This window comes from Osmerus eperlanus, chromosome 19 (assembly GCF_963692335.1).
Source record: "Osmerus eperlanus chromosome 19, fOsmEpe2.1, whole genome shotgun sequence".
NCBI lineage: Eukaryota > Metazoa > Chordata > Actinopteri > Osmeriformes > Osmeridae > Osmerus > Osmerus eperlanus.
In genome coordinates this window covers 50,041-194,219 of record NC_085036.1, presented here as the reverse complement: position 1 = coordinate 194,219, position 144,179 = coordinate 50,041, and the positions used below count along the sequence as shown (strand labels likewise).

The following is a 144,179-nucleotide window of genomic DNA, read 5'->3' as shown; positions in this document are numbered from 1 at the left end:
GAAATGTGAAGGTGCACCTTTGTCCCAGCCAAACAGCACAATATATCCTTTTACATTGCGTAAATCATCAGCATATTAAATGTGAAACGTTGTTTTTGAATAGGTAACTAAGGTTAGGTCATTGTGTGAGTGTGATATTTGTGATGTGTGGTTTTAGGAATAACTCAATGAAAACAAAAAATGTACTTTTTTGTTTTCATTTCAAACAAAGACAGGGAGTCTACCTGCGGGAGTCCACCGAGGATGGCCGACGAGGCCGGATCACCTCTTCTGATAAGTATCACCCTATTTGTATTCTATTCTACCTAGAACATATTCATAGCTAGCATGTGTTTCTTCAGCATTCCCGCTCATTACAACACTCGCAGATGTAGACGTAGATATGTCACAAAGTATATACGGTCCACTTCTAATCTTAACTACCTATCCATATCTTCTCCACCTGCCCTCTCTCTTTCTATAGGGCTCTGGAACTGCCAGTCTGCTGTGAAAAAGGCAGAGTTCATCCCGGCGTTTGCATCCCATGCTTCTCTTCACGCCCTTGTGCTGACAGAGACATGGATCCGCCCAGAGAACACTGCAACTCCAGCTGCTCTCTCCGTCAACCACTCGTTCTCTCACTCACCCCGCTCAATCGGGCGAGGTGGTGGGACAGGTTTGCTTCTTTCCCCACATATTAAATACGCATCCACCCCACTCTCTATTACTGCCAAATCATTTGAACACCATTATGTGATGCTAACTGATCCTATCAAAGCATTTTTTGTTTTCCTCTACCGCCCACCTGGGCCGCTAGCCGACTTTGTGGAGGAGCTGGACATGCTTCTCAGCGTCCTCCCGGATGATGGAACCCCGCTGATAATCCTTGGGGACTTCAACATCCACCTCCAAGGAACGCAGGCCGTCGACTTCTTGTCTCTCCTGACCTCCTTCGACCTGATGCTGCTGAGCACACCGGCGACCCACAAGGCAGGCAAACAGCTAGACCTCATCCTGACACGTAACTGTATCACTGACTTAACCTCTGTAACCCCACTGCACATTTCTGATCGCTACTTTATCCAAGTCTCTGTCTCTCTCCCTCCAACTTCTCCTACCTCCACTCCCCTCATAACTTTCCGGCGCAACCTCCGCTCCCTATCCCCCTCCCATTTCTCGTCTATTGTAACAGCCTCCCTCCCATTGACAAGTTCTCGTCCCACCCCACTAACACTGCCACCAACACCCTGTTAACCACTTTAACTGCATCACTTGACTCTCTGTCCCCTGTCAACCAGGCCTGCACGATCTTCTCCCTCCTGCCCGTGGCTTACGGATGTTATCCGTGAAGAACAGTCCACCCTTCAGGCAGCTGAGAGGAGATGGCGCAAGTCCAAAGACGGTCTGGACCTTGATAAGTATCACTCCCTCCTTAAATCCTTCTCTTCTCACTTAACTGGTGCTAAAACCCACTACTTTCTGAACAAAATTAACTCTGCTTCAAACCCCCACAAACTTTTCTCTACCTTCTCCACCCTTCTTAACCCACCTCCCCCACCCCCCCCCCCCCTCCACCCTGACAGCAGACGACTTCTCCTCCTTCTTTGAGAAAAAAGTCGCCTTCATTAGCAGTCGGTTCCCTAAACCCACCTTTCCTACCCTCTCACCCTCCATAACTGACCCAACTAAATGTCTTAACTCTTTCTCTCCCCTGACCGAGGCAGAGATCTCTGACCTCATTCTCTCTCATCGCCCCACCTCCTGTCCCCTTGATCCTGTCCCCTCCCCTCTCTTTCAAACCATCTCCCCCTCCATCATAACTTTTCTTCTCCATGTCCTAAACTCCTCTCTTACCTCCGGCACCTTCCCCTCTGCCTTCAAACAGGCCAGAGTTACCCCTCTACTCAAAAAACCCTCCCTTAACCTTGCCGTCCTCCAGAACTACAGACCAGTATCACTGTTACCCTTCTTTTCAAAAACAATTGAACGTGCTGTATCTAACCAACTGTCAAACTTTCTCTCTCAGTACAACCTGCTTGACCCCAACCAATCGGGCTTCAAGACTGGCCACTCCACAGAAACTGCCCTCCTGTCAGTCACCACTGCCCTCCAGTCTGCCAGAGCGGCTTCCAGGTCATCCGTCATCATTCTGCTGGACCTTTCTGCAGCGTTTGATACAGTTAACCACCAGATCCTGCTCTCCAGACTTTCTGAGACGGGCATCACTGGCACTGCACTCCAGTGGATCTCATCCTACCTGTCGGGAAGATCCTACCAGGTCTCCTGGGGAGGCAAACTATCAGGCCCTCGCCAGCTCTCCACTGGTGTCCCACAGGGCTCCGTCCTTGGACTCCTCCTCTTCTCACTGTACACCACCTCACTTGGACCAATCATCACCTCCCATGGCTTCTCCTACCACTTCTCTGCTGACGACACGCAGCTGTACCTGTCGTTCCCCCCGACCGATCCGGGGATCTCAGCTAGGATTGAGGCCTGCCTCACAGACATCTCTGCCTGGATGACCGAGCACCACCTCCAGCTGAACCTCGCCAAAACAGAGCTTCTCATCATCCCGGCCAAACCCTCCATCTCCCACGATCTCTCAATCACCCTGGGATCGGCGACGGTGACCCCTTCATCCTCTGCCAGGAACCTTGGGGTTACCATGGATGACGAGCTCTCCCTCAAAGCCCACATTGCTGCAGTCTCCCGGTCGTTTAGAGATACCGGGTGTCTGAGCACTCCACCCAGCTGCTAGTCCAAGCACTTGTCCTCTCCAAGTTGGACTACTGCAACTCGCTGCTCGCCGGTCTCCCAGCATGCGCAACCCGCCCTCTCCAGAGGATTCAGAAAGCAGCGGCCCGTCTGGTCTACAATCTACCCAGACGCTCCCATGTTACCCCGCTCCTCATCTCCCTCCACTGGCTACCCATCACGGCCCGCATCAGATTCAAGACCCTGGTACTGACCTTCCGAGCAGTGAACGGGACTGCACCCAACTACATCAAGTCTCTCCTGCAGCCTTACACCCCCACCCGCCACCTACGGTCTTCTTCAGACAACGGCCTGGTGGTCCCACCGCTCAAGAGCGCCCGGTCCCAACACAAGCTCTTCTCCTGTCTGGCCCCCCAGTGGTGGAACCAACTCCCCACCTCCATCAGAGACACTGACTGTCTCCCCACCTTCAAGAAAAGGCTCAAGACGCACTTGTTCCGGGAGTACAACGGTACTTAGGAATGGTTTGCTGGACCCCATGTTAGTTTCCTCAAGGATCACAATGACTCTTGCTTAGAGTCTTGCTGCTCTTGTTGGTTAGTGGTAACTGATTTAAATTGTTGTACTCGCTGTGAAATATTTTTTACTGTTGCTTGCTTTTCTAAATTTGCACTTATTCATGTTGTTTAATTGTAACTTGTTTAACTACATGCTCTTGTGGTTCTTCCCTTTGGCACTTATTTTGGTTGTTCACAATATGTGCTTCATGTTTTTGCTACCCGCAATGTTTTTGGGGTATTTTGTTGTTATTATCAGTGACCTATGCACTTTGTAAAGCTCTCTCTTGGAAGTCGCTTTGGATAAAAGCGTCTGCTAAATGAATAAATGAATAAATGTAATGTAAATGTACTTTTCATTTTATTTCCAATGTTTTACAAGAATGTTAGAATAATTCCTCAAGAAATGCACAGAGTCGCTGGAGTCAAAGTAGATCAACAGTTTATTCTTGCAGCAAGGAGACAAGTCTATGGCGGTACAGAGTTGTATAAAATCTAGTCTTCGTGCATGATAATTTATACAACATTTGTGAGAATTCTTCTCCCCTGCAGAGCAGCTGTCTAGCTGATGATAGTATTCTTCCTACAGGGTGATATTTAGTTCAATGAACTAACATTGTTTATCACAGGTTGTGGATGAAACTAAGAGAAAGGCCTTGAGTGTTCCATATTTATTTTGCACGCCAGAGCAGTTTTCATACCACATTATTAGGTAGGAAATATTTCCACACAGTGTTATTTTCATGCAGTATAAAGGTTACATCCTTAATTTCTCTAACAAAGAATAAAGTCAAAAAATTCATAATATCCAGTAAAAGTCAAAAATATAAGAAATTCATGGTCTCAATGCAAAGAACAAACTGAACAATATCAAACCAATTGTATTATCTAATTGTTTTCTTGTGACAATGTGACATGTGACAATGATAAATTTGTATAGGACCAAAGTCACATCAGTTGAGAGGACTTTTGAGGAAATGTTTGCATAATCTTGGTCTTTCATTTCATAGGGAGTTGGAGCATTGCCAGTTTGCAAATCTTGATTTTGTGCATTCCGGTTGTTCTGTGGGAATATGTAAGTGTGTAGATCAATGACATTGAAGTTTATATCATATGTTCTCAGTAAAGCCTTGTAACCTGGTTGACCTTACACTCTAATGAATTCCAGTTCCTCACTAGATTGCACTTCTGGTACAGAAAATTAATCTTCTGGCCTTAATGTATAACTTTCTGGATCATCAGACTCTTGAGTTTGCAGTTGACAAATGTAATTTTTTGCTGTCTGTGGTCTCGATTTGTGTAAGGCCTGAATATTTGACGTGCCCACCAGTGTTTGTTTCATTCAGACCACCTCTATTTGGTACAGGTAGGTCAGAATTAATCTCTGTTATTGCTGTATCTATAACATAAAAATGCATACATTTATTAAGCATAGTCCACCTTTCTGAAATTGAACTAATTTTCTCATTGTCAGTTAACTCAACAATACCTGTAGGAGAAGATTCCTTCACTGGCAACGATCGTCCATCTCTACATTTATTAAGGTTGAGCTCATTTTAGGGAAAGATGTACAGGTACAGTTAATATTTGGAATTACTTTTGTTCTAGTGATATAAGGGTTAATAAAAATACTTTATATCTGCTTTATAGTTCTGACCTTGATGTCTGATACATTGGTGAACAATGTAACAAACGGTGAAGGCAAAGAAGGCTACAGACACTGCTGTGCCCCACCAGGACCTCTCTACTCGAAGCACATCCTCATCTGCAAAATGTACCTGTTCAATAATCTTAAACTTTTGGGGGGGGTTATAGTATAGAGAACGTAACCATACATATAACATAAAAGACAGGGAATACATTATTCTTTTTAACCATTCAATGTACTGTGTTCTTACCTGGTGGACTGTCTACAATGTTGACCAGGGTCTGGACCATGTGTCTGCTCTGGAGACCAGAGAATGTACACATGTAGATTCCGGTATGTTCAAGACTCTCTGGGTCTTGAAGGAGGAGGGATCCATTTCCTTTCAATATATTGTCCTTTTCCAGTCCAGCCCAGCCCTTCCAGGGGTTTAAGGTTTGATTGGTTCTGCTGTCATAGTGTAAGATAACTATAGTTGGCTTGTTGGCTCTGGTGAAGGTCCAGGTGAGGGAAAAGTTTTGGAAGTTCTGAGGAGCCATACAAGGGATGTAAAGGTCTTTCCCCTCCACTCCAGACAATCCATCTGAAATATATTTTTTATATTTTTTCTTGTTAGACTCAATGCATCATATATAAACACAATATTGTAGCTCAACAAGCATAGGCCTACAAATCTTGTTGTTCCGAGGTTTTTCATGAAACCAAATGTTTAATTGTTTTTTATTTTATTATAGTTGATCAAATACAATATTTTTTAACAAAGATATAAATGGAACATGTAATATCAAACAGTGTACTGAGTTAAAAGGTTAATATAAGGAAATAAGTCCATTAAAATAAATGTATTATGTTCTAATTTATGGATTCACATGAAAAACATTCCATCACTCTTATTACACTCTACCCATTATTCCAACTAATCATTTAAACAGATCATACCCTACCTTGGCTCCTTAAAGAAACTCTCCACACCTGGGCCTGGTCAGCTGAGATGATGGAGCACAAGTATGTATGATCAGAAAGATTACCCACAATTTTTACTGTACTCTCCACTGTATAAAGACCTCTTGAGTCAGGTTTCTTGACAGTAGAGTTATAGAGCATTTCAGGTGAGGAAGGAGGGTCTGTAGACCACCCCACCTGTGGGGCAGGGTAGATGTTCTTAGATGAGCAGAAGACAGTCCTGTTGGTTATTTCTATTTTCACTGAATGGATAGGAGCTGCAAGACATTAGAGAGCTTGGGTTACAGACATACACCATTACCTAACTATACTTGCTACTGTTTCACTAGTTTTTAACACATTTCCATGGTTTATATTATATGCTCAGTGTATTTCAGTAAAGGTGACAAATAAATGAAGAACTCTTGGAAATAATACAGCATTAAACGCAAGGAAAGTGGTTGTCACAAGCAAGAAAATGTACACAAAGCTGCAGATATGTCACTCTTACCAAAATTGTCTTCCATTAATTCAGACTTTCTCTGAGAAAAGAACGCTTTTAGTTTTAGCAAATAGATGTCTATACCTAAACCATACATGGTGTGTGTAAAGAACATGACTGGACCCAATGGATAAAGGGGGGAGAAGTTGAGTAAAATCAAGGACTTTTATTCATTGTATGTATTTGTATAATTTGAAATAAAAGCAGATGTTTGTGGTTGATTTGTATTGTTTAATTTGAGAATATAGTAGAATAATTTATAGGTGCCTTTATCCAAAGCAACAAACAGGGGATGTTAGAACCTGGGACATTTTATTCCGCAGTCAAATACTATTGATCTGTACTCATCCCTTATAACACTTGATGCAAAGGTTAAAGATGCTGTACATTTGAGTTTCTGACCTTTCACTTCCAAGTTTACAAAGGTCTCCTGGTTGCCCTTCCTGGTACTGGTATAGCACTTGTACTTTCCCTTGTCCTGAATTTTGACCCTCCTTAAGAGCAGTGAGGCATTGCCATGAGTGATCTGAGCATTAAACAAGCCAGTCCTTCCATTGAAGTTTTTGTTCTGCAGTCCAAACTGATCCTTGTGGTAGTAGTAGCTGTGAACGGGAATCTGTTGCTTGTACCAGTGGATGACCACTGCACCAATGGGTCTAAAATTACATGGTAGCATGCAGTCTTCTTGGAAGAGACAGGTAACAAAGGTTTCTGGGGGAAATGGCTATGAGGTTAACACCAACACAAAACAGAAATATCAATATAGCTAAGAGACATCACTTTTAGTGTTAGCTCAGGATCACATACCATTGTTAAATTGAATGTGTCCCATTCATTGCTTTTATATTCCACTGTTCTTATGCAATTTATTTGTTTGTACACTTTTAGTTTTTGTTCTATTTTTAAGCCTCCCAAAGATATATTTTCTGTTATTCTAATAACAACATATTGAAATATATCAATGTGCTCATATTGACATCCTGATTGAGTGTCCAGTATTCTATATAGTATAATTACAGTAATCACACAATGCATTTATAAAACAGATAGTTCTGCTCAATAAAGGTTACCTTTTGGGTTGGCTAGAGACAAAATCCATTGAAGGATCAGGAGCACTGTGGCAGGTCCCATTGCAAATGGTCTGTTGAGGCACACGTATCTGTGTGCATGACTGTTTGTCAATATGTGATTGTAGTGTGTTTATGTGTGTGTGTTCATGTCTTAGAGTGTGCAAGCCCATGTCAAAACCCTGTTTAAACTAACGAAACACTGATTCATTAACTAAACAGGTAAATCTTTAACCAGGATATTCATGAGTGGACATACAGTATGGTTTATGCCATGGTTGTCTACATGATGCAGCCTTCATTGAACATTAATCCATTAGGCTTGGAGTTATTGAGCAAGCATACAAGATAAAAAGAATACCTTTATCGATGAATTTATGTTAAGTTTAACTTCAACAGTAATTATGTAGTACAGTTCCAGTGTACTACTGGAAATCTTTACCGGTAGGAGAAAGTATAATTGATATTAGAGTATAACCTCTTGAAACATGATGTTCAGTCGATTAATACTTTATTAATTAAGTATTAATTAATAACACATCCATATGAAAACCAAATTTACAGGCTAATTTACATTGCAGAAAAGAAGCAGAAAGCAGAATAACCACATGGCACTCAACATTCTTTTACCTGAAAAAACCCCCCATGACTTCTCAATTTGACTTTACTACTTGTTTTCTTACAATTTGATAAATAAAGTACAAATTGCTTTCTCATAATATGTGTTCATACTTTATAGAAGCCAGTTCTAGTATTCTGACACAGCACATTCAGTTTAGACTAAAAAACTAAAACTAAAAAACTAAAATTTGAGAATATAGCTGCAAGCAGCAATGAGGTGGCCAAACCGGTAAAGCTGGTAAAATGAACAAAAAACATCCTCAGCATTTACAAACATCCTCAGCATTTACTCAGAACAGGGTTCTGAGTAAATGCAGCTTTTAATCCATCAAAGATTTGCTGAGATACGACCCAACTTCCTGTTTGCCGGCTTTGCCGCAGATTTTGATTGTATCAAACCGTTTCGAAAATCAAAAATAATTTTAATAGTTTGTGTGAGGATTGCCATGACTATATACAGCTAGACTACAGGTAGCTAGCGACTGCGTTGTACCTAGGAATGAGTATTGATAAGATTTTAACAATTCTGATTCCTTATCGATTCGATTCCTTATCGATTCTCTTATCGATTCTTATTGGGCAAGGGGGGGAAAAGAGAGCACAAACGGGTTTATTTACATACATTTTCTTTTATATAATTTTCTATAATGCTACACACCATATACAATATGTATACATACACATTTACATTTTGTCGTTGCTCTTCTTCTACACTTCTATTTGACCTTGGCTGAAAATGGAAGATTCTATAGCTAAGCTATGTCAGTTATAGCTACGCTAGCTTAGCTATAGAATCTTCAATTTTCAGCCAAGTTCAAATCATATAATATGACAGTGTCGCTCAGTTTAATATTGGGTTAACACGACAATGCGAACGTTTGCTGATAACACACTCCCTCCGATAATTAACGTGAAGTGATCAATAATGGGAGATGAATGTCAGAGCAAAAATGTATGCTTCAAACGACGGGACAGAAGATAACTTGATCGACTACACACAATAAAGGCATATTGCTTCTCACAGTGACAAGTGGTTGTGATCACTTTTGAGGAGTTTAGCTCACCTTGGATAGTTAGAGATGAAGCGCGAACGTTAGCTGCGCTGCTGCGTGCATCGAACACATGACATTCCAGTAACTTCATTCCATGCTGTGTGTTCAAATGCTTCTTCGTATTTGTGGCATTTCCTCCGTTCGACGAAATACTTTTTACACGCGTTACAAGTGGCGTTGTTGTCATTTTGTTGTGTGAAATACAATCAAACTTTAGAATTCTTCTGCCTAGTTACCATGTTTGCTGCAGTCTGAATAAACTATAAAAGTTTGCGCATGCGCAACGGCACAGAGAACCGTTAGCAGAATCGTTAAAGAATTTGGCTGATGATTCCAAGGAATCGGTTCACTTGGAACGTTCTCGATACCCATCCCTAGTTGTACCTGGCTTCCTTTGCAGTGGCTTACAGTCTCGCTAAACAGAAAACCAGTGACATGGCAGGCTCGTTGGCTTTGGCTGGATTTGAACTTCTTACGTTGCCCTTGCCAGGACACCAATTTATCCCATTGAGCTATTCTCAGTGCTGGAAATTACTGTGTTCAGTAAAAATACAAGCAGTTTTTCAACTGGCAAGCGGTTGTCAGATTTGGCCCAAGTTTAAACAGCTGTAATTCAGTCCTATTTTGACATGTCAATGTGATTGTGGTCTGAAAATAATCTGTGCCAAATTTGGTGAATATTGGAACATTTTGTTGGAGGAATAGGGAAAAAACTTTTTATAAAACGTAAAATGGCGGCCGCATCAATTCATCTGGTATAACAAGTTAACATGTGTCAGACAAGGGATCGCCCCCTAGCGGTTAGATGACACAACCTTTTGTGGACCTCTTTGGAACAGGGTCCCGAGCACCTGTACCAAGATTGATGTAAATTCAGCAAATATTTCCTGAGATATGATCTCTGACTTTGATCAGCTTTACCGGAAAAAAAGTTTTAAACATCAAAAACCATGTGAAAACGTTTGTGAGGCTTGATCTGAAGATAATTGGTGCCAGATTTTTGCTTATTGCAGCGCCACCTAGAGGTGAAATGGCATGACCTATTGGACCTCTTTAGAAGAGGGTCCCTAGTCCTTATACCAAATTTGGTGTCAATGCAGTAAAGACAGGCCCGTAAGGCACCGCGGGGGGGGCCTTGCTGGGATGGGGGGCCTCGCGTGGCAGGCCCCCCGTTTTTTTTAATTTTTTATCCAATTTGAATTACATGGGATGTCTTATTTACATTACATTTACATTTAGCAGACGCTCTTATCCAGAGTGACTTACAGTAAGTACAGGGACATTCCCCCGAGGCAAGTAGAGTGAAGTGCCTTGCCCAAGGACACATGTCATTTGGCACGGACGGGAATCGAACCAACAACCTTCTGATTAATAGCCCGACTCCCTAACCGCTCAGCCATCTGACACCTCGTTATTGTCTTGTCTGTGTTTCCAGAGTTGATATAAAAATAAAGGAAAGTATATTTAATTGTGCTTTCTTTGTTAGCTAGGTAAGTGACATGACGAAGTAGGTCAGATGGTCACACAGACCGGCGAGCCCGCTGCAAATAGGTAGCTAACTGTAGCGTAGCGTAGGAAAAATGAAACGCACATTTAAAAGCGGTGCCCAAAAGCGGCATTCAAAACACAAAATTTCTGAATTAAATGCCAAACTTCCCAAAATTACAAATTTCTTTTTCGACCAGCCGGTGAAGGATGCACTCATCTGCCAGAAGAGACAGGTATTGTACTGTTTGCTATAGCTAACATTACTGTACCACGTAGCTAACGTTAGCCTATACTTTGACAGCTGTACTGCTCTGTCTGTGTTGTGCTTCCTAGCGTTAACAGAGCCTCCTTTCCAAGAGCCAGGAAAATTAGCCTTGCTCCTTTATTGACTTCCTATCAAGCTGACAACATTGAAATGGAGTGAAACTACAAAAAAAAGAGAAAGTAGAAAAAGTTCTTAATTATAAAATATATTACATAACTGACATTATTAGCAAACATGATAACGTAAGGCTATGCGACAGTAGTATCGTGCAGTTGCAGCGATTGCGTTTGACTATTTAAACATACAAAAAACATAATCAAAGTTACAATAAGTCATTGTATTTCAGTTATATACATATTTATGATCGTGTAAAACGTACAGTCATTGCTTTCTACAAGATTCACACGACAAAAATGGCTCCATTTATGATTTAGCGAACACGCTAATAATAAAAGACAACTCCATACTATCAAGTGTGCCTGATGTAGCCACGGCCATCAAATTATTTCTGACAATACCCGTGACTGTCGCAAGCGCTGAAAGGTCATTTTCCAAGCTGAAACTGATCAAAACATATCTCAGAAGCTCCATGTCACAAGAGAGGCTGTCAGGTCTGGCCATCCTTAGCATAGAAAATGAATGTGTGCGCAGTTTAGATGTAAAGAGTGTGGTAAAAGACTTTGCACACAGATTTGCTAAAAGACGCGCACATGTGTATAAAAAAACGGTTTGCAGGTGAATTCACCTGCAAACCTTTTGAGCGTTTTTTTCTTATTGAATACATTTCCCTCACAAGACAAGCTTGAGTTTTGATATCTTGCATTTATTACACGGCTCTTCAGAATGTTCCAAAAAGTTCAGTTGATCGCGTCGGGGTCCTGTTCGTCCCGTCGGTATTTGTATTACATTATCCGTTACATATGTGGTGGGAGGGGGGGGGCCTCTCAGGCTTATTCTGCGGGGGGGGGGCTCATGTGTTTCCGTTACGGGCCTGAGTAAAGAGGTGCTGAGATATGACCTCACTTCTTTTATGGTGGCTTGGTTGACGACTTTGATTGGCTGTTCCAGTCAAAAGGTTTAGAAAATCAAAAAAAACATGATGTCTCTTGTGAGGCTTGGTCTGAAGATGATCTGTGCCAAATTTGGTGAAGATTGGACAAACTTTATAGGAGGGGTAGCGAAAAAACGTTATATTCATTCAATCAAAATGGCGGCCACATCAATTCGGCCACATCAATTTGATTGGCTGTAACTAACAATTTCCAAAATCAAAAATCCATATGATAACTTTTGTGAGGCTTGGTCTGAAGATCATCTGTGGCAATTTTGAAGAAGATTTGACAAAAATTGTAGGAGGAGTTACGAAAAAACGTTTTTCCTTAACATTCAAAATGGCGGAGAATCTATATAACTGGGTATGACATCATGCGTTGGACTCGTCTTGATCCAGGGAATACAATGGTACCTAATTCTGGAAAATCAGTCATACGGTTCAAAAGTTGCGAGTGTAAACACAAGTCAAACTTTGACCCATTGATGGCGCTAGAGTGGTCTAATGGGATACATGAAACTTGGTGTAGGTATAGAAGGAACTGTCCTTAATGAGTGTGCCAAATTTATCGAAGGGTTCTAGGGGCTGCCATTGACTCCCATGGAACTAGAACAGCGAATAGTGTCTTAGTAAGTAGCTAGCTAGAGATCGAGTTTCAGGGTACTTGCCGCTGAGTGAGACCCTGGCTTTGTGTACATAATTAGGGCCATTGTAGAATTTGGTTAAATCAGCCCTGACTTCTGCAATCAGATTCAGAGCGAATAGTGTCTTACTGAGTGTACTTTGTGACTGCCATCTGACTGTAAGTAACCAGAGTTTGTTTCATTCATTTGTGTTTAGCTAAAACTTTGTCTCAAGGACAGAGGGTAAGGGTATAGCAGCTAAATTGGTCAATAGGTAGCTAGCTAGAGATCGAGTTTCAGGGTACTTGCCGCCGAGTGAGACCCTGGCTTTGTGTACATAATTAGGGCCATTGTAGAATTTGGTTAAATCAGCCCTGACTTCTGTAATCAGATTCAGAGCGAATAGTGTCTTACTGAGTGTACTTCGTGACTGCCATCTGACTGTAAGTAACCAGAGTTTGTTTCATTCATTTGTGTTTAGCTAAAACTTTGCCTCAAGGACAGAGGGTAAGGGTATAGCAGCTAAATTGGTCAATAGGTAGCTAGCTAGAGATCGAGTTTCAGGGTTCTTGCCGCCGAGTGAGACCCTGGCTTTGTTTACATAATTAGAGCCATTGTCAGCTGCGCCTTTAGCATATTTAGGCGATTATCACTGCAGAGGCAGCCTCGGTGCACGAAGACTTGGTCGAACAAAGACAGGGAGTCTACCTGCGGGAATCCGCCGAGGATGGCCGACGAGGTGGATCACCTCTTCTGATAAGTATCACCCTATTTGTATTCTAATCCACCTAGAACATATTCATAGCTAGCATGTGTTTCTTCAGCATTCCCGTTCATTACACTACTCGTAGACGTAGATATATCACAAAGTATATACGGTCAACTTCTAACCTTCACTACCTATCCAGATCTTCTCCACCTGCCCTCTCTCTTTCTATAGGGCTCTGGAACTGCCAGTCTGCTGTGAACAAGGCAGACTTCATCCCAGCGTTTGCATCTCATGCTTCTCTTCATGCCCTTAAGCTGACAGAGACATGGATCCGCCCTGAGAACACTGCAACTCCAGCTGCTCTCTCCGTCAACCACTCCTTCACTCACTCACCCCGCTCAACCGGGCGGGGTGGTGGGACAGGGTTGCTTCTTTCCCCACATATTAAATACACATCCACACCACTCCCTGTTACTGCCAAATCATTTGAACACCATTATGTGATGCTAACTGATCCTATCAAAGCATGCTTAATTGTTCTTTATCGCCCACCAGGCCCGCTAGCCGACTTTGTGGAGGAGCTGGACATGCTCCTCAGCGTCCTCCCGGATGATGGAACCCCCCTGATAATCCTTGGGGACTTCAACATCCACCTCCAAGGAACGCAGGCCGTCGACTTCTTGTCTCTCCTGACCTCCTTCGACCTGACGCTGCTGAGCACACCGGCGACCCACAAGGCAGGCAAAGAGCTAGACCTCATCCTGACACGTAACTGTATCACTGACTTAACCTCTGTAACCCCACTGCATATTTCTGATCACTACTTTATCCAATTCTCTGTCTCTCTCCCTCCAACTCCCCCTACCTCCCCTCCCCTTGTAACTTTACGGCGCAACCTAAGCACCTCCTGCCCGTGGCTTATGGATGTTATTCGTGAAGAACGGTCCACCCTTCGGGCAGCTGAGAGGAGATTGCGCAAGTCCAAAGGCGGTCTGGACCTTGATAAGTATCACTCCCTCCTCAAATCCTTCTCTTCTCACATAACTGGTGCTAAAACCCTCTACTTTCTGAACAAAATTAACTCCGCTTCAAACCCCCACAAACCTTTTTCTACCTTCTCCACCCTTCTTAACCCACCTCCCCCACCCCCTCCCTCCACCCTGACAGCAGACGACTTCTCCTCCTTCTTTGAGAAAAAAGTCGCCGACATTAGCAGTCGGTTCCCTAAACCCACCTTTCCTACCCTCTCACCCTCCATGACTGACCCAACTAAATGTCTAAACTCTTTTTCTCCCCTGTCTGAGGCAGAGATCTCTGACCTCATTCTCTCTCATCGCCCCACCTCCTGTCCCCTTGATCCTATCCCCTCCCCTCTCTTTCAAACCATCTCCCCCTCCATCATAACTTTTCTTCTCCATGCCCTAAACTCCTCTCTTACCTCTGGCACCTTCCCCTCTGCCTTCAAACAGGCTAGAGTTACCCCTCTACTCAAAAAACCCTCCCTTAACCCTGCCGTCCTCCAGAACTACAGACCGGTATCACTGTTACCCTTCTTTTCAAAAACAATTGAACGTGCTGTATCTAACCAACTGTCAAACTTTCTCTCTCAGAACAACCTGCTTGACCCCAACCAACCAAGACTGGCCACTCCACAGAGACTTCCCTCCTTTCAGTCACCACTGCCCTCCAGTCTGCCAGAGCGGCTTCCAGGTCATCCGTCTGCTGGACCTTTCTGCAGCGTTTGATACGGTTAACCACCAGATCCTGCTCTCCAGACTTTCTGAGATGGGCATCACTGGCACTGCACTCCAGTGGATCTCATCCTACCTGTCGGGAAGATCCTACCAGGTCTCCTGGGGAGGCAAACTGTCAGGCCCTCGCCAGCTCTCCACTGGTGTCCCACAGGGCTCCGTCCTTGGACCCCTCCTCTTCTCTCTGTACACCACCTCACTTGGACCAATCATCACCTCCCATGGCTTCTCCTACCACTGCTACGCTGACGACACGCAGCTGTACCTGTCGTTCCCCCCGACCGATCCGGGGATCTCAGCTAGGATTGAGGCCTGCCTCACAGACATCGCCGCCTGGATGACCGAGCACCACCTCCAGCTGAACCTCGCCAAAACAGAACTTCTCATCATCCCGGCTAAACCCTCCATCTCCCACGATCTCTCAATCACCCTGGGATCTGCGACGGTGACCCCTTCATCCTCTGCCAGGAACCTTGGGGTTACCATGGACGACGAGCTCTCCCTCACGGCCCACATTGCTGCGGTCTCCCGGTCGTGTAGATTCACCCTCTACAACATCCAGAAGATCAGGAGATACCTGTCTGAGCACTCCACCCAGCTGCTAGTCCAAGCACTTGTCCTCTCCAAGTTGGATTATTGCAACTCGCTGCTCGCTGGTCTCCCAGCATGTGCAACCCGCCCTCTTCAGAGGATTCAGAACGCAGCGGCCCGCCTGGTCTACAATCTACCCAGACGCTCCCATGTTACCCCGCTCCTCATCTCTCTCCACTGGCTACCTATCATGGCCCGTATCAGATTCAAGACCCTGGTACTGACCTTCCGAGCAGTGAACGGGACTGCACCCGTCTACATCAAGTCTCTCCTGCAGCCTTACACCCCCACCCGTCACCTACGGTCTTCTTCAGACAACCGCCTGGTGGTCCCACCGCTCAAGACCGCCCGGTCCCAACACAAGCTCTTCTCCTGTCTGGCCCCCCAGTGGTGGAATCAACTCCCCACCTCCATCAGAGACACTGACTGTCTCTCCACCTTCAAGAAAAGGCTCAAGACGCACTTGTTCCGGGAGTACAACGGTACTTAGGAATGGTTCGCTTGACCCGATGTTAGTTTCCTCAAGGATCACAATGACTCTTGCTTAGAGATTTGTTGCTCTTGTGGTTAGTGGTAACTGATTTAAAAATGTTGTACTCGCTGTGACATTGTTTTTATTATTGTTGCTTGTTTGTTTTTTCCACAGGTACACTTGCACTTATAGCGGTTCATGTTGTTTAATTGTAACTTGTTTAACTACATGCTCTTATGGTTCTTCCCTTTGGCACTTACTTTGGTTGTTCACAATGTGTGCTTCATGTTTTGGCTACTCGCAATGTTTTTGTGGCTATCTTGTTGTTATGATCAGTGACCTATGCACTTTGTAAAGCTCTCTCTTGGAAATCGCTTTGGATAAAAGCATCTGCTAAATGAATAAATGTAAATGTAAATAAAAGCGTCTGCTAAATGAATAAATGTAAATGTAAACTAGAACAGGGGCGATTCTAGCATCAGACCTTTAGGGGTGCTCAGCCCCCAATGACAATGTGACATGAATACAGTGCTTTGCAAAAGTGCTAAACCCCCTTGCTAATAACAAGCAAGCAAACAGGTCAGGGGTAAAAAAGGTGAGAAGGATACGGCGAACCCCCGACCCTCTAGGGGGGTCCAGAGGCATTCTCCCCCGGAAGAAAATGTATTACGTTTTAAAGTTAAACGCATGAATCTGGTGCACTTTGAGAGCAAAATTAAGAGGCTAGATCTATGTAGAATATGTGCTCTTGTAAACAATGTCATGTTCTTTTAACCATGAAGACATTTTTTGTATAGCATACATCATAAAAAACAATTAAACAAATGGGATTACCTGTATTGAACTACTTTAAAAAGCAAAAGTCAAAAGCATCACTTACTGTAAAGCTAACACACATACAGTAGACATAATTTTTTATATTGTATTAAAATTGTTTCTACTAGATGATGTAAGATGGGTCTGTAAACCTCTCCCCACTCTCCCTCTGATTGGCTGTGAGGTTTAGGCATTAGGAGTGACGATTGGTTCCAGAGCCAGTTGTAAAGTGGCTAGAATTTTCGATCGGTGTAAACCAAGCCCTGGGTGTTCTTCTCCGCCTTTCAGAAAATGGAAGCTCTATTGCTCTGTTTGAAAATCTCCTCTTTGTTACGTCACAAGGAGGAAGGTTACCTCCCCTCTCTCTGCTTTGCCCGCCCAGAGAATCTGGCCCGCCCATAAGAAACTGAGTTACGACCGTGCAAGTGTTTTTATCCTCAAGAGACATCATGGCTTTCAAACGAACGAAGCATTACATTTGCTCAGTTTGGATGTACAAAGGAAAACAAAAATCTTTTTACAGTTCCTTCATCCGAGCCTCTGAACACCCAGTATCTTAATTTCATTTTCTCTGGAAATGCGCCTACACAACTTCTGTCGTAGGCGCATTTGTTTTGTTTGTCTGCGCCAAACACTTCAGCCACGACTGTTTCCTCAACTTGAGCTAATACAAAACTGGCCTTGCTGAAATTAAATTCTGGATCAGTACTAACTCTCCTTCGTCCAGCTACTAATCTCGGACAAGTAAGTTAACTAACACTATATCATTTTGTAGCTTTACTGTATATGGTTACCTAGCTTGCTACCCTTAGAATGTGGCTGTAACATTAGCTCTGCAGCTAACAGCTGAGTTACTGTCGCTAATGGAAAGGTAGATAGCATGAAGTATGTGTGTGAATACACATGCTCTAACGTGAGTGTTGTACACTTCTTTGTTATTTGGATAACCGTTCTGCTGTTGGTGTTATGGCGCGCGCGATATCCGCCTTTTCCCTCATTGAAATGACTGAGTGTGTACCTCTGCAAACCAGGGTTATCAGATGAGAATGGGCAAATTCGAGGCATCTTACAGCAACGGGGCTACAGCCATTGCGATACATCCATTGTAAACATTAGCGCATGGTGCAGCCCCTCCGCTCCTCATTAGCATTTAAAGCTACAGACACCAAAACAGCGCGTTCTGAGGAAAGCTCCTTGTGGGACTGCTAGTAGTGGCTGTAATTCTGCACCAAGGCTGAATTTCGGGAAAGAGACTTCTGATACAGTATTAGGGGACCACTAAGGCCTATATAAAAGCATCCAAAAACAGCATGTCATGTCTCCTTTAACTTGAGCCTAAACCATGCTACGGAACGTAAATAAAAATACAAGCAACTCAAATCGCTACCAAGACGAAACTTTTGACACCTAGGCTGTGTATGTAGGCCAAATATTGACTGAGATTTAGGGGGGGCAAAAAGAAGAAAAATAATAATATATATATACTGACCTTCCGAGCAGTGAACGGGACTGCACCCGTCTACATCAAGTCTCTCCTGCAGCCTTACACCCACACCCGTCACCTACGGTCTTCTTCAGACAACCGCCTGGTGGTCCCACCGCTCAAGACCGCCCGGTCCCAACACAAGCTCTTCTCCTGTCTGGCCCCCCAGTGGTGGAATCAACTCCCCACCTCGATCAGAGACACTGACTGTCTCTCCACCTTCAAGAAAAGGCTCAAGACATTTACATTTAGTCATTTAGCAGACACTCTTATCCAGAGCGACTTACAGTAAGTACAGGGACATTCCCCCGAGGCAAGTAGGGTGAAGTGCCTTGCCCAAGGACACAACGTCATTTGGCATGACCGGGAATCGAACTGGCAACCTTCGGATTACTATCCCGAGTCCCTCACCGCTCAGCCACCTGACTCCCTTGACAAGACACACTTGTTCCGGGAGTACAACGGTACTTAGGAATGGTTCGCTTAACCCGATGTTAGTTTCCTCAAGGATCACAATGACTCTTGCTTACAGACTTGTTGCTCTTGTGGTTAGTGGTAACTGATTTAAATTTTTGTACTCGCTGTGATATATTGTTTTTATTATTGTTGCTTGTTTTTTCTACAGGTACACTTGCACTTATAGCGGTTCATGTTGTTTAATTGTAACTTGTTTAACTACATGCTCTTATGGTTCTTCCCTTTGACACTTACTTTGGTTGTTCACAATGTGTGCTTCATGTTTTGGCTACTCGCAATGTTTTTGTGGCTATCTTGTTGTTATTATTTACTTTGTAAAGCTCTCTCTTGGAAGTCGCTTTGGATAAAAGCGTCTGCTAAATGAATAAATGTAAATGTATATGTGAGAGAACAAAGGTTGTGCCCTTGCCGAAGGCAAAGCACACCCAACTAGAGAGGGTACAATTTCTGGGGAAATTGTAGGTTGTGCTTGCTTGCGTCGGTTGCAGGTGGGTCCGTCCTCTAAGTTTTTCCCTTCTAGTGATATTTTCAAGCATTTAGCCTACTCATATTGCATATTTCATTAAGAACACCCTTTGAAACAGCTGTGAACCCCCTTTGAAACAAGCTACTGTAACAACGTTGTCACTGGCAGTAGCCTATATTTCAGATGGAATCGCGATTCAAACAGTACCGTCTGTTAACTGAAAATATGCCCCCCAAAACGTAAAGATGTTTGACATTAATGTAGGGGGAAATGGCTAATTCAAAATAAGTTTGCTAGAGGCAAGCTAGCTGCTGTTGCTCCACATTTCACTGATTGTTTGAAAGCGCCGGAAATGAGAAAGTTTATTTTGACATAAAGCTTGGCTGTGGCATTGAAGACAGTACTACACTGCCAGTGGGCGAGCCGAGTCTGACTGAGGCTAACGTCAAAAGCCGCGGTGTCACTCAAATTCCAAGTTTTACACAAATCACAAAAATATGCTGACCCACTGGCTGTCTTCACAATCGCCATATCTTTAAAACTCTGCCCTCCTTCTGATTTTTGATGTAGTATTGACCCTGGTATGAAATTAAGAAAATACTCATCAGAGATCGACAACAGCTGACGCAATCGTCAACGGAGGCTGACGGGGCTCTCACGTAGCAAACCAAAGTTTTTACAGCAACCTACATTAAAATCTCACCATCTGGCTGTCTTCACAATAGTCATATTGTCATTTCATTGCCGTCCTTCTGTTTTTTGGTGTAGAATTGACCGAACTATAAAATTACGAAAATACTAGACTACTATGACGCTTGCATGGCTGCCGCCTAGGTAGTCTCACGGGCGACCCGCACTCGCTCAAATTACAAAGACTTTCACGACCTAAATCAAAAATCCGAGATGGCAGTTCCACTCGAAATTGCTTTCTCAACAAAGCCCAATGGCTGGTAATTTTGGGAGTTGGCATTTTCCACTCATAATCCAAGCTCCAACTTGCGTGCTAGAACGTCTCTATCACGTTGTAACCATGCGTCGTTGCTAACGTGTGCTGACGTAGTGACGTAGGCTAGCAGTGAGTACCCTTCGTTGACAGAAGGCACTTTTTGGCACAAAAACCCAATTTCTACTTAAACCACGCAACGGAACGTAAATAAAAATACAAGCAACTCAATCGCTACCAAGACGAAACTTTTGACACCTAGGTTGTCTATGTAGTCCAAATATTGACTGAGGCTTAGGGGGGCAAAAAAAAATAATACAACTAGAAAAGGCTGTTCCTGCGAAACAGCAGTGAGAATTCTGAAAACCTGAATGAGGATAGCTGACCATGCTAAAAAAGCTGAAAATAGTGAAAATATAGTAGAAAGTTATAAGCTGAAGCTTCAAAGCAACCGAAAGGTATTTTTGAAAGGGGCTGGAGCAGAATTCCAACAATGATTTGAAAGTATTTACCATTACTTTTAAAGGGATAATAATTTGCACAAAAACCTTAATATTTTAAAAAGTATAAAAGTGAGAAATTAGAAAATACCCGCAAGCTGAAAGCTGAAAAGAATTTCAAAAATGTGTGAGTCACACAAAAGAGGCAGTGTGGAAGCTGAACTGCATCATCTAACAAAGCTAAGAGCTAAAATAGACTACAATGCGGGAGAAGCTGAAAGCTGAACTGTTAAACAGAAGAAGTAGGCTAGCTAGTCGTAACAAGAATATTATCGTTTTAACAGCTGAAATTATAGTTGGGATAGTAATAGCAGTAGCAGACGTAGCCTACCATTGAGTGTGTTTACTCGGCTTTCTTAGTAGGATTCAATTTGTTGATGGAATGAAACATACAGCAGTAGGGCCGATACAGGAAGACACGGCGACACTTTGTTGCAGAAGGATGATGGTGCAAGTTTTGTCCGTGGAGCATACAACGATTAACAAAAAAGAATCATGTAGACGCGTTTATTGAGTAATCGCATAACTAATTACACATGTAAACGGAGTAATCGTATTATTGGCATAAACCGACAATTGCTAGTAATCAGGTTTCTCATGGTCAAGTAAACGCACCAATCACCTATTTGAGAGACTGAGTGGTGCGTGTCTGTCGTTACGGTGATGGTGCAGCTATGATTGCTAACGCGCTGAGGGCAGAGAATAAGAGAAATGTAGCTAGAATCCACACCTCAAACATGATAACCTAGACGCAAAACTGTACGTCCAATCCAAAAAATAAGGATATTTTCCGAGACCCAAGACTCTGCCTAAACCAGAGATATTCTTTATATGTCTGTGCAGTCAGAAATACGACTCTACCTGCAGTTTCGAAAACGTGTCCCTTTTGCTTTCCTGGTGCGTGTTTGTTTGGTTGTCACGGTGATGGCGCAGCTGTGATGGCTAACGAGCTAGGCAGAGAGAAAAATGAACATTTACCTAGCATCCACACCTCAAACAAGTTAACCTAGACGCAAAACTATACGTCCAATCCAGAAAATAAGGATATTTTCCGAGACCCAAGACTCTGCCGAAACCAGAGATGTCCTTTATATGTCTGTGCGGTCAGAAATACGACTCTACCGGCAGTTTCAAAATCTTGTTCCTTTTGCTTTCTCTGACGATTTTGTCACCAGATTTGCATTGGTCTGTATGGGGCGAGAGTTGGACTTTGTCTCGCTTTCGTGGGGCTCTGAACAAATGTGTATGTCTGTTGGATTCAACAGACAACTGTCTACGACCAGCACAAAATTAGCTATCTATTGATCCAAAAACGAAGCATGAAGAGCGAAAATTGTGGCAATGCTGGCAAACTAGAAATATTTTTTCAACGACATCCGAAGCTGCCCTGCACTCTAAGCGTTTCAGTCTGCACTCTAGGGTTTCACGTAAACACCAATGTAAATCTCAGAAACGGCTTGAAAAAGTCATGAAACATAATCAGTGATATTGAAAAAAGTTGAATAGATATCAAAAAGCTGAATTATTTAAAAATAGTTTAGGGTTTTGTCAACATTTTAAAGTTTAAATGGTGGCTCTAGCTGAAAGATTGAGGAAGAAGAAGGATTTGGAAGTTGAAGAAGTTTAAAGAAGTTTGAGAGGATTTGAAAGAAAACTCCATTGGAAACCCATGTTAAAAATATTATGAATATTGATTTATATTAATTCAAGCATAAGAGGTACAAAGCTGAAAAGTCATAGCACCCATGGCCTGAAACTGCTGAATTTTTAGATAGATGAACGGTTTTAATAGCTGAAGATTTGAAGGCGCTGAAAGGTGCCACGGAAGAAATAGAAGATAAATAATAATAAGTTGAATAAAGATTCAAAGAACAAGCATTCCAACAATAACTAGAAAAGGCATTTCCTGCTGAAAATGCGTTGGAATGCTGAAATCTGAAATTATTTTTTTTAAATGGCTGAAAATACAGAAATGAGAAAATACCCGCAAGCTGAAATGAATGTCAAGAAATGTGTGAGTCACACAAAAGAGGCAGTGTGGAAACTGAACTGCATCATCTAACAACGCTAAGAGCTGAAATACAATGCGGGAGAAGCTGAAAGCTGAACTGTTAAACAGAAGAAGAAGTAGGCCTAGGCTAGTTAGTCATAAAAAGAATATTATTGTCTTATCAGCTGAAATTATAGTTGGGATAGTAATAGCAGTAGCAGATGTGTGCATTGAGTGCGTTTACTCGGCTTTCTTAGTAGGATTCAATGTGTTGATGGAATGAAACATACAGCAGTAGGGCCGATACAGGAAGACACGGCGACACTTTGTTACAGAAGGATGATGGTGCAAGTTTTGTCCGTGGAGCATACAACGATTAATAAAAAAGAATCATGTAGACGCGTTTATTGAGTAATCGCATAACTAATTACACATGTAAACGGAGTAATCGTATTATTGGCATAAACCGACAATTGCTAGTAATCGGGTTTCTCATGGTCAAGTAAACGTACCAATCACCTATTTGAGAGACTGAGTGGTGCGTGTCTGTCGTTACGGTGATGGTGCAGCTATGATTGTTAACGCGCTGAGGGCAGAGAATAAGAGAAATGTAGCTAGAATCCACACCTCAAACATGATAACCTAGACGCAAAACTGTACGTCCAATCCAAAATCTAAGGATATTTTCCGAGACCCAAGACTCTGCCGAAACCAGAGATATTCTTTATATGTCTGTGCAGTCAGAAATACGACTCTACCTGCAGTTTCGAAAACGTGTTCCTTTTGCTTTCCTGGTGCTTGTTTGTTTGGGTGCCACGGTGATGGCGCAGCTGTGATGGCTAACGAGCTGGGCAGAGAGAATAACTAATGTAGCTAGAATCCACACCTCAAACAAGTTAACCTAGACGCAAAACTATACGTCCAATCCAAAAAATAAGGATATTTTCCGAGACCCAAGACTCTGCCTAAACCAGAGATATTCTTTATATGTCTGTGCAGTCAGAAATACGACTCTACCCGCAGTTTCGAAAACGTGTCCCTTTTGCTTTCCTGGTGCGTGTTTGTTTGGTTGTCACGGTGATGGCGCAGCTGTGATGGCTAACGAGCTAGGCAGAGAGAAAAACGAACATTTACCTAGCCTCCACACCTCAAACAAGTTGACCTAGACGCAAAACTATACGTCCAATCCAAAAAATAAGGATATTTTCCGAGACCCAAGACTCTGCCGAAACCAGAGATGTCCTTTATATTTCTGTGCGGTCAGAAATACGACTCTACCATCAGTTTCAAAATCTTGTTCTTTTTGCTTTCTCTGACGATTTTGTCACCAGATTTGCATTGGTCTCTATGGGGCGAGAGTTGGACTTTGTCTCGCTTTCGTGGGGCTCTGAACAAATGTGTACGTCTGTTGGATTCAACAGACAACTGTCTACGACCAGCACAAAATTAGCTATCTATTGTTCCAAAAACGAAGCATGAAGAGCGAAAATTGTGGCAATGCTGGCAAACTAGAAATATTTTTTCAACGACATCCGAAGCTGCCCTGCACTCTAAGCGTTTCAGTCTGCACTCTAGGGTTTCACGTAAACACCCATGTAAATCTCAGAAACGGCTTGAAAAAGTCATGAAACATAATCAGTGATATTGAAAAAAGTTGAATAGATATCAAAAAGCTGAATTATTTTAAAATAGTTTAGGGTTTTGTCAACATTTTAAAGTTTAAATGGTGGCTCTAGCTGAAAGATTGAGGAAGAAGAAGGATTTGGAAGTTGAAGAAGTTTAAAGAAGTTTGAGAGGATTTGAAAGAAAACTCCATTGGAAACCCATGTTAAAAATATTATGAATATTGATTTATATTAATTCAAGCATAAGAGGTACAAAGCTGAAAAGTCATAGCACCCATGGCCTGAAACTGCTGAATTTTTTGATAGCTGAACGGTTTTAATAGCTGAAGATTTGAAGGCGCTGAAAGGTGCCACGGAAGAAATAGAAGATAAATAATAATAAGTTATTATTATTAATGCTGAAGCAGCATTCCAACAATAAAGATTCAAAGAATAATACTTGGAATGCTGAAGCAGCATTCCAACAATAATGGGTTGAATTTACGTAGTTTTTATTTTTCTTTATTTGTTTTCCCATTTCCCACGGTGCCATCAATTCTGTTTGGCGCATGCGCAGTGGATAATCTCCAATGCGTGGAACAGGTAACAAGCCTACAAAGCAGTGTCCCTCAGTGGTGCTACATTATGGATCCATCGTTTGTGCTTTTCAGCGCCGCCAAAAGAGTGACGCTGAGAGAGGAGGACATGACAGTGGAAAAGATTTCTAAAATATTTCAGGTATGGCCATCGAACGTTGCTTATTGTTCTCACACAGTATCTCCCAAAGATACGTAACATTAGCTAGCTAACTAAAGTTAATGAATGCTAGTTTGCTAGCATTATGTTTTGAATGTGTGACATTGGGTGAACTGTAACTGTAAGTAACTGTGACAGCTAACTTAGTTGGCAGCCGCATAGGTGTTAGTTAGTGGTGATGTTGAAGTATTGTGTTGTACAGAGAGGCGTTTCTGTTATTTTTCCAACCCGCAATCGTGTCAATTAGGATAGGCTCAATGACATATAAATTAAGTTTGGTGTTTCTGTATCACCTGTAACTTTCTGTATTCTGTAACTTAAGGCAATACAGTTCAATAGCACCACAAACTCCATCCTCTAAAATGATCATACAGTTGATGGAATGCCTCTCTAAAACAGTTTCAACAAAAATGTATAACTTTATGACATTATAACTTTTGCATTATAATAACTGTACATGCTTTTTTGCAGGACTGTTGTATTGGATTACATTCATTTTATCTTACGTTAGGTGAACTTAATAACCTAGCAACCGATAGTAGTGCTGGATTTATGCACCTAACTATAGTGGATACGGTTATTGAATTCCATTACCAGGATTTTGCCTAAATCTTACTTCTTTTTAGGTAACCAGACAGAGCCTGTACCTCACTGACGATACCAATGTGGCAGTTTTCCCTGGAGCAGAGGGCCACTTCGGTTCATTCGACCTCAGGGACAAGGCCCGTTACGAAGTACACGGGTCGGGGCTGTGCTGGATGCAGGTGTTAACGTTGCTGCGGGGCCACTACCTACTCCTTCCCAGAGCGACCAGTTTCGCTTCTCCAAGTCGGCTAGCTTGGCAAGCCCCTCAGTGCCACTCAGGGCTCAATCCCTGAAATACTTTACAAGGTAGGGCACATTTATTTTCAATTTCCATGCCCTTGTCAATAGAATATAAATATAAATGTTCTCTTGTATGTTCAAAATTTTGAATGAACCTAAATTTAGTTCTGAATTCCAGGACTGTCAGTCTCTGGGAGAGGTACAGAGTGGAAAGCTTGTGAACAGCAGAATGGTGGTTGAAAGATTTACTGAGCAGGAGGCCAGTGTCCCATCCATGATTGCCAAAGTAAAAGATGCCTTAGGAAGCAATGAACAACTCATCCTGACAGACCACAATGGAGTGGAAATATTGGACTCAGAAGGAACAAGAGGTGCTTCATTTGAACAATTTTATTTACCATCTCCAATTATAGTGCAGGTAACCCTGTGTCTTGAAAATGTACTGTGACAATAGCATGAACTTGAAGTTGCTTCACAGCTAAGTGGCAAATATATTTGGCTATTAATTGTCACGTCAACATTTATAAAGTCTCACATTTTAAACTGGAGCCATAAACAATGTCAAACCTTTGCCATTTCAGATAAAAACTAAATGAAAATGCATTCACATGTCCGTCTTCAAGAGTGAGCTCTTATTGAGACATACTGTATATTTTGTACTCAATTAGGCACCTTTTATTGGAAGCAGAACTCGCAAAAAATCATGGCTGTACCAGAGGTTGATTTCCAAGCACTGTAAAAGGCTAAGCATGGCCTGAATTAAAGAGCAGAGCTGGTCTGATACAACATATTCAAAGAGACTACATGAAAGCACCTAAAATAATGGCACATTTCTCCGTCACTCTGTCCAGAAACACTGCCATGTTTATCTGAGTATTTTCTTTGATACAACTATATCTCCTACAATCGGACATCTTCAGTCAATGGACACTTTATGCAATATTTGATTGGCACAAAAGCAATCGTTTCTGTGTCAAGACAAAAAAATAATGTATTCACCCTGACAAACATATTGTTGTTGTTTGGTGGAATTTATGATGTAGTGGTCATTTAAAAGCTTAAGTGTCCTGCTCCTGGTGTTCTTTGTATAGCCAATTGAGATTAAGAAAACCAATCCGTAAAAACAGAGCCATTCCTTAAGCATACTTCAGGAATTTACATCTGTGATGTTAAGTGGTACGGGGTGTGCTTGGAGCATCTGTAGACAGAGAAAGGAATTTGTTAATTCTCACTGAACTTATGCCATACATAGACTCAGTTACATAAAGGATGCTTTTTGAAACGCTGTCTGACATTCAATTGGAAAACATTTTTCATTCTTCATCTAGTATATCTTGTATTGTGTTTTCAGACCTCTAATATTTATTTATTACACTGGCAGGAATCATGGAAGATCCAGTATTTGCAGCATGCTGTGGAAGTTTGGTCGTATGCAGATCCTGCACTACTGTGTGGCTTCAGAATTCCTCAATGTGTTTGAAGTGCAGAACAGATGATTTTTATATACAAAATTCACAGTCACTGGCCTTTCTGGTGTAGTAAATGTCATGAGAGAGCTGGCACGCGAAGATTAAATGCTGCTTTTCTGCTTGCCATCAATCCTTACTTTTCAGTGTTATATCATGTTATAAATACTTTTGATATTGAGGATTGATGTTTTTATGTTACATCGATTTTCTTAGCTATGGAGTTTTAAGAGCTAGAAAATGTAACAATGTTTGATGTTACATCATTGTTCCCACCTCCACAGTGATTTTATAAGAGCTAGTAGGCCTAAATGTGGCAAGATGTTTTTATGCTACATTATTGTTCTCAGCCCACAGTGATTTTATAAGAGTTAGTAGGCCTAAATGTGGCAAGATGTTGTGACAGGCTCTTCTGTGGAGATTTGCAAAGCTGGATTTACTTTGTTTACACAATTTATGTGTCTCTGATTATTCTTTCTGTACAAAATAAATATATTTTTCTCCATAAAACGACCCTGTGAATAATGTCTAATATGGATACAATGACAGTAAAATTATTTATTAATGGTAAAAAAATAGGCAGTTGACATTTTTATAGTGACACTTATATACACATATAAAGTAAAACTAGTAGTAACTTCATAATGGTGTCCACAGACACAGATGTCCAGCAATCCGTTACAAGGCTCCTCACAATCCAGTGCACATGAAATTAGGAACAAGTCTTTGTTACATCAATGAGGTAGATCAAGGCCTCTTTGAAGGGAGCATAGTTGTAATTGACAGCACTGTCAAAAACAACTGAAAGGTCGGGGTAATAATGTGCGAAGTGCTGCTCTGCTCTCACTTTGTCTGCCTCAGACAGAAAGGGGTCACTTCCGAATGAAGATACTCTGGTGAGGGAGGATCCCATGTCCCTGTCATACATGTCAGCTGCAACTGTGGCATCTGGTAGGAGATCGGTTGTGATTTTTCTTGGTGTTCCAGTCCCTGCTAGGCGATTTGGTATCCCTCTCTCTTTAACAACACAAGAAATGTTTATTGTGATGTTCAATGACAAAACACTTAAACTGAGTAACTTGTAAGCGAAATGTGACATACCTGGAATCCTGTGAGCATTCCATGATTGCACAAATCTGTTTATGCCAATCTGGCACATCTGGCAGGTCAGATTAGATGTGCAGAACCTTGTCAGACTGTCCTCCATATCTATTGCTTCCTGATCTTGTAGCTGGATGAGGGCCTCCTTTCGTGGATAATTCACTCTGTTGTTAATTTCTGGCCACATCCTTTCCACTGTGTGATTCTGTGTTATTTTTTTATAAAGGAGATGATAGAGGTCTGTTAATGTGTTTCTATGTTATTAACAGTTGGGAACTAGTGAATAGACTAAGAATAACCTTGTTGTGTAAAATCCCCAAGACCACACAATGTTGAAAACGTCATAAGAAAAAGTTCTGTATTCAAAATCCTAGAATAAGTATTATCTGAAGTATTGATTGTAACCACTCTTGACAATTGGCCCAGGATATATTTGAAATGATTAGATTACTCATTATGTAGTGGAGTATAAAGTAGCAGGACATGGATATGCTCAAGTAAAGTACAAGTTCCTCAGACTTGTACTTAAGTGCATTACATGGCTTAATATACTTAGTTACTTTTCACCAATGGTGTAATGTTATAGCAGTTCATGTTGTTTAATTGTAACTTGTTTAACTACATGCTCTTATGGTTCTTCCCTTTGGCACTTACTTTGGTTGTTCACAATGTGTGCTTCATGTTTTGGCTACTCGCAATGTTTTGTGGCTATCTCGTTGTTATGATCAGTGACCTATGCACTTTGTAAAGCTCTCTCTTGGAAGTCGCTTTGGATAAAAGCGTCTGCTAAATGAATAAATGTAATGTAAATGTAATGTAGATGCAGATGGTTGTCATTACCCTTGTTGACTGTGTTTGGAGGTATGGCTGTCTTTGCTGGTTGTGTCTATATTCTGACAGCCTCTCTTGCATGTAGAGGCACAGGTAAAACTCTTTGCCATGATCCACACGAAGTTGATCCCACATTCCATAATGTGTTACTGCAGGTCTACATAAACACATATGAAACGCTCAATTATTAATATGATTACAATTGATAAAATATGTTCGATCAAACATAACATACAACACTGACCTGTACACCTCTTCATAGATGGCAAGATTGTTTTTAGCAGGCATAGTTGCATTTGCAACAATTTTCTTTCTGTATCCATCTACAGCAATCAGTGAGTCACTCCAAACATGACCAAAAGTTAAAGTTACGGGAACCCTATGCAAGCAAGAAATATAAATATATTAGTCAGCATTAGATATAGGCTAGGTATTATTAGGTATACATGTGCATGGTATAGGCTACATGGCCAGAAGGGTCTGCCAGCAGACCTCTGTGGGACTCATCCCATCTGTCAGGATGGAAATTACATCAGAATCACCCACAACTCTTTAAACTAAAGGTAACCACCGTAATACATAAACAGTTCATGTCAAATATTTAAGTTGAAACAATAATGCACAGAATTAATTGAAATATATTATCTGGATGTGCACGGTTAAAAGGCCACAAAACACAGACTAATTCCATAGATTTCACGACTGGTTGACTGTGATTCAGAATATGTTGATATAGGATATGATTTAAAATACTATGTTGTGCAAGGTATTTTAACTGCCGAACTTTAATGTTAACTTAGGCTATATGACGGTTTAATGATATGACTTTGCGTTGGCTAATGAAATGCACAGGAGGTGTATCATCCCAATCTGTTATCTTAATCCTTGATAGAAATCAATTTACACATTTATTCCTTAAAACGTACTAGTCGCTATTTAAAAACTACTAGTACTTATTTATAGCTACGAGTAACTATCCCCGTTTTACTAGTAACAATTGATTACATACTAGTACTTAATTTTTGGTTACTAGTGACTATTCCATTAGTTACTAGTAATTATTTTTAGTTACTAGTCACTAATTGAATTTTTTTTCTATTCTATTCTATAACTATTCGAATAGTTACTAGTAACTAATGAAAAGGTGATCTCTACAGAGCCCCATAGATTGCAATGTCAAAATGTGCAATTAGTTACTAGTAACTAATGGAATAGTTAGCCTACTAGTAACTAAAACATGCTAGTATCTAATCAATTGTTACAATAGGGAGTCAGATGGCTGAGCGGTGAGGGAGTCGGGCTAGTAATCTGAAGGTTGCCAGTTCGATTCCCAGCCGTGCCAATTGACGTTGTATCCTTGGGCAAGTCACTTCACCCTACTTGCCTCGGGGGAATGTCCCTGTACTTAAGGCTTATATATGCTTCTGCGTTTTTCGAAAAACGGACACATGGGAACGCCCTCTTCTCCGAGGAACGCCCTCTACGAGCTCTCCGTCAGCCCTCGGAGAGCCCCAGAGAGCTTGACGTGCACCTCCTGAATTTTCTAACTATCCGTCGTGAGCGACGGAGAGCTACGGAGACCCCCTTGGCTGTGATTGGTCAGTATTAAGAATCGCTTGCGTCAGGGGCGGGGGCGGGGTTGCCGGGATAAACAGGACGAACAGAATCCTTTGACCGCCATTGCTGTAAGTTTTCACAATTCATATTTCAGCTAAACAGTACATGTAAATCAGCATCTGAATTAAAATGTGACGAGAAATGGGCAGTGTAGTTGCTGAAAATGTGCGTATTTTATTGATGAAACGGCTAATTTGTAAATTTGCTCCGACTTCTCGATAACCTCGGTAAATAAACACTCCACTCCAAAAACGTTGCGCCACCTACTCTTTTGGCGGTGAATTGTTTTCAGCACCCACAGCCTACGGAGAACCATAAACGCAGTCTATCCGTCCGTATCTGTGCGTATCTGTGCGCCCGCCCATCCGTAAACAGAGACGCAGAAGCATATTGCGGCCTTTACTGTAAGTCGCTCTGGATAAGAGCGTCTGCTAAATGACTAAATGTACTAGTAAAACGGGAATACGTATTAGTAGTTAATGGAATAGTTAATAGCAACTAATAAGTAAGTACTAGTAGTATTTAAATAGCAACTGGTACGTTTTAAAGAATAAATGGTAGAAGGGCTTGCCATAAAACCTCGACATTTACATCCTGACAGATAAGATGACACCCAGATTGCCTGAGCTCAACATAGGAGGTCTGCAGTCAGACCCTATTGGGCAAAACCCTGTCTATTATAAAAATATTAAATTCAGGACTAGCTTATTTAAGACATACTTGACGCCGTTCTTCATGGTAAGGGGTATGGGCTGCTCTCAGAACGCTTCCAATGCGGCATTCCCCTGCACGTACCCCAACTGAGGACAGGTAGCCTGTCATTTTTACGACCATATGTTGATCCAGTCTGTTAAAACACACACATACACAGGCACACAATTGTTTGTCTACCATCAAATACCCTAGGTCTAGTACAGCAATGTAGTCTAGTTTTTTGTAGTGAGTATACTGTGATTTTTCCCTCCCAACTTCATACACCCTGTCCCAGAGCGACGTCCCATAAGCACCACTACAGTCACTAATACATACAGTATGCATGTACATGTAATATAGAGCATTCTGAAGGACTGCTTAGGCTGTGTGTTATCAACACTGCAAAGACTTTAACAGCCAATGACAGTTACAGGTGGGCAAGGGCTTTGTGTTGAACAGTGGTGGGGACATTTAACGGCTCAGATTAGAGTTGTGACAAAACACAGAATATGATAGGCTACGTTACAATCCTGAATATTGGGGTCACAAGAACAAGACCAGAATATTTTGAGCATTAAACACTTAATTTCCTGCATTCTGGAGACATTTTCTGCACCAATTTATGGTGGAAATGTCTTTATTTATATAAAGGGAAACACAAAATTCAGGTGGCAGGTGACAATTCAGAATATAAAAATATAATTGAATATAATGCAGTAATCAGTAAATAGTTTTCTTTTAGCTTAAGTAATTTGGACAATGCAGATGTGTTTTCTCTATATATTTACATTGTGTTGCATGTTTTCTTATTGCGCCAAAAAAAAACTCTCATAGCACTTACATTTGTTATTTAACATTTCTTGTTGTTTTCAGAACATTTGGGAGAAAAAACAGAAAAAGTGGTGGGGACATGCCTATGCAGGTGGGGCAAATAGACTTTTGATTTTCCTTGATTTTCTAAAGTTTAGTGTTAATCACCATTTAACTCAGCCAGTTAGGAGCTACATGAAGCCTTAGATGTCATATGAATCTGGTCCCTGGAGCACAGGTTTTATTAGCTGGCAATTTTCAATGCACATTTAGTATGTAGTATATGTATAAGTTGCAACTTATATATATATACACATACATATTAGCCTATTAACAATAATTGAAAGCAGAGGCTTATCAGTAGCAGTAATAACAATGAACATAGGCCTATGTGCAGTTCTATCACCAACACTCATTCATTACAGAATATTATTAACAGTGAGGACACAAAAAGTGTCCACATCATCTCAAGCACACTTATCGTCCAAAACCATTGTCAAACTGAGGGTATGTAGCTACTGTATCAGCTGAAATGCATGAGCAAGCATCCAGGAACTGTTATTTCTACAACTGCACACACACACACACACACAAACTCACAGGCCATAGAAGCCGAAAACGTCAGTTCAGTGCTTCGCAACACAGACGGGGTGAATTTATGAATGAACGTGTGAAAGTTCTGTCACAAAACTATGTTGTTACGTATCTCGCTGTTTTAAGTGGGTATACAGAAATCTTTGACCATTCCTAGTGGGTATACAGCATATAGGCTACCGGCGTATCACGTAGACTCAGTACCGGTCTTAGCACATCTGGTGCCCTAGGTGAAATGTATCAACAGAACCCCCCCCGGAGCGCAAATCATAGTGCCACCCCCCCCCCCCCCCCCCCGGGCCGTCACCCCAAACGCAACACGGAGATATGACATGGTGCGGTTGGCGCCCTCAGCTGGTTGTGCAGAAGGGTTAATTAATGGATGCACATGCACTTGGGAAAATGCCGCCCCCCTCTTCATGCCGCCCTAGGCGGCTGCCTATGTCGCCTGTAGGAAGGACCGGCCCTGCGTAGACTACACCACTGGTCTAGTATGCTACATGTTTTACTTTTTTATATCACGTAACGTTACCTCATTTATTGCTCGAGAGACAGCAATGTCAAGGAATAAATCAGAAGTGTGTCCTTTTCTCCGCATATTATGCTTGGCAAGTAGTCTCCGAATGCTGATCTCAGAGCTTCCACGCTGGACACCCATTTCTCGCATCTTTACTGAGATCTCATGATATGGCATTCCATTCATAAACATGTCCTCAATAAAAGACATGTATGGTTCGAGTGCCATTTGAACTGGAAAGTTTGACCAACTGGGACCGGACCCTTCGCTTTTGGCGCTCAGCGACCTACTCCTTTGAAACTATCCACTGCGCATGCGCAAAGCAAGCGGAACGGCACCGTGGGAAATGGTTAGACCTACTTACAACAAATAAAGAAAAAAAAACAGAAAACTTAATTTGATCCATTATTTCGTTTAGGTTTCCTTGTTTATTATATTTCCCGTTTCGAGCTGAAAGCAATGAAACAAACGTCAGTTTTCAATTTTTTGTACATACAGAAAAACAAAATATTGATTCGTTATTTCGTTTTTGGTTTGCCAGATTAAATGTATGGAACGCCGAGTTAGTCAAAATTAAATAAATAAATAGGTAAATAAATAGCTATACATACATAAATAAATATGGCTATGAAAAAAATTCTGAAATTAAAAAAAGATTGGCAATAAATATATAAATATAGCATTATATAATTATATAGCTGAATCCATTTACCGACATCAATAAATAAATACATTTATTTATTTCAAAATGACGTTTTTGTAAAGACAACATTTATTTATTTCATGGGACTTTTATTTCCTAATGCCACATTTATTTATTTTTTGAGACTTTTCCACACCACATTTATTTCCACATATATTTCCACAGCACATTTATTTCCACACCACATTTATTTCTGTGCTGTATTTATTTCCGATCTCACATGCAAACGAGAGGGGCGTGATTATCTTCGGACCAACGCAGCTCCACACAAGATCGAAGGCAGTTAGGGACACCTAGATTCGGTAGATGATGGAAGACATTAGTCGTGTAAGAGATTGCATGCTGGCCTTATAGATCAAATTGATCAGCATGGCTTGTCAGGATGTATTATTTTGGCACACATTGTAGATTTTGTAGAGGTACTTGGGCGGATAAGTGCTAAGTCTTAAATGGTTTGAGACTTATCAAACACCGTGTTTGTGTGCAAGATGGCAAGTGTAGAAAGCCACAACAAGAATCTTCCTTTAGGGTTTAGCGTATTTTGATCGTAACCTATTGTCTGGCTTCACAGTGACGATTTAAGTAGGCTAATTTGTAAGATGTAGTTTCATAAGGGGCTGTGGTATCGTGGGAAATTTGGTTATTTCCTCAAGACAACCCCAAATAGGCCTACGCGATTAGCCTACACATTCGGGTATTTTCTGGTGTGCCCACGATAACCTGCTGTTTTCGATGAACCCAGGCCATACAAAATGTTGCTTAAATGCCAATAAATTTGTGACTACAAGCTCCATTCATCCATGAGCCTGAATAGCTTCAACGGACCAACAATCATGTATTTTTGCTCTTGTGCGATCGAATCCCACTTCATGCCAGCTTGCAACTGTTTTATTTTCTTAGCCTACAGCAGCGTATTGAGATGCGATATGAGATCTCATCCCATCCCATCATCTTCCGCTTATCCGGGGGTCGGGTCGCGGGGGCAGCAACCTAAGCAGGGAGGCCCAGACTTCCCTCTCCCCGGCCACTTCCACCAGCTCTTCCTGGGGGACCCCGAGGCGTTCCCAGGCCAGCCGAGAGACATAGTCTCAGTTTCTGATTCTGATTCTAGTCCCTCCAGCATGTCCTGGGTCTTCCCCGGGGCCTCTTCCCAGTGGGACGTGCCCAGAACACCTCACCAGGGAGGCGTCCAGGAGGCATCCTTATCAGATGCCCGAGCCACCTCAACTGGCCCCTCTCGACGCGGAGGAGCAGCGGTTCTACTCTGAGCCCCTCCCGGATGACCGAGCTTCTCACCCTATCTCTAAGAGAGAGCCCGGACACCCTGCGGAGAAAACTCATTTCGGCCGCTTGTATTTGCGATCTCGTTCTTTCGGTCACTACCCGCAGTTCGTGACCATAGGTGAGCGTAGGAACGTAGATCGACTGGAAAATAGAGAGCTTCGCCTTTAGACTCAGCTCCTTCTTCACCATGACGGACCGATGCAGAGCCCGCATCACTGCGGACGCCGCACCAATCCGCCTGTCGATCTCACGCTCCATCCTTCCCTCACTCGTGAACAAGACCCCGAGATACTTGAACTCCTCCGCTTGGGACAAGATCTCCTCCCCGACCCGGAGATTGCACTCCACCCTTTTCCGGTCGATAACCAATCCCATCCCAGCCGCTTCGCATTCGGTTGCGAACCGCTGCAGTGAGAGCTGAAGGTCACGGCCCGATGAAGCCAACAGGACCACATCATCTGCAAAAACCAGCGACCCGATCCTGAGGTCACCGAACCGGACCCCCTCAATGCCCTGGCTGCGCCTAGAAATTCTGTCCATATAAGTTATGAACAGAATCGGTGACAAAGGGCAGCCCTGGCGGAGTCCAACCCTGACAGGGAATAAGTTCGACTTACTACCGGCAATGCGGACCAAACTCTGGCACCGGTCGTACAGGGACCGAACAGCCCCGATCAGGGAGTCCGGTACCCCGTACTCCCGGAGCACCCCCCACATGAGCCCCCGAGGGACACGGTCGAACGCCTTTTCCAAATCCACAAAACATGTGTAGACTGATTGGGCGAACTCCCATGCACCCTCCAGAACCCTGCCGAGGGTATAGAGCTGGTCCACAGTTCTACGGCCAGGACGAAAACCACATTGCTCCTCCTGAATCCGAGGTTCGACAATCCGACGGACCCTCCTCTCCAGAACCCCTGAATAGACTTTCCCAGGGAGGCTGAGGAGTGTCATCCCCCTAAAGATCCCCCCTCCGGTCCCCCTTTTTAAAGAGGGGAACCACCACCCCGGTCTGCCAGTCCAGAGGCACTGTCCCCGATGTCCACGCGATGTTGCAGAGCCGTGTCAACCAAGACAGCCCTACAACATCCAGAGCCTTAAGGAACTCCGGGCGGACCTCATCCACCCCAGGGGCCTTGCCACCGCAGAGCTTTTCAACCACCAGACCCTCACATTACGTTTTGGCCTGCCAGGCCTGACCGGCGTCTTCCCCCACCATCGTAGTCAACTCACCACCAGGTGGTGATCAGTTGACAGCTCCGCCCCTCTCCTCACCCGAGTGTCCAAGACATTCGGCCTCAGATCCGACGACACGACTACAAAGTCTATCATCGAACTGAGACCTCGGGTGTCCTGGTGCCAAGTGCACATATGGACACCCTTATGTTTGAACATGACACCGTGTCTAGCACAGAAGTCCAACAACAAAACTCGGGTTCAGATCGGGGGGGCCGTTCATCCTAATCACGCCTCTCCAGGTCTCACTGTCATTGCCCACATGAGCATTGAAGTCCCCCAGGAGGACGAGGGCATCTCCGGGAGGAGCGCTTTCCAGCACCCCTCCCAGAGACTCCAAAAAGGGTGGGTACTCTGCGCTGCCGTTTGGTGCGTAAGCACAAACAACAGTGAGGACCCGTCCCCCCACCCGAAGGCGGAGGGAGGCTACCCTCTCGTCCACCGGGGTGAACCCCAACGTACAGGCGCCGAACTGAGGGGAAACAAGTATTCCCACCCCAGCTCGACGCCTCTCACCGAGGACAACTCCAGAGTGGAAGAGAGTCCAGACCCTTGAGATGCGATATGAGATGCGACTTGAAATTTGCCAATCATGTTGAATATTGTGTGAATTTGTGACGAATCTGGTGATAGAGGCCAACGGCAGCTGCTGCTGTTAGGTGAACGCACAGCTCGCATGCTTACAGAAACCAGGTAGTCTGGAAACCAGGGCGATAACACCGCGGGTGTCCAGCACCTGTGCTAAGGGGATAGCTTTAGAGCTACCTGGGGTGACAGTGGCATCGCACTGCCGAAAAGCATACAATGTAGACAAGCTTTGCCCACAATGTCTGTGTCGTCTCTGCCTTTTTATCATTGTTTCCCAATGGGAGTGATGGCGGTGACCTAGGGACTTGGGCTGTGTCTACTACCGCGCACTTTACTAAGTACACTGCAATACAGTGCACTGCAATACAGTGCACTTACATCTGTAGTGCACTCCGTCGCTGAGTAGTGCTGTCTCAAATGGAACACTTAAGTTAACCACTTGGCGGGAAGTGACGGACGCAAATCTGATTGTGACACCTGCGAATATAAGGCGAATCTGCTCGCGAGTCATTTCGTCCGCCATTATTTTAGAAATTAAATGAAAAGCTGCCGAAAGGGCTCCTCCTCTTCCGCTACGTAGCCAATATGGCGCCCGTTTAGGGCGAGTAGTGTCCATCGTTGTACACTGCATTTTTTTACCGTTTGCAGTGCGTCATCCGGGTACTTTCAGTGCACTGAATTCTGCTGGTTCTGTCAGTGTAAGCGCCCTAAGCACTGAAAGTCAGTGCTCAAAGTGCTCGAAGTGCACAAGTGCGCGGTAGTAGACACAGCCTTGGTCTTTGATAGCTGCGACAGAGCGCTGAAGTTACTTTTGTAAACATTGCTTTAGCTCGTGTGACGTGTAACTCGTCTGCAAAGCTAACAATCACTGCCACCACTACGTCTTCCTAGGTGGTATTTAAGACTTCAATATCTATGTTCTGTAGAGCACTTATCCGCCCAAGTAACCTACCTCTACAAAATCTACAATGTTTGCCAAAATAATACATCCTGACAAGCCTTGCTGATCAATTTGATCTATAAGGTCAGCATGCGATCTCTGACACGACTAATGTCTTCCATCATCTACCGAATCTAGGTGTCCCTATCTGCCTTCGATCTTGTGTGCAGCTGCGTTGGTGTGAAGATAACCACGCCCCTCTCGTTTGCATGTGAGATCGGAAATAAATACAGCACAAAAATAAATGTGGTGTGGAAATAAATGTGGTGTGGAAATATATGTGGAAATAAATGTGGTGTGGAAAAGTCTCAAAAAATAAATAAATGTGGCATTAGGAAATAAATGTCCCATGAAATAAATAAATGTTGTTTTTACAAAAACGTCATTTTGAAATAAATAAATGTATTTATTTATTGATGTCGGTAAATTGATTCAGCTATATAATTAAATAATGCTATATTTATATATGTATTGCCATCTTTTTTTAATTTCAGAATTTATTTCATAGCCATATTTATTTATGTATGTATTTATCTATTTATTTACCTATTTATTTATTTATTTAATTTTGACTAACTCGGCGTTCCATAAAATGTGTGTTTGAGTTACTAAAATGAAAAAACGATATTACGGCCCTATTTTACTTTTGTCAACACGGGTTGCAAAATGGAAAAACCAATGGCCACAAGGTACAGGGAACCACAAGGTACAGTACACGGACCCGCTTGGCGCTATACTGATTATGTATTGGCAATTCGGGTGAACTGACAACTGGAGAAAAAGCTATTGATGTGAAGAGTTTAAATGCTTACATGTTTTAACATTCAGGTTGCTCTATGGCACTAAAATAATGGGAAGCAGTATCAGTAGTTCATTTAAAGTAGAAACTCCAACTGTCCCCGAGCCCCGGCCTTTAACGTACTTTTCCTTACCGGTAGTGCGACTGACTGGTGTGGTGCTTGCTAGCTAGCTAGCTGGCTAACACATTAGAGTAGCCCGTGACAGGATACATCAAAACAACCGGTTTCGTCGACTCGTATGCAGAGAAGATGGTGAGTTTAATTCGCTTCATTTTATGAACGATGACGAATCTCATTTTTATCCTCGCCTCTACCCGGCTGTTAATACCACTGTTATAATCACTAACAAACGACTTTTTCTCCTGTTGTGTTGACGTTGTTAGCTAACCGTGTAGGCTTGTTAGCTAGCGAATTTAGCTAGTCAAGAGACTAGTTATTTAAACTGGTAGTCCAGGTAACTAGCTACTGTAGTTTAGAGCTTGGACGCGTTAGCGTGAAAAGGTAAGAAAGACGAGCTAGAGGTAGAGAATTTAGCAAGAAAGTCAGGGTTCAGTTACTCAGCTAGTGAGAATTAAATTATAGGTGGTGATCTACTTTTACAAAACAATTATGCTGTTTTAGCAAGCTAAGTTATCCAGTCAAACTAGTAGCCTAAGTAGTTTGGATAGCAATTGAGCGTTCGTTCAGTTTGCTACAGGATAGTCAACAGTACTCTACAACCCCTTGTATTTCAAGTATTTAATTTCACAGATGGTGAAGTCACTATGCAGGTCCCATTGCTACAGTGCAAGTACAGTGAGCTTGGAGGCCATAGCTAAAAGCAATTAATTTCCTTGTATGCAAAGAGAAAGGAAAACAAAGAGCTATTTTGTCTGGGAACGTGTATATTCTTTTGGCAGCCGCATTAAAGGCTCAGTGATGTACTCACGCACTACTGCACTATGGAGCTATACGAGATGTGTGTTCATCTCTTTGATGAAAAAGGTAAGCAGAGGCTCCAATTACTTCATGCCTTTACCTTGTGTTACCTTTGGGTCATTGTGATCCTTCACTCATTGTGACCCACCGTCCTGTTGCGACAATTTTACCTAATTCAAAAATAAAGTGAAGCATTTTCTTTTGACCTTCGCGCTGTCTCAGACCCCCCACAGCGCAATGGGTAAAAGAAAATGCTTCACTTTATTTTTGAATTAGGTAAAATTGTCGCAACATGACGGTGGGTCACAATGACCCGAAGGTTCACAATGACCCGAAGGTTCACAATGACCCGAAGGGTTAAACCACTTCCAACTACTAGGCAATTCTCCAGCCATGGTAGTATAAGAGCCTTTTCCGTGTGGTGTACATGCATTCACTGTGTCCCTGTGGAGTCAGTCAACCATGTTGCTTCCTATTAATCTCCTGGCAGTGTCTAGTATGGAGGACCAAAGTTGCCATATTTACAAATGCCATCCATCCATCATCTTCCGCTTGTCCGGGGGTCGGGTCGCGGGGGCAGCAACCTAAGCAGGGAGGCCCAGACTTTCCTCTCCCCGGCCACTTCCACCAGCTCTTCCTGGGGGACCCCGAGGCGTTCCCAGGCCAGCCGAGAGACATAGTCCCTCCAGCGTGTCCTGGGTCTTCCCCGGGGCCTCTTCCCAGTGGGACGTGCCCAGAACACCTCACCAGGGAGGCGTCCAGGAGGCATCCTTATCAGATGCCCGAGCCACCTCAACTGGCCCCTCTCGACGCGGAGGAGCAGCGGTTCTACTCTGAGCCCCTCCCGGATGACCGAGCTTCTCACCCTATCTCTAAGGGAGAACCCGGACACCCTGCGGAGAAAACTCATTTTTCCCGCTTGTATTCGCGATCTCGTTCTTTCAGTCACTACCCACAGTTCGTGACCATAGGTGAGGGTAGGAATGTAGATCGACTGGTAAATAGAGAGCTTCGCCTTTCGACTCAGCTCCTTCTTCACCACAACGGACCGATGCAGAGCCCGCATCACTGCGGACGCCGCACCGATCCGCCTGTCGATCTCGCGCTCCGTCCTTCCCTCACTCGTGAACAAGACCCCGAGATACTTGAACTCCTCCGCTTGGGACAAGATCTCCTCCCCGACCCGGAGATTGCACTCCACCTTTTTCCGGTCGATAACCATGGCCTCAGATTTGGAGGTGCTGATTCCCATCCCAGCCGCTTCGCATTCGGTTGCGAACCGCTCCAGTGAGAGCTGGAGGTCACGGCCCGATGAAGCCAACAGGACCACATCATCCGCAAAAAGCAGCGACCCGATCCTGAGGTCCCCAAACCGGACCCCCTCAACGCCCTGGCTGCGCCTAGAAATTCTGTCCATATAAGTTATGAACAGAATCGGTGACAAAGGGCAGCCCTGGCGGAGTCCAACCCTCACCGGGAACAAGTTCGACTTACTACCGGCAATGCGGACCAAACTCTGGCACCGGTCGTACAGGGACCGAACAGCCCCGATCAGGGAGTCCGGTACCCCGTACTCCCGGAGCACCCCCCACATGAGCCCCCGAGGGACATGGTCGAACGCCTTTTCCTAATCCACAAAACATGTGTAGACTGGTTGGGCGAACTCCCATGCACCCTCCAGAACCCTGCCGAGGGTATAGAGCTGGTCCACAGTTCCACGGCCAGGACGAAAACCACATTGCTCCTCCTGAATCCAAGGTTCGACAATCCGACGGACCCTCCTCTCCAGCACCCCTGAATAGACTTTCCCAGAGAGGCTGAGGAGTGTGATCCCCCTAAAGTTGGAGCACACCCTCCGGTCCCCCTTTTTACAAATATTTGTAAAAATATGATTAGATATTTACAAATGAATGAATGAATACATTTGTGTATTCATTTATTCATTCATTTATTCATTCATTTATTCATTCATTCATTCATTCATTCAATAATACATTGTTCCCAATATGATAATGAGAGGAGGCCAGTAGGCGTGGAAACTGACGTTCAGACATTACAATCAATCCAGAGCCATAGATTCAATCTAGCTCATGCCTGGGACACACTGGCTGCGAAGCGCCCTGAAGCGCCGCGAAGCACCACAATCGGCTACGAATGGCGCGATGCTGTTCACACTAGACGCGCATTTCTCCACGCTGGTCACCAAGCCTTTCACCTTCTCTGAGCTTTCCTTTTTTACATGTAAAGCTGACATGGTACATAAACATGACATAGGCTATATTTAGGAAATTTGTTGCTCCAACAACCGTTGCAACAGCATCCCATTTCCAACATAATGTGGCAACATTTGGCTTTTTGTTGCCGTAGTCTTTGTAAAATACGTGCTGTGGGGCATACAACTCCATGTAGGACTAAGCTACTTCTCATCTTCGATGATTAACTTTGTGTCGTCAATCTTCCGAAATTTCTCTTCTGCTTGATTGGGGGCTATGACAGATCGTCTATCTCGCTCTTAAACACACTGTTTAGAAACAACGGACCAATATGTTAGCTTGACAATCAACGCAATCAACAATCAGAATTTTTTATTTTAAAATGTTTACATTTTGAGAATTGATCGAATATCATTTTTAGCGGGGTAAACACATGGTTGGCCGGTCAGCGTAGTGAAGTTGGGTGTTAAGCAGTAATGTAACGCATTACTGTTGATAACTTCAGTAATTGCATTACAGTTACTAATACAAAAATGTCTTGTGTTACTTGCATTACTGCGATCTGCATATCGGGAGGAGAAAAAAACAACAAATCAAACTTCCCTTTACAGTAGGCTACGTGTGTTTGCTTAACACTCGTCAGTTGACTTGGCCCCAGAGTTCAGGAGGCGAAACAAGAATGCAGGGCTCAACATTAACATTTTTTGGCACTGGCCCCACCGGGTCAGTGGGTTTGAAACTTACTGGCCCCAAGACAGTTTTTACTGGCCCCCCCTCCAAAAGTTGTAATTTATCATTTTTACAACAAAACCAAAGACTTATAAGTTGTGTTATTCTGTTAACATGTTTAACCATTTATTAAACACATCCTGGATATAAAAAGAACAAAAATGAAATCACATTTTCGAAAATTGTCGGTGCCTCTGTAAAAATATCCACTTTTGTCTGCTTTAGACGGCAGGGCTCCAGACTAACTTTTTCCCTTGGTTGCACTGGTGCGCCTAACTTTTTTATTTAGGTGCACCAGCACAAAATTTAGGTGCACACAAATTTTTCCTTGCGTCGCCACAATTTCAAGGTCACCTTTTTATCACGCTCCATATACATTCATATATATTATGTAAATGACCTTAAACAAGAATAAGGTGTAGGCAAATATTGGTTTTATTTGATGCACAATTAAACTGTATATAAAAATATTTTAAGTGCTTCACTGAGCTTCCAAACTAAAACATTGCAAGCAAAATAAAACATTTTAAAATAGAAAGTGCTACTGTTTAAAAGTGCTTCCCTGAACTGAGACCTAACATTTCATGGCTCAAAGTCTTATAGCGGGTCCCCCCTTGCTGTCGCATGCCCTTCAGATGGCCAACACCTGTAATTTGGCTTTCTTGCCCTTTGGCCTTGGCTAAACCAGCTTGCCACACTCTCCCTAGCATCAACATCCTAGCTCCATGGGTTAGCACCATGGCCCAGCTCCGTAACTCAGGGGTGGGCAATTAATTTTGACAAGGTGCCACATGAGAAACCTGAAATGTGTTGGAGGCTTGAACAAGTGCATCGAAATCTGGCTGAATGTCTGAGGTGGATATGCGAAGGACAGCTGACAGGTGATGATCCGAGTGTGCAAACCATCAGCCCGCGCCGACTGAATCAGTCAAGTTCTTATTATGTCCGCGTTAGTTTTTTTCTTGAGTCCCTTAGTGCCGATTCAAATTGTAATCCTTCAACACAGCGACCTGTTCTCCAAAACTAAGAACACAGCTTTGACTTTGACCTCAGTAAACAGATACTTAGAAGTCCATGTCTTGTTAAAAGCTCTACATTCTGTATCAACCTTTCATTTTTCATTTTCGAGGGCTAACCACCTAACTCTCCTGTCGGTGAGGTTGCGCAAGCGCACATATGTAAATTGCCTGATCACTAGTGTTTCAGGACTACATATTTACAACCGCTCAACACATTTATTTATTTTTAATTTTAGATTTCCCTCACGCGGGCCGGATTGGAACAGCCTGTGGGCCGGTTGTGGCCCTGCGGGCCGTACAATGCCCAGGTCTGCCATAACTGATTCTCTGGTGCTCAGGTCGGAGAAGAAACAAACGCTTCGTTCCTGGAGAGGCAGCGGATGCGAGGAGGTTGGGTGCACCGGTGCGACCTAGTAAAAATTTTAGTCGCACCCGTACAAATTTTGGTCACATATGCGACCAAATTTGTCGCACTCTAGAGCCCTGGACGGTAACATACGATAGACGACACAGTGCATCTTCGTTCCATAAAAAAAGTTGCTTCCGTTTGAGCTCGTAGCTCTACTTTGCTGCCATCTTCACTTTATTGTCTCGCGCCAGTCTCGCGCCAGTTGTTAAAAAATGTATCGAGATGAGAGAATTACAATTTGACAACCAGTTGTCACTCACTACTCAACTCTTGATTTGCCAACTGTGCGCCCCACGATCTGCAAAGTTATTTATGCATTTAGCAGATAGCAAAACATATGAAGGATGTTAACTTTTACAATGCAATTTTTTTTTTCAATCAATAATTTGCAGTGGCCCGATCGGGCCAATGAGTTGCTAGTTTAACTATCCCGACGTTGGCCATCGGGCCATCGTTATTGTCGAGCCCTGCACCTTCTGTTTGGAAAACCTTCTCCAGAGCTGCATTTTTACGCCTCTTACGTGCTTTAGCTATATTTGTTGTGTTGGTGAAGTTACTGTAACACCCTTGTGAAATCCAGAATTACCTAGCATAAGGTTCTTAGGTGCTGAATATAAGTTGAATCTTTCCACTGCTTTTTCTCCAAGAATGCTTTTCTTGCTGTCAAAATGTTCCAATTGCATTGAACTCTGAACAAACTTGGACCAACTAGCTTCAGTAAATGGGTAGATTAAATATTTTTGTTTGCTATGCATACAGCATGATTGCAACTACATGTGGCCTTGAATACACTGCTAGCAATACAATTATTGTGCACATGCGTGTATTATGCTAATGAGGTTCGTTTTCCAACTTGCCAAGTGTACAGAGATGTCAATATGTATTGATAAGTGTTACTGATGTGGTATACCTACTCTTGGCTCATTATAATTACGTATGTCATTGATTCATGTCATTATTATATGTTTAGGAGACACACACTTAAAACAATACTGTACATTTATTTACATTTAGTCATTTAGCAGACGCTCTTATCCAGAGCGACTTACAGTAAGTACAGGGACATTTCCCCCGAGGCAAGTAGGGTGAAGTGCCTTGCCCAAGGACACAACGTCGTTTGGCACAGCCGGGATTCGAACCAACAACTTTCTGATTAATAGCCTGACTCCCTAACCGCTCAGCCATCTGACCCCCTATTTGAACAATGTTCTGCACATTTCATTATCACTTAACTGTTACTTTCTCTGATGACTAATAGCAGCGCAATTATATAACAAATATGCTAGTTGAAGTGGAATGTTGCAATGTTTCTTTAGAGAATACCTTAAGTAGGTATTTGTTTTACTTTTTTCAATACATTTGAAGCCCATTCACCCACTGACAATATACCGGCTCACCAAAATGCAGATGTGAATGTTTACTTCCTACTTTACTCTCCTTGAATATCGGGGTATACGATTGGTGGATTTTATGAAGGTGTCATGTATATGAGCTCTTATTGGATGCGGACCATAGTTAAAACACGTGTCAATAAAGAACTGGACATACCAACACATTTTTTAAGGGTTGTAGAAAAGTTTTAAAGCGATACAGAAAAATCCAGCGCCTCCATTGCCAGGGATTGTTCAAATGCACGATTTTGAGCTTCAGCCCATCACCTACTAGTGCACACGCAAACACAAAAACAGTTTTCAGAAATCTCCACTCTGGCCGGAGTTTTTAGAAATGATCGTTTTCCATGATAAAACCTCTGTTTTCGTGTAAATGAAAGGCCAAATCGCATTAAAATATGTGTTTTTCTTTGGTGTAAACGGGTCTCAGTCATGCCTGCAATATGTCGTTAATTGCAGCCAAAAGAGGAACCCCGGACTGGTATTTCATTCTATACCAAGGCTAATTAGCCTTTAGTCTTTTGGTATAGATTCTCCTACTATTGTTATAATGGATGATTGCTTGAAAAGCATCTAACCCTCCAGGGGCCCGTTCTCCGTCCGTCGCTAACTCAGTTAGCTGGATTTGTTTGTTGACGATTTGTCATTATCTTGGATTGTTCGGTTCTTCGAAGCTCATCCTGGACATGCTGTCATAGCAACATGTCCGTAAGCTTAAACCTGCTCGGGAGCAGGTTTATTTTATGTAAACACGATTAGATTGAGGCTTTACAAGCAGAGGTGATACAGGAAGTCTGTCACAAACATGTCTTGTCCGTTTTTACTACAGGAACCTGTTGCAGAAGGTGCAAGAATAATTAGCAGAATTTAACATGAAACCGAATTAATTGCTCATTGCGTGATAGATAGGCTCCTTAAGCACAGCGCTATATGCTAGCCTATACTTTTTCAGAGGATAGCCTATCGTTTTTTTGTGAGGGTGTCATTTACATAATAAATTTGTTGAAACCACATAATATGACATTAAAGATGGTAAATGAAAATATGAAAGTATGAAAATAAAAAAAACATAGGCCTAGCTTACTGTAATAAGCGATAAAACATGTGGTCACTCCTCTACATTTAATTTGGTCTGCTACTTTTTGCCAGCCCTCTTTCTTGGATTTTCAGACTTTGAGGTGTTCCCTGGCGTTCTGATAAAATGTTCAAATTCGGAGTAACCTTCGAGCAAGCTGTTGCTCTGTTGGCTCTGTTGCGGAAAAAACTGGGCGCTCATTTTGGCCACGGTGAGCAGCCATAGACTTATGTGAGCAGCCAATAGCAGCGTTGCTGATCAAGGTTTCTACTATCGATACATACCCCCATTTAGACCAACGTATAACTCAATCCAGCTATACTAATCATAAACAACAAGTGTGTTCGAAGAACCGAATTAGCCAGATCATGATAAACAAGATGATGTCATCTTGGATGTGTCATTTGATCTCGGATGTAATAAGCGACGTACGGAGAATGGGCCCCAGGAGTCTCTATTTTTGTTGCTGTTGTCATTGTTCTGTGAGAATCCTTTAAAAACGAAAACTAGTCAGTCATTGTTGAGTTGTCGTTCTTCGAGGCAAACCGATCAACTACATCCTCATACATCTGAACAAAATTTGTTGACTCAGTACTGCTCTTCTGCAAACCATGAAACTGTCCCCTGTCTTCTTGTTGTTTCTATGGGCCAGACGACAAGGATGGTCACAGAACTTGACTTATTTTATTGAGCCATCTTATTATGTACCACATACATACTTTATTGTATCCACATACTAATTACATCAGTATGTACTATACATGTTATAGCACAATACATTACACCCTGTGTTCATGCAAGGCTCGACAATAACGATGGCCCGATCGCCTGGGGCCAGTAAAAAGTAACGTTGGGACAGTTAAACTAGCAACTCACTGGCCCGATCGGGCCACTGCAAATTATTGATTGAAAAAAAATTTGCATTAGAAAAGTTAACATCCTTCATATGTTTATCTGCTAAATGCATAAATAACTTTGCAGCTCGTGGGGCGCACAGTTGGCAAATCAAGAGTTGAGTAGTGAGTGACGAGTGGTTGTCAAATTGTAATTCTCTAATCTCTATACATTTTTTACAACTGGCGCGAGACAATAAAGTGAAGATGGCAGCAAAGTAGAGCTACGAGCTCAAACGGAAGCTACTTTTTTTATGGAACTAAGATGCGCTGTGTCGTCTGTCGTATGTTCCCGTGTAAAGCAGACAAAAGTGGATCTTTTTACACAGGCACCGAGAATTTTTGAAAACAATCCCTGACCAGCCATGCTAGCCTGGTTTGCGGGACAGCTAAGCGGATGGTTGACAATCCATCTTCCAGGCCGTTGACCATGCTGGTCAGGAATTTCAATGCAGATGCCCATCGTGTTATTGCACGACTTATAACAACGGCATATCACGTAATTAAGACGGGCCAGCCGTTCGCCTCGTTCCCCCGGGCTATTGAACTGCAGCAGAAGAATGGTGTCGACTTGGGTTCTTAGTATCATACTGATGAAATGCTATGGAAGCTTTTATATATTAGCTTTGAGGGACCAAAGGTTTCAGTTTCAACCAGACAGAATTGTGCATAGATGACTGTCAGCAAGGAAGAGAGCACGTCATGTTTGAGATTAAAAGTCAATTGTTTTGCTGACTATTACCTTTTTATTTTTTATCACTAGAAATGTGATTTTCTTTTTTGTTCTTTTTATATCCAGGATGTGTTTAATAAATGGTTAAACATGTTAACAGAATAACATAACTTATAAGTCTTTGGTTTTGTTGTAACAATGATAAATTACAACTTTTGGAGGGGGGGGCCAGTAAAAATTGTCTTGGGGCCAGTAAGTTTCAAACCTACTGGCCCGGTGGGGCCAGTGGCAATTTTTTAAAATGTTGAGCTATGATGTAAGGCTAACATAATCGAATACAACGCGTTGAAAACGATTAGCCAATGGTGTGTCAAATACCGCCTACCTATTCTTGATTGAAACATCTCATTAACATATTTAGATAAATAAATACAGGAATGAATAAATAAATGAATGAATAAATAAATGAATACACAAATAAATAAATACATGTAAATTATAAGTAACTATTGATTGACGATTGTGCATTAATTAATACATTCATTCATTTATTTCTGTCTAAATGCATGGATGTGGACATTTATTTATTCATTCATTCATTTGTAAATATGGCAGGTTTGGTCCTCCATAGTCTAGAGCTCATTATCTTCTCCAGTTAGCCTTAGCAAAATGCCTCTGAGTAGGGCTGTGCAATTTGACAAAAATCTCATATACTGATACCACAATATGGCATGTTTTCTGTTAATTCAATGAATAGTTTATATAAAATGACCACATGGAAATGCCATTTTCTTATAATTTTTTTAATTATATACTCAACAAATAAAAAGTACTCACTCATATTGGATTTTTTGCTTTTTGAAGGCTAAAAATTGCAACCATTTTGGTTGCATATGCTCCCAAAATGTAATCTGTGCGACCTCAAAATATATTTGGGAGTGTAGCAGACTACTTTTACATAATTCATTGGACAGGTTCAAATGGACACTGCACCTTCTAAGGGCACAGTGAGTTATGTTACGTTGTGGCTAGCTAGCTAGCTACATTTTCTGTTCAAAAAGTATTGTCTTTGTAGGCCTTCTTGCATAAACAACACACAAAGTTGTGTGACCAAAGGGAGATGTTTGCCGACCTGACGTCTTTCCAAGTCCACCGTTCTATCCAATGTTACATACCTAATTATACGTCATCTTTAGATTCTTAACTTTAATGCAGATTTTAGATTAGATGGTTAATATTAGCCGTCAATCACTTCCTTCCACTGCACTTCGTAACGAGTGGGATTTGACTATATAGCCTAAACAATATAGCATAATAGGAAAGTTTTTCTATTGTCAAACAATATCATCATATCGTCCAGCCCTACCTCTGAGTAATTCTAATCATTGTCCCTGTTAATATGTAGGGACAAACGTCTGGTTGAGATTTGTACATGAGATAGAGCAGGTCATGTGAGAGATTCTTACATCAATGGTGTGTGTGTGCGCGCAGGTGTACTTGTTAAATCCCCTGGAGAATCTGAGGAACTACATAAATAACCGCCCACCGCTGGTCATCTTTATGGTCAGTGTGAGTGCTGTGGCCATCGCCTTCCTAACTATCGGCTACTTCTTCAAAATTAAGGAGATCAAATCCCCTGAGATGACTGAGGTAGGGAGAAAGGATGCACTACCGACCTTGCCTCATTGCAAAATAGTAAACTCAGCACAAATATGATAGTTTTTTCACAATGTGATATGTATAACCAGAACTATAGATGGACAGCATCATTGAGTGTGTGTGTCTTCTTGATGTATTTTGATCATTATATCCTGAGATACTTGGCATGACGCACTTTTCCACTTCCAGGACTGGAACACCTTCCTTCTACGCTTCAATGAGCTGGATTTGTGCGTGTCGGAGAACGAGACGCTCAAGCATGGTCTGAATGAGTCCACTACGTCAGAAAGCACAGTGGTGACCAGTGGGCAGGCACGCTCTAGCACTCACGCCCCGCCACTGTTGGACGACTCGGGAACCATCAACATCTCAGTGCCCATTACCCTCACCCTGGACCCTCTGCGGTCCTTTGGGGGCTACTCCCGCAATATCACCCACTTATATGCCACTGTGCTGGGCCAGCAAGTTGGCTTGACAAGTAGGTTTGGTGTTGTGTTTGCCTACTAAATGGGCAAACATAGACTTTGGTTGTATGAGTGGTATACATTTATCAACACCTGCATGAAAGAATATATCCTTATCTATTTAAAATTATCTAAAGTCACTTATTGCTACCTGCTCTGCTAACTCTGAAAAGTAACTGTAAAACCAACTAAATGCAAGGTAACCATTTCTGTGTTCAGGTAAGTCATTTCCTTTTGATGTTGCAATGTTGTTCATGGATCTATTGGTTTTGATTTATCTTCCTTGATTAGTTGTAGCCCAGGGAGCTGACAGTGCTAGTACTGTATAGCCAAGTGACCACTTATACAGGATTTTCTGTGGGATCTATTGTGTGTACTCTGTAGGTTGTAAATTGCAGGATAGAACAAAATGCTGTTGTTCATGGCTTGAGTTTGGGGGTATTGATGTCTGTCTTTTTAGGGGTTCATGCCCTTTTAGGGGCTGAAGCCATTGCTTTTGTGCAGATTTTTTATTAGGGGTTGGGAATCGAACACATAAAAAGACAGACAAACATACCCCCCAACTCGGGCCATGAACTGTACTCCCCTAGCAACTGCATTTTGTTCTATCCTGCATTATTATTGTTAATTAATATTAACAATATATTATATATAATAGAATTAATGATATACTATTATTATTAGGTGTGCTTGCTCTCAGCAAGATCACCTATTGTTATCTCACATATCTAATAATTGGGTGAGAGGCAGTTAGAACCGAAACTGTACAGTACTGTAGCTAGTGGTACATGCCAGTGGAGCGAGTGGTACGTGACAGTGGCTAGTGGTACGTGCCAGTGGAGCGAGTGGTACGTGACAGTAGCTAGTGGTACATGCCAGTGCCTCCACTGGCACGTGACAGTGGCGTGCCAGTGCCTCCACTGGTACGTGACAGTAGCTAGTGGTACATGCCAGTGCCTCTACTGGCACCTAGTGGTACGTGCCAGTGGAGCTACTGGTACGTGACAGTAGCTAGTGGTACATGCCAGTGCCTCCGCTGGTACGTGACAGTAGCTAGTGGTACGTGACAGAGCCTCCACTGGTACATGACAGTTACTGTTCTGTTGATAGTGGTATGCAAGTGTCTCGTGGCAGTTGCATTGGGTGTCTTGCAGCTTTTGTTTACTGTCGTGTAACTGCCCCGCGGCCATTTTAGAATAGAATTGTTTAAATATGTGTGGCGGCCTGCGGAAACCCGTGGATGTCGCGGCCGCTCATTGTTGTCTATAAGCCATAAAAGATCGAAAATCGTTTTCTGTCAATATTGAGATTTTTGATGTTTTGTATCGTTAACACCCTAAACTTACATTTACATTTATTCATTTAGCAGACGCTTTTATCCAAAGCGACTTCCAAGAGAGAGCTTTACAAAGTGCATAGGTCACTGATCATAACAACGAGATAGCCACAAAACATTGCGAGTAGCCAAAACATGAAGCACACATTGTGAACAACCAAAGTAAGTGCCAAAGGGAAGAACCATAAGAGCATGTAGTTAAACAAGTTACAATTAAACAACATGAACTGCTATAAGTGCAAGTGTACCTGTGGAAAAAAAAAGACAAGCAACAATAATAAAAAACTATATCACAGCGAGTACAAACAATTTTACATCAGTTAGCACTAACCACAAGAGCAACAAGTCTCTGAGCAAGAGTCATTGTGATCCTTGAGGAAACTAACATCGGGTCAAGCGAACCATTCCTAAGTACCGTTGTACTCCCGGAACAAGTGCGTCTTGAGCCTTTTCTTGAAGCTGGAGAGACAGTCAGTGTCTCTGATGGAGGTGGGGAGTTGATTCCACCACTGGGGGGCCAGACAGGAGAAGAGCTTGTGTTGGGACCGGGCGGTCTTGAGCGGTGGGACCACCAGGCGGTTGTCTGAAGAAGACCGTAGGTGACGGGTGGGGGTGTAAGGCTGCAGGAGAGACTTGATGTAGACGGGTGCAGTCCCGTTCACTGCTCGGAAGGTCAATACCAGGGTCTTGAATCTGATACGGGCCATTATAGGTAGCCAGTGGAGAGAGATGAGGAGCGGGGTAACATGGGAGCGTCTGGGTAGATTGTAGACCAGGCGGGCCGCTGCGTTCTGAATCCTCTGAAGAGGGCGGGTTGCACATGCTGGGAGACCAGCGAGCAGCGAGTTGCAATAGTCCAACTTGGAGAGGACAAGTGCTTGGACTAGCAGCTGGGTGGAGTGCTCAGACAGGTATCTCCTGATCTTCCGGATATTGTAGAGGGTGAATCTACACGACCGGGAGACCGCAGCAATGTGGGCCGTGAGGGAGAGCTCGTCGTCCATGGTAACCCCAAGGTTCCTGGCAGAGGATGAAGGGGTCACCGTCGCAGATCCCAGGGTGATTGAGAGATCGTGGGAGATGGTACATTACAAACTTCATTGTAATGTACAAAAAGTATATGATTACTTATGAAAAACTGTTTTTGGACATGTCAGCTAGCAAGATTTTCAAGCCATGTCAAATCAAATGCTTAATTTGCCTGCTCTTTTGAGTGCTGCAGCAGCCCATAACAACCGATCAATGAAATAACTTGCTGAGAAGTTATTAATGTAGCCTATACTTAAACTGACATTTACATTCACAACGTCATTACGAACAAAAGGATTTTCTCCCATATCACTTTTTGACACAGGTCGACTTTAAAATTATGTAACTTGTGATAAAGATATCTGAGTGATTTAAACAGATTTGTATCCAGGAGAGTTTGTAGTTTCCAATATGTATAATACCCAGAAAGTACATTTGCAATCATAGGGTGTCATTAATTGACAAGGTTCTTCATATGAAAATAATTAACTATTATTAACAACTATATTTACTCAGAGTATCGAAATGCAAATGTAGGCTACCTATATTGACTTCAGTTATTACAATTAATGATATACGCCACTAGGAGGCGCTGATAACAATGTGCATTAGAGACGAGAGTCTACAGCGGTGGCTCATGTGCACGCTTAAATTCAGTTACTCTGAGTAAAATAATTTGTTACTAATTCATTACGTGTGTACAAGTCTGCTTTACATTACAGTCACACAATTACACTATATGCAATATAATGTTTAAATCGACTACTTTGTATGGTGAGCTTGTAGTGAGACATCAAAAGTATGGTTTGGAGTCTGTTAGCACGAACAGTTTAACTTATTTTTTTTAAATAAAAGTTTATAGCCTGTTCTCCTATTCTAAAATGGCCGCGGCGCAGTTACACGACAGTAAACAAAAGCTGTAAGACACCCAATGCAACTGCCACGACACACTTGCATACCACTATCAACAGAACAGTAACTGTCATGTACCAGTGGAGGCTCTGTCACGTACCACTAGCTACTGTCATGTACCAGCGGAGGCACTGGCATGTACCACTAGCTACTGTCATGTACCAGTGGAGGCACTGGCATGTACCACTAGCTACTGTCACGTACCAGCGGAGGCACTGGCATGTACCACTAGCTACTGTCACGTACCACTAGCTCCACTGGCACGTACCACTAGGTGCCAGTAGAGGCACTGGCATGTACCACTAGCTACTGTCACGTGCCAGTGGAGGCACTGGCACGTACCACTAGCCACTGTCACGTGCCAGTGGAGGCACTGGCATGTACCACTAGCTACTATCACGTACCACTCGCTCCACTGTCACGTACCACTCGCCACAGTACAGTACAGTTTCGGTTCTAACCGCTACTGAATTGGGTGTGCTTTGGCAAGGCACAACCTATATTCTCTCTCATATATACTTTTTTTTTCCTTAAAAATGTGATTTTGTGCACTACATTGACAATGTTCTGCACCTGCATCTGGTCCTGATTGCGTTAGTTGTATCCACGTGAACGTTCCGTTTGATGGATTAGGTATAATAGACCAATTATTTGTTTGTAAACATTCGGAATGCGCGCGCAATGTGGCTGAAGAAAACCGGGAAAGGATAGCCTTTATAATGGCTAGAGAAGTACACAGATTATACAAATAGTTTGATTTAAAAAGACCAAAAAGGTCGATGAGGACAGCCTTTAAGAGAGAAAGCGATTCCCCATTGATCTGTCAGAATTTTGATTTGGGTTATGAAAGTCTTGAAATTTGAGTGAGAATGTCGCCCGGTAGACCACATAGTCTTAGGCGGCAGCCATGTCTTCACGTCATGTCACAAAGTTCATAATTTTACAGTTTTACAGTCAATTCTACACCTAAAAAGTCGAGCAGGGCAGCTTTCAAGAGATATGGGAATTCTGCTTTTAGCCAGCTGGGCCGATTATTTTCGTGATTTGTGTAAAACTGGCAATTTGAGTGAGACTGCGTCCCCGTTACACTGTTTTGACGTCGTTAGCCTCATTCAGACTAGGGTCGCTCACTGGCAGTGTGCACAATGTTGTATTTCACTCCATTCTACACTATAAATGTCAGGGAGGACTGCCTTTTGTAGATACAAGCCTGCTGAAGATGGCCAGCATCTTGGATTTCTTTAACCAAGCCTGTTTCATTCATCATTTGCCTGAGAAAGCGACCTCCGTTAGCCAGGCTAGTTTTGCCCGATCACTTGCAGCTATTTAAAGGTATCGGGGTCAAGTGACTTTTGTGCATGGACAAATGAAACGTAAATGTACTTGTCCAAAGGACATGTGCCTCAAAAAGTTAATGTCAAGCCCTGAAATCCAGTGGCCAGAGGTATATGATGACCTGATCGACACTCCAAGTGTATTATACCCGGGAGAAGTTCGTCTTTTGCATCTTTTTGTTAATGTAAACAGAAACATGTAAACAGAAACATTTTTGAAAACGATCTTGTGTGTACGACTATATTTATGAAAACGGAGGGGCAGAAATATTTGTTTCTGTAAATACCTGGCTATTTGTAAACGTGGCCTTAATCTGCTAGACAAGTGGGTTCCCCTTCGTTCTTTTGGTGAGCAGTCATGAGCCCTACTTACCCGGCGTCATGGAGCCGACCAGCTAAATAGTTATTTAGCACTTCCTAGATTCAGACTTAGCCCTGGTAAATTGTATAGCTAGCTAACTACTACATTTCAGTTGTGTTGGAATCGCAGAAGCTAACCAGTCCCCAGAAATTGTACCCTTTAGTTTAAGTTTTTGTGGCTAAAAGTGAAGCTAACGGTGACTAACTAGCTAGCCACAGTCACAAAAATCACTGATGTCACAACGTCACAAACCAGGGTTTCCCGCAGCACTTTTCAGTTAAGGTGTCCACCTAAGCAACACACGCCTGCCGCCTTAACTACGTCGTAATTCTTTTTTTTGGTAATTTTATAATAGTAATATCCGCCAAGTTACTCGGTCCTGTTTTTTGTCCCTTCCATTCCAAAATGCTAGTCTCCCTTCTCTGCAGAACGTCCCCCCTTCCCACATTAGTCTATCGCACAAACTAGCCCACCCCCCCGGTCTGACGGCAAACCCCACCCTGCCACCTTAACTAACACATTTTCTGCGGGAAACCCTGCAAACCCATGCACTTGTCAACTTCTGGGAGATAGCTAGCTACCTAAAACTGCAAGACAGCTGCAGAAATGCCTCAGAACAAGGCCAGGGTGATAACTATTTGCTCATTTAACGTTGTGATAAGAAACACAATTGTGTAATGTACAATACGATGTACGCTGATATTATTAGGATTCCGTCAGCAGGAAGTCTATTGTTATTGTTAGTATTATTATTAACTATTATTGATGGTATTATGTTTTTCTCTGGGAGTCAATGGCAGTAGCCTGGTCCTAACCAGACTCTCGTACATTTCATTTGTACAGAGTCTAGCCTCGCTCCATTGACAAGCGTTGACTTCCTTGTAGGCGGGTACTCTGTTGAAGTTTAAAACTATTGGATCTGCCCAGAGCCACTCTGATCTGCCATAACCAATCACTAGCGTTCGCCTTAGCCAATTCCTTCACCACTACTGTAACAGAGCTAGCTGCCGTAGCTGGAAAATCAAACTGTTCCCGAACCCCGTGGGGAGGAGGGCCACAACATCATGGCCACCAACAAACTCCGGCTCCGGCTTTAGCTTATGGATATTCGGCAGCGTTGCTACAACAGACCGAAATGGCTTCGCTCGCATCTTTCTCCGCCGCCATTACGGAACTACAACACAAACTAGCGCACAACATCAACGTCATCGTTCTCAGCCACTCCCTCTGTTCGCTGATTGGCCGGTAGAAAATTAACCGGAGACATATGACTTGCGTACCTCATGGCCAGACCTAGTACAGAAGCAAAATCAAAATTGAGCGGAAGTACGTAGGAGGGCAGAGCCAGGCTACAATGGCACCCCATAGACCAGTAAAGTTGTGAAATTTGGCATGTTGAAACTGCAGACCATTAGTAACTACCATACCAAACATGGACCACGTGAGACAATAGGTGGCGCTACAGGCCACGCCCCAATATGTCAATTTTCAAAGTGATGCCATTTGCAGGCCATAAGTCCCAAAATTCAAAAATGTAGTATATATGCTTACAGCTCATGAGGAACAAAAAAGCCTCGAGAACCTATAACGGCCGCCATATTGGATTTTTCTGTACATTAAAGATTTGTCTACAAATGAATCGTAAATCCGATCGACTCGATTCTGAACCCTACGCGTGTAGGATACATGTCTTTCTATAGTTTGGGAAGCAATAAGGAATATATTTCCAAATTACCAAATTATTAAAATTTAGTAAAACTTTACACCTGTTGCACATATTTCATGTGTCCATAAATAAGTGCCATATTGACCTAGGGCCTTGATCCGTTTCACATACGAGGAAGACACTACAACATGTTACCATGTGCAAAGGCAACTTCATATCTCAAAAAAAAAATTATATAAAGCAAATCTTAATTTATCGTTAACGCTAAATTAATGCTTTACACATCCGCCGGTCAAAAAGTGATACTCTGATTCAATCACAAGTTCATATGAAGACTCTTGAGAATGTTTAATACACAAATCTGAGAAAAAGTTGAATGTAAGATGAAAAGTAGATTTATTGTCAATATTTAAAGTATGCATGCTTGGCTAATTGCTAGGGCTTTTCCCCCCAAATCCTCTCTCCCTCTGCTCCTCACCACGCATGCTCCAAATTCTCACACACACAAGGAGCCAGAGCCCTTGACACACTCGCAAGCTTGGGGAGACGCACACACATTTGAGGGTTTTTGTAAAGGGTGGGCTGACCAAGCACCCACCTTCACTCCTTGGCCTAGTAGCCATTCTAGACTGGTAGCCGTTCTGTGGCTAGTTTGGCCACAGCTAATTCTACTGTTAAAGAAACAGAAGGTCTTCTTCTTCAGAACTATAAAGTTGAATCAACCAATCACAGCTTGGTCATCTTATCGTCTTCTTTGGCACAATTAAACTAAGACTTTTAAGAAAGCATGACCAAAGCAATTTGGTGAGGGAGGGTTCCTCCATAGACAGTTGGTGACAGAGAATTTCAGACAATAACATAAACATAGTCTTGCATTAAGAGTATAGTCAAAACATAGAGAGTAAATGTGCTAATGGTTGTTGAAGCACATTGCTCTGCATGTCAGTTTAGGCAGTGGTAGTTGTTGTGCTCGTTCAGTTAAATGTGTGTAATCTTATTGTTTGTTAGTTAAGATTATCCTGTTGGTCACCCTGATTGTGCATGTTGTGTAGATTAATGGGACCAGAGAGTCTGACTGTAAAAATATACTCAGTCTGCTGCACATTCTCAAGTTACACTCGCTAATGGTTGTGCATGAGCTCTGCCCAAGCACAATTGCCCACATGAGTTTTGGCAATTGTGAATTGACTGAGATGCTAGAAAGAGATCAACTCAAGAGGAGTTTCAATATCCGTGGATGTCGAGCATTTTTGGCAACTTTGAAAATAGTGTTGCGGTATAATGTATTGATTGCTGGTGGCATGTTTTTGGGCTACTTCTAAACCTTATGCGGCCGCCACATTTCTGCCTTGGCGTGACCTGTGCTGGGAGAGGAAAACAGCATGGATGGGGAAAGTTTGTGGGCAGAGCAAGCAGTAGTAGTTCATAACCTACACACACTTCCTTTAGTAAAGTGTATCCTCGCATTCATAAAGTTACTCCCTGTCTCTGTTCGGTGGTGATAGGGAACCACATTGTAATGATATAAGATCCCCAAGACACAAGAGGGCGCTGTTATATATAATGTATGTTCACAGACTGGTAGTTTGCTGTACAGCAGGGGTGTCAAACATACGGCCCGCGGGACTACCTAGCTGGACTACCCGCTAGGTAGTCCAACGATACCCGTTGGATGTCTTTGCTAAGTTTGAAAATTACAGAAAGACATTTCTATAAAAGTAACTGCTATTCAGAATCCAAATGTCTATTAAGAATATCCAAGTTTATGAGTAGAAACGTTTAGTAATTTTCAGATCCAGTAATTGCTTCAAAAACAGCGTAAATGCAATGTCTGCTCCGGAGGCAGAAGCGCTTATTGCCACAGGCAGCAGCGCTCGCTGCTTGCTTTGTGACGCGTCACAAAGCAAGAGAATCAGCAGAGGAGAGCCCAGGCAGATAAAAAGTGGGCTGATGTCTGAGTTTTTGGTCTTTATGTTTCTAGTGTATTGTAGAAAGACCTTAAAATAGGGTTTATCATCAAAAACCTTCACCAATGATTTAAACATCACGAAATATTGTCGTTATGTATGCGTTATTATGCTATGATTTTACTGGGGCCTGTTCCATAAAGGCCGCTCAAATAAGTTGGACTTAAAGTCCCAAACCAGACTTGAATTAGCTTAACAAGTCAAGCAGGGCTAAAGCGGTTCCATAAAGGACAATTTCAGCTCACGCAGTCCTACTAATTCAAGTCAGATTTAAGTAGTCAAGCTAATTGCACGTGCACCCTATTCTTAACCAGCCCGAGAGGTAAAACATGGATCATACAATCCACCACGGCAAAAGCAATGCACACGGCCACGTGACTTCTTCCAGAAAGAACGTTCCCTTTAAGCCATGTAGTATGACAGCTCCCTCATCCACCGCTTCATCAAAATGAAACAACACGCCATGATTGACGTGAACGATAGGCTACGTAGGTCGAGGTCCTTTTTTAGACCTTTAGTTACGTCGTTGATTAAGAAACAGACACCCTCTAAACACATGTAAATTTACTTTTTTTTTTTACATTGTTTTAAATAAATAGCCTACTATTAATCAATACATTACCCAGTAGCCTAACTTGTTAACACGGTTGTGTCGGGAAAATAGAGGATATAGATGTAGCCTATGGATTTAGGTTTGTTTTGCAATTGTAGACTGTTAACAACTATATAGCTATGATAATTATACTCGGATAATTTAGATTGAGATAGGCCTATGCCTGATGCCTAAACATTTGAAATCACAAACTACTGTAGGCTAGCCATAGGCTACGTTTAACGTGGTGTGTATCAAATCATTGTTCATCATCGTTTAATGCATTAGGCTAAATGTTGTAGCCTATGTAGGCTATTTAAGTTGATTTTCTATCAATGTTGAACATATTGAACTGATGAGAATAAGAAAATGAGAATATCCGTGGTAAATCATCGTTTTCCCTTTGGGTCAGTGTTACAGAAGGTCTGGTTAAGCACCAAGTCATGCTAAGCCTGACAGTTAGCCTGCCCCGGACCAGACTAGTTTCGAGGCAGGGCCGGATGCAGCCTGCTTTGACTGGGGGGGCAGTGAACATTTCAGGGGGGGCATCATGATTACGGAAGGGGGTCGTATAATTTTTTATATAACCATTATGTTATCATTTTTGAGTCTGCTTAACGATCCGAGTGTTAATCAGGCACGGAGCCAGACGTTATACACATTCGGGGCTTAACCCAAACCCATGACATATCCTGAGTTTGATGCGATGCTGGATAGGATCCTCCACAGGCGCGCGTGAAATTTTTGGGCATTCATTTGAGCGCAAAATAGTTTTTTGAGCTCTATATAAAATAAACCGCCGCCGTTTTCCAATTGGTAAAAACCTTGTCTAGTGAAGGTGATGTCTTTATCATTTCTGGCTCCAAATTGTTGACAGGGGAAGCAGAAACATGCATGTAGCTTGGCTGAGTACTCTAACCAAGTTTGAGAGCGATGCCCTAGGATCTTCGCTGAAAATGCGCATGGGGTATGTTTGCAGAACAGGCTGCATTGGATTGCTGTCATTCAAACCATGCTCGCCTTCACCCACAGGCAGCAGCGGTAATGTTGGTACCGAGAGACAGGGAAGTGCTTCCACTAGGCCCAGCACGCTCTGCCTGCTCTGGAGTATGAGTTTAATATCCCTTGTCGCAGGGGCAGTTGTAGATGGTTTGGGGATCAGAAATCGATGCATGATAAAAGGTTTTTCTTTGTAAGTACAAACACGCACGCAAAGAACAATCGATGGCTAATGAAGCTAAAAGACTACAGTTAACGTCTTTAACCCGTGTATCTTCTATGAAAACAAATAAAGATTACAACTGAAACAGAAGTATGAAATTCCAGGGTCTAACATTAAACACCAATGCAACACTTTACTATTCGTCAAAAGCCCTCCACAAAAGACCGATATACAATAACTTCGAGAACAAGTGAGTGAGTGGCAAGAGATTCGAGGTTGGTTTCACCTTTATCGGTAAACGTGGATGCGGAGCTCTAACCTACGTTGCCCAATATCAAACAGACAATCACTGGGGAATCTTTTTAAAAGATTGGTTGAAAAAAAAGCATATTACTGAAAGCACTAACAGACTTTGTCATAGCTTCAACATGTAACCATTTTGGCTGAAGTCAGAAGGAGCTTGGGGGGGGCGTGGCAGAAATCTGGGGGGGCCCCAGCCCCCCCCTGGATCCGGCCCTGTTTCGCAGCCTAAGTTGCCATAGTAACCGAGTTCGAACTACGTTGAGCTAGCTTTATGGAACCGAATGAACTACAAATGAGTCCGACTAACTGACATAAGTCTGGCTTATTCGGTAAACTCGCTTTATGGAACAGGCCTCTGGTTTGGCCCACTTGAGATCAAAGTGGGCAGTATGTGGCCCCTTACCTAAAATGAGTTTGACACCCCTGCTGTACAGGATATTATTGTTTTCATTAAAGCATTACAATCTTGAACTCAATGGAGTAAGTCACATCTCATTACACGCATGATTAAATAATTTGTTGTAATGAACCAATGAAACGTGAGGATAGCAGAAAACAAGGAAAATATTAATCCACCAGTCATTTTTACATTTTAACTATGGAGGCATCTATTGGATAAATGTGGTAACTCCTCTGTTGTACACCCAACAAATATTGGGCTACTTTTCAGGCATTTTGGGTTGGTGCCATCTCGATTTGATTATATGTGACAAATAAGAAAGACAAATAAGATTAAATATAGCTGCAAGCAGCAGTGAGGTGGCCAAGCAGTCGAATGACCCATAAAACATGTTAGACATCCTCAGAAGAGGGTTACGAGTACACGCAACAAGTTTGGTGTGAATCCATCGAAGATTTGCTGAGATACGACCCAACTTCCTGTTTGCTGGCTTAACGGCACATTTTGATTGGCCGTACCGGGCAAACGGTTTTGAAAATCCAAAAAACATATGATGGCTTTTGTGAGGCTTGGTCTGAAGATGGTCTCTGCCAAATTTAAGATGGTTAAGATTGGAAAACATTTGTAGGAGGAGTAAAGAAAAAAAGTTTTTTCAGTAATTCAAAATGGCGGGCGCATTAATTCGGCTGTTATCGAGAGTTATCATGTGTCACACACGGGATGTCCCAAGATATCATGAGACAAAGGAATCACTTAATAAAGGCAAACGAATCAACAGTTATTGGCCAAAACACATTTTTGCATCCTGCGGCCATGCCCAGTGGTCACATGACACCAAATTGTTTGGACATCCTCAGATGAGGGTTCTGAGTCATCATACCAAGTTTGGTGTTGATTTCTCAAGGATTGGCTGAGATATGACCCAACTTCCTGTTTGGTGTCTTTGCTGCCGATTTTGATTGGCTGTACCGGACAAACGGTTTTGAAAATCAAAAATCCTTTCGAAATTTTTAGTGAGGGTTGCTGTGACGATAATGTGTGCCAATTCTGGGCAAGATTTGACAAAAATTGGAGGAGGAGAAGCGAAAAAACGTTTTCCTAAAAATCGGTCATACGGTTCAAAAGTTACGTGTGTAAAGTCCAACTTTGACCCGTTGGTGGCGCTAGAGTGCTCGAATGGGAGACATGAAACTTGGTGAAAATAAAGAGGGGACTGTCCTCAAAGAGTGTGCCAAATTTCACAACTTTTTACCATACGGTTCTAGGGGCTGCCATAGACTCCAATGGGAGAGGAAGATGATTAATAATAAGAAAAGGTAGAAACACTTAAGTGGCTTCGCCGCTTCGCGGCTTGGCCACCAATAAACTATTACATGAACAAATGCAACGAACCGCAACTAAATCCGTGTTTTTTCGAAAAGTAAATTGCAAAATTTGCAAATGAGCTCGGGCCGTTTTTTTATATTTTTTTTTTTTTTCAAGTTCGTTCTTAGGTCGACATTTCAAAAGAAACTTGTATATAAATCAACATTACACTTGTGTCTTGCCTCCCATGGGCTAAGTTACAGTGGAGATGTTTGGAGACAATTGAAGTAGGCGCAGCGACACAAACAACAATGTAGGAGGAGAGAGATGCACATTTTTGAGTTGGAAATACAATCACTATTTTAAGTATTTTTCAGCTAAAGATGGAAATATCAAGGTTCGTTGTACCATTCATTGTTGTTGTGTACATTACTGCTAAAAATGCACTTCTAATAAAGTGAGTGTTGGCAAAACCGGTTGTCATTTTTATGTTGAGGCGGCGGGGGTGTTGTCGGCAGCTGCTGAAAGTAACTTGTAATCTAATTTAGTTACTTTTAAAATCAAGTAATCTGTAAAGTAACTAAATTACTTTTTAAAGGAGTAATCAGTAATCAGATTACTTTTTCAAATTAACTGTGGCAACACTGCATAGCAATGTTCTATCTATTGTGTTTATTTCACAACACTCCGATCATCTATTTCGCCAGATGGTAAGCCACGAAATGTGATAGAACGGTTCATTGACTAGCTAGCCAAGTACACTTGTGCTAGGCTACTATAGAGTTAGCCTAGCTGTAGTCAAACAAGCAAACAAGCCTAAGCTATATCGGCTTGTCTGTCCAACTGTAAACAGCGTCAACTGGAAAATTGTAAGTAACTTAGAGATTCAGTTGATGTATTTGTCAAAAATAGCAATCTTTTAGCTGTTAAGTTTATTTCACAACACTCCGATCATCAGTTTTGCCAGACTGTAAGCCACTAAAGGAAAGAACAATTAGCTCTAGGCTAGCTAGCCAGGTAGCTACACAGCTAGTCTAGTAGTGCTACCCACTATAGCTGAAGGGCTAGTCATAAATAATATTTTACTCTGAGGCAATCTAAGTACACAAAAGAACCACATATGAAGTGGTTTGTAGGCAAGTTTATGATAATCTAGCCAACGTATCAGATTTATTGCTTCATGTGTAAAGGTTCCGTTTTGTTACTCAGTCACCAGTCAAACAAACAAGTCTTAGCTATATCGGCTTGTCTTTCCAACAGTAACCACCGTCAACTGGACAATTGTAAGTAACTTATTTATTGTCTGTAAGATTCAGTTGACCGTGGTGATGTATTTGTCAAACATAGCAATGTTTTAGCTGTTAGACTGTAAACCATGAATGAAAGAATGCTAGATAGGCTAACAACCCTGTACACAGTAGCTAGTCTAGTGCTAGACTAGTTAGTAGTAGGATGACAAACCCGTTTGAGCGTTTTTCCTGAAATAAGTTTTAATAGTTTGTAAAATATTTCATCTTAAATACAATGGGAACTCATTAACATCTGATCAGGATGCCTCCTGGACGCCTCCCAGCTAACACAGTTAGGTTGCCCTTACGTTGCCACTCGATGACCAAAGATACGTTGCCGCAACGTCTTTGGCGACGTTGCGGGACCGTGCATCTGTGGGACGCCAGAAGGTAACCGCAACGTAATATTGTGACTTGCCAGTCTGTGACCGCGACGTCCTGGCAACGTAATTTTTGTGACGTTGCCAGTCCGTAACTTCGACGTTAATTAAGTAACCTATATTTCTCAATTCTACTGCTTATATTGGGGCGGTTCATATGCAGACCTCATTTGCCCCAAATGCTACTTGTTCTTGTATAATAGGCTACATGGTAGCCAACTTTAGGAGGACTATGTTTGTGTGATGTGTAGCCTATCTCAAGCTAATCATAAACGAGGCAGCATTACCATGTAACAGTCATTTTATTTCAAACAAAGTGCCAAACAGTGAATTAAAATCTTCTGCCAGTCCCCGCTACAGGTCCTGTCTGTTGGCCCTGACAATGAAGCACAAAATAAGTTAGTGTCCTATCAACATAATTGCATGTGTGAAATGGGCTATACAAGTCATAAAAAATCACATCTAAAATAATATACATCATCAAAAAAATATTATAGGATTCTAGTTTAGTCACATAGCCATGTGAAAGGTTGGATATGGAAGCTGCAATCATGATTCATTCACCTTGCTTGTTTTGAATGGGCTGCCGGGGCGTGTTTGAGTGTCTCCGCTATGACGAGCTCCACAGCCTTCTCTCCCAGTACCGTCTTCCACTTCATCACAGCGTCTGCAATTAGAAGTCATGAACTTATTGTCAGCACCAATTTGAACGCTGCGTATAAGCCATAGTTCATGGCATCTCCAAACACCTACCACTCTCTTTCGGAACTCCAGCACCTTAAGGCGCTCCTCAAGGTCTTGGAGTTCAGCCTGTGTTTGGCAGGGTTTCCCACGGGGTCTTAAAAAGTCTAAAATTCAGAACTTTAAATTTAAGGCCTTAAAACGTCTTAAAAACGGCCAGATTTTCATCTGAGGTCTTAAATTTCATTTAGTCAGGTCTAAAAAAAGTTTTCATTTCCAGAACCGCTGGCCGCAGAAAGTTATGACAAAGTAGCAAAAAAGTATTGAGTCGCAGCCTACAAAGCGGAGCTCTACAAATGAAACCAGCAGAACGCTGCCCTCAGAACATTGGTTCGTTGTGTTGTAGTTCTTTCTGGGGGATATTGGTGTTGGTATGTACACAGTGATAAAACTACAAATCCTGTTATAAATGCAATATCTGCCCGCGAAATACGTCTGCGCTTCCTCAGAGTTTGTTACAGTTCGGCTACGTGTGGAAAATGGGAAAGTGTACTTTCAACGAGACATGGCTAGATCATAGCGATTTCCGCTGTTGGTTACAAGCGGTACCCAGCTCCAGGTACAAGGCTCGCTGCAAACTTTGCCCAAAAAATATTCAAAAATTACTAATGTGATTGTTTTATCTGTAAATTAAATTTATGATTTTTCAATGACTGAATTCATTGAAATAAAATGTTTATTTTTTCAGAATTTCTTTGATTTGAATATTTTTTGGGGTAATGCGTTGTGTAGGTCTTAAATTTCAATCTTTATGGTCTTAATATGTCTTAAAAAGGTCTTAAATTTGACTTACTGAAACCTGCAAGAATCCTAGTTTGGGCCACCTGTAGGTCCATCACTGGCACCTCTTCAGTGTGTCTGCCCTGTAGTCGCCTGAATAGGAGAGCCTCTTGCTGGTTCTCCTCCAATTTCTCCATCTTCCGGAGCATAACCTGTAATGTGTCTGTAATTACGGACAAGTAAAACAAGTTTACAAGAGTTTGCATGATTGGCATACACTGTGGTCCTTCTAGATTAGCTGTAACATTGATGTAAATAACAAATGTTACCTTGAATGGTCTTTGCCCAAGATGGTACAGCTGAATGGGGTATACAAAGCATTAGTATGACAACATTTGTTGTTTTGACAAATATGTTTCCCCCACGATCAGAACAACTTAGGTATGCCTTACAATGAGTTGGCAATGGTTTGAGTAGTTTGTATTTGAGTGCCTTATATTTGCACTTGCCTGGCTGCCAGCTGTTTTCCTGGGCCCCCAATGGGTTCTCCTCCACCAGACCAGAGTTGACACCTAGGGGTATGGCATTTGGTGATGCAAAGGTTTTAAGACATGCTTTTGCTTCAAAACATAGCCTTTAGGGTTGCCATGGTTGCTAAGGTGTAATGTATCTCTTGTAAGACACAAGAAAGGGGTTGTCAACATCTACAGCATTGGTAGCAATCTTTTGAGAAATATTTAATAAAGCAAAGACATGATGTGTGAGTATGATACATCAAGGGAGGAGGTTGATTGAGATTTGGGCTCAGAGCCATTATTCTGCTAGACATACAATATTTGATCACTTGGATCAGTGCAGTAAGGCAAATGCAAGCATCTTATTGACAGTGTCCATGCATTAGCCAAGGACAAAACAAGACTACTTTATTGTGTTGATTAGATTAGGTCACAGTCATTGTTGAGTTGTCGTTCTTCGACGCAAACCTATCAACTACATCCTCATACATCTGAACAACATTTGTAGACTCACTACTGCCAGCGTTTTTCCTGCATAGAGAAAATGTAGGCGTGCACCCAAGCTGTTTTCCCGGTGCCTATGACAGATCCCGAGCACCTATGGGAAAAAAAGTCAGCGATAAAAAAAAGAAGCTGTGAAGTAGGGATGGAGATTTGAACAGATTTCACTATTCGAATAGTATCCGAAAATATTTTTGAATATCCGGATAATCTATTTTTATTAATGCGGTTCCGTTATGTAATTAGCCTGACATGACTCAAAGCATACAGTAAACACATGAACCACCACACATTCTGGCAATAATTGGGACTGTTAAGATATTAGATTAAATAAGGGTTGAATAAAGAAAAAAAATGAAAGATCAATTTATCAACATGACGAAAAGATAATGAACTTGAAAAAACGCTGCGTCTTCAGACGTATAGGCTCTTAAATTGCCGGAATAGCGCTGAGCCTATTATTATGTGTAATAAAAAGTTTTAAAAAATACATTGGACGAAATTAAACACACTGGGTAGGCTATCCTCGATAAAAACGAAAGACACACATGGATAAATATTGCATATTAACTTGGATATTAACTTGGAACCGGAATCCTATAGGATACGGTGCTCCACCACACAATGCAAACATAAATAGCCGATTATGCTAGCTCTACATGGCTACTGGTAAAAAAAAAAAAAAGCCACAACTGCATTAGCCATACGCATTTTTATTCAGGAAAATGACCATATAAACATGCTCAGAGGAGAGGCGAGTACGGAGTCGATATACGAGCAGGCCGGCGTAGAAACGACTCTGCAGGAACTCAGGTTGCTGCAAGGTACCTACTGCTTAGCCAGGAAACTCAGCTTCTTGTAGCGCCAAATGAAATGAAAGGAGACTCGCAGCAGAACGCAGGGTCACGTAGCATACCCTTTTTGATGGTTTTCATCACTTCTAACGTCACAACTATTAGAATTCACACCACAACGGTTTTTCATTAAAAAAAACTTTAATTAAACTATGCTCATAAGTATTCGAAAAAAGTATTTGAATACTAACACGCCCATCCCTACTGTGAAGCTGTGTTCATCATGCGTGCAATGCATGTCAGCGAATATGTTCTCAATAGTATGTTTCAAGGAGGTTACAGCCGAACCCTCGTTCTGTTTTGATCAATAGTAATCGAGTTGATAAGCGTGTCTTGTCTGATCAATACGCAACTGTGAGGTGCGCGAATGGACAGAGCGGCCAGTAATCTGTTGTTCCGCTTCGAGGGCCAGCCCGACGTGCACGAATACACCTGTACAAATGAAAATGAAATTTCCACTCAAAATGCTGACAAAAGATTAACGATTTCCAACGCAGCCTCCATTGGTAGGCTATTCTTAACCTGGAATGATAATATATAGTGTAGGCACAAAGAAAATAAAAGGAAATTGCAAAACACCTGGGAATAAATACATTGATTAGAAAATATATATAAGGTTCTATGTGCTCGCTATGACTTCTATTGGAGCCGTCATCGCAATTAATCACTCGTGCAGTGCATGTCCGTGAATATGTTTAGTAGGTACAGCCGAACCCTCGTTCTGTTTTGATCAATAGTAATCGCGTTGATAGAAAGATCGAGTGTGTCTTCTTGTCTGATCAAGACGCAACTGTGATGTGCGCGAACAATAGCTTGCTTCTAAGCAAGCACCCAATTATCAACCGGCGGAATCCTGACTTCATCAGTTGGTGGTTAGATAGTTAAATAAACGGTTAGATAAACTTGAATTTATTATCCTATATCTATTAGCCTATCTATTTTAATCTAAAGTGGAAGCAAAATGATTTCCTCCAGCATAGCCTCCATTATTTATGAAATGGTAAAAAAATACATAGATGTCTGCTAATAAGGTGACACGGTAACACTTTTTTTTTTTTTTTGCACCAAAGACCCATTTGACCCAGGAAAAACCCTGACTTCTCATCTGCAAACCATGAAACTGTCCTCTGTCTTCTTGTTGTTATCATTATGTACTATACATGTTATAGCACAATACATTACACCCTGTGTACATGTAAACTGTACTGTGTAGATTTCCCACACTGTCAATAAGATGCTTACTAATGCACTGATCAAAGTTATTGTAAGACTTGCGTTAGACAAATGTAGGTCTTATTGTCATTGTGGGAAATCACAGTGGTGTTTACATGTACAGATGAGCAGTTATGAGCCCATGGATGCCATTCAGGTGTTTGAGGATGTGGATGATCAGTTTGCCTCAACTTCTAAGGAGAATGTCAACAATGAATTGCTTCTCATAGAACCAAGGTATAAAAACAGCAGACTGGAGTTTGATGCTTTTTAAACAGGACAAGTCTCGGTAACAGCAATTAAAACTAGATACTGATTGGAAAGTAAGCTACTATCCATTGCTAGCTTGTTTGTGCAAGCCTTTTGTCATTGGCTTCTTTATTTACTCAATCCATTTACTCAATCCAATTAATACAACGAGTTAGTCATCAAGTTCTGATGTAGTAAACCATTATCAAAATGATTGCACTACTGCCAGAGCTCTTCAGTAATTTTGGATCTCCATAATGTTTGGTTTTATTTTAAAATGTTCCCATAGAGAGGTGTTTAGTTGCCTTGCACATCAGACAAATGAAATACTCATTCAACTTTGTCAGCTTCTCTTATACTCCCTCTACATCACCCTCTCTCAATCCAAAAGGGCCTACTAGCTTGCATGTTTTTAGATGTTTATCTGCTCTAAATGAATGGATTGTCTAAAAAAAGAGTTGGAAGCAAGATACCACTAATAATCATCGTTAATCATCCTTTACAGAAAATGTCTTATGGCATGGTACAATGCATTTTCTTCATAATAATATAATAAATTTTATTTTCCAAGGCGCCTTTCTCGGCACTCAAGGACACCGTACAGAGTAGGGGTGGGCGATATGGCCAAAATCTTCTATCACGGTATGAGTCATTTTATATCACGGTTACGGTATATATCACGGTATAGTAATTGTTCTGTAAATTCAATTAAGAAATGGTACAAAATAACCATACCATACTTCATCATCACACTCGATTATTTATTACAAACAAAAACAACTGCCTCACATGAGACAACACTTGAGTTAAAAATAAAAGACTCAAAAAAGTTACGAGTACGAGCGTTCCGATTGGCTGATGCGCAGTCATGCCATCCGAGTGGTGACCTACTCACAGCTCAATTCGGATCCGTAATGCCCTCCGACGAAAATTTCAAAATAAGCGAAAGCGATCAGTCTGAGTTTTACTATCCATATCTAACTTCGGTTTTGGCATATCATTACATTACATTTAGCAGACTCTTTTATCCAAAGCGACTTCCAAGAGAGAGCTTTACAAAAGAGCATAGGTCACTGATCATAACAACGAGATAGCCCCAAACATTGCGAGCAGCCAAAACATGAAGCATACATTGTGGAAAACCAAATAAGTGCCAAAGGGAAGAACCATAAGAGCATGCAGTTAAACAAGTTACAATTGAACAACATGAAACTCCCCACAAGAGTGCAAGAGTGTACCTGTAGAAAAAACAATCAACAGTAAAATATTTCACAGCGAGTACAAGAATTTGAAACCGTTACAACTAACCAACAAGAGCAACAAGTCTCTCAATCCGAGTCATTGTGATCCTGGAGGAAACTAACATCAGGTCCAGCCAAGCATTCCTAAGTGCCGTTGTACTCCCGGAACAAGTGCGTCTTGAGCCTTTTCTTGAAGGTGGGGAGACAGTCAGTGTCCCTGATGGAGGTGGGGAGTTGATTCCACCATTGGGGGGCCAGACAGGAGAAGAGCTTGTGTTGGGAACGGGCGCTCTTGAGCGGTGGGACCACCAGACGGTTGTCAGAAGAAGACCGTAGGTGGCGGGGGGGGGCTGTAAGGCTGGAGGAGAGACTTGATGTAGTCGGGTGCAGTCCCGTTCACCGCTCAGAAGGTCAGTACCAGAGTCTTGAATCTGATACGGGCTGTGATGGGAAGCCAGTCGAGGGAGATGAGGAGCGGGGTAACATGAGAGCGTCTGGGTAGATTGAAGACCAGACCGGCCGCCGCGTTCTGAATCCTCTGGAGAGGGCGGGTTGCGCATGCTGGGAGACCGGCGAGCAGCGAGTTGCAGTAGTCCAACTTTGAGAGGACAAGTGCTTGGACTAGCAGCTGGGTGGAATGCTCAGATAGGTATCTCCTGATCTTCCGGATGTTGAATCTACATGACCGGGAGACCGCACCAATGTGGGCTGTGAGGGAGAGCTCAAACATATCAACCTCGTTAAAGCTCGGTCAATATGTTAAAGCCTCAGTTTGATATTTCCCGGCATGACCTCACTCTCAGTTAGTAAGTAGCTTTCACTAGTCATCCTTGATCAAGAATGCTAGCAACGCCACCAGTGTAATTTTTAGTGGTGGGCATAGATAATTTTTTAAAATCTAGATTAATCTCACTGTAATCTTGGCGTTAATCTAGATTAATCTACATTAAAATGGCTCATTTGAATTCCGCCGAAGGCATTCAGAATATGTGTGCTACTCAAATAAGGACTAAAAGTAAGTCTTTGAGAACGGGTTTCTCAAGCCAGGTGGCGCATTACACCAGGAGCTCATCTCCTGTTTCCAAAATGCATCACAAACTGCTTGAGAAAGCTGTTCTACTATGATAATTGGTGATGAAAATAAATTATGTTCAATAAGATTTACTTGTGCTTATTAACTGTTTATTAGATTAGTTAGTTTGGCTGATAGAGCTGTGCTGACGGGCTTGCCTCGGTTGCACTCAAACATCGTAGTTTGACGACGACTCTTCCCCTGTGCTACATCAGTGCTTGGCCCGGCATCTTCCGCATTAGCTAAGGGATGGTTTGCGTTTAGGTGGTATTTGAGACTGGAAGAACTCCTACAGTAAACTAATTCTGCATAGCACAAGGTGCAAACAACCTTAGTCTTGTCGAGGTTTCCATTGGAAAGCTTCTTAAAAATACATTCTCCCTGAAGCAAACCAGGCGGCTTCATAGCTGCATCCATGTTACCGCGTCACGTTTGATGTAATCATTTCATACACAAGGCATACACACAGGTTCGAAGACTCGTTCTCGCCCCCTACAGTGCAATTCAGCTAGGTATACATCCGCGCTAAAATATCAAGGTGAAAATCATCATAGCTTGCGTAGTATAGACCCAGCTCCCAACCCAACTTTGAGAATAGATTAACGGCGATATTTTTTTTATTGCCGATAAGAGTCGCAGCGCGTTAATGCGCGTTAACGGCCCACCACTAGTAATTTTACAACAATAATTTTACAGCAGGAGACATAAAACTTGAACAACAAATCGAATTGGTTACCTGCAGAATGGGTCATCAAATATATAATTAATTAGCATCGGCATGAATGTGGTCCGCTTAGACAAAATACACTCCGTTTGACCTTGTATGTGCACATGTATGTGCTTCAAGGTCAAACGAAAATAGCAAATCAAATAAAAGTTAAACTACAATTCTAAATATCGCAATAATGCGTTTTATATGATGGCTTATATACAATACAACAACCAGACATTTAAATGACACGTGTAATACAAAAATATAGTATAAAAGTTTTTGGAGATGAAAGGTAGATTGGATATAGGACGGAAGTTATTGAAGTTGGAGGGGTCGGCACCAGGTTTTTTTTTCAGAATTGGGGTAATGGCAGCATTTTTGAAGGATTTAGGGACAGTTCCATTGGTGAGAGAGGAGTGGATGATAGCAGAAATGAGGGGGACCAGGGAGCGAAGGCGGGCTTTAACAAATTGTGTGGGGAGGGGGTCAAGTTGGCAAGTGGATGGCTTTGATTTCAGGATGAGTTCAGTGATATCTGAAAGAGCGGGGAGCTGGAAGGAGGAGAATGAGTCTGTAGATGGGTGGTAGTCTGTTGAGAAGCTGAGCTGAGGGATTGATCCAAGGTAGTACTGGTGGATGTTTACATTTACATTTATTCATTTAGCAGACGCTCTTATCCAGAGCGACTTACAGTAAGTACAGGGACATTCCCCAGAGGCAAGTAGGGTGAAGTGCCTTGCCCAAGGACACAACATCATTTTCCACGGCAGGGAATTGAACCGGCAACCTTCTGATTACTAGCCCGATTCCCTAACCGCTCAGCCACCTGACTCCCCATGTTATTGATTTTTTCATTGAAAAAGGACATGATGGAGTTGCAGAAGGAAGTTGTGGCGGGGTTGATATTCTTTATATTCCGAAAGGAAATAATGCATGATATTTTAGTGATGGAGAGTGAGTTTCACTGCAAATGACAGGAGAAAGTGGTCAGTTATGGGGAGTTCGTCAGCTGTAAGATTAGAAGGGGTGACGACAGAGCAGCAGATTAAGTCAAGAATATGTCTTTTGGAGTGTGTGGGGAGAGTGGTATGTTGGCGACATCCAAAACTCTCTAAGCTGGAGGTGAAATCTTTGGTGAGAGGCAGATTGATATTGTCCATGTGGATATTGAAATTACCCACCAGTATTATGTTTGGTGAGAGAGAGGATAAATGGGTAAAAAAAAACAGCAAAGTCATTTAAAAATTCACTATTCGGTTTAGGGGGGCGGTAGACAGGGCTGGACTGGCCATCTGGCATACCGGGCATTGGGGGCCGCCTTAACCCAAAAATGCCAGGGCCGATTTTCGGTCCCAGTCCAGCCCTGGCGGTAGACAGTAACAATGATGGTTGGAGAGGGACCAGACAACTTGCAATAGCAGATTCAAACGAGCTGGAGACAGGCACAGACACCGGTGAGACTTTCCAGTTCTCGCGATAGATCATCGCGAGACCTCCTCCCCGGCCGGAGCCATCAGAATCAGAATGGGATTTATTCGCCATGAAAGTTTGCACAGACAAGGAATTTGCAGGAAGGAAGGTGCAAACATTAAACATAAATGGAATCAAAAATTTAAATATGAGGACTAACTATACTAAGGGTACATAACTAGCAAACTAAGGGTACATATGTAGCAATGGAATTAGATTAAAATAAACTACACAATAAAATATAAAATAAATAAAATATAAGTTTATCCTAGAAGCTATGTTGTCGGGGGCTTTATGCCCCTGGTAGGGTCACCCAAGGCAAACAGGTTCCAGGCAAAGGATCAGACAAAGCGTGGCTCAAAAACTACCATGAAGAAAAATAACAATGGTTCTCAGTTGCCCCTGCCCGGAAGCGGGTCACCAGGGCCCCCCCCTGGAGCCAGGCCCGGGGGTGGGGCTCGATGGCGAGCGCCTGGTGGCCGGGCCTTTTCCCATGGGGCCCGGTCGGGCACAGCCCGAAGAGACAACGTGGGACCCCCTTCCAGTGGGCTCACCATCCGCAGGAGGGGTCATGGGGGTCGGGTGCAGTGCGAGACGGGCGGCGGCCGAAGGCGGGGGCCTTGGCGGTCCGATCCTCGGCTGCAGAAGCTAGCTCTAGGGACGTGGAACGTCACCTCGCTGGCGGGAAAGGAGCCGGAGCTGGTGCGCGAGGTAGAGAAGTTCCGGCTAGATATAGTCGGCCTCGCCTCGACGCACAGCATCGGCTCCGGAACCAGTCTCCTTGAGAGGGGCTGGACTCTCTTCCACTCTGGAGATGCCCTCGGTGAGAGGCGTCGAGCTGGGGTGGGAATACTTGTTTCCCCTCGGTTCGGCGCCTGTACGTTGGGGTTCACCCCGGTGGACAAGAGGGTAGCCTCCCTCCGCCTTCGGGTGGGGGGACGGGTCCTCACTGTTGTTTGTGCTTACGCACCAAACGGCAGCGCAGAGTACCCACCCTTTTTGGAGTCTCTGGGAGGGGTGCTGGAAAGCGCTCCTCCCGGAGATTCCCTCGTACTCCTGGGGGACTTCAATGCTCATGTGGGCAATGACAGTGAGACTGTCAAGTGCGTGATTGGGAGGAACGGCCCCCCCAATCTGAACCCGAGCGGTGTTTTGTTGTTGGACTTCTGTGCTAGACACAGCTTGTCCATAACGAACACCATGTTCAAGCATAAGGGTGTCCATATGTGCACTTGGCACCAGGACACCCGAGGTCTCAGTTCGATGATAGACTTTGTAGTCGTGTCGTCGGATCTGAGGCCGAATGTCTTGGACACTCGGGTGACGAGAGGGGCGGAGCTGTCAACTGATCACCACCTGGTGGTGAGTTGGCTACGATGGTGGGGGAAGATGCCGGTCAGGCCTGGCAGGCCCAAACGTAATGTGAGGGTCTGCTGGGAACGGCTGGCAGAATCCCCTGTCAGAAGGAGCTTCAACTCCCACCTCCGGGAGAGCTTCGACCATGTCTCGGGGGAGGCCGGGGACATTGAGTCCGAATGGGCCATGTTCCGGGCCTCCATTGTTGAGGCGGCTGACCGGAGCTGCGGACGCAAGGCGGTCGGTGCATGTCGCGGCGGTAACCCTCGGACTCGGTGGTGGACGCCGGAGGTGAGGGAAGCCGTCAAGCTGAAGAAGGAGGCCTATCGGACTTTGTTGGCTGGTAGGACTCCAGAGGCAGCTGATGTGTACCGGCAGGCCAAGCGGAATGCGGCTTTGGCGGTCGCGGAGGCAAAAACCCGGGCGTGGGAGGAGTTCGGCGAGGCCATGGAGAATGACTTCCGAACGGCTTCAGAAAGGTTCTGGACCACCATCCGGCGACTCAGGAGGGGGAAGCAGTGCACTGTCAACGCTGTATATGGTGGGGATGGTGCGCTGTTGACCTCGATGGGGGACGTCCTGGATCGGTGGAAGGAATACTTTGAAGACCTCCTTAATCCCACCAACACGCGTTCCGACGTGGAGGCAGAGTCTGGGGACATTGGGGGGGGCCCTTCTATCTCTGGGGCTGAGGTCGCCGAGGTGGTTGAAAAGCTCCGCGGTGGCAAGGCCCCTGGGGTGGATGAGGTCCGCCTGGAGTTCCTTAAGGCTCTGGATGTTGTAGGGCTGTCTTGGTTGGCACGACTCTGCAACATCGCGTGGACATCAGGGACAGTGCCTCTGGACTGGCAGACCGGGGTGGTGGTTCCCCTCTTTAAAAAGGGGGACCGGAGGGTGTGCTCCAACTTTAGGGGGATCACACTCCTCAGCCTCCCTGGGAAAGTCTATTCAGGGGTGCTGGAGAGGAGGGTCCGTCGGATTGTCGAACCTTGGATTCAGGAGGAGCAATGTGGTTTTCGTCCTGGCCGTGGAACTGTGGACCAGCTCTATACCCTCGGCAGGGTTCTGGAGGGTGCATGGGAGTTCGCCCAACCAGTCTACACATGTTTTGTGGATTTGGAAAAGGCGTTCGACCGTGTCCCTCGGGGGCTCATGTGGGGGGTGCTCCGGGAGTACGGGGTACCGGACTCCCTGATCGGGGCTGTTCGGTCCCTGTACGACCGGTGCCAGAGTTTGGTCCGCATTGCCGGTAGTAAGTCGAACTTGTTCCCGGTGAGGGTTGGACTCCGCCAGGGCTGCCCTTTGTCACCGATTCTGTTCATAACTTATATGGACAGAATTTCTAGGCGCAGCCAGGGCGTTGAGGGGGTCCGGTTTGGGGACCTCAGGATCGGGTCGCTGCTTTTTGCGGAGGATGTGGTCCTGTTGGCTTCATCGGGCCGTGACCTCCAGCTCTCACTGGAGCGGTTCGCAACCGAATGCGAAGCGGCTGGGATGGGAATCAGCACCTCCAAATCTGAGGCCATGGTTATCGACCGGAAAAAGGTGGAGTGCAATCTCCGGGTCGGGGAGGAGATCTTGTCCCAAGCGGAGGAGTTCAAGTATCTCGGGGTCTTGTTCACGAGTGAGGGAAGGATGGAGCGCGAGATCGACAGGCGGATCGGTGCGGCGTCCGCAGTGATGCGGGCTCTGCATCGGTCCGTTGTGATGGATGGATGGATGGAAAATATAAGTTGCAGTAATTTACAATATAAAAATACAAATATTACAAAAAATACAAATGGTACAGGATTGTATTGTCCAGTGCAAAAAGCAGTGTTGTTTTAAGGGCATTAAGTAATGAAGTCAGTGTGAACCCTTGGCCTTGTTGAAGAGGCCAACAGCGGAAGGGAAGAAACAGTTTTTGTGGCGTGTGGTATTGGTCCTGATGGATCGCAGCCTTCTGCCGGAGGGGAGTGACTGAAACAGGGAGTGACCAGGGTGGGAGGAGGAGTCGGCCACAATCTTCCTTGCACGCCTCAGGGTCCTCGAGGTGTGCAGGTCCTCGAGGGTAGGCAGATTGCTCTTGTCCTTGGCAGTGGCAGCAGTGTACCAGATGGTGATGGAGGAGATGAGGATGGACTCAATGATGGCTGTGTAGAAGTGCACCATCATTGTCTTTGGCAGGTTGAACTTCTTCAGCTGCCGTAGGAAGTACATCCTCTGTTGTGCTTTCTTGGTGAGGGAGCTGATGTTCAGTTCCCACTTGAGGTCCTGGGAGAGGATAGTGCCCAGGAAGCGGAAGGACTCAACAGTGTTGACTGGGGAGTCACACAGGGTGATGGGGGTGAGTGGGGCTGTATTCTTCCTGAAGTCCACAACCATATCCACTGTCTTAAGAGCATTGAGCTCTAGGTTGTTCTGGCTGCACCAGGTCACCATGTTGGCCGCTTCCCACCTATAATCAGACTCGTCTCCACCAGAGATGAGCCCAATGATGGTGGTGTCGTCCGCAAACTTCAGGAGTTTGACGGACGGATGACTGGAGGTGCAGCTGTTGGTGTACAGGGAGAAGAGCAGAGGAGAAAAGACGCAGCCCTGGGGTGATCCAGTGCTGATGGACCGGGAGTCAGAGACTTGTGTTCCCAGCTTAACGCACTGCTTCCTGTCAGACAGGAAGTCTGTGATCCACCTGCAGGTGGAATCAGGCACGTTCAGCTGGGAGAGCTTGTCCTGAAGCAGGGCGGGGATGATGGTATTGAAGGCAGAGCTGATGTCCACAAACAGGATCCTGGCATAGGATGCTGGGGAGTCCAGGTGCTGTAGGGTGAAGTGGAGGGCCATGTTAACTGCATCGTCCACAGACCTGTTGGCTCTGTAGGCAAACTGCAGGGGGTCCAGCAGAGGGTCTGTGATGGATTTAAGGTGTGCCAGCACCAGGCGCTCGAAAGACTTCATTACCACAGAGGTCAGGGCGACGGGTCTGTAGTCATTGAGTCCTGTTGGCCTTGGCTTTTTGGGCACAGGGATGATGGTGGAGGACTTGAGACAGGCTGGCACATGGCATGTCTCAAGGGAGGTGTTAAAGATGTAGGTAAACACCGGAGACAGCTGGTCAGCGCAGTGCTCGAGGGTGGCTGGAGAGACAGAGTCCGGCCCAGCTGCTTTTCGGGGATTCTGCCTCTTGAAAATTGTTAACTTCACCCTCCTGAATGGAGAGAGTCGTCGCTGTAGAGGGGGGGAGGTGGGAGGCCTCCTGGGTGGGAAGGGGTAGTTCAGGACTGTCCAATTGTCTTTCAAATCTGTAAACCAGGGTTTGTCGTTGTTGTAGCTCACCCTGGTGCGTGTTGGTATACAGCAGTCGTCACAGAAGCTGATGTATGATGTCACAGTCTCTGTGAGCTCATCCTGACTATTGGTAGCAGTCGTGAACATGTCCCAGTCAGTGCAGTCCAAGCACGCCCGCAGATCCTCCATAGCTTCACTGGTTCACTGTTTCGATGTCCTCACAGCAGGCTTACAGCGCTTTAGCTTCTGCCTGTATGCAGGAATCAGGTGGACCATGGCGTGGTCAGAGTGACCCAGTGCTGCTCGGGGGAATGCATGGTATGCTTTACTGATTGTAGAGTAGCAGTGATCCAAGGTGTTTCCTTCTCTTGTAGGGCATTTGATGAATTGTCTGTATTTGGGGAGTTCTTGAGTGAGATTGCCTTTGTTAAAGTCACCTAGCACAATAACCAAGGAATCCGGATTTTCATGCTCCACACTCAGTATCTGGCTGGCAAGCACACGTTGAACCTCGTTGACGCTAGCCTGCGGAGGCATGTAGACGCCAACCAGAATGAATGATGCAAACTCTCGTGGCAAGTAAAAAGATCTGCAGTTAATAAAAAATGATTCCAGATCAGGAGAACAGTCCTGCAGAATCACTGTCACATCTTCACACCAGCCACTGTTAATGTAAAAACAAATGTTACATTTCTGATTTGCACAACAGTCCCACATTTCTCTGATTAGCCTTGAATGGACTCCATGCATGTCTACAGTTTTAACTAAACTCCATTAGCAGCGAATTTCGTTTGATATCAGTGCATAACACTGCTTGCTTTGGAGACATCGATATACGTAACCGTAACCAAGTGGGTAAAATTGGGTGAACCTTTGGGTCATGTGACCCGAAGGCAGCACAAGGGTTAAATAGCTTGCTAGCACAACATGCTAGCGGACAAATTTTGTAGCACAATGGCGTGTGATGTTTTGTCTCCTTGTGGGCCGGCAGCAAGCAATAAAGCTTTCTTAACTGTTCACTGACTGACTGTGCAATGCTTGATAGATTAATATTTCTGACAAGTCGTCATTGATATACAGACAGTTAATTGGACAGCTACTCTCCGGGAAAGGGGAAGGACAAAGGGTGTTAGGTTGTGTTTTCTCGTAGATCTGAAAAACCGCGGTTTACATGTAAAAAACTAACCGTGGTTTGTTTGTTGAACAATTTGAGGTTCGGTTTTGCACCCCTAGTATACAGTCTCACTGTAACGCTGTACACTGGTAAGAAACTTAATTACACCACTGTTTAGGAAGCCAAACGGTGACAGTACATTTTCGGCACTCAAAAGTCTCAGATGAGTTCTTCAACTGGTGAAACTGACTACTAACCTGAACATCAATGCCACAGTCTAAACTGTATGCCAGTCTTTTCACAAATGTCTCTTCTACAATGCTGTGAAAACAGCTAACATTTTCCAGTTAGGACTTAAGTCCCAAATATACATAAAGATTTTTTTTTTTAATCTGGTACATTCAAACAAGCCCCTCAGTGAAGGTTGGCTAGCGAGTGACAGCAGCGCCAGTGACTGACCTTCAGTGACAGGTGTGGGGAGTTGCACAAAGGACACACTTATTAGTGGAATGTTGCTTCCAAACTTGTTTTCACAACCCTGTCATTTGGAGCCGATGAACAACTAAAAACATGCAGGGCTACAATAGGCCCAAGGACCAGGATCAATGACCAGGATTGAGAGAGGCTGATATAGAAGGGAGTATTAGAGAAGCTGACAATGCGAAGTTGAATGCGCTTTTCCCTGCTTACAGTGCGGATATTCACATAAGCCCCCATGAGTCTTCAGGAGCCAAGTGCACCAGCTGGGCATAAAAAAAGTTGGTCTTAACTCTTACGTCGGTCTTAGCTACGTCCGACTTAGTGATTTGAATTTACACCAAGTGCACCAAGCTTGACAGACCACGGTCGTAGCTACGCCTGGTCTTAAGATGCGCGTCCTTGTGAAAATGCGAAAGCGTCGATCGTTGCCAAGCCACACATTTAAGAGCCTATCCAAAGTGCACTCTATAGCAAGCCTATCTCCCTTCAAAACAAGCCATGGATAAAGAAAAGGAAAATAAATTTCACTGATAGAGAAATTAGAAAACTTAGAGTTATATACCGAGAATAGAAGCGTGCTCAAGGGGAAATTTAATAATATCAACACAAACAAACAGAAACAATCAGCTTGGAAATCGATCACCAATAAAATAAAAAGATTTCTTTTTTCGCCTTAATGCCCTTTCCATATGTTGCTTATCAACAAGACGCGCTGCATGTGCGATCAAACTGTACATTATAATTACCATGGATATTAGTCCGATTTTCCAACTTACGCCTGCTCCACACTAAGCGTAAAAGTTACACCCAGGTGCAGCACATAAAGGGCTTACGTCTAACTGGTGCACTAGTCGTAACTTTCACTTCTACGTCGGACGTAGCGTTATGCCCAGGCGTACGCCCAGTTGGTGCACTGGGCTCCAGACAGGGATGTTAGTGTCAAGGATCTTTTCCATAAAACTTCTATGTCAGACAGTTTTCCAAAAATAAATGTCAAGCTATTTACGTTTACTGCCAGTGACAACATTGGTAGAATCGGCTTGTTTCAAAGTGGGTTCTTTATTAATGAATTAATGCAATACATTTACATTGAGTCATTTAGCAGACGCTCTTATCCAGAGCGAGTTACAGTAAGTACATGGACATTTCCCCTGAGGCAAGTAGGGTGAAGTGCCTTGCCCAAGGACACAACATAATTTCGCACAGCCGAGAATCGAACCGGCAACCTTCTGATTACTAGCCCGATTCCCTAACCTCTCAGCCACCTGACTGACTCCCTGCAATATGAGTAAATGCTTAAAATTATCAGAAGAAGGGAAAAACTTAAGGGGAACTTTAAGTCGTATAGGTTAGGACCGTTTTTACACAGGATTGACCAATGTCTTCGTTTTCATGCAACTGTTTCAACTCGGATGGATGATTTAATCATAAGTGGGCTTACAACAAGACATCAAACTTTTGTCGGTGTGGTAGACGGAGATAAAGGAGAGGATGCCAACACGAGCAAACAATACTCGCTGGAAAGAGAGGTTGTCCAGTTTTTTTTAAGCAAAAATATGGAAATACAAACCAACGCGATCTCAACCTGTCATAAACTTCCCACAAAGGACAAGAAAACCAAGCCGGTAATTGTCATACGTTTCGCCAACAGAAAAGCAAAAACAGAATTATTTAGACAAGGAAGGAAGCTGCGTGGGTCAGATGTGTACTTGAACGAACACCTAACGAAAATAAACACCGATATAGCAAGGCAGGGACGGATCCTAAAAAAACAGAACAAAATACAAGCTACCTGGACAAGGAATTGCAAGGTATGGATTAAGTTGAATGGATCACCCGAGGAAGCAAGGAACATTATGGTAAGAGAACTCAGTGAACTGGACAAATATAAATAAACACTGCTGGATGCTGATGAATGGGACATACAGTCGAGGACACGTACACCTGAACTAAATAATGCAAACCTTTGAACTTTCTATGGATCAAGAAAGCCTAGAACTAAGAACTTTTAACTACACTGAGCAGAAAAATTACAAGACATGGAGAACGAAATTGATCCTGAGAATAACTTTTTCCATAATATACAAATAAATTGTGAATACTATACTGATGAACAATTCAATGTTAGGTAAAAATGGATAGAGCAGTATCTATAATACATTTTAACAGTAGAAGTTTAAATTCAAACTTCTCAAAAATCAAACAGTGTTTCCAAAAAATGAACAAAAAATGACAGTTATAGCAATCTCTGAGACTTGGCTCATTGATGCTCAAGCTGTGATGTACCAAATAGAAGGATATGAGATGTTCTTTGTGAACAGAAGGGGAAAAAAGGGAGGTGGAGTTGCTCTGTACATTGACTCTAACTACAGGAGCAGAGTTGTGGAAAAAATGTCGCTTGTTAAAGATAAAGTTATGGAGTGTGCTACTGTAGAAATAGAGATAGAGAGAGCAAAAAATATAATTGTAAGCTGTGTGTATAGAACTCCGGGTTCTTGTATTGAAACGTTTACAGAAGCATTAGTGGGGTTGTATGACAGTATAAACAATAAGAAAATTGCCTTTGTTTGTGGAGATTGTAATATAGATCTATTGAACCCACTCTACCATAATACAATAATTACAAGAATTTATGAATGCAATGTATAGTATGAGCTTATACCCCGCCATCATACGTCCAAGTAGAATCACTACACACAGTGCAACTTTAATAAACAATATATTTACCAATGTTATTGATAATAAAATAACAAGTGGACTTCTAATTAATGATGTAAGTGACCATCTTCCGGTTTTTGCATCCATACCATTCTGTAATTGACCAATAAAGACATATGTCCATATCCATATTAACAACTTTTTATGACAAAAACTGTCCTTTAGTAAAGAAAATGGGGAAACAGAAATTTGCTGAAAAACCTTGGTTAACAAAGGGAATGCAAAAATCATGCAAACAGAAAAACGCATTATATAAGCTCTTTATTAAAAAAAGAACTAAAGTAGCAGAGCAAGCATATAAGTTATATAAAAACAAACTGACTAATATTATTAGAAATAGTAATAGAGTATTATAGTAAAACATTGGATTATAATAGATAACAGTTAGGTCCATAAATATTTGGACATTGACACAATTTTCATCATTTTGGCTCTGTATACCACCACAATGGATTTGAAATGAAACAATCAAGATGTGCTTTAGGTGCAGACTTTCAGCTTTAATTTCAGGGTATTTACATCCAAATCAGGTGAACGGTGTAGGAATTACAACACATTTTATATGTGCCCCCCCCCCCCTTTTTAAGGGACCAAAAATAATTGGACAAACTAACATAATCATAAATCTAATTGTCACTTTTAATACTTGGTTGCAAATCCTTTGCAGTCAATGACAGCCTGAAGTCTGGAACCCATAGACATCACCAGACGCTGGGTTTCGTCCCTGGTGATGCTCTGCCAGGCCTCTACTGCAACTGTCTTCAGTTCCTGCTTGTTCTTGGGGCATTTTCCCTTCAGTTTTGTCTTTAGCAAGTGAAATGCATGCTCAATTGGATTTAGGTCAGGTGATTGACTTGGCCATTGCAGAACATTCCACTTCTTTGCCTTAAAAAACGCTTTGGTTGCTTTCGCAGTATGCTTCGGGTCATTGTCCATCTGCACTGTGAAGCACCGTCCTATGAGTTCTGAAACATTTGGCTGAATCTGAGCAGATAATATTGCCAGAAACACTTCAGAATTCATCCTACTGCTTTTGTCAGCAGTCACATCATCGATAAATACAAGGGAACCAGTTCCATTGGCAGCCATACATGCCCACGCCATAACACTACCTCCACCATGCTTCACTGATGAGGTGGTATGCTTTGGATCATGAGCAGTTCCTTCCCTTCTCCATACTCTTCTCTTCCCATCATTCTGGTACAAGTTGATCTTGGTCTCATCTGTCCATAGGATGTTGTTCCAGAACTGTACAGGCTCTTTTAGATGTTTTTTGGCAAACTCTAATCTGGTCTTCCTGTTTTTGAGACTCACCAATGGTTTACATCTTGTGGTGAACCCTCTGTATTTACTCTGGTGAAATCTTCTCTTAATTTTTTACTTTGACACAGATACGCCTACCTCCTGGAGAGTGTTCTTGATCTGGCCAACTGTTGTGAAGGGGTTTTTCTTCACCAGGGAAAGAATTCTTCTGTCATCCACAGTTGTTTTCCGTGGTCTTCCGGGTCTTTTAGTGTTGCTGAGCTCACCAGTGCGTTCTTTCTTTTTAAGAATGTAGCAAACAGTTGATTGAGCCACACCTAATGTTTTTGCTATCTCTCTGATAGGTTTGTTTTGATTTTTCAGCCTAACGATGGCTTGCTTCACTGATGGTGACAGCTCTTTGGACTTCATATTGAGAGTTGACAGCAACAGATTCCAAACACAAATATCATACTTGAAATGAACTCTAGACCTTTTATCTGCTCCTTGTCAATGAAATAACAAACTCCCATGAGGGAATAACATACACCTGGCCATGGAACAGCTGAGCAGCCAATTGTCCAATTACTTTTGGTCCCTTAAAAAGGGGGGGGCCACATATAAAATGTATTGTAATTCCTACACCGTTCACCTGATTTGGATGTAAATACCCTGAAATTAAAGCTGAAAGTCTGCACTTAAAGCACATCTTGATTGTTTCATTTCAAATCCATTGTGGTGGTATACAGAGCCAAAATGATGAAAATTGTGTCAATGTCCAAATATTTATGGACCTAACTGTATAACATAACAAAAACATGGAAAATATTAAATAAAATAGTAAGAAACAATGTTGGAAGGACAGGATGCCCAACCCATTTTATGACAGAGAATAGTATAATTATAAGGGATAAGGAGCAAATTGCTAATGAATTTAATTATTATTTTGTCAATGTTGGTCCCAGTCTGGCTGGGGAGATTGTAGGAATTGATAGGAAAAGTAGAACGGAAAGGGAAACGGGTAGTGTAAATAAGCAATCGATGTTTATAAGACGAACAGATGGAAAATAAATAATTGATATTGTTAAATCATTTAAAAATAAGAAGTCAACTGACTGAAATTATATAGATATGTCTGTGGTAAAACAAATTATTGAGTGTATTGAGAAACCCCTGGTACACATATGCAACTTGTCTCTTCAAAAAGGTTTATTTCCTAATAAAATTAAAATCGCTAAAGTCATACCCATATATAAAACTGGAGATAGACATACCTTTTCAAATTATAGGCCTGTTTCTTTGCTTTCACAGTTTTCAAAAATATTGGAAAAATTATTTTATACAAGATTAAATGATTTTGTTAAAAAATACAACATATTTAGTGAAAAACAGTATGGGTTCAGAAGTAATAGAACAACCTCACATGCATTAATAGAATTTGTAGAGAAAATATCTAACGCAATAGAAAATAAACAATATACAGTTGGGGTATTTTTAGATCTTAAGCATTTGACACTGTTGACCATGACATCTTACTAGAAAAACTGAAACATTATGGCATAAGAGGGGTAGCTCACTCTTGGATAAGTAATTACTTAGAGAAAAGGCAACAATATGTCCAAATAGATAATTGCAAGTCACAATTGGTGCAGGTAACATGTGGGGTTCCCCAAGGCTCTGTGCTGGGCCCATTGCTTTTTCTGTTGTACATTAATGATATATGTGAGGTTTCCAAAACATTAAATTTAATATTATTTGCAGATGATACAAACTTATTTTGTTCTGGTGAAAATCTGAAACAACTTTTGGATACAATGGAAAAAGAAATGGTAAAACTAAAAAATTAGTTTGATTCGAATAAACTAACATTAAATATAAGTAAAACTAAATTTATTGTATTTGGTAATCGTTCATCGAATACAATAGGTAAATTCATGATTAACGAAGTTGAAGTAGAAAGGGTGTCAGCTATTACGTTTCTTGGAGTAATTATAGATAACTTAAATTGGAATCCCCATATATCTTATACTAAGAACTAGATTTCCAAATCAACTGCAATATTATACAAGGTTAAAGATTTCTTAAATGAAAAGTCATTATACACTCTGTATTGTTCCCTTGTGCTACCATACATTACTTATTGTGTGGAAGTATGGGGAAACACATACACCAATCACATTTTTATGCTTCAAAAGAGAGACATACGAATAGTAAAGAATAACACCTATAGGGAGCCAACAAACTCCCTTTTTATTGAATTAACGGCTTTAAAATTTAAAGAATTAGTAGAACTAAAAACATTACAAATCAAAAAAACAGTTGGCAGAAAGTATCCAAGGGTTGTTCACAGAAAGAGAATGCCAACATGACTTAAGGGGATCTTGTATATTCAAAAAGAACCAAGTGAGGACCAATGCTAAATACCATTGTATTTCTGTTAAAGGTGTAAATTTATGGAACAGCTGTCATGCGGAACAAAAAATGTGTGGGACCTTTAGTAAGTTAAAGAAACTTTAAAAAAAATAATGCAATGAAATTATATGAAACAATTTAAAGAGTGATAGATGAACAAGCTGTTTTTGTTGTATTTGGACTGTGCAACTTTATTGCATAAGAAATATTATTTTTTTGTATTCTGTTCAGATCTGATTTTCAACATAATAATGATGTAAGACAATAATAATTTCTATTTATTTTATTAAGATATGAGATGTATTCATAAAGGGTAGGCATTATAAGCATGAGATTCAGCCTACACCTGTTTCAGACTGCTGTAAATATGCTTTTGTTTGCCAACTCAATTGTGTGAAACCAAGTTGTTTGTCTGAAATAAACCAAACTTTCAAACTATGTGAGGCTGCCACATAACCATTCACCATTCCCTCTTGCAGGGTATAAAGAATGTCAGGGAAATTAGAAGAGAACACTTTCATTCTACACTTCACTCTTATAATTTGTGAGTGTATATGAGCAGCAACAAATGTAAGCTTTTTAATCTATACAATCTTCATAAATAATAAGTATGCATACTTTTTTAATTAAACAGAAATTTTACTTAAAAAACTGACCCATCTGCAATGGAAGCAAGAACAGTATCAAAATGTGGGTCTCAATCCCAAAGGCATTAGTTTAAGAGATAATAATTACGTTTTTGTGGCGAAAAGTGCTGCTAGCAGTAGGTAACTTGCTAACCAGTCACAAATGTCACAATTACGCACACGTTCGTAACAAGGCCTGTACAACCAGTGTTGCCAATTTAGCAACAAATCTGTCGACTTTCTGTTACTATGGCAATCTCCGCTTTCATTGTTGAGCAGCAACAAAATAATTGTAAGTTCATGTCGCAGGAAACAAATCTGGCTACATCCGTGAAGTTGTGCTGTTTTGTTGCACATATTTCTAGTATATAAGTATAGCTAGTTAGCTTCTGGGAGATAGCTGGCTAGCTAGCCAGTTGGCTAGCTAGTTACAGAACTAAAATGGCACAAGCCAGGGTGATTATGTATCATATGTAGCTACTGTAGCTTGATATGCTTTCCTTTGAAATCAGCACCCTGTATTGTCAGTTTGAACAAAAAGTACTGCTAGAGCTAGCATACAGTAGCTCTACAACTGTCAAGTTAAAGGTTGCTAATTCAAGCTAATTTAGTCACTGACTGTGGATTGGCAGCCTAAAAAACAAGGGCAATGTTGCGCAAACTAGTCGCAAAATAATTGAACTTTTGAGGCGAAGAGGAAGACGACAAGCCTGTATGTGTGAAAACAGCTTTATTTTGTCTTTTTTTGAATATAATATAATATTTGAATATAATAATATAGTCTAATTATTTTTATTTTGTCATTGGGGGCGAGAGGTTGTTTTGGGGGCTGCCCCTCTAAAGCATTGGTAGGGAAACGCTGAGCTGAAAAAACATGACAATTTTCAGTGCGTGCTACTAACTTTTTGCTGGTGCAAAATCATTTAGTTGGGAGCACCAGTGCTACTAAATAAAAAAGTTTATTTCAAGTCCTGTTATTTTCTAAAAATGGACACCTCAAAGAGCATTATCCCGCTTATACCATAGTTACAAAAAAAAGGGTACATACATTTATTTATATTTTTATGCGTTTTACAATCATAATATAATAAGGGTGTAACGATACACTCATCTCACGATACAATACGTATCACAATACAATACGTATCACAATATTTTTAACAACATTTTAAACTAGAGGGTACAATTTCTAGGGAAATTGTAGGGTGTGCTTGCTTGCGTTGGTTGCAGAGGGGTCCGTTTTTTAATGACATTTTTACAACTGATATTTCTGTATATTTTATATAAAAATGCATACTTATTATTTATAAAGATTACATAGATTTAAAAGCATAATTTTTGTGCTGCTCATTTACAACTCAAAATACTAAGAGTGAAGTGTAGAATTAAATAGTTGTCTTCTCATTTCCCCTGCAAGAGGGAATGTTTATCGGCTATATAGCAGCCTCATAGTTTCATCAAAACGAATACATTTGGCAGACCGGTGTAAAAATTGGCCTAATCTCTATGACTTAAACGTCCTTTTAAGTTTTTCCCTTCTCGTGATATTTTCAGGCATTTAGCCTACTCATATTGCATTAATTCAATAATAAAGAACCCCCTTCGAAGATTATTCTAACAACGACGTTACCGGCAGTAGCTCAGATGGAATCGCGATTTTAAACAGTACCATCTGCTAACTGAAAATATGCCTCAAAAACGTAAGTAAGCTTGTCTTTTTTTTAGGGGAAAATCGCTCATTCATAAAAAGGGTAGCGATCATTGTCAGTAACAACGCAAAATGCGATATAGCCCTGTGTGGAGAAGTTGCCTCGGTACTAGTACAGTACTAGACTACTGCTGTGTTCGTCTTGGTAGCGATTGCGTTGGTTGAATTAGAACGTTCCGTTGTACGGTTTAGGCTGAAATTAATTATTTTCATGAACAGATTGACAAAGTTAAGGCTGTGGCAATGAAGTTCAGGTTAGTAGTCAGTTTCACCATTGAACGACTTTTGATTTAAGTAAGGGGAGTGCCGAACATATTCTGTCACCGTTTGACTTCCTAAACAGCTGTGGAGATGTTTTTGTTAGTTACTAGTGTGTCTCGCGTAGGTTACAGCGTTGCAGTGAGCTACACTGGTTTGAAACCACAGGTAATGATAATTTCACCAACAAATCGTTTACTTGTAATCTAATGTTATAATAAATACTACAACGAAAATGTATTTGTGAGGAATGTTTATTTTAACGATTGAAAACAGATGCATCATAGACCGCTGTAGTATGTGTTGCCCGGGCAACAGAGGCTAATGTCATGTTGCTAATGCTTCAGTGAAATAGACTAGACTACTGTTTCCATAATGATATCAGCTTATATTGTACATTACACTTCACAATTCTGTTTCATATCACAAAGTAAAATGAGTAAATAGTTATCACCCTGGCGTCTTTGCTTAAATAGTAGTGAAATAGTAGACTACCGTTTCCGAGAGTAGATGTGGGCCTACTTCCTTAATAATATCAGCTAATATTGTACATTACATTTCACAATTGTGTTTCACATCACAAAGTAAAATGAGTAAATAGTTATCACCCTGGCTTCTTTGCTTGTGGCGTTTCTGCAGCTGCCTTGCAGTAAAGCTATAGTTAGCCTAGCTATCCGTCAAGTTAACAGATGCAAAACGAATGTTCTGCTACAGTTAGTCACGCGTGTTTTCGTGACGTAGTGACGTTAGTAACGTCAGTGACTGTGGCTAGCAAATTAGCCACCATTAGCTTCACTTTTCGCCACAAAAACTTAACTTGAGCCTAAACCATGCAACGGAGGGTAAATACAAATACAAGCAACTCAATCGCTACCAAGACGAAACTTTTGACACCTAGGTTGTCTATGTAGTCCAAATATTGACTGAGACTTAGGGGGGCAAAAATAAATAATAAATATATATGTGAGAGAACAAAGGTTGTGCCCTTGCCGAAGGAAAAGCACACCCAATTATTCCCCAAATAACAACAGCCCAACACAAAGTAGAGTCTTTCCTTAATTAGCAACGATACCAGCCTGGCATTTTCCCAAAGAGTCCGGTCCACGGAATGGCACTCAGTCCCGAGCAGCGACGCCGCGCCAAAAGGCGGTGACAGCTTGCAGTCGAGAACATCGGGCGTGTTGTCCGTCTTTCACAGTCTCAGACGTTTTACGGGGAGCGTGGTAGAATGTCCAACTCCATTACATTAAGTACAGGGACATTCCCCCGAGGCAAGTAGGGTGAAGTGCCTTGCCCAAGGACACAACGTCTGTTTGCATGACCGGGAATCGAACTGGCAACCTTTGGATTACTATCCCGCTTCCCTCACCGCTCAGCCACCTGACTCCCGATAGATGTACTAGTAAGACTGTTGCGCACAGTACTGGCAGCATCATACATTTAGGCAATTTAAGACTTGTATGTACAATAAGTAATGTAAGTAAGACAGACTTTATTTATATAGCACACTTCATGCAAGAATTGTAGCTCAAGGTGCTTTACATAAAATCAATAAAAACAATAATACAATAATAAAAATAAAATTGTTTAAATACTTCACGCGACCAGAGTTCTTGTACGCTATCAGAGTTTGCCAACTCTGACCTAGACAAAGTAAAAATAGCAAGTCAAATAATGACCCAAATTTACTAAACCAAGATTCTACAATAATATAACTAATAAAAGTAGTCACAATGTCACATTAAATAATGTATTTAAACTCAAGCTTGTGTGGTGTGTCGCTGTCTTCAATGCCACATCCTAAACTTGATGTCAAAATAAACATTTTTCATTGCTGGCGCATTCAAACAGTCCCCTCAGTGAAGTTTGGCTAGCAACAGCAGCTAGGCTAGCTTGCTGTAGCACAATTTACAGAGGCTCTAGACTGAGATCAAATGGTCGTATTTGGCATTGTTACTGACAATGATCACTTCCAGCAAACTTCTTTTGAATTAGCCATTTCCCCCTAAATAAATGTCAAGCTTTTTAAAGTATTTTTGGGGCATATTTTCAGTTAGCAGATGGTACTGTTTCAATCGCGATTCCATCTAATAATACTGCCGGTGACAACGTTGTTACTTAGAATAACTTGTTTCAAGGGGGTTCAGAATGAATGAATGCAATATGAGTGGGCTAAATGCTTGAAAATATTACTAGGACGAAAAAACTTAAGGTCACGTGTAAGTCATAGAGGTTAAGACCATTTTTACACTGGATAGCCCAATATCTTCATTTGATAGTTTTTTAACTGAGGCTGCTAGTATATAGCTTATCACTCACTATTCCCTCTTGCAGGGGAAATGAGAAGACAACCGTTTTATTCTACAATTCACTTTTTGTATTTTGAATTGTAAATGAGCAGCAACAAATGTATGCTTTTAAATCTATGTAATCTTCATAAATAATAAGTAGACATTTTTATATAAAATACACAGAAAAATCTGTTGTAAAAATTAGTTAATAAACGGACCCATCTGCAACCGACGCAAGCAGGCACACCCTACAATATCGCCAGAAATTGTACCCTCTCTAGTTTTGTATGCTTTTAAATTCATGCAATCTTTATAAATAGTAAGTACAGTATTTCTTTGATTAAACGCCGCAGCGCTTATTGCACAATGATAATTTTTTGGTGCGGCGTTTATTCGAGGGCGGCGTTAAATTAGTAAGAGAGATTTAGTGAATTGTAGCTGCAGTGCGGCCATAGACAAACAAAGAATAGACAAGGTCAAACACAAAGCCTAGTGTAAAATTGAAGTCGTGCATGTGTCTACATTGTATAGACATCTGAAGCAGCATGCCAAAACGTTCTTACACTTAAGCTTTCAAACAGAAAGTTGTGCAGAAAGCACTCACTTGCAGCAACAGATCTGTAGCACGCGAACTTGGGGTTGAATTTGCGAGTGGTGAAGTCAGCTACCTCTCTTTATTGTACGTGTAATTGTCGCAATTACATTATAATGATGTATAATATGTTTTCAACCAATGTCATAATTTAAAATTATATAATTGGATTCAGTATTATTAAGTGACTTGATTTGGTAAGAGTAAAGTGCCTTTATTTTGAAGGCCTTTTGGGACGCTAGTGAGTGAGAGACGACAAGCTAACAGCAAGCGAAGCACGGACAATTTAATGTTGACCCCGCACTGGGTTCGAACTTACCACCCCTGACTTCCCAAGTGCCACCACTACCAACTACGCCATCAAAAAGCTAGCAATTTGTTGACGTGGGTGACCTGTTACATACCTGAGGAGTGAGTTTCACCGATACACACCGGCTACATTCACCCCTCAAATTCACTCGGCAGGTCAGCTGTAGCTGACCTAATGATCCGGGTCACGGCACCAGTGTAACAGACGTGGTCTTGCAAGCTCCGTCAGAGGTATCGGGCAAATGTTCACCCCGCACTGGGTTCGAACTTACCACCCCTGACTTCCCAAGCGCCACAACTACCAACTACGCCAACGAAAAGCTAGCAATTCGTTGACGCGGGTGGCCTGTTACATACCTGAGGAGTGAGTTTAACCGATACACACCGGCTACACTCCGATAAAAGTTTATGGTTGTTATAGCGGATGTTAGCGATCTAAGGAATCCTCTATTCCCTTGTGTGAAGCATGCAGCCAATGAGGTATGTTGTTTTGTGTCTGTATTTAACTTTGGTGAACGTTATTTACATGCTGCACATGTCATTGTATGTTCATATTAAGTTAATGTCTTTATTTTCTCGTTATACTGGGTTTTCACGGTCGATTTGGAGAAGAAGTTTCAAATAAACCTGTTGCAAGAAAGCCACTTGTGTCTGCCAGTGCTTCGAGGGTATTATAGTAAACTTGTGATTTACTTGTGTAATAAATACTGTGTTTTAATTTAGCCAATTAAAAAACTGTTATCGGAGGGCAGAGTTTATTACACAATGTTCATTTTTGGTGTGGCGTTTATTCGAGGGCGGTGTTTATTTGAGGGCGGCGTGTAATTGCAATTTCATGCAATTTCACCTTGAAATGTCAACCGTTTCTTAACCTTTGTCCCAAAGCTGACCAAAGCTAATACTCATATCACGCAGTCGGAGCACAGATAGATAATCAGCGTCAGCACCCTTGTGTACCCAGCATGCAGTGCGGCATGTCAAAAAACGCAAAGACTTGTGGAAAATAGTTTGGTTACAACAGCCGTGCGAGGGATTTCAGTTGTTGTGTTCGTTCAGTTAGATGTTTGTAATGTTATTGTTTGTTAGTTAATATAATCTTGTTGGTCACCCTGATTGTGCATGTTGTGTAGTTTAATGGGACCAGAGAGTCGGCTGCTGTACTATCACAAGCTATTCTCGCAAGCAGCTGAACATGCGCTTTGCGTAGCCCCGTTGCCCACATCACTATTGTTAATTGTGCATTGACTGAGATTCTGGAAAGAGATTAAAGATCCTGTAAAGTAAATTCCATGTTTTGCTTCTAAGTACATTATATACGTGTGAAATGAGTTCCTGAAAGCATGTGCAAAGCGCTAAAACTTTGTCACACTTAAATGTGGAGTTAAACCAAAGAACAGTTACTCTTCCGTTTTCAGATCAGGTTTTAATGGGCGGAGCCAAAAAATGCCCTATCTACGTCATTTCGCCCTATCTACGTCAGATCACTGAATGGCTCCTCCTGCTGTACTGTTATTGTAGCCTACATCAGCTAGCTAGCTAGCTTCAGGATGTCTCCCAACACCCGCAACTGGATATTCCCTGGATGCAAGAACTCCAGCTGCGCTGCAACGCCATTTAAGTTCCCTATTGATAATGAAAGGAAAAATAGGTGGATAGATTTTGTGAAGAGCCACGCTCATGGAAAGCTTCGGATAAACTCCAACAGCCGCCTCTGCACTGACCATTTCACGGCGGACAGTTTTAACATGGACCGGAGACAGACGGGGTTCACCAACACACGGCTTCTCTTGCAGCGCGGAGCCGTACCGAGCATCGCCCCTCCGGTCGTTCATCCTCCAGTCGCACCTCGACCATCCACCGCCGCCAGCAGTTCATCACTCAGTTCTGTGTGCTTGTTATAATTATACTAGATAACTTTTCCAGAGGTATCTCTGCTATGAGTTAGTGCAAACCGCTAAATTGATATTAGGCTACTCGGTGTAGAATGATGGTATTTTGGTGAAATGGTAGCTAATGTGTTAGAAGTAGCCTAGTTGGAGAGCTCACTGTCTGCTGTCTCTGGTGTCCATTTTTACTGTTACAGCTCAGGGGAACATTTCATTTATATGCATCTGTATGTTTCACTCATTGAACAAATAAATTCTAATTCTATACGGTTTTGTTCGGCTTGACATAGCGTCCATTATCTGGGTCGGAGGTAGGCACTAGGCAGCGAGGGGGGGAGCTTCAGCTCCTTCAGGCGACACGTCCCCCCAGTCTCAAGCAGAGAAGACTACTGATTTTTTCACGATTTCAAAGCCTAATTTAACATACTTGTCGGTGTTATTTTTTCATTCGAATTTGGATGGGTAGTTAATAACACATTATTCTGTGGTGTGGCAAACTTAAAACTCGTTTCCAGGTCCACTTTACAGGATCTTTAACTCAAGAAGAGTTTCAATATCCTCTAAAAAGCTAATAATCTACCCTTTCTATTCATAAAATCTCAACAGTTGGTGTGTAGCAAAGAGGGTAGAGAGACTGACTTGTAACCTTATGCTCATGAGTTCAAATCCCCATTCAGCCTATTGTTGTTGGCCAAACATTAAGTCGTTTTGCTCTCATGTTGTCCAAGTCTCGATCTTCTACAGTGTACATGTTTATAATATTTTGCCATTTTGCGGAGGAACCTGCATCGCTGCTTGCAGCTATATTTAGGGTTCCTCCGGAAGGAAGGAACCTATTGTTTTTGTTAGTATTCTTATTATTATTTTATTTTTTTCTTCTCCTTGTGCCCCAATATCTCAAAACGTCCCTGGTCATACATTTTCTAATTTGGCACATTGATACTACATGCAAGTGGGTACCCCCACACCAAATACGGGCCACATCGGGCCATAGGGGGCGCCACAGGCCACGCCCAAAAGTCAAATTTTCAAAGTGATGGCATTTCCACCCCATTGCTCCAATTCTTCTGAAACTGGGTGTGCATGCCTCATTTTTCATGAGGAACAAAAAAGCCTCAAGGACCCATACGGTCCATGATGGATTTTCCTGTACAGTGATAATTTTGGAAAACCTTAAAAATTCCTCTTCTCTTGAACCAAAGCTCTAATTGACTTGAAATGTTGTACAGATATGTATCATTGACGTATTTGAAAACGTTACTTAAGACAATTGAATCAAATACAAAATGGCTGAAAGGGGTGTATTTATGTAAATGTCCACATTGCCTCAATATGTTTGTGTCACTAAATCAAATGTATTTTTGAAGGATGGTTCAAACCTAATAGGCTTTAAGGTGACACGCCCCTGAAGTACCATGCAAAGTTTCACCTTGATATGTCAAATATGACTGAATAACAGCTGTTCAACAACGCTTACCACAGGAGAAACAGCTTACTTTTTTTATACAGTTGCTGAACATGACACTATTCAACACTGAGAATAGCTCAATGGGCTGGGATGGTGACCTGTAAAGTATAAGGTAGTAGGTTGGAATCTACCATTATCTGTTGGCCTGTCATAATTTTGATTATCTGTTTAGTTAAACAGAATGACATCATTCTGAAATACCATGCACAATTTCATGCAATTTCACCTTGAAATGTCAACCGTTTCTTAACCTTTGTCCCAAAGCTGACCAAAGCTAATACTCTGCCCTTTCTATTCATACAGTCTCAACAGTTGGTGTGTAGCAGAGAGGATAGAGAGACTGACTTGTAACCTTATGCTCATGAGTTCAAATCTCCATTCAGCCTATTGTTGGCCAAACATGAAGTAGTTTTGCTCTCTTGTTGTCAAACTCTCGATCTTCTACAGTGTACATGTTTATAATATTTAGCCATTTTGCGGAGGAACCCGCATCGCTGCTTGCAGCTATATTTATTTTTATTATAGGGCCGTAAATGCTGTGGGTTCGGAGAACCGGACCATGGCCAGAAATTAAGAAGAAATGGTCAAATGTAAAACTTGAAATTAAGAAACGAGTGGTGGCGCATCGTAACAGCATGGCAGCTGTAGGGTTAGCGTGACATGCATTTCCTGAGTGATTTTGTTGTACGTTTGACACCCTCAAGTTTAACAGAAGTGGTGGCGGATTAAACAGTATAGCATTTTGGCATTTTGATGTGATCATCCACATTAATGATCAAACTTTTATTTTTATGTTTTTGAATAGTCAACGTCATAGATGTATGACAGTAACTACTTTATTTTGTAATGTTTGGTGAGTTTCTGCACTTTTCAGTTAGAATTCGCCATGTTACAGAGCCAGACAAGACTTTGCGGACGGTCCGCACATTCTCACATCTGCTCAAAAGTTTCCGTGATGGCCCGCACATTGTCACGTAAAGTACATTTTTATACATCACACCGTGTGCATGAAAACCAGCGTACGCAAGCTTTTTGTGCGTACACAACGTTTATACATGAGGCCCCGGGTCAGCAAAATGGTACATTATGCCTGCTAGGTTGTGCTCTTGATGGGAGTCCCCACCTGTGGTTAATTCAGTCGATTGGACATGATTTGGAAAGGCACACACCTGTCTATATTAAGGTCCCACAGTTAACAGTGCATGTCAGAGCACAAACCATGCCATGAACTCCAAGGAATTGTCTGTCGACCTCCAAGACAGGATTGTATCGAGGCACAGATATGGGGAAGGGTACAGAAAAATGTCTGCAGCATTGAAAGTCCCAATGAGCACTGTGGCCTCCATCATCCGTAAACGGAAGAAGTTTGAAACCACCAAGACTCTTCCTAGAGTTGGCCGCCCGGCCAAACTGAGCTATCGGGGGAGAAGGGCCTTAGTCAGGAAGGTGACCAAGAACCCGATTGTCACACTGACACAGCTACAGCGTTGCTCTGTGAAGAGAGTAGAACCTTCCAGATGTACAACCATCTCTGCAGCACTCCAACACCAATCAGGCCTGTATGGTAGAGTGGCCAAACCACTCCTCAGTAACCACTTCTCAGTAAAAAGCACATGACAGCCCGTCTGGAGTTTGCCAAAGGGCACCTGAAGGACTCTCAGACCACAAGAAAAACAATTATCTGGTCTGATGAAACAAAGATTGACTCTTTGGCCTGAATGCCAGGCATCATGTCTGGAGGAAACCAGGCAACGCTCATCACCTGGGCTGCGTTTCCCGATAACGATGGATCTTGGCTGTTACGAGGGTTCTCTACGAGCAAAATAACGAAGTATTGTTATTTCTTACGTGCGTTTCCCGAACATGCTCGTAAGAAGAACCCTCGTACGTGTCTCTTAAGAACTATTTAAGACGGTTCCCGGATGCGGAAATGTGATTGTTCCGTCTCAACTTCAAGACTTGTTCAATAAAGAATTGAGTAATCACGGTACGCAAGAATTGTTATTTACTGTCGTTACAGAAAACGTTGTACATATACTAAATAATTATGATCGTCTTTAATTTATATCGTAGGTGGTTAAAAATAGCTATGATTTGCACATAGCCTAGCAGGTGTCATGAATATACAATCAGCGGGATGCATTTTTTAAATGCTTACGTAATTCGCAAACATTTGATTAAAGGCATGTGTAGTTTAGTTCATTGAAAAATATCCCAGTTTCAGTTTAACTTCTGTAAAAATAATAGAAAATAATATAAATATATATCAGGGCTCAACATTAAACATTTTGGGCACTGGCCCGCCCTCCAAAAGTTGTAATTTATCATTGTTACAACAAAACCAAAGACTTATAAGTTGTGTTATTCTGTTAACATGTTTAACCATTTATTAAACACATCCTGGATATAAAAAGAACAAAAATGAAATCACATTTCTAGTGATAAAAAATAAAAAGGTAATAGTCAGCAAAACAATTGACTTTTAACCTCAAACATGACGTGCTCTCTTCCCTGCTGACAGCCATCTCTGCACAACTCTGTCTGGCTGAAACTGAAACCTCTGGTCCCTCAATGCTAATATATAAAAGCTTCCATAGCATTTCATCAGTATGATACTAAGTACCCAAGTCAACACCATTTTTCTGCTGCAGTTCAATAGCCTGGGGGAACGAGGCGAACGGCCAGCCCGTCTTATTTACGTGATATGCCGTTGTTATAAGTCGTGCAATAACACGATGGGCATCTACATTTAAATTCCTGACCAGCATGGTCAATGGCCTGGAAGATGGATTGTCAACTATCCGTTTAATGCTAGCTGTCACGCAAACCAGGTGCTGTCTGCGAGCATGGCTGGTCAGGGATTGTTTTCGAAAATTGTCGGTGCCTGTGTAAAAAGATCCACTTTTGTCTGCTTTAGACGGGAACATACGACAGTTGTTAAAAAATGTATCGAGATTAGAGAATTACAATTTGACAACCACTCGTCACTCACTACTCAACTCTTGATTTGCCAACTGTGCACCCCACGAGCTGCAAAGTTATTTATGCATTTAGCAGATAGCAAAACATATGAAGGGTGTTAACTTTTACAATGCAAATTCTTTTTTCAATCAATAATTTGCAGTGGCCCGATCGGGCCAGGGAGTTGCTAGTTTAACTGTCCCGACGTTACTTTTTACTGGCCCCGGGCCCATCGGGCCATCGTTATTGTCGAGCCCTGTATATAAAGAGTTATCTTTTTTTAATTTTGCATCCATGTAGCCTTGTTTTTAGGGTCAGCCTACTGGTGTCTCCACTGAGTCTCTTTGCTTAACCCTTGTGTTATCTTCGGGTCATTCTGACCCATCAGTCATTGTGACCCACCGTCGTATTGCGACAAATTTACCTCCTACAAAAACAAAGTGAAGCATTTTCTTTTAACTGTCGGGCTGTCTCAGACCCCCCACATTGCAATGGTTAAAAGAAAATAATTGTTATTTGTTTTTGTATTGGGTAAAATTGGGTAAACACAACGGTGGTTCGTTATGAACCTTTGGGTCATGTGACCCGAAGGCAGCACAAGGGTTAAGATGCACTCAGCGATCTACGACTGATCTGGAGCTCTCGTTAATCTATGAGCATTTTCAAGAGCCCCTTTAGCTACGATGGCTTTGGGAAACGTCCCGTAAAACTAAGATCAATCGTACGATGGATTCTACGATCAATTTAGGCTTACAATACTTTCGGGAAATGCAGCCCTGGCCAATACCATCCCTACAGTGAAGCATTGTGGTGGCAGTATCATGCTGTGGGGATGTTTTTCAGCGGCAGGAACTGGGAGACTAGTCAGGATCGAGGGAAAGATGAATACAGCAATGTACAGAGACATCCTTGATGAAAACCTGGTCCAGAGCTCTCTGGACCTCAGACTTGGGTGAAGGTTCATCTTCCAACAGGACAACGACCCTAAGCACACAGCCAAGATAAAAAAGGAGTGGCTTCGGGACAACTCTGTGAATGTTCTTGAGTAGGCCAGCCAGAGCCCAGACTTTAACATCTCTGGAGAGATCTGTAAATGGCTGTGAACCGACGCTCCCCATTCAACCAGAAGGAGCTTGAGAGGTCCTGCAAAGAAGAATGGGAGAAACTGCCCAAAAATAGGTGTGCCAAGCTTGTAGCATCATACTCAAAAAGTCTTGGCTGTAATATCTGCCAAATGTGCTTCAACAAAGTATTGAGCAAAGGCCTATAATGCTTATGTACAGTTTATATTTTCGTTCTTAATTTTTGCAAATCTATTAAAAATATGAAACAAACTTTTTTCACTTTGTCATAAAGGGGTATTGTGTGTAGAAGTTTTTGGGGAAAAATGAATTGAATACATTTTGGAAAAAGTCTGTAACATAATAAAATGTGGAAAAAGTGAAGCGCTATGAATACTTTCTGGATGCAACGTAATAATAGCCTAATATTTGTATTTATTGTGTGTGTGTGATGGAGGCAGACATGAGGGTAAGCTGATAGAATGTGTTTCAAGGTCATATGTACTTGTGTAAAAGAGAAGCAACCCAACTTTTGGCTGTCCTAAACTTTCTGTTTGAGCGCTGAGGTGTGTGTGTGTCCTAGGTAGGGAGGCCCATGAGGAAATGAACATCACGTTCACCTTGCCAGTGTCGTGGAATTCTGATGACTGTGTGCTGCATGGTCACTGTGAACAGGTGGTGTTCTGCACCTGTATGACTATCACAGCTGCCAGCAATGTCTTTCCCGTCACAGTGTGAGTGGAGAAAATTTAGTTTTATACTTCTGTGCTAGCTCTATGAGTAAAATCAGTACATTTGCAACTACTGACATCTAACAATGACAAGTGTTAATTATAGGCGACCCACATTTATTAACCGTGTACCTCAATGTGTGTTTACCCATGTGTGCAGGCAACCACCACACTGTGTCCCAGAGACTTATACAAATGCCACATCCTGGTACAAGCTCTTCACCACGGCAAGGGACTCCGACACCAGATACAGCCAGGACTACAACCCCTTCTGGTGCTACAAAGGTGCCATAGGGAAGGTGTACCACACCCTCAACCCCAAGCTCACTGTTATTGTCCCCGATGTAAGTTCTCCTTTGTGTGTGTGCATACACTAGCATATTGTCGAAAATGTATTGTCTACATTGTCTTGGTTGTATGTTATGTAATTTTATCTTAACTTTTAGTCATCCCCATCAAGTAAAATTATTATGAAGTATTCCTGCACTTCACAAATTAGTTATTTTATCTTGTATGTAACGGTCAGTGTAGGAGGGTGGATCCAAAAGCATAGGAGACAAAGCAGGATTGTGATAGCAAGGACTTGGCAAAACAAGATCACGGCAGGGGTACTCACAAACATATACATTGCATCTGGAAAGTATTTAGTGTTTCACTTTTTCCACATTTTGTTATGTTACAACCTTATTCCAAAATGTATTCAATATTTTTATTTTTAGCAAAATAAATGATCATACGTACATAAGTATTCACAGCCTTTGCTCAATACTTTGTTGAAGCACCTTTGGCAGCAGTTACAGCCTCAAGTCTTTTTGAGCTTGGCACACCTATTTATGTGCAGTTTCTCCTATTTTCAAGGTTGGATGGGGAGTGTCGGTGCACAGCCATTTTCAGATCTCTCCAGAGATGTTCAGTCAGGTTCAAGTCATGGCTCTGGCTGGGCCACTTAAGGACATTCACAGAGTTGTCCCAAAGCCACTCCTTTGTTATCTTGGCTGTGTGCTTAGGGTCATTGTCCTGTTGGAAGATGAACCTTCGCCCAAACAGTGCCGGTCCTTGCTATAGGCAACATGGTAAACCTTGGCGCCAAATGTGCTAGGACCGCCACTGCCCATCGATCCTGACTATTCTCCCAGTTCCTTCCGCTAAAAAACATCCCCACAGCATAATGCTGCCACCACCATGCTTCACTGTAGGGATGGTATTGGCCAGGTGATGAGCAGTGCCTGGTTTCCTCCAGACATGATGCTTGGCATTCAGGCCAAAGAGTTCAATCTTTGTTTCATCAGACCAGATAAAAGTTTTTCTCATGGTTTGAGAGTCCTTCAGGTGCCTTTGGCAAACTCCAGGCGGGCTGTCATGTGCCTTTTACTGAGGAGTGGTTTCTGTTTGGCCACTCTACCATACAGGCCTGATTGGTGGAGTGCTGCAGAGATGGTTGTCCTTCTGGAAGGTTCTCCTCTCTTCACAGAGCAACGCTGGAGCTGTGTCAGTGTGACCATCAGGTGTTTGATCACCTTCCTGACTAAGGCCCTTCTCCCCCGATAGCTCAGTTTGGCTGGGCGGCCAACTCTAGGAAGAGTTTTGTTGGTTACAAACTTATTCCGTTTAGGGATGATGGAAAGCCACTGTGCTCATTGGGACTTTCAATGCTGCAGACATTTTTCTGTACCCTTCCCCAGATCGATACAATCCTGTCTCGGAGGTCTACAGACAATTCCTTGGACTTCATGGCTTGGTTTGTGCTCTGACATGCTGTTAACTGTGGGACCTTAATATAGACAGGTGTGTGCCTTTCCAAGTCAAATGTATTTGTATAACCCTTTTTACAAGCAATGTCACAGAGGGCTTCACATACACCATAGAACTGCCCCTCAACCAACCTAAACCCTCAAGGAAAAACTCTCCAAAAAACTCATTAGAGAAAAAATTGAAGAAACCTTGAGGAGCAATTCAGTGAGGTATCCTTTCCCCCAGAGACAGTCAAATCATGTCCAAACAATTGAATTTACCACAAATCGACTCTCTCGATCAGGTTGTTGAAACACCTCAAGGATAATCAGTGGAAACAGGATGCATCTGAGCTCAATTTTGAGTGTCATGGCAAATGAAGACTTATGTACATGTGATATTTTTGTTTTTAATAGATTCCCCAAAAAGTAAAAATCTATTTTAGAATACGGCTGTAATATAACAACGTGGAAAAATTGAAGCTCTGTGAATACTTTACAGATGCACTGTATACTGATACAGCAACCAACAAAGACTGGACACAAAACAGACCTTTAATACTAAACCAAACAAGATACAGGTGACAACGGCCAACTAATTACAACAAAGACCAAACTGAAACAATTAACAAGACACAGGAGCACAACAAACATGAGCCTAGTGCTCTGGGGAGGCAGGGTGTTACATTGTAGTTGGTATCTTTCAACATCAATTCTGCTGAACATTTCCAATTAAACTTATTTAATAGTTAGTATTTTCCCCCAATTGTACATCCAAACCAAATGACTCAATGCTTAAAGCTTTATTGCTCTTATTTTAATTAATTGAACATGAATCAGGTTTGTCTCTGCGAGTGATCGGACACATGAGAAAAAGGCTTTTCCCCTAAACCATATTCTGTATCTCAGTAGGTGATGAGAGTATTTCAGCATGGGAAAGGATTGGTTTCATCTTGAAATAGAGTCTAAAATCAAGTCACTGACTTGCTTTCAGGACGACCGCTCTCTTATCAATCTGCATCTGATGCACACAAGCTACTTCCTGTTCGTGATGGTCATCACAATGTTCTGCTATGCAGTCATCAAGGGACGGCCAGGCAAAGTACGACTGAGCAACCCCGACTTCTGCCCTGAAAAGGTACAACATGATGCACAGACACCCAGTGGCCTTTATTGTCATAACAGATAGAAACAATTCCTCAGATAGAAAATATATTCTAGCTGGGTCTCGCAGACTTCATCTAGCCTGTTTTTGTCTTTGTCTTTGTATGAAAACAAGAAAATCCAGGTGTCGAGTGACGGCAGCGCCATGCCGTGCAATTCTGAAATGCCTGAGCTTTATTTAATGCAGTCCCTCCTGTTTTAGAGTTGTCACTATTTTCATTTTTTACCATGAAATCGGATAAGATAAAATAATAAAATCTTAAACTCATGCTTTTTCAGTCATGCTTTCTCAGACAACATATCTGTGACGGACGCTGGTATTTTAGTCCTCATAGTAATTATTTTACAGATCAACTGAAGATTGTAAACTTTCAAATGATGTATCATACATTGAAATTTGAAAATATTTACATTTAGTCATTTTAGCAGGTGCTCTTATCCAGAGCAACTTACAGTAAGTACAGGGACATTCCCCCCGAGGCAAGTAGGGTGAAGTGTCTTGCCCAAGGACACAACGCATTTGACACGGCCGGGAATCGAACCAGCGACCTTCTGATTACCAGCCCAATTCTCTAACCGCTCAGTGAATATTTGTACCTCTTAAATCAGCTTTCGAAGAAAATCTCCTTGAAAGATATATCAAACTTTTTCATACTTTCTACAAGCAGGTAATGGGTGGGAACAATAGCTGGTTAACTCCACCCCCAACCATATGTATGAGTGACTGACACATTGCTTGACATCCATCTGATTAATAAATGTTTTTTAGTAATGGCTAATATTCACGTTCATTTTGGATCATTGTATTCAAATGATCTAAATTCAGTGTTTTGTGTTTATACCAGATTTCTGTTTTAATGTCTAGATCATGCAGTCTGCCCATGTTTTCTGCATTGTAGAAGTCACAGGGCCATGGTATTTGTCTGTTCTCACTGGTAACCAGTGTTGGGGGAAGTTACTCAAAAAAGTAATATATTAGTTATTACTTATTATTTTTCAGTAAGAGTAGTGTGATTAAGTTACATTATTACTTTCTGTACAAAGTAATATTATTCCATATTATATTACTTATACTATTACCTTTAATAGTAGCGAGTTTGACTTTGTAAAAAATTTGCAAGAACATAGGCTACAGATGCTAAATAGTGTTTCTTTAAAGAAGAACGTTTATTTCAAATAATCCTAATCAAAAAGGCTTATAAATTCCAAAATAATAATATATTTGTGTGAATAAATTATCCTGTTAGCAGCCACTTGTGGAACCGTGTCGCCATCTCTCTTAAGGTTTAAAGTGGATTTTTCGCTAGCATCCAGCTTAATTTCTCTGTGGACACTTTCGAGGAGTAGATAGTATTTTGTTGGGGCGCAGTTTGCAGTTCACTTCAATGTTTTTTCCTATATCTTCAATGAAAGCAAAATAGTGTGAATATTTCCACCCGAAAACGTAACACGTTCTGCGGCCATGATTGCTGTTGTGTTTGCCTGCAGCGTGAATCAAAGGCAAACCAGGCTACTGCGCCCAGGAAGTGTCGTTTAAGCAACAATCTGTATTTATAAGGCTATTTTAGTCCTTTGTTGAATTAATGCAGTAACTTGGACAATTAACGCAAGTTACTTAAGTAACTGTAATAATATTACTCAATGTCAAGAAATAACGTGTTATATTACTCACTTAAGTAATAATATTATGTAACGTGTTACCCCCAACACTGCTTGTAACTAATGAAGCATCAGTTTGTTTGCAATGCTGCAGCTGTATATGTTTCTTTTCATTTTTCTTTCCTGTTTCTCTTTTCACCCCAGGTGGCCTTGTCAGAGGCATAAGAAGTACCAAAGGATCCACATCAGTACAGAACTATAGCTGGAAAAGAGAGCAGAAGACGTAAACACTTAACAGTTGCCTACTGAACCATGCAAGAAAATATGAGGTGCAAAACTTCTCTTGCAATGTTGGGTCACTCCAACAAAAGACATAAGTGCCTGTATCTACTGTGTAAATATTTGTAGGAACTGTTGAATTCAGTACATTCAGAAGTTTTGTTTTTGGTTAAGCAATATCAGTTTAGCAAGATTTACCTGACATAAAGGAACTGCCCTTCCTCATAGTCACCTTGATGTCATGGTTTTTAACCCATAATAGACCCTCACGTATGCCATTTGGAGTGTGAAGGGGGAAAATGAGCCTTGGGTTTCCCCTTTGTCGTTACACTGAAAACGAATAAGAATGATTGGCCTTTTTCTTGAGATTCATCTTCTGTGTTCCTAAGTGGTTTAACATGTTTGCTGAAGACCATGAAGCAGGCTTTAGGTCTCTTAGATAAAAATAAGACTCACTGCACCCTAGAGGCCAAAAGTGTCCAAACACAGCTCTTTATTGCACCTGAAGGTTAGATACTGACTTCCGTGTGGTTGCTGGGTAAGGTCATTTAGAATTGGTTGCACCAGAGGGGGGGAAATAATCAGTTACGGTAATTGATATGCTTTTCTCAGCTTGCAACATTATTCTTTTTTCGTCTTTGTAAGGGTTTGTTTTAGGGTTGAATGCTATGAGGTCATGAAGTATGAAGAAATATCCAATTGATAGTTGCGTGTATGCTGTTGATAGGCCTTTGAGGAACTCTACATCTATTTTTGTTGAGCACAATTCCAGTTGTACATTTTCATGTTTTAATGTAATCTCTTCTGATGGATAAGATCCTGTGTCATGTTTTGTTGTGCGGGGGTGTCGGTGGTGCAATTGAGGATAGCCTATTCTGTAATGATTACCTGTGTACAACAAAAAGTGCTCCACAGGTAACAAGTAAGCTGTTGATTTACCTGTTTTATGTTGATTTATTTTGTCAATGTATTGACGAAATACAAATTGACATTTGTTCTGTCAATGATATCCAGACTTCATGTTTCTGGTTGTTAACCCGACGACATTGCTGCGTGGACTGTAGTATAGTATATCATTTTGATTTGCCTTTAAGCACAAAGCACTGACTAATCTATTTCTGATCTTTGTTAGTGTTGGCACCTTTTTCTGTACATCCATATCAAATTTTCCAGTCACTTACTGTAGCTTTTCACAGGACAAGGTAGAATACGAGGTGCATTTTTAAGTTGCACTGTAATACGCCAATTAAGGGAAACTATATAGTCATCAGAGAAATGAACATTACAATGCAGGGTATCATTTCCATTCCACTGTCCTTTGGTGTCACTTGTTTTTGTGTTTAGTTTTTTACACAAATAACTTGTAATTTTTTGCATCTTGCCTTAATACTGTTTTGTCATGTCTTTGTTAAGCTTTTCAGAAACCAGGTAATTCGTCTCATTATTACAGTGTACGTTTCACCCCTTACTGGTCATTTTGGATCACCAACAATATAACTTCTGTATGTGAAGTGTCAATATATAGATTGTAATTTATTTCATGGCCATTTGTTTCAATAGAATACATTTTCGTATTTGTCTACATGACTATTATTAATATTTGCCAGGATGTTTCTACAGCACACATACATATTAAACATAAACAAAGTTTAAACATATTATTCTGACCTTGCTCTTTAAGACCACATAATCAATTGTGGTAATCCCACCTCCAAGTAAATGGGTCTTTAAATACATACATCCTCCCATCCTTGGAGAAGTCACTGATCTGGTAGTAGAGGAAAATATAGACTGGTTGTCACCCCTTTGTTAGGTTATCACCTCAGCAAGGCTGTAAAGTGGAATGGTGCGGAAAGAAAGCATTCAAATAGGACCCTCTCCCTTTTAACTCCATACTGAACAATCTCACACCCAACTACTTGTGTGCCTTTAGCACTAACCAGTGTAACATTACCCTCCCTCTACATTCCGTAGCTGTGCTGTTGAAATGTGCTGATGAGGGTTTCTGCTCCAGTTAATGTCTGTAAATGATAACATTTAAAATACAATGGCCGTATGTTGAAATATACTGTATAAGGTTTCACTATTGCATGCATGTTCCCTTTTTTGTCCCATCAACATTTTCATTCCATACCTTTTCCACACCTCATAACTTGGCATTCAATGTTGAACTGCTGTGATATCACACACAAAATGTTCCATTGAAAATCTATGTAATACATGAAGAGTGTCTCTGATGTTTTGCTGACATGTTGAGCAGGCTGCTAATTAGGCAGTACTTGTGCAGACAAGAACAAGTCATACCCAATGTGAACAATTGAAATAAATAAACAATTTATGGGCAAGGTGACTGAATCTTCATTAGTGTAAGTAACAATTTTTCTTAAAAACAAAAACTAAATTTTTACTACTAGCTAGTATAGTTTAAACTTAGATCAATCTAGTTTTTCCACCTCACTACTTTTCTGTGAGTGGGATTTCATTTGTTTCGAAAGCATAACACAAGCATGGATAGGTCAGATGACATGTCTATCCCATTAAGGGAAAATTGACAGAAAACAGACAGGCCTCGTCTGTTGTTCAGATCATATTGATCTCCCTCTCCTTTGTGGGTCGGTAATTGTAATGGTGGATAGTTCTCTCACTCGAAAAGTCAAGGGTTTAGAAAGAACCCTGGTCCTTGTATGTTGCAGAAGAAGTATGATGCAATTGCAATTCTGTCTTGTTGCATGATTGGAAATGTTAGCCACTTTTGTTTGTATGATGATTGACAATCGCTCTGTTTCTGTGCTGTTGAATCATAGGCAAATGCTTTACTGAATAAAATTGATGATACTGAATATGCTCCATTTGTGTCATGTGAGGGCAGTCTCAAGAAGTATGCTAAATGTGATTTTAATACATTCACATGCAAAATCATATTTAATTTAAAAGAGGTAGCCTATGTTTCACTTTAGTTATCTGGTTACTATTAATATAAGGATTGATATGTCAAAATATATTGTTTGGTCCCCATTGATGGGATGCAGTGGGTCAGGCCACCTTGTTTTCAGCAAAATATATCTTTCTTTGGACTGATGACAAGCACAATGGTATCAATGCAATTGATACATATAATGTAGGCTAAATTTAATAAAATACTACTCAAAGTTGAAGGAATCTAAGTATGGCTAATTAAATTAAAATACAACTTTATTCCAGTTTGTGCTTGTTTGCAGGATCATCTGAAGTCTAACAAGTATCATAAATGGGGTAAGAAATGCATTAATGTTATTGACCAAGTTCTGTTCTGATCACAAGCAAAAGCTGTATAAGTCTATGGACAGAATAGCCGCAGTAAAGATCATCCTCAAGATGAATCAGTCTTTCAGATAGGAAATTGTCAAGCAGATGTATTGGTTTCAACATTGTTGGAAGGTAAGGGTAATGACAAGGGCTGACGGCCTGCCCATTTGTTACTAATGGCAAATTATATTTGCCGTCAATAATAGATTCCCTGGCTTTTTTGGGGGGTATTTCACACTGTTCCTTAAGGTCTCCGAATAGGGTATGTAACATTGGCTGGGCTGAAAATGGCCCGGGTGCAGTTCTATGCCCCCTGATACATCCTCTGAAATTTTCCTGGAAAAAAACGCTAGGTTTTCTCCTTTTATGGTATGCTCATGAATATATAGATAAGCTGCGCGCTGATTGGTTGGTTTACAACGAGTGAAGCTGTGGAGCAAAGACGCAACACGGCCAACACTCACCGAAACAACGAAGGTGGAGACTTGAAATAAAAACGTACAAATAAATCTATTGTGTCTACACAACACAGTTTTCAACAGATTGACGAGATATCATTTGAAATGATTACTTTAGTTGTTTCCACTTCTGTTGTCGAAGCAAACTGGATCGACGTAAGTGGGTAGAACGTTACAGCTTAGCAACCAAACTATATCGTGATGCAACTCAGCTTCAGTTAGCTAGCTCTAGATATCTATCTGAAAAATAACCTGACAAAGATTTGGACAAACATGCATCGTGAATTGTAGATTTACATGTCACACGGGTTATTTATTCGAATGAAACACAGTCAGGAACATGAAATAACGCGTTAGCCCCATTGCCAATAAACTAAATCATCACACATTCTACCTATGCTCTTGCGTTAGCAAGCTAAACTAGTTTACATGCCTACAGTCTAGACCGAGGTGAAGTTAGTTTCATATTCGACATTCGACATTTGTCTCACATTCAGAAGACGCTACTTTGCAGCGTCGAGTTAGGGACCGGGTGAAAATTACCCATACAATTTTGAAAAATGATGACTTTTATAATGATTTTATGACTATAAAACCTCAAACAAACAGCAGAGTAATCCAACAATGTCTGGTATACTTCCACAGCCTTTAATTTTTCAATAATGTTTTTAAAATAATGATAGAAAATCGCTAATCTCTGAAAATAGCATGAAATCTTCACTAATCTCAATATCTTTTTCAAACTTGTGTCTAAAAATCTCAAATACACACCAGATTATTCTAATAATGTCTGGCCTACTTCCACACCCTTTACTTTTCCAATAAAGTTTTGAATACAATTCCAATTAATCGCTAATCTATGAAAATAGCATGAAATCCTCGCTAATCTCAATATCTTTTTCAAATTTGTTTCAAAAAATCTCGAATATACACCAGATTATTCTAATAATGTCAGGCCTACTTCCAAATCCTTTACTTTTTCAATTATGTTTTTAAAAGAATGATAGAAAATCGCTAATCTCTGAAAATAGCATGAAATCTTCACTAATCTCAATAACTTTTCCAGACTTGTGTCTAACAATCTCAAATATACACCAGATTATTCTAATAATGTCTGGCCTACTTCCACACCCTTTACTTTTCCAATAAAGTTTTGAATAAAATTCCAATTAATTGCTAATCTCTGAAAATAGCATGAAATCCTCGCTAATCTCAATATATTTTTCAAACTTGTGTCTAAAAATCTCAAATACACACCATATTATTCTAATAATGTCTGGCCTACTTCCACACCCTTTACTTTTCCAATAAAGTTTTGAATACAATTCCAATTAATCGCTAATCTATGAAAATAGCATGAAATCCTCGCTAATCTCAATATCTTTTTCTAACTTGTTTCAAAAAATCTCAAATACACACCAGATTATTCTAATAATGTCTGGCCTACTTCCACACCCTTTAATTTTTCAATAATGTTTTTAAAAAATTATAGAAAATCGCTAATCTCTGAAAATAGCATGAAATCTTCACTAATCTCAATAATTTTTCCAGACTTGTGTCTAACAATCTCAAATATACAGCAGAATATTCTAATAATGTCTGGCCTACTTCCACACCCTTTACTTTTTCAATTATGTTTTTAAAAGAATTATAGAAAATCGCTAATCTCTGAAAATAGCATGAAATCTTCACTAATCTCAATAACTTTTCCATATTTGTGTCTAAAAATCTCAAATATACACCAGATTATTCTAATAATGTCTGGCCTACTTCCACACCCTTTACTTTTTCAATAATGTTTTTAAAAGAATGATAGAAAATCGCTAATCTCTGAAAATAGCATGAAATCCATGCTAAACATCATAACTCAAGTCTTTATTACTGTGGTATTAGTCATTTATTAAAACAAAGACATTATTTTTAGTACAGGACATTTTCAGACTCTCTGTCTGTTGCAGGCAAGGCATTTCCAGTCAGTTTCTTTTCTTGCGGCGTTGAACTCTCTGTGGGTCATGTCCAAGCACTCTGCATGATACCACCTCATGCATTCAGAGCATGCATTCTATATAATGTCAAGTAGAAGAGTATTAATGAGAGTAGCAATTGTTGTTCATTCAGACGTCAGACGTCAGCATTATTCCAAACACTATTCACTGAATAAAAACTGTGTTTAAGACATAGCAAAACTGTTCATTACTATGGGATTAACATCATCCAATTTCAAAAGACTAATTATACTTTCTCATTACAAGCTATGCAATTGGTAATACTGTAGTCTGACCTTCATGCCAGAGGGAGTTATGTTGCCATTATCACTGTATGTTTAGCCTGGTCTTTATTGTTTTTAAAGTATGTAGAGACTGGTTGCTTTGTAGTTACACATTTCTAGACTAAACTGATAGTCATGCAGTTCCAGTGGAGACATACATTTAGCAGACGCTCTTATCCAGAGCGACTTACAGTGAGTATAGGGACATTCCCCCGAGGCAAGTAGGGTGAAGTGCCTTGCCCAAGGACACAACGTCATTTGGCACAGCCGGGAATCGAACCAGCAACATTCTGATTACTAGCCCGATTCCCTAACCGCTCAGCCACTTGACTCCCTTGACAATTTCTTCCACACTCTTCTTTCATTGGCTCCCTTGCATAGACCTGGCGCGCCCGTGTGTGTTTGCGTCATCAACCCTAGTTGAATCTCTGGTTCAGGTGTCGTAAAAACTCAACCATATAGGTGTCAAGCAAATGGTCACCCCCCCTTAGTCCTCAGCCCCAAGATAAGGGTCTTGTGTGTGTACCCAGAGTTCAGATTTGGGGGTAGGCCTCTCTTTGCACACAAGGAATGCTGAACACAGTATCATTTTATACAGAATAAAAAAGTTACATCTTCAATTTTTCTGACAGGCAGACACTTCATGTGATGGAGTGTGTCGAGGGGTTACATCAGAGTAATCTTACACATACACCTCTCTCTCTCTCTCAGTATTGACTGGATTCAAAATATTCCTTACATATAAAGTGTTTTACCTAAGACTTGACAGCTGAGACTGTCGATGGAACCGTTGTGGTGGATGTGATCCTGTCTTCTTGTATGAAATGATTACTCGTCTTCTATATAATTACATTTATTCATTTACATTTATTCATTTAGCAGAGACTTTTATCCAAAGCGACTTCCAAGAGAGAGCTAATTAGCGAGGATTTCATGCTATTTTCATATATTAGCGATTAATTGGAATTTTATTATTGAAAAAGTAAAGGGTGTGAAAGTAGGCAAGGCATTATTAGAATAATCTGGTGTATATTTGAGATTTTTTGACACAAATTTGAAAAAGAGAGATTAGCAAGGATTTCATACTATTTTCAGAGATTAGCGATTTTCTATCATTTTTTAAATAGTTTTATTGAAAAAGTAAAGGGTGTGGAAGTAGGCCAGACATTATTAAAATAATATGGTGTATATTTGAGATTTTTAGACACAAGTCTGAAAAAGTAATTGACATTAGTGAAGATTTCATGCTATTTTCAGAGATTAGCGATTTTCTATCATTCTTTTAAAAACATAATTGAAAAAGTAAAGGGTGTGGAAGTAGGCCAGACATTATTAGAATAATATGGTGTGTATTTGAGATTTTTTGAAACAAGTTAGAAAAAGATATTGAGATTAGCGAGGATTTCATGCTATTTTCATAGATTAGCGATTAATTGGAATTTTATTCAAAACTTTATTGGAAAAGTAAAGGGTGTGGAAGTAGGACAGACATTATTAGAATAATATGGTGTATATTTGATATTTTTAGACACAAGTCTGGAAAAATTATTGAGATTAGTGAAGATTTCATGCTATTTTCAGAGATTAGCGATTTTCTATCATTCTTTTAAAAACATTATTGAAAAAGTAAAGGGTGTGGAAGTAGGCCAGACATTATTAGAATAATCTGGTGTGTATTTGAGATTTTTTTAAACAAGTTTGAAAAAGATATTGAGATTAGCGAGGATTTCATGCTATTTTCAGAGATTAGCGTTTTTCTATCATTCTTTTAAAAACATAATTTAAAAATTAAAGGGTGTGGAAGTAGGCCAGACATTATTAAAATAATATGGTGTATATTTGAGATTTTTAGACACAAGTCTGGAAAAGTTATTGAGATTAGTGAAGATTTCATGCTATTTTCAGAGATTAGCGATTTTCTATCATTCTTTTAAAAACATAATTGAAAAAGTAAAGGATGTGGAAGTAGGCCAGACATTATTAGAATAATCTGGTGTATATTTGAGATTTTTAGACACAAGTCTGGAAAAGTTATTGAGATTAGTGAAGATTTCATGCTATTTTCAGAGATTAGCGATTTTCTATAATTCTTTCAAAAACATAATTGAAAAATTAAAGGATGTGGAAGTAGGCCAGACATTATTAGAATAATCTGGTGTGTATTTGAGATTTTTTGACACAAATTTGAAAAAGATATTGAGATTAGCAACGATTTCATTCTATTTTCAGAGATTAGCGATTAATTGGAATTTTATTCTAAACATTATTGAAAAAGTAAAGGGTGTGGAAGTAGGCCAGACATTAGAATAATGTGGTGTGTATTTGAGATTTTTTGAAACAAGTTTGAAAAAGATATTGAGATTAGCAAGGATTTCATGCTATTTTCAGAGATTAGCAATTTTCTATCATTTTTTTTAAAGTTTTATTTAAAAAGTTAAGGGTGTGGAAGTAGGCCAGACATTTTTAGAATAATCTGGTGTATATTTGAGATTTTTTTACACAAGTTTGAAAAATATATTGAGATTAGCAAGGATTTCATGCTATTTTCAGAGATTAGCGATTTTCTATCATTTTTTTTAAACATTATTGAAAAATTAAAGGGTCTGAAAGTAGGCCAGACATTATTAGAATAATATGGTGTGTATTTGAGATTTTTTGAAACAAGTTTGAAAAAGATATTGAGATTAGCGAGGATTTCATGCTATTTTCATAGATTAGCGATTAATTGGAATTTTATTCAAAACTTTATTGGAAAAGTAAAGGTTGTGGAAGTAGGCCAGACATTATTAGAATAATCTGGTGTGTATTTGAGATTTTTTGAAACAAGTTTGAAAAAGATATTGAGATTAGCAAGGATTTCATGCTATTTTCAGAGATTAACGATTAATTGGAATTTTATTCAAAACGTTATTGAAAAAATAAAGGGTGTGGAAGTAGGCCAGACATTATTAGAATAATCTGGTGACAGTTTGGTTTAAATATCCATAAAAGTATTATAAAAGTAATCATTTTTCAAAATTGCATGGGTAATTTTCACCAGGTCCCTAACTCGACGCTGCAAAGTACCGTATTCCGAATGTGAGACGAATGTCGAATGTCAAATATGAAACTAACTTCACCTCGCTACAGTACAGGTGTTTTCGCTATCTAGCTGTTCTTGCATTCCTTGCAGGTCCGTGTACCTTGTGGCCATTGGTTTACAAACGCAAAATAGGGCCGTAATATCGTTTTGTCACTTTAGTAAATCGAAAACACATTTAGGTATAACGGCTTGTCTTTGGTTGTTTCGTTTTTTTTGGAATAATGAAATAACCATATAACACAAATGGTATAACGAGCCATTAATCGTTGTTTTGATTATTCCATATCCTTTATGCTGATATCTGCAAAAGATGAGAAATAGGCTCGTAATATCGATTTTTCCATTTCGGAAGTCAGAACCAGATGATGGGGAAATGCGTGGTATCCGTTGTTTTGTTTTATTTTGGAATAACGGAAAAACCATATAACACAAATGGTATTACGAGCCATTTACTCGTTTGTTTGATTATTCCATATCCTTTATGCTGGTATCTGCAAAAAATGAAAAATAGCCTCGTAATATCGTTTGGTCCATTTTGGATGTCAGAACCAGATTATGGGGAAAGGCTTGGTTTCCGTTGTTTTGTTTCATTTTGGAATTACGGAATATCCATATAACACAAACGGTATAACCAGTGGCGGCCGGGACTTTGCAGAGGCCCCCCCGCAAAGTCGGAGCTCGAGGCCCCTCCCCTAAATCCACTCAAAATGTATCTCCATCCTATCTCATACATTGCTGTCTACCTTTAAATATAGCCTCTATATGTGAGAGAGAAATAAAAAAGTTTAAAAATAACAAAAGCACAACAGCAGCCTATTTGTGTGGCGTCCTGCGGAAACCCGTCGGATGTCGCGGAAGCTCATTGTTGGCTATAAGACATAAAAGATCGAAAATCGTTTTCTGTCAAAATTGAGATTTTTGATGTTTTCTATAGTTAACACCCTAAACTTCATTGTAATGTACAAAAAGTATATATTTACTTATTAAAAACAGTTAATTTCAACGGTTTTTGGACATGTCAGCTAGCAAGATTTCCAAGCCATTTCAAATCAAATGCTTAGTTTGCCTGCTCTTTTGAGTGCTGCACCATCTCCAAACAACTAAAAATAACTTGCTAAGAAGTTATTAATGTAGCTTATACTTAAACTGAAATTTACATTCACAACGTGATTACGAACAAAATGATTTTCTTTCCATATTCGCCACAGAATTAGAATGAAACGGAGTGGAATCTTTGAATGCAATTTTCTAGCTTATAACTTTTTGACACAGGTCAACTTTAAAATGATGTAACTTCAGTTGTGATAAAGATATCTGAGTGATATGAACAGATTTGTATTCAGGAGAGTTTGTAGTTTCTAAATATGTATAATACCCAAAAGACCCAAATGTTCACGATGTGAAGGGTTTCTGCAGGCCGCCACACATTTGTCGTTGTTCAAAACCAAAGACAGCGCTTGCCTTCTGATAGTTCAGCACCAAGGATAGCATCGCCAAAATAACACACAATCAACGGAGGAAAGGAAAACATTTATTCTTGCCAATAAGTAGGCTAAGCAAGTATATTTATTGTTGGTTGCTGGTGAAGACGTGCTGCTGCTAGCTACCTGCGGCTGCGGTAGTGTTTCGTCTGTGGAGATGTCTTTAATATTCCTCTCTGGCTGGTCTAAATAAGTGTGTAATCTTCGTTTTGTTCGACCTTGTTCAGACAACAGTTTATTGCTGCGCTTTTGGGCACCGCTTGCATATTTTCTTTTACTCATGTCTTCATGAGTAAAAGACTTTTAAACTAACTTTTAAAAAAAAGTTCTGATCATATTCCAAATTCAACTTCTTCAAAGTCCAAAAACAGCACGGAGCAGCAACGAGAGGGTTCCCAGGAAAATCAGATTTCCCTTTGTCTTTGCTTCACCTTTTATATCCAACAAATTACACCCCTGAACTTTTAAAACAGATCTATTGGCCTACTACAATTGTAAATATCCTATGACTTCTGCTCCAATTGGGCCTTGATGCAATTCCATCGAATAGTTTCTGCTGTTTCTGCCACGTTTTTGGGGACTAACCAGGGACCAAACCAGTAACTTGTGCCCAGTTCCTCTATTCTGCCCTACTACATGTGTTTTCCCACACCAGTTGCAATCAACCCTTGGTTATAGCCCTTCACCATTGCATGGTGCCATTCATTCTTCACAGGTCACACCCATCAAGTCAAAGTGAAAAGTAACTGGTCCAACTCCAACAAGGCCAAAAGTGCCAGACGGTATCAGTTGAAAAAGACAATCACACCCGTGCAAGAAACCCTCCCCAACCCTCCCCAACCCTCCCTCCCCCCACCTAAATTACTGCTTTCAGCTCTGTTGTACGTTTTAATGAAGTGCATTGAGGCAATCATAGTGAGCAAGTTGAGGTCATGTGGGCTACCTTTGCAGTTTACATAGACACACAACTGACACTGTTGTGGATACTTTTCTGTTCTGATCATATTCTATGTCCAAATTCAACTTCTTAAAAATCCAAAAACAGCTTAATGAAGAACTTTAATGAAATGCATCGAGGCAATCATTGAGCAAATCTTCCCTTTTTATTTATAAAAAAACATAATATTATTTTCTCATGTAACTTTTATTGGGTGTGCTCAAGCCTTCGGCGAGAGCACAACCTTTGTTCTCTCACATATATATTATTATTCTTATTATTCTTTTTGCCCCCCTAAAACTCAGTCAATATTTGGCCTACAGACAACGTAGGTGTCAAAAGTTTTGTCTTGGTAGCGATTGAGTTGCTTCTATTGGAATTTACGTTCCGTTGCATGGTTTGGGCTTAAGTTAAGTTTTTGTGGCGAAAAGTGAAGCTAACGGTGGCTAATTTGCTAGCCACAGTCACTGACGTTACTAACGTCACTACGTCACTAACGTCACGAAAACACGCGTGACTACCCTTGGCAGAACATTCGTTTCGCATCTGTTAACTTGGGGGATAGCTAGGCTAACTATAGCTTTACTGCAAGGCAGCTGCAGAAACGCCACAAGCAAAGAGGCCAGGGTGATAACTATTTACTCATTTTACTTTGTGATATGACACACAATTGTGATGTGTAATGTACAATATAAGCTGATATTATTAAGGAAGTACATCTACTTTCGGAAACAGTAGTCTACTATTTCACTGAAGTATTAGCATCATGACATTAGCCTGTGTTGCCCGGGCAACACATACTACAGTGGTCTATGATGTATCTGTTTTCAATCGTTAAAATAAACATTCCTCACATATACATTTTCGTTGTAGGATTTATTCTGACATTAGTAAACGATTTGTTGGTGAAATTACCATTACCTGTGGTTTCAAACCAGTGTAGCTCACTGCAACGCTGTAGCTTACGCGAGACACACTACAAAAACATCTACAGTACACAGCTGTTTAGGAAGTCAAACGGCGACAGAAAATGTTCGGCACTCCCCTTACTTAAATCAAAAGTCTAACTACTAACCTGAACTTCATTGCCACAGCCTAAACGTTGTCAATCTGTTCATGAAAATAATTAATTTCAGCCTAAACCGTACAACGGAACGTTAAATCGAATTCAACCAACGCAATTGCTACCAAGACGAACACAGCAGTAGTCTAGTACTGTACCGTAGTAGAATTTACCGGGGCAGCTTCTCCACACAGGGCTATATCGCATTTTGCGTTACTGACAATGAATGATCGCTACCAGTGAGCTTTTTATGAATGAGCGATTTTCCACTAAATAAATGTCAAGCTTATTTACGTTTTTGGGGGCATATTTTCAGTTGGCAGATGGTACTGTTTGAATCGATTGAAGCAATTCCATCTTCTACTGCCGGTAACGTCGTAGAATAATCTTCAAAGGGGGTTCTTTATTAATGAATGAATGCAATATGAGTAGGCTAAATGCCTGAAAATATCACGAGAAGGGAAAACTTAAAAGGACGTTTAAGTCATAGAGATTAGGTCAATTTTTACACCGCTCTGCCAAATTTATTCGTTTTGATTCAGCTATGAGGCTGCCTCTTGCAGGGGAAATGAGAAGACATCTATTTCATTCTACACTTCACTCGTATTTTGAGTTGTAAATGAGCAGCAACAAATATATGCTTTTAAATCTATGTAATCTTTATAAATAATAAGTATGCATTTTTATATAAAATATACAGAAATATCAGTTGTAAAAATGACATTCAAAAACGGACCCCTGTGCAACCGATGCAAGCAAGCACACCCTACAATTTCCCCAGAAATTGTACCCTCTCTAGTTCAGTTTGGATTAAATGTAGTTAACTTGACCCAAAACATTACATTTAAATCTATTCAATTTTGCAAAAGGCCATTGTAGGGACAATACAATTGTTGTCCTTGCATCCATCAATGTACAACACGTTTTAGCCTACATCAATGCATTCATACCCTGTGACACACAATTTAAAAATGTCCTTTGAAAGAAAATTTCTGTTCTGCTTGTGACGATTTGTATATCAGCCTACACTTCTGTGCTTAAAGTTAGTAAACTAGCTTTGGGGGGGGGGGGGGGCAGCAGTTACATTGGGGCCAGAGGTTCTGTTAGAGGGGCCAGTTACATTAAACATTATTGTTGTCATATAGTTTTCTTCACTGCAGTGCAGGCATTAACAGGCAAAAGCAGTGGCACCCCCAGAAATGTTTTATAGGAGTGGCCAGATGGGGCCACTGAAATCCTGGGGTGGCTTTCCAAAATCACAAGTCATAACTGAATTTCAGCAATTGTATTATGCTGTTGTAGTATTTAGGTTAGTTGAAAACATCAGCGGACTGGGGAAGGGTGACAGGATCTGAGTGTGGAGATACGTGGATTTATATGCCGGAATGTTTTATATACAGTACACAGTCATCTTTTGTGCAGGATACAGAGAGAATAGAATATAGAGACTTGTTTAAACAATTGGAAAGCGTGAGAAGGTAAAGAAGTGAGTGGAGAAAAGAGAAGCAGAAAAGTGCAACACCCTCCCATTACCATTGTAGCACAGTCCACAGACAAAGCACGGTACCATCACACCTTCTCCTACCCCCGACAAGGAAAGGGTCTTCCCCCTTTGTCCTTCTCCCAGAGTAGAAGCTTCAAAGCTTCTGACCCAGCATGGGGTCAGATACAGAGGCCACACGGCCCACAGTATCAGACAAAGGATTTACAAGGAAGAACTTTCTTATGTGGATTTACAAACATATTCTCAAGGACTACATGGCTCATGGACACTATTTCAATGACAGTAGTTGATGTGTTATAATGTGTGTTTTTCCCATTTACTTAGAACGTTGTTTAATTGAGGGTTGATTATAACTTCCCTTCAAGTATAGTTAAGTCAGCCAATCTTGATATCAAAATGATTGTACCATACTAACAAAACCATTTACGAATGTTGTATTGTTATATTCTGAAGTTTGAGCATTCCATGGACAGTTGAAATAACGGAACTCAAAAGGTACAGCTACTTCACACCTAGGCAGATCTCAGGACGACGCCCAGGTGGGGGGAAACTGACCAATGAAAGAGGTCACCTTCACGGGGACCCCCCCTTGTTCTTTGGAGTATAAAACCCCCAAACGTACAATAACCCTCGCTTGTTCGTAGGAATTAAACTGAAGTGAACGCGTCATTTCTAAACTATTCCTCTCAACCTGCAAATTCACTGAGCGCCCGGAACTTTGGCCAAAGATTCCGTTGTTCTATTTTCGTTGGACGATAACGAAACCATTGACTCTACCCTTCTTCAAACCGACAAAAGTAACTACGATTTGCAATATTTCTTACCTGTGACATATTGGCATGTTGTGATTAAATTGTTGATGTTTGATTGTATCTTACAAATGAGTTAGCTTAACCCTTGCTAAGTCAGTTGCCCTTGCTCGTCCATTGTTACCACAAAGGCCTACCTGTCCCTCTCTACCCCTCTCTCTCTCTCCCTCCCCCCTTTACACGCGCTCTACACAGCCATTGTGTTGCTCGCCCTCATTTGCATCCAGCCACTGTACTACTCTGACTAACCCATAACTTATCTGGTATTTGTTCATTATAATTACATTCTCCTAAATAAATCATTGTGTATAATATTCGCGTATCACTCACGTTATCTGATCTGCTCTACTTTCATAGAATTCACGACTTAAGATTAGACTGATTATTACGAAGGCTATTATTTAAATATTATTCAATAAGGTTTCCTCTATCCCTTTAACAATAAGAGGTGGTGCCCCCCCCAAGAACTACATACTTTATTATAAATTAAGTATTGCTAATCTTAAACGAGCAAACCCCGCTACATATTGGAGCCCCGTGAGAGGCTTTGAAACAGATTGAAATGAGCGATCTATAACGGAGATACATTTTCCGTCTGAAAGCCACCCTCCCACCCTTTTGGTTAAATTAACGCTCCGCTGTATTTAACTATTCCCCCAGATAGCTACGGTTTTAAACACTGTTTGAATACTGTGCTGTGTACTCATTGAATTGGCTTTGTCGTGAACAATTGGCTGTTTGTGTGTAACTAACTAGCTTCGGAAAAGCTAGACTTGAGCGGAGGTACGCGCGTTCGCAGTGACACTGCGACCCGTCTCATTTCATCTTGTGAAACTACAAAGGCAGCGCTTCTAAATGAAGGCATAAGAACCTTTTTATAGAGTCATGACACTACTATTTTGGTACCATACACGCTTCGGAAAGGTGTATTATAGTAGTGTTGGCCATTTGGGTTGAGTAAATCAACCAAGCAACTGATAAGTTGCCATTGTCTAGTTAGAGGTAGATAACAGACATTGATCAGTCCAAAAGGACTTTGATTTTGAAGGAGACTACGCAGTTCTCTACATTAAGCTATATGCTTCTACCTTGTTAAACAATTGGTAAATTGATTAACCTAGCTTTCGGAAAAGCTTCACTTTGTTTTGCATGTAATTCAACATTAATGTAAACACTCAACCTCTAGAATCAGTATTGAGTAAGTAACAGTAAAATAATTATTGAGACAGGAGAAGCTGCTTATTTAAGGACCTTTATTGTTGCTTAACCGGAAATAGTTACCTTTCGTGAACAAAGACCTGTAATTTGATTTTCATTCCGCGCACTTAAAAGTGGAAGTTGTCAGAATATCGGCGTTGTTGACCATACTGAACTGTAATCCTATTTACCCCTCATCAATATACAACTTTAACAACAATCGCTAAATAATAATTAAACGTAAAGTGTATTATTTTTAGTTTGCCCACTCTATCTGCGATCAGTCCAAAAGGACTTTTGTTTGGAAGTAGCCGAACAACGCAGCCTGTACTGCCACAATATTGTTAAACAATTCCGAAATTGATAAACTAGCTTTTCGAAAAGAAGCTTCACTGTTTCGCATTCAATTCGAGGTGAATGTAAAACCCTTGCCCAATTTAAAGCTACATTATAGATGCAGCAACAATTTAGTTCATTATCTGTTTGATTCTACAAGCTAAACCGGCTAACTTAATGTGCTATAGTATTTAAATACATTGTACTTTCTCAGTCCAGTTTAGGCTAAAACAAATCAACAGCTACTCAATCTAAATTCTCTAATCGTTTATAGATAATATAAAAAGATTACTGAAATTAAGATTTAATATAGGCCTAAAAGAATAAATAATTTGTTTGAATCTTTGATCCTGGAAGGTGACTTTAATATTAATTTTAATTTCTGAATATTAATCTCAGTTTTTGATTGTTAATCTTTGAATATTAACTTCTGATTTTAATTTTAGTATTAATTTGGTAAACAATTTTTTTAAATCTTTGATCCTGGGTGGTGACTTTAATATTAATTTTAATTTCTGGATATTAATCTCAGTTTTTGATTGTTAATCTTTGAATATTGACTTCTGATTTTAACTTTAATATTAATTTGGTTAACAATTTTATTTATTTTCTGAATCTTTGATCCTGGATGGTGACTTTAATATTGATTTTAATTTCTGAATATTAATCTCAGTTTTTGATTGTTAATCTTTGAATATTAACTTCTGATTTTAATTTCAATATTGAGTTGGTAAACAAAAAAAAGAAAAGAAAAGTATATATATTTTTACCAAAAAGAGAACCACTACAAAACTAAAGTGCCTATCAACATTATCACAATAGCATTGTGTTAATAACTTCCAGTAGCCGAACCAAACATGTCTCACCTCACGGAAGCTGAACAACTGATGGTCTACCTATCCAGGAAAGAAAACCCAGGATATGTGGAAACTCTGACCGGACTACCTTTCGAAGAGGTCACCAGGAAAACCCTGGAAGTGGTCGCACAAAATGTGGGCCAAGTATTGAACAAAGACCGAACCATCAAATGCATATCCAGCCTCGGTCTAAACTATGCTGCACAACTCAGGTTATCAATTGCAGATGTCAAAACACAATGGGCACAAGCTCTTCAAGATCGAGAAGATGCTCTCAAAGCGACAGAAAGAGAACAACAGCGCCGCGAGCAAGTGGAAAAGGAAAGCAACAAGCTAGCAGAGGAACTGGAAAGAGCTAAAGCACAGCTAACGGAACAAGAAATTACCTTCATGACCGCTCTCAGAGCAACAGGGAAAGGAGGAGACCAACAAAGACGACTGGAACGAGAAGCCAGCTGCCTGTCTGAAGAACTAGAAAGAGCTAAAGCACAGCTAACGCAACAAGAAATTACCCTCAAGGATGCCCTCGAAGCAAAAGAAGAGGAACTGGAAAAACTGAAAGAAGAAATGCAGGGGGTCCAGGAAAACAAACATAAATCAGCATCACTGCTAAGAAGGAAAATAAATGAATTAGATGAAGCTAAGGAACAACTAATAGACTACAAACACGTGATTCAGGAAAACGAAACTCTCTACACAAAAGTCTACCACCTGCACCAACATCTCACACAAACCACAGCTTTCCGGGAGACAATGAAGGAGGAGTTACAGGAAACAAAAACTGAACTACTATCTACCATTCATAAGCTGAACAAGGCGAACGCCACAATCCAGTCCACAGAAGACCCTAACACCGACCGAAGGTGGGGAAGAGACGACAGAGAAGTAGATCGGCATTCAAGAAACCAGAACCCAAGACAGCTGTACTCACCGGAACCACCCCTCCACTCCGAGTATGAAGCAAGAAGACCATACAGAAATATATCCCCTCCCAACCAATCTCCATGCCAAGCTGATACGAATCCACGAAGGATGAGGAGAACAGAAGATATGGAGCAGCTGAGCAGAAGACTGGATGACCAGAAAATGGAGCTACGAGCCCGACCTGGACGACGCGCTCAGACCAAAGCCCCAAACAGATGGGATGACGATGATGAACCCTCACGTTCAGCCTATCCACAAAATGCATGGGAAATGCATGACCTGCCACCAGCAGTGTCACTAGGTCTGCTATTGAAAATGAGCAGGAACATAGAAAAGTTCGATCCAGACAATCCCACTCAGAGCATTGAAATGTATCTGGAACAACTGAACTTTAATTTCGAACGCCTACCTAGAGCTACAGACGCAGACAAGCTGTACCTGCTGAAAATCACCTCTTCCAGCTCAATCAGAGCCCTGCTTGACATGCAACCAAATGAAGACCGCCATAGCTACGACAAGGCTTGCCAGACCCTGAAGGCATCGCACTCAGAGACTAAAGTCTCCTCCTGCACAATCGCTCTGAACACAAGACAAAAGGAGAACGAAAACCCAAGGGCATTCTATGAGAGGTTCCGGAAAGCCTATTTTGCAACAGAAAACCAACCCGGAGGAGAAGAAACTCCCATGTTCAAGTCAGTGTTCATCAACAACCTCTCCCAATCCATAAAACCCTTCATGTTGACCTTCGCGAACCAAGAAACCATGACGGCTCTGCAGCTGAGGGACATGGCATATAAATCATGGGCGAACAACAACCGAGCTCCAGACTCAAACGTCTATGCGGTGGAATCAGATTCACACCTACAACTGGAAGGAAGAGAACTCCGGAGACCCTATGAACCCAGACCCGCCTACAAGCAACAGTCCTATAAAACACGAAACCACTCAACAAGACCCACACCGTACCAAAACGAACACAACAGCCCTGGACGACATCCGTCAGACCCAGCATGACTAGAAGGCCCCAACACGGAAAACACACCTCAAATGCTCCCCATTGGATGGAAGAAAAGGAAGAAGACCCAAAAACACCACAAACCCACAAGAAGACGACCTCCAGAAACAACAACACACAAACAAGCCCCACAGTTACACACATTTCTGGGTGAGCTGTCCAGAAAAGGAAGAGCTAACCAAAGCTATGTCCCCATCACACTTGAAGATGAAGTGCCCTGCGAAGGATTGCTGGACACGGGTGCAGAAATCTGCCTGATTGCACCCACCTTGGCCGCTCAGCTAAAAGGAATAGCCAGGTCAAACAGAAGATGGATTAAAAGTGAAGATAGTGAATTCAACATCACAAGCTTCACCCAAAACAAAGCTCCAGTCACAGAGACGCTGTACTTGAAGCTAACGTTTGGGGAAATGTCCCTAATCCACCCCATCCATGTCTCACCGCTTGAGACCGAAAAGCTGCTGATTGGACACGATCTACTCAACAGACTGGAACCCCTCATTGACTTCAAACGAAACCAGATGTGGACCAACGTCGAGAAGCCCTATCCACTGCCTCACCCTGAAGTCCAGAACACAGTCTTCACAGTAGAAGGGGGGGGAGATTCCACGTCTGATCCACATCTCTCAGAAGAGGACCGAATCCATGAGTTAGATGGCCGCTCCAGACCGCCCCAGAGCTACGCCACTCACCCATCAAGACACAAGATTCAAACAAAATCAACACAACGCCATGACCGTCGGGTGCCATCAGAAACCCACCTGCGACGAGAAGCATCACAGGTCCAAAAGAAGTCATATGATGCCAACTGGATGAGAGTGCAGAAAGTAGGAAGACCTACTATGGCCACCAAGCATCCCAGAAGAAGCACCCCAGCTGCAACAAGCTGGCACAACCCCCGGAAGAAACCATCACTACTCGCGGGGACAACAGGCCATGCACAGAGGCCTGGCCTGGCCTTATACCAGCAACCTGACCCTGTCAAACTGCTGACGAAACAAGTGCACAACAGGTGCCTTAGCCAAAATGCCTCAAAGTTCAAGAATGAATGTTCCTTTAAACCAAAAATAATAGGAAAATACTGTCATGAGACAAATATGGCTCCACCAATCTATCAAATTTTTTAATCTGTTACCAGAAAACCCAACATGAATGACCTTGAGGTACTGTCAAAATAATAGGCTACAACGCCTCATAACCAAACTACCCTGGCCCCTGACAAATGAGGTTTATGACTCCAGGAAGTCAAAGCCCACTCCCAATCCTATCATTTTATTTTATTTTAATCTTTCTCCTTTCTTTCCCTTTCCTTTTTCCTTTTATTTCCTTTCATTTTTAGGCATAGAACCTTAGCCCAGAGAAACTTAGTAATAGGACCCAAGTTAGCCCCATTGATTCCTACATTGTTTAGAGTCCACTCATGCCAATGTGTCCAGTAGAAATGCTATCGTACTGTCGTGTTTGTCTGTTCTCTGCTCTTCTTACGTGCCAACAGCCCGACGACGTCGAATCATCGGACGTTGCCAGCAGGGGGATATGTAGCACAGTCCACAGACAAAGCACGGTACCATCACACCTTCTCCTACCCCCGACAAGGAAAGGGTCTTCCCCCTTTGTCCTTCTCCCAGAGGAGAAGCTTCAAAGCTTCTGACCCAGCATGGGGTCAGATACAGAGGCCACACGGCCCACAGTATCAGACAAAGGATTTACAAGGAAGAACTTTCTTATGTGGATTTACAAACATATTCTCAAGGACTACATGGCTCATGGACACTATTTCAATGACAGTAGTTGATGTGTTATAATGTGTGTTTTTCCCATTTACTTAGAACGTTGTTTAATTGAGGTTTGATTATAACTTCCCTTCAAGTATAGTTAAGTCAGCCAATCTTGATATCAAAATGATTGTACCATACTAACAAAACCATTTACGAATGTTGTATTGTTATATTCTGAAGTTTGAGCATTCCATGGACAGTTGAAATAACGGAACTCAAAAGGTACAGCTACTTCACACCTAGGCAGATCTCAGGACGACGCCCAGGTGGGGGGAAACTGACCAATGAAAGAGGTCACCTTCACGGGGACCCCCCCTTGTTCTTTGGAGTATAAAACCCCCAAACGTACAATCACCCTCGCTTGTTCGTAGGAATTAAACTGAAGTGAACGCGTCATTTCTAAACTATTCCTCTCAACCTGCAAATTCACTGAGCGCCCGGAACTTTGGCCAAAGATTCCGTTGTTCTATTTTCGTTGGACGATAACGAAACCATTGACTCTACCCTTCTTCAAACCGACAAAAGTAACTACGATTTGCAATATTTCTTACCTGTGACATATTGGCATGTTGTGATTAAATTGTTGATGTTTGATTGTATCTTACAAATGAGTTAGCTTAACCCTTGCTAAGTCAGTTGCCCTTGCTCGTCCATTGTTACCACAAAGGCCTACCTGTCCCTCTCTACCCCTCTCTCTCTCTCCCTCCCCCCTTTACACGCGCTCTACACAGCCATTGTGTTGCTCGCCCTCATTTGCATCCAGCCACTGTACTACTCTGACTAACCCATAACTTATCTGGTATTTGTTCATTATAATTACATTCTCCTAAATAAATCATTGTGTATAATATTCGCGTATCACTCACGTTATCTGATCTGCTCTACTTTCATAGAATTCACGACTTAAGATTAGACTGATTATTACGAAGGCTATTATTTAAATATTATTCAATAAGGTTTCCTCTATCCCTTTAACAATAAGAGGTGGTGCCCCCCCCAAGAACTACATACTTTATTATAAATTAAGTATTGCTAATCTTAAACGAGCAAACCCCGCTACACCATTATCTCTAATTCACTCTCCTGAGTCTCATCTGTGTTGTATGTCTGCAAACATGCAGTCATTGGACTTGTGTGGGGAGGGTTTGACAAGTGTGATGACTGTATTCCTCCACAGATACCATGGGCTTGGACATGGGAGTTGGACCAGTTACTTTTCACTTTGACTTGATGGGTGTGACCTGTGAAGAATGAATGGCACCATGCAATGGTGCCATTCACCAGTTGCAATCGATTGCAACTGTGGGAAAACACATGTAGTAGGGCAGAATAGAGGAACTGGGCACAAGTTACTGGTTTGGTCCCTGGTTAGTCCCCAAAAACGTGGCAGAAACAGCAGAAACTATTCGATGGCATTGCATCAAGGCCCAATTGGAGCAGAAGTCATAGGATATTTACAATTGTAGTAGGCCAATAGATCTGTTTTAAAAGTTCAGGGGTGTAATTTGTTGGATATAAAAGGTGAAGCACAGACAAAGGGAAATCTGATTTTCCTGGGAACCCTCTCGTTGCTGCTCCGTGCTGTTTTTGGACTTTGAAGAAGTTGAATTTGGAATATGATTAGAACTTTTTTTTTTTAAGTATCCACAACAGTGCCTCTGTCAGTTGTGTGTCTATGTAAACTGCAAAGGTAGCCCACATGACCTCAACTTTCTTACTATGATTGCCTCAATGCACTAAATTAAGACGTACAACAGAACTGAAAGCGTCATTTAGGTGGGGGGAGGGAGGGTTGGGGCGTGGAGTGTTACTTGCATGGGTGTGATTGATACCGTCTGGCACTTTTTGCCTTGTTTGAACACACACTGGAGCCCCGTCTTGTAATGTTTCTAATATTAAAGAAACGTAATATATATTAAAGAAACTTGGGTTCATCAAAGATTTATTAACTAAGTAGCAACTAGCAAACGCGGTCAACATGTGCCTTCAGTTTGGTGTGCGTGTCTTCTACTAAAGAACCTGCTGCCATGTCAAGATTGTAGGCCTGCAGATCACAGGAATTATTTTTTTTAAAGCTAGTCGTTGCTGCCCTCTGGTGTTCGCAAGTAATAACACCCCCAATAGTTTCACATTTTTCCCCCTCTCTCTTTTTCACTTGTGCCAGTATGCATAATACGGCCGATCAAACAAATGAGTAAATGGCTCGTTATACCGTTTGTGTTATATGGATATTCCGTAATTCCAAAATGAAACAAAACAACGGAAACCAAGCCTTTCCCCATAATCTGGTTCTGACATCCAAAATGGACAAAACGATATTACGAGGCTATTTTTCATTTTTTGCAGATATCAGCATAAAGGATATGGAATAATCAAAACAACGATTAATGGCTCGTAATACCATTTGTGTTATATGGTTATTTCATTATTCCAAAAAAAACGAAACAACCAAAAACAAGCCGTTATACTTAAATGTGTTTTCGATTTACTAAAGTGACAAAACGATATTACGGCCCTATTTTGCGTTTGTCAACATGGGTTGCAAATTAGAAAAACCAATGGCCACAAGGTACACGGACCAAGATCCCTGTGCAGTTCGACCCCCAATTACACATTGCTCGAACCATTTCACCAAGGACGGTTTTGAAAACCTGGGACAATGTAAAGCAGGATTTGCTTTGAGGCTGTTGCTGAGAAGAGGAACGTTCCAACCTTAGTTATGTTCATCACAACCGCAAGCTGTAGGATGATTTTGTCGGTACAGTTATTAGCAATGCTAACGTATCCTGTATCTAGCACCTGCCTTTCTCCAGTTCTTTCAAATAGATTAGACATGCGTTAGAAATAGTCTAGACTGCTATTCGTATTTTTTCGGAAGCTTCCCTTCTAATGCCGAATACAGCTTGTCTAGCTAAAGTCATTTGCTAAGTAAGGTATGTTGATGTGTTTAGACACATATTTAGCATTCTACCTATGCAAGATACAGGAGACGTTAGCATTGCTAATAGGCTAACTGTTAGCGACAAAATCATACTTAGCCTTACAGCTTGCGTTTGTGATGAGCATACGGTTGGAACAGCACCTCTTTTCAGAATCAGCGGCTTAGCAAATCCTTCTTTAAATTGTCCAAGGTTTTCATTCAAAACTGTCCTCGGTGAAATGGTTCGAGCAAATGTGTAATTGAGGGTCGAACTGCACAGATCTTCTCATATAGACAAACATGACACAGCCCATTGAGTGTTTGGTTCCTTAGGAAGACTCTGAAAAGTGTCAGCATTCCCTGTACAGTCTGGAACACTGCATTTATTCCCGTAGTCCATTTTCAATATGCTAGAAAAACGTTCTTCTTTGTAATTCTGTGGAAGTACATAGAGCAGCGTGCAGCAAATTTTGGGGAGTGACAAAGGTACAGACAAGAGCCCAAAAAGGTGGAGCCCCTTTGGGACGTCACAGCGGGGACTTTTTCAACTACTGTTTCACAGCTACATTTTTTAATTGTGAGATTTACATAGGAAAGAGGTGTCAATGGACTTTGAGGTTCACTGTATGTCCATTTTACCCACTGAACTGTAGTTATTCAACTGTGACAAGGTAAAAAAATTACTAGATGTAAATTCGGTTCGGCAATCAATCGCCCCTTTAAAAAATGTCTGGCCCGGATTTCTACATTTACGAAAAAAATTATAAATAAAGCTGCAAGCAGCAATGAGGTGGCCAAGCAGTCAAATGACCCAGAGCACGTTTTAGACATCCTCGGAACAGGGTTCAGAGTACATGCAGCAAGTTTGGTGTGAATCCATCAAAGATTTTCTGAGATACGACCCAACTTCCTGTTTCGGGTTAACGGCACATTTTGATTGGCTGTACCAGGCAAACGGTTTTGAAAATCAAAAATCCTTATCCAAATCGATAATTTGAGTGAGGGTTGCTCAGACGATGATCTGTGCCAATTTTGGGGAAGATTGGACCAGAATTGAATGAGGAGTAGCGAAAAAAACTTTCCTTAATATTTATTGTACAGAAAATCCAATATGGCGGCCGTTATAGGTTCTTGAGTCTTTTTTGTTCCTCATGAGAAATAAGGCATATCTAATGAATTTCAGAATTTTGGGACAAATGGGATGCAAATTAGCCTGGTCCTAGCCAGACCCTTGTACATTTCATTTGTACAGAGGGTCTGGGATCACTCCATTGACGAGCGTTAACTTCCTTGAAGGCGGGTACTCTGATGAAGTTTAAAACTATTGGATCTGCCCAGATCCAATCTGATCTGCCATAACCAATCGCTAGCGTTCGCCTTAGCCAAGTCCTTCACCACTACTGTAACGGAGCTAGCTGCCGTAGCTGGAAAATCAAACTTTTCTCGAACCCCGTGGGGAGGAGGGCCAAAACATCATGGCCACCAACAAAACTTAGCAAAGATTGTTCTTGCTCTGGCTTAAATTTTGGATATTCGGCAGTGACTCCGCCGCCATTACTGAACTACAACTCAAACAAGCGAACGACATCATCGTTCTCAGCCACTCCCTCTGTTCACTGATTGGACCTACAAAAATCAGCAAAATTAGAGCCAGGCTAGATGCAAATGGAATCACTTTGAAAATTGGCAAATTGGGGCGTGGCTGAAGAGGTTTAAAAGGCTACCTCTGCCTTAACTGACATGCACCAACTCAGAGCATTGAGTTTCACATCCTCCTCATTGCATTCACTCTTATTAAGATTCCTCCGTCAGGAGGAAACCTATTGTTATTGTTAGTTTTATTATTAGGGTTCCTCCGGTAGGAGAATCAACCAAACACAACCTCCGGGTGAATCAACCAAACACAGCTTGGTCATTTTATCGTCTTCTTTGGTACAATTAAACTAAGGACTAGACTTTTAAGAAAGCATGACCAAAGCAATTTGGTGAGGGTGGGTTCCTCCATAGACAGTTGGTGACAGAGAATTTAAGACAATAACTTAAACATAGTCTTGCATTAAGAGTAGAGTCAAAAAATAGAGAGTAAATGTGCTAATGGTTGTTGAAACTCATTGCTCTGCATGTCAGTTTAGGCAGTGGTAGTTGTTGTGTTCGTTCAGTTAAATTTGTGTAATGCTATTGTTTGTTAGTTAAGATAATCCTGTTGGTCACCCTGATTGTGCATGTTGTATAGTTTAATGGGACCAGAGAGTCTGACTCTGTTAAAATATACTCAGTCGGCTGCACATTCTCAAGTTACACTCGCTAATGGTTGTGCTCTGCCCAAGCACAGTTGCCCACATGACTCTTGTCAATTGTGAATTGACTGAGATGCTAGAAAGAGATCAACTCAAGAAGAGTTTCAATATCCGTGGTTGTCAAGCATTTTCGGCAACTTTGAAAACAGTATCGCAGTATAATGTATTGAATGCTGGTGGCATGTTTTGGGCTACTTCTAAACCTTATGCGGCCGCCACATTTCTGCCTTGGCGTGACCTGTGCTGGGAGAGGAAAACAGCATGGAAGGGGAAAGTGTGTGGGCAGAGCAAGCAGTAGTAGGTCATAACCTAAGCACACTTCCTTTAGTAAAATGTTGCTCCGTGTCTCTGTTCAGTGGTGATAGGAAACCATATGATTAAATAACTTGTTGTAATGAACCAATGAAACGTGAGGATGGCTGAAAACAAGGAAAATATTAATCCACCAGTCATTTTTACATTTTAACTATGGAGACATCTATTGGATAAATGTGGTAACTCCTCTGTTGTACACCCAACAAATATTGGGCTACTTTTCAGGCATTTTGGGTTGGTTTTGAGCACTCGTTGGGCTGGAAATCTTTGCCGGACCTGGCAACCCTGAACTCAGGTGTGATGTCATTCCCAGTCCTGAGTCAAAGCTTTTAAAGAATGGATCTCTGCATGATGGGTCGGACCAGAGCACAGGTGGCCTTACAGAACACACTTCAAAGTTGTCACTTTCAAAAAGGTGGCATTTTGACCCCGTCAGGCCAAGATGTCTGAAAGTTGGTACGCATGCCTTATTTCTCATGGGGAACAAAAAAGTCTTAAAGGTGACATGACATGCTGTTTTTGGATGCTTTTATATAGGCCTTAGTGGTCCCCTAATACTGTATCAGAAGTCTCTTTTCCGAAATTCAGCCTTGGTGCAGAATTACAGCCACTACTAGCAGTCCCACAAGGAGCTTTCCTCAGAACGCGCTGTTTTGGTGTCTGTAGCTTTAAATGCTAATGAGGAGCGGAGGGGCGGCACCATGCGCTAATGTTTACAATGGATGTATCGCAATGGCTGTAGCCCCGTTGCTGTAAGATGCCTCGAATTTGCCCATTCTCATCTGATAAACCTGGTTTGCAGAGGTACACACTCAGTCATTTCAATGAGGGGAAAGGCGGATATCGCGCGCGCCATAACACCAACAGCAGAACGGTTATCCAAATAACAAAGAAGTGTACAACACTCACGTTACAGCATGTGTATTCACATACATACTTCATGCTATCTACCTTTCCATTAGCGACAGTAACTCAGCTGTTAGCTGCAGAGCTAATGTTACAGCCACATTCTAAGGGTAGCAAGCTAGGTAACCATATACAGTAAAGCTACAAAATGATATAGCGTTAGTTAACTTACTTGTCCGAGGTTAGTAGCTGGACGAAGGAGAGTTAGTATTGATCCAGAATTTAATTTCAGCAAGGCCAGTTTTGTATTAGCTCAAGTTGAGGAAACAGTCGTGGCTGAAGTGTTTGGCGCAGACATACAAAACAAATGCGCCTACAACAGAAGTTGTGTATTTCCAGAGATAATAAAATTAAGACACTGGGTCTTCAGAGACTCGGATGAAGGAACTGTAAAAAGATTTTTGTTTTCCTTTGTACATCCAAACTGAGCAAATGTAATGCTTCGTTCGTTTGCAAGCCATGATGTCTCTCGAGGATAAAAACACTTGCACGGCCGGAGCTCAGTTTCTTATGGGCGGGCAAAGCAGAGAGAGGGGAGGTAACCTTCCTCCTTGTGTCGTCACAAGGAGGAGATTTTCAAACAGAGCAATTGAGCCTTCATTTTCTCAAAGGCGGAGAAGAACACTCAGGGCTTGGTTTACACCTATCGAAAATTCTAGCCACTGGGGGACCAAAGGCAGGCTCGGGGAACTCATATTAATGTTAAATAACCTCCTAAAGTGAAGTTTTCATGTCATGTCACCTTTAAGAACGCATAATGCCAGCAGCATGGATTTGTCTCTACAGTGACAATTTGTGAATAATTTAAAAAAATGGCTTAAAATCAACCATTGATCTAATTGTCTTGAAATGTTGTGTACATGTATGAAATACATGTCTGTGTCATGTCAATTTTGTAATGGTTTGCAATGTTGAGGAGGAACCCGCCATTGCTGCCTGCAGCTATATTTATTATTAGGATTCCTTCGTAAGGAGGAAACCTATTGTTATTGTTAGTTTTAGTAGTATTCCTCCGTAAGGAGGAAACCTATTGTTATTTTTATTATTATTGGTGGCCAAGCAGCTAAGCTGCAGAGCCACTTAAGTGTTTCTACCTTTTTAGGCTAATAAGATCCGCAACCTTTGTTCTCTCACATATATATTTAGGATTCCTCCGTAAGGAGGAAAAATGAAAACAGCTTCCAGCCCCTTTCATGAAGGACTACTTGTGCCTCTACCACCACTACGGCAGCGCCAGGAGCTCCACCCCAGACAGAGCCGGCCGACCCCCCCTCCACCGACTTCCCCCACCCTTACCCCTGACCCTCCCCCCTCCCTGACCCCCCTCCCCTACCCCTGACCCCCCCCCCTTCCCTTCCTTCAGACTCCTCCACACCCCCCCTCTTCATCATTACGGACCCCGACCCGGTTCCTGACTCCCCCACCAACCTCACCCTCGACCCACAGACTGACATCTTACCACCGGGGGTAGTCTCCCCCCCAACAACACAATTAGGCCTACTGGACCCTCAGACAGACCTACCCACCCCTCTCCAGCCGACACGACAAATCAGCCAACACTACAGGACTCTGACTCCACCGACATGACTTCCCCGATATACCTACCAATACGCACCTCCACCCCTGCCGGGTCGGTGACCGTAAGGGAGCCGACCCTGGTAGGGATTGTCACCCCCCACGACCCACCCCCACATTCCCAGTCACTGTACAATGAAAACAGCAACAACACACCACTCACAGACTGGAACCAAGTCGTTCTGAAGAGGAAACCACCGCTGTGACCTCCGAAGACGACTCCACCTCAACATCCGACTCCCCCTCCCCCCCGAAACCACCACCAAAGCCTCGGGAGATAGGGTGAGGTTTTAATAAAGTGTGGCCAACTCCCGGCGAAGGAAAAACATAAAGATCTGTCCTTTGACATCGATCACGCCGGGAAGAGGGGGAGGCCCGAAGTGAGCTCTGGAGAGTCATATTCCTCTCCTAGGGTATTTCCTTCCAGCTTTCTAAACCGTCTTTTTTATCTATGAACCTGGTCACATCGTCCCCCAAGGAGAGCTTGGGCCTCCCCCAACAAAAGAAAAAGGCCAAGAGGAATAGTGTAGAGGTCTCATAGGTCCGTTTTTAGTGCTTGTTTTACCTGCTGATAATTGTATCTCTGTTTTATTGGTTTTATTCGATCACCTTTTTTAGACCCAACCCCCTTCCCTATTTTTTTGTAATACACACGTCCCCTTAAACCCCTTCACATTTCTTATGGCGCTTACTTTTACTACTCTCAATGTTAGATCGATTAAGTCAAGTTTTAGAGCCCAGTCCATTTTAACCTTTTTAAGCACTGTTCAGACAGACATTGTTTTAATTCAGGAGTGTGGACTGCCTTTTAAAACTTTTTATCAACAGTGGGAGAGTAAGTGGAGCCAGGGACCCTCGGTATGGAGTGGGTCCAACAACAATAGAAACTAGAGAGGGTACAATTTCTGGGGAAATTGTAAGGTGTGCTTGCTTGCATCGGTTGCAGATGGGTCCGTTTATTAACTGTAATTTCTGTATATTTTATATAAAAATGCCTACTTATTATTTATGAAGATTGCATAGATTTAAAAGCATAGCTTATATTTGTTGCTGCTCATGTACAATTCAAAATACAAAAAGTGAAGTGTAGCATGTCCCTGTACTTACTGTAAGTCGCTCTGGATACGGACGTCTCCTAAATGACAATGTAAATGTAGAATTAACCTAACCTATATGACTTAAACGTCACCTTAAGTTTTTCCCTTCTACAGTAGTGATATTGTCAAGCATTTAGCCCACTCATATTGCATTCATTCATTAAGAACCACCTTTGAAACAAGCTGAACCCCCTTGAAACAAGCTATTATAAGTAACAACGGTGTCACCGGCAGTATTGGATGTAATCGCGATTGAAACAGTACCATCTACTAACTGAAAATATGCCCCCCAAAAACGTAAATAAGCTTGACATTTATATAGGGGGAAATGGCTAATTCAAAAGAAGTTTGCTGGAAGCGATCATTGTCAGTAACAAGGCAAAATGCGATATAGCCCTGTGTGGAGAAGCTGCCCCGGTAAATTGTACTACTACAGTACAGTACTAGACTACTGCTGTGTTCGTCTTGGTAGCGATTGCATTGGTTGAATTCGATTTAATGTTCCGTTATACGGTTTAGGCTGAAATGAATTATTTTCATGACAGATTGACAAAGTTTAGGCTGTGGCAATGAAGTTCAATTTAGTAGTCAGATAGTTTCACATATTGAAAGACTTTTGATTTAAGTAAGGGGAGTACCGAACATGTTCTGTCGCCATTTGACTTCCTAAACACCTGTGGATGTTTTTGTTAGCTACTAGTGTCTCGCGTAGGCAACAGCGTTGCAGTGAGCTACACTGGTTTGAAACCACAGGTAATGATAATTTCACCAACAAATCGTTTACTTGTAATGTCATAATAAATCCTACAACGAAAATGTATTTGTGAACATGTTCTGTCGCCGTTTGACTTCCTAAACACCTGTGGAGATGTTTTTGTTAGCTACTAGTGTATCGCGTAGGCAACAGCGTTGCAGTGAGCTACACTGGTTTGAAACCACAGGTAATGATCATTTCACCAACAAATTGTTTACTATTAATGTCATAATAAATCCTGGAAAATCCCGAAAATGTATTTGTGAGGAATGTTTATTTTAACGATTGAAAACAGATGCATCATAGACCGCTGTAGTATGTGTTGCCCGGGCAACAGAGGCTAATGTCATGATGCTAATGCTTCAGTGAAATAGTAGACTACTGTTTCCGAAAGTAGATGTACTTCCTTAATAATATCAGCTTATATTGTACATTACATTTCACAATTGTGTTTCACATCACATAGTAAAATGAGTAAATAGTTATCACCCTGGCCTCTTTGCTTCTGGCGTTTCTGCAGCTGCCTTGCAGTAAAGCTATAGTTAGCCTAGCTATCCCCCAAGTTAACAGATGCGAAACGAATGTTCTGCTACAGGTAGTCACGCGTGTTTTCGTGACGTTAGTAAAGTCAGTGACTGTGGCTAGCAAGTTAGCCAAGTTAACCGTTAGCTTCACCTTTCGCCACAAAAACGTAATTTGAACTTAAACCATCCAACGGAACGTAAATAAAAATTCAACCAACGCAATCGCTACCAAGATGAACCTTTTGACACCAACGTTGTCTGTTGTCCAAATATTGAGGGATCCTTAGGGGTGCGAAAATAAACAATAATAATAAATAAAGAAATATATATGTGAGAGAACAAAGGTTGTGCCCTTGCCGAAGGCAAGCACACCCAATGATGGCGGTTTTAATAAAAAAATACACACATTTTGGTGAAGGGGAGCACTGTTTTACATAACGGACACATGCTTTTAAATTGATAAACGTGTATAGTTTTAGCGAGGAAAATGAGAGGTGTGACCTTTTAGACAACCTGCAGTCCCACCTGCTAGGGAGGGACCCCCTGGTGGTAGCAGGGGATTTTAACTGTGTTTTATCAAGGAGAGATAGGAGAGGAGCTGGGGAACTTTTTAAGGTAGACAGATCGTTGGTTTTATTACACAGACTTTGTAGGGATTTTAAACTAGTTGACTGTTTCAGATCCCTGCATCCTAGAGAGGAGGGCTTCACCTGATTCAGTGGTGATGACACCAAATCCTCTAGCATTTACTACGTTTTTACTCGGGACGCCGCCCCCAACCGATGCTAGATTAACCTTGGTATTCTTCTCAGATCACTGTATGCTCACATGCACCCTTTCACTGACCTCAGGAGTGACGGTAGGGAAGGGTCTGTGGAAACTGAACTGCTCCCTGTTGCAAGACGAGGGAACAACAAGATCGTACAGGGAGCGGTTCAGGGACTGGCATATGGAAGCAAATCGTTACCAAAATTCAAATGCAATTCCAGAAATGCATTTGCATTTTAAGAATGTGGCTGCATTATTTGACTCATAAATGAAATTAGTAATCAATCATCCTATTTGCATTTTAATTTTCTTCTTCAAGAGTGCTCAATCTTTCACTTAATTAAAATGAAAAAGAAATAGACATTTGAGATTTAATTTTTCAAAATATGCCCCAGCAAATAGATACCAAAATTCAATTTGAAATGTAAAATTTGAAAATTAAAATGCATTTCAAGAAATGCATTTTCATTTTAAGAACGTGGCTGCAAAATCGTGACCAGAATTCAAATTTAAATGCATTTTTATTTTCAAGAACGTGGCTGCAAAATCGTGACCACGATTCAAATTCAAATGCATTTGCAGAAATGCAAAATGAACGAAAAAGCATTCTGAGCGGCGCAGCAGAGTGACGTCAGTAGCCGCTCTTCTTCAGCTCCCTGATGACCGAGCTACCCATCTTGTTCGGTAAGGGGCGGTGTGCACATCTGCATTGCATTACATTGCAAATGTGCCGGGAAATTGATTGAATTGCCGGGTTAGGGTTAGGTTTGGGTTAGGGTAGGGTTAAAAAGAAAAACTGGATGGTCTTAAAAAGCGCGGGCCTATCATTTCTGTGTTTAAAAATATATAAAAAAAGAAAGGAAGGAAAACAGAAGTACAAAAAACATGTTGTGAAATAATGTGTGGGTTAGGGTTAGGTGTGACATTAATAACGAGGAAACACCCTGTGGGACCCCAACGGGACCACAGTACAGGTGAGACCCCAATTAGGCACGCGCACCTGAAACCCCACTCACTCCGTCCCCCTGAAATGAATGAATGAGCAGGAGTCTGTTTTATAGGCTCCTCCCTTTCCACTGCCAGACCTATTGACCAATAGGAGTAGTATTAGTAACCCTCAGGGAAACAATTGTCCGAAGACTTTACTACCACCTATTGTTACATAGGATATTCTTCTTGGACGTATTGTTCCTGATGATCCTATGTCCATGACTTTTTTTCTTCTTTCCAACCTGACCCTATTGGCAAACAGGAGCCTATCAGTATTAACAACCCCCAGGGATGACATACTGTTGTCCGAAGACATTAACACTACCCATTGCTAAGGTCATCAGAATAAAAAAATCTTGTGTCCAAGTCTTCATCCAACATCTTGTGTCCAAGTCTTCTTCCAATAACCTATGTTCAAGTCTTCATCCAACATCCTGTGTCCAAATCTTCTTCCAATATCCTGTGTCCAAGTCTTCTGTCACTGTCTGGTCTTCTTCTTTCAGACCTAACCTTTTTTGGCAAGTAGGAGCCTATCAGCATTAACATCCCTCAGGGATGACATACTGTTGTCCGAAGACTTTAACACTACCCATTGCTAACACAAGTACAGCTGTCTCAGCGTCTGTCAGTCAAGTAAAAATGAGAAATAAATCCAAATGTGAATCTAAATTGTGGAAACACATCATCAGTAGTATACCTAGGATCATCGGGCGTTTCGGCCTTCGAAACACTAGACACCCTCCCCATAGGCAGGCCCACCAGGGTTGATCAAATCCCCAGTGTGTGTTTCCAGTCCAATTGGTGAATCAACATATAAATTTGGAAAAATAGTCTGGTCCACAGAAAAACAGTCCATCCTAATGCAGTCTTGAGGAGTAACTGGGGATAATAAAGAAAATACAAGCGGAATACATATACATTTATTAATTAAACAGCCGCCTTGAACCAAAGCGTCTTTACAATAAAAAGTCACTTAACAATAAAACAACATGAATGTCAACAATAATACTTACCAATAAAAATAACATGAATGTCAACAATAATACTTACCAATAAAAAGTCACTTAACAATAAAACAACATGAATGTCAACAATAATACAACATGAATGTCAACAATAATACTTACCTGCGCTGGGAGTAAAAGAGGGTTAGGGTTAGAAGAGAAAGCAAGGAGGGTTAGGTTTAAGACAAGAAAGAGAGAGACACCCACCAGGGGCCTAGGGTTGGGGTTAGGATAGGGTGCAGGTGGGGTTAGGGTCGAGAGCAGGAGGGTTGGGTTTAGGTAAGAGAAGGAGAGGGAAATTAAATCAGTGACTCATACAGGGTCGACACCCACAGGGCGAATGACACTGCTGCCCACAGGGCTTGAGTCGAATTCTCCCGCCCAGCCCAAAGGAATCAATCCCAGGGGGTGGAAGGCAGAGACAGAGTAGGAAAAGCAGGGAATAGTGAGGAAGATCTGTTTGACCCGGTCCAGAATGATGTGAAAAAATCCTGTAGAAGACTGGAATGAGGAAATCCTGTTTACTTCAGTCCAGAGTGTTGTGAAAAATCTTGTTCAATCTTGTCCAGAGTCTTGTGAAAAATCCAAAAATAGGAGAGTAAGGCCACAGGCCATCTTACAAAAATTGTAGAGTGAACCAAACCTTGTAAAATATCTTCTTGAGGCAATATAGTAAATAAGAGCGGAAATGGAAAGGGGGCAATAGGAGCAAGTAGGGCCAAGGCCCCGGCAGAGTTAGGTGTGGCAGTAATAACGAGGAAACACCCTGTGGGACCCCAACGGGACCACAGTACAGGTGAGACCCCAATTAGGCACGCGCACCTGAAACCCCACTCACTCCGTCCCCCTGAAATGAATGAATGAGCAGGAGTCTGTTTTATAGGCTCCTCCCTTTCCACTGCCAGACCTATTGACCAATAGGAGTAGCATTAGTAACCCTCAGGGAAACAATTGTCCGAAGACTTTACTACTACCTATTGTTACATAGGATATTCTTCTTGGACGTATTGTTCCTGATGATCCCATGTCCATGACTTGTTTTCTTCTTTCAAACCTGACCCTATTGGCAAATAGGAGCCTATCAGTATTAGCAACCCCCAGGGATGACATACTGTTGTCCGAAGACATTAGGGTTAGGGTTAGGGTTAGGGTTTGGGTTAGGGTTAGGTGTTATCTCTGATGCCCCCCGCGCCAAGCAGTTCAGTACTTCGACCCGCATAGGCTTAGGGGGAAATGCACTCGTATCCTAGAGCCATGTAGATCTTCCACCCGAGGGGGTAGGGGAGTAGACCCCCTCCAGGACCCCAAAGGGGTCCCAGGCCTGTAGACCCTGTTGCGCTCGCGGCCCAGGGTAAGTAAAGGCCTAAGCACTAAAGAGGACGTTAGTAACCGATGGGTACATGGATGACCACCCCCGAATCCACTGATGGACGTGTGCGCACCACAGGGTCTAAGCAGGAGCGTGCTCTGAGGTCTTCTGTCCCCACAAGAGAGGATCCCCCCGAGAGAGGTAGGTGACCCCGGGTGTCAAGGTTCACTCGTGGGTGGCAGAGGTGACCGGCCACCGTAGTACATGCCACATCCGAGTGTAGACACAGGGGGGTTCCCCTCGTCCAATCCGAAGCGCGCAGCGCCGAGGCAATCCAATCCGAAGCGCGCAGCGCCGAGGTGCCGCGCTGAGGTAGTCCATCTAATCTTCTTCACCAGTGGAGCAGCAGGGCCGTCTAGAAGGGAGGGGTCACTCCTGTCTCCTCCCCCTGAGTCCGGTCAGGAGGAGTGACTCGTAAAGCAGCGGAGCCGGTAAAACCGTGGTCCAAGCCTGAGGCCGGCTTGAAAATCAACCGTAGCCACGGCTTGAAAATCAACCGTGGTCCAAGCCTGAGGCCGGCTTGAAAATCAACCGTAGCCACGGCTTGAAAATCAACCGTAGCCACGTCAGGACTGCTTTAGATGAAGTGGTGGGGTGGGCTGGACCGTAGCCTGGGCCTACGGCCGGAGGGGTCAAAGATCCCCCCGTTGCCGTGTGAGGGACGGATGATGTGTAGTACACATCACCGAAGGAGGGAGCTGAGACAGCTCGGTCATCAGAGATGACAGAGGATCACAGGCTATGTGCGGAGGAGCAAGTCCCCGACGGTCCAGCCCCCAGGATGGGCGATGATGCTCCAGTGGAGGCCAATCCGGGTCCTCTTCAAGAGATGGGGGGCATGAGCGTGAGTGAATGGATGCACCTGAGTGTGTGAGTGCGTGTCCTACCTTGGCCCGGTAGCTAACCTAATCTAGGGGGAGCCTGCCTGAAAATTTAAAAGGCCTATCCAGGGCCTGGTTTTGATGAGTGGAGGACATCTGCACGTGCTGCTGGGGAGGAAAGGGGGGTTAATGGACAGGACACATGAGTGCCACGAATGCAATAAATGAGGGCGCTCTGGGGAAGAGCGCCGCAGACATACATGAGTATGTGGAAGACAGGGCATGGGAGACAGAATTAAACCCTGGGCGTGGGGGTGTGCGTGTGTGAGAGAGCGAGAGAGAGAGAGAGCAGTTTAGAGGAGAGCAGGTAGAGGGAGATCAGTTAGAGAGAGAACAGCTAGGGATTTTTCTGTTGAGCGCACGTGTGTGTGGGTGTGTGGGAGAGAGAGAGAGCAAGAGAGGGGCTCTTCCGAGCAAATAAAAGGTGTAGTCAAAAACGCAGAACTCCACTCCCTGGGAGGTGCCTTCCTGCTGGCACCTACCACAACATTAAGCAGGGAATCGTGAGGTTCTAACCGGCCACGACTGCAGTTTCGCTCTCCTCAGAGCTCTTCAGGTAGCAAAGTATGAAATAAAAACGTTATGCAGGTCAAGGGCCGTCCTACGACTAAGGACTATCAAGAACTCAGGGGTGACGACAAAAAGCGTCATCCCCCCTGTGCCTTGGGCGCCCACCAGAATCGGTAATCTCAATTAAACATCTAGGGAAAAGAGGAGACAAGAGAGAGAGAGAGAGTGTTAGGGTTAGGGTTAGGGTTAGGTGTGACATTAATAACGAAGAAACACCCTGTGGGACCCCAACGGGACCACAGTACAGGTGAGACCCCAATTAGGCACGCGCACCTGAAACCCCACTCACTCCGTCCCCCTGAAATGAATGAATGAGCAGGAGTCTGTTTTATAGGCTCCTCCCTTTCCACTGCCAGACCTATTGACCAATAGGAGTAGTATTAGGAACCCTCAGGGAAACAATTGTCCGAAGACTTTACTACTACCTATTGTTACATAGGATATTCTTCTTGGACGTATTGTTCCTGATGATCCTATGTCCATGACTTGTTTTCTTCTTTCCAACCTGACCCTATTGGCAAATAGGAGCCTATCAGTATTAACAACCCCCAGGGATGACATACTGTTGTCCGAAGACATTAACACTACCCATTGCCAAGGTCATCAGAATAAAAAAATCTTGTGTCCAAGTCTTCATCCAACATCTTGTGTCCAAGTCTTCTTCCAATATCCTGTGTCCAAGTCTTCTGTCACTGTCTGGTCTTCTTCTTTCAGACCTAACCTTTTTTGGCAAGTAGGAGCCTATCAGCATTAACATCCCTCAGGGATGACATACTGTTGTCCGAAGACTTTAACACTACCCATTGCTAACACAAGTACAGCTGTCTCAGCGTCTGTCAGTCAAGTAAAAGTGAGAAATAAATCCAAATGTGAATCTAAATTGTGGAAACACATCATCAGTAGTATACCTAGGATCATCGGGCGTTTCGGCCTTCGAAACACTAGACACCCTCCCCATAGGCAGGCCCACCAGGGTTGATCAAATCCCCAGTGTGTGTTTCCAGTCCAATTGGTGAATCAACATATAAATTTGGAAAAATAGTCTGGTCCACAGAAAAACAGTCCATCCTAATGCAGTCTTGAGGAGTAACTGGGGATAATAAAGAAAATACAAGCGGAATACATATACATTTATTAATTAAACAGCCGCCTTGAACCAAAGCGTCTTTACAATAAAAAGTCACTTAACAATAAAACAACATGAATGTCAACAATAATACTTACCAATAAAAATAACATGAATGTCAACAATAATACTTACCAATAAAAAGTCACTTAACAATAAAACAACATGAATGTCAACAATAATACAACATGAATGTCAACAATAATACTTACCTGTGCTGGGAGTAAAAGAGGGTTAGGGTTAGAAGAGAAAGCAAGGAGGGTTAGGTTTAAGACAAGAAAGAGAGAGACCCACCAGGGGCCTAGGGTTGGGGTTAGGATAGGGTGCAGGTGGGGTTAGGGTCGAGAGCAGGAGGGTTGGGTTTAGGTAAGAGAAGGAGAGGGAAATTAGATCAGTGACTCATACAGGGTCGACACCCACAGGGCGAATGACACTGCTGCCCACAGGGCTTGAGTCGAATTCTCCCGTCCAGCCCAAAGGAATCAATTCCAGGGGGTGGAAGGCAGAGACAGAGTAGGAAAAGCAGGGAATAGTGAGGAAGATCTGTTTGACCCGGTCCAGAATGATGTGAAAAAATCCTGTAGAAGACTGGAATGAGGAAATCCTGTTTACTTCAGTCCAGAGTGTTGTGAAAAATCTTGTTCAATCTTGTCCAGAGTGTTGTGAAAAATCCAAAAATAGGAGAGTAAGGCCACAGGCCATCTTACAAAAATTGTAGAGTGAACAAAACCTTGTAAAATATCTTCTTGAGGCAATATAGTAAATAAGAGCGGAAATGGAAACGGGGGCAATAGGAGCAAGTAGGGCCAAGGCCCCGGCAGAGTTAGGTGTGACATTAATAACGAAGAAACACCCTGTGGGACCCCAACGGGACCACAGTACAGGTGAGACCCCAATTAGGCACGCGCACCTGAAACCCCACTCACTCCGTCCCCCTGAAATGAATGAATGAGCAGGAGTCTGTTTTATAGGCTCCTCCCTTTCCACTGCCAGACCTATT

General features: G+C 41.8%; 1 protein-coding gene, 1 long non-coding RNA gene and 1 pseudogene across 5 annotated transcripts; 1 reads left to right on the top strand and 2 right to left on the bottom strand.

The window, feature by feature from the left end:
- Nucleotides 1-28,068: 28,068 nt before the first annotated feature.
- LOC134039444 (uncharacterized) lies at nt 28,069-29,647 on the bottom strand (annotated as a pseudogene).
- Nucleotides 29,648-39,144: 9,497 nt separating this feature from the next.
- On the top strand, nt 39,145-107,433 carry tmem248 (transmembrane protein 248). 4 transcript variants are annotated; one of them, XM_062485536.1, is made up of 7 exons: nt 39,145-39,322; nt 49,882-50,040; nt 50,239-50,531; nt 100,173-100,319; nt 100,477-100,660; nt 103,041-103,184; nt 105,014-107,433. In XM_062485536.1, exons 1-7 carry the CDS (start codon nt 39,320-39,322, stop codon nt 105,032-105,034), a joined length of 951 nt encoding a protein of 316 aa, XP_062341520.1. In that variant the 5' UTR covers nt 39,145-39,319; the 3' UTR covers nt 105,035-107,433. The 4 variants fall into 4 exon arrangements, with proteins under 4 accessions (XP_062341520.1, XP_062341517.1, XP_062341518.1 ...); XM_062485533.1 differs by lacking the exon at nt 39,145-39,322 and adding an exon at nt 40,031-40,054; XM_062485534.1 differs by lacking the exons at nt 39,145-39,322; nt 105,014-107,433 and adding exons at nt 40,031-40,054; nt 101,999-102,101 and having other exon boundaries at nt 103,041-103,178.
- On the bottom strand, nt 64,846-65,368 carry LOC134039212 (uncharacterized). The gene is made up of 3 exons (XR_009932754.1): nt 65,303-65,368; nt 65,114-65,216; nt 64,846-64,925 (listed from the first exon to the last, which is right to left on the bottom strand). It is a non-coding gene; the product is annotated as an uncharacterized LOC134039212 (long non-coding RNA).
- Nucleotides 107,434-144,179: the final 36,746 nt, after the last annotated feature.

Excerpts from the sequence above, each read along its gene's own strand:
- tmem248 (XM_062485535.1), top strand. The coding sequence starts at position 49,861 with ATGGTGTGTGTGTGCGCGCAGGTGTACTTGTTAAATCCCCTGGAGAAT. Across the intron at positions 100,320-100,476 it reads AATGTCTTTCCCGTCACAGT|GCAACCACCACACTGTGTCC; the intron begins GTGAGTGGAGAA and ends CCATGTGTGCAG. Across the intron at positions 103,185-105,013 it reads CCGACTTCTGCCCTGAAAAG|GTGGCCTTGTCAGAGGCATA; the intron begins GTACAACATGAT and ends TTTTCACCCCAG.